The 144,179-nt window shown below is 41.0% G+C and overlaps 1 long non-coding RNA gene across 3 annotated transcripts; it reads left to right on the top strand.

The window, feature by feature from the left end:
• The first annotated feature begins 47,507 nt into the window (after positions 1–47,507).
• LOC145353463 (uncharacterized) lies at positions 47,508–127,539 on the top strand. 3 transcript variants are annotated; one of them, XR_013888704.1, is made up of 6 exons: positions 47,508–47,706; positions 65,351–65,391; positions 110,199–110,277; positions 116,890–116,986; positions 125,719–125,756; positions 126,899–127,539. It is a non-coding gene; the product is annotated as an uncharacterized LOC145353463 (long non-coding RNA). The 3 variants fall into 3 exon arrangements; XR_013888706.1 differs by lacking the exon at positions 47,508–47,706 and adding an exon at positions 61,200–61,445; XR_013888705.1 differs by lacking the exon at positions 65,351–65,391.
• Positions 127,540–144,179: the final 16,640 nt, after the last annotated feature.

Raw genomic sequence — 144,179 nt, 5'->3', positions numbered from 1 at the left:
AGAAAAAGGGCTAAAGGATCCCACAGAAAGTTAATAAGTACAATGTGATAGCCATCACAGAGACATGGCTACAGGATAGCAGAGATCCTGAATATTGAAGAGTGAGAGATATTTCAGAACAACAGGAAAAGGTGGAGGCAATGGCTCTGTGAACTAATTAATGGATTAAGCACGTTAGAGAGAATGATCAAATTCAGGAAGCCAGGGTGTAGAAGCAGTGTGGGTTGAAATGATAAAGGCAAGTAGTCACTTCTGGGAGTGGTGCACAGGCCCACACACACAGTAGGACAGAGTAAAGGAAGATATCATGGGAACTTGTCAAAAAGGTACAGCAATAATCATGGGAGAGCAGGGGAGGGTGGAGGGAGATTTAATCTACATATGGACTGGAAAAATCAGATGGGCAAAGGTAGCATATCAGGGTTCATAGAATGTTTTAGAGCAGCATGACCTGGAGCCAACCAGAGAGCAAGCTATACTTGACCTTGTATTATGCAACGAGATAGAGTTAATTGATAACTTCAGTGAAGTCACTCAACCTAGCAGCAATCAAATTATGATTGAATTTTACATTCAGTTTGAGGGTGAATTTAAGGGCAGCACAGTGTTAGAGTGGTTAGGACCACGGCCTCTCAGTGCCAGGAGCCACCTGGTTTGATTCCAGCTTTGGGTGACTGTGTGTGGAGTTTGCACGTTCTGTGTTTGCATGGGTTTCCTCCGGGTGCTCCAGTTTCCTCCCATAGTCAAAGACGTGCAGGTTAGGTAGACTGGCCATGCTAAATTGCCCCTTAGCCTTAGTTACCCAAGATGCGCAAGTTGGGGAGGGTTTGTGGGCTAAATGCACGAGATTAAGGGAGATCCTAGGTAAGATACTCTGTCGGAGGGTCAGTGCATATGCAATGAGCTGAATGACCTCCTCCTGCACTGTAGATATTTTATGAGAGAAGTGTGCAGAGACTAGTATTTTAAACTTAAATAAAAGACAATTATGAGGGCATGATTGTGGAGCTAGCTGAAGTAAGCTGGCAAATGAGATTTAAGCAAATCAGTAAAGGTGCAGTGGCAGACCATTCAAGGGACATGGATTCGTTGGCTAGGAAGAAAAGATGTAAAAAAGTTAGAAAATGTGAAAACCTTCAGAGAAGGTTTAATAGACGAATAGCTGAAATGGGTGGGTTGGCTTATGAGCAAAGGGTGGACAGATTAGGCTTGTATCCGCTGGAGTTAGAAGAACAAGAGGTGATTTGATCAAAACTGATCCTGCAGGTTTTTTGATACAGCAGATGTGGAGAAGATAATTCCTCTTCTGGGAGAATCTAGATCTAGGGTCACTTTAAAAATAAGGGGTTGCGCATTTAAAGACAGAGGAGAATTCATTTCTGAGGGTTGAGTGTCATTGGAATGCTCTTCCTCAAAAGGCAGGCACATCAGAACTTGATCAACAGTCAGCCTTTAGTTCTAATCGATTTCTCAGTACCCCTTGCCTGGTGATTCTCCTCTTAATCTGAAAGTATTTCTGGTATATGGATTTGAATTGTCAGATGTATTGGTGTACAGTGAAAAAGTACTCTTTTCTGAATGCTATACAGACAAAGCATACCATTCATTGAGTACATAGGGGAGAAGAAAAGGAGAGGGTGCAGAATATAATGTTACAGTCATAACCAAGGTGTAGTTAAGGTAAAGAGAAAATCAACTTAATAAAAAGGTAGGTCTTCAAAAGTCTAATGGCAGCAGGGAACATTGTTCTCAAGTTGGTTGGTACGTCTCTCAAGACTTCTGTATCTTTTTTCCCCAAAGCAAGAAGAGAGAAGAATACATCCAGGGGTGCATGGGGTCCTCGATTACGCTGACTGCTTTTCCGAGGCAGTGGGAAGTGTAGACAGAATAGATGGAAGGCTGGTTTGAGAGATTCTGGGGTCTTGGTCAGAACAGGAGCTATACCAAGCTATGATATCAAGAAAGGATGTGCATCTTTTACAGTGAAGACAAACAAAATATCTGCTAAATACTTCCACCAAGTTTTTTTTTCTACTATTACTTCCTCAGATATTCCACATACTCCAGTTACTCTTTTTTAAATACCTGTCGAAACTCTTCCAGATTTTTTTTATATTTCTAGTCAGCTTTCCCACAAAGTAATCCTTTGCTGGTTTTTAGATTGTCATTCTCTGATCGCCACTTTACTTTGTGGAATTAGGACACTTTCTTTCAATTTGGTACAATCAACTTTCTATATCAGCCACAGACAGTGCATCCTTCTCCTAGAATCTTGTACTGAAACACATTAAATATCTCCTTACACCTCTTCCTACTGCATCTATGCCGACCTACACCTTAATCTGATTTCACAGTTCACCTCAGCCAGCTGTGTCTTCACCTTGTAATCACCTTCATTAAGTTTAAATGATTAGTCTTAGACCCATAGTACCTCCCCCCCTCTAATTTATGATTACTGCTATCTAGAAGATCCTTTACTATGAGTTCAATCAATCCCGTCTCTTTGTACATTACCAACCCTAGAAAACCTAGTCTCTGGTTTGCTCTAGAAAACTGCCCCAAATGCATATTCTGACCTCTTCCAGGCTATATTTGTCAATCTCATCCGCCCACTCTGATCAGTCCACTATGTAGATTAAAATCACCCATAATTATCTCTTACCCTCCTATAAACCCAAACAACACAGCGTAGCTATTATTAGAGGACCTATAAACTACTCCCATGTGACTTACTTTTAACAAAGCCGATTCTACATATTAATTATTGCACCACCTTTTCTCATCATCTCTACCTTCCAAAAATGTCTTATCCCCATCACCCTTTCTTAGCTCTTGATCTTCCAAAATGTCATATCCCCCTGAATATTCAGGGTCCCAGCCTTTGTCATCCTAGTCACGTTGGCCATCAGATCATATTTATTTTTATTTGAGCTGACAGCATTCATAACAAAACTGATTGACATGCTATGCACATTCACGTGCAGAGCCTTTGGTTGTGTCTTATTACTATTTTTCAACCTCTAACCTGGCATATTCAAGTTTATATGCCCTTCTCTTTCTGCCACACTGATTATTATCCTCATTATTATCGTGCTCCCTTGCCCTTTCCTCTTCCTCTAATCTCTCTCATTATTCCTCAAGTAATCTATCACCCAACTATAAAAAGCCCTCTATCAACCTAGTTAAATGACTCAGAACATTGGTCCCAGTATGGCTCAGGTGAAAACTTTCCCAATGATGCAGCTTCCATTTTCTCCAGTACTTATGCCAGCACTCCATGAATCAAAATCCATTGCACCCAAGCTGATCTTTGAACCATACATTTGATGTCAATTTGCTTGTGGCTCAGGAAATAATCCAAAATTACTACATTTCAGGTTCTACTTTTTAACAGCACCTGCTGCTGTTCCCATGTAGCCTGCAGGGAAACATTGATGAACTATGGGCCACCCTTTGTTTGCCCCACGACATGCTCCTTTTCACTGTTGTCCAAGTCCCTTCATTGTTGGTGCTTTACTCTCCGAAGCTTTTAATTATTCGTCTGCAGTAGCAGAGGTGGAATGATATTCAAGGACCACAAAGTCAGGTCCTCAGCAATTTGTGCAACAACAGTGCAGTCTTATAAGAAAGAGAAGGAGATCATTCAGCCCATTGATCCAGCTCTGATAAGATTTAATAAGATTTGACTGATCGTTGTGACCTTTACTCTCCTGCCTATTGCAGCATAGGCTCTCAACTCTCTTGTAGATCAAAAAATCCTGCTCAACTTAGCCTTGAATCTCTTGGATGACCTAACCTGCTGTGGAAGAGTATTGCAAAGACCATTGACCCGCAGAAGATATTCCTCATCTTAAATGGGAGAACCTCAATTTTAAACCGAACGCTTTAGTTCTAGAATCCATAAAAGAAAATATCTTCTCAGCATCTATCCTGTCAAGACCCCTCAGAATCGTTTGCAAAATCTTCTAAACTCCAATATCAACAATTCATTAGACTATCCCTTCATTCCGGAGATAAGCTGAGTAAACCTTCTCCAAACTGTTTACAATGCAGCTCCTGGTAAGAAGGCCAAAGCTGTACACAGTATTCAGGTGTGGTCTCATCAATGCCCTCAATTGTACCAAGACACTTATTTTTATACTCTATTCCCCTAGCAATAAAGGCGTACACTATTTCCTTTCCCAATTACTTGCTGTACCTGCATGTTAACATTACGCACAAGGACAGCCAGATGCATCAGTACTGCAGCATTTTGTAGTCTCTCTATTTAAGCTTTCCTTTAAATAGGAAAGTTTAAATAGAGACAAGCACCCCCCATATTATATGCCATCTGTCATTTTTTTTGCCCACTCACCTAACTCATTTATATCTATTTCTAGATTTCTCATATCCTCAATTTGTTTTCTTTTGTCAACAGCAAACTTGGCTACAATAGTCAGGCCCTTCAAAGTCAGTAATATAGATCATAAATAGCCAAGGCCCCAGACTGATCCCTGCAGTATTAGTTACCAGCCTGAAAATGACTGTGTGCTGTTTGTTAGCTCACTTACTGTCCATGTTAATTTCATGCCCAACATATGTACTTTGTCTTCTACCGTAACCCATTAGTGAGACACATTATCAGAAGCCTTTTAAATATTCCTTTTCTCCACCCTGCTTGTTACATCCCTCAAAGTGCTCTAACAAATGATTCAAACACAATATTTTCCTTTCACAAGACTCTAGTTGACTCTGCCAGATTATGAATGGCAGCAGCACCCAGTCACATTGCAATATACCTGGATCGGTGGCTTCCTGGCCACCCCAGTACTTGATTTACTGAGCCCCACACCTCCCACCATCATGTTAGTTGTCCAATAGCTGTGTAATTGCATAACCACCTGATCCACTGCCAAGACTTGTGTTGCTAACATTAAATTCTGCCCTCCAGGTCAGTTTTCTAGCAACTTAAATAGCCATGATTAGACAATGCCTAGTGTTTGAAATATGGAAGAAATGAAGAGATGATATAGGTCTCTCTCCCAATATAGGAGCATTGTCTCATTCCCTCAGCAGTCTCCTCAAACACTTCCATGTGGCTAAAAATATACAGGACTTGTCTGGAAAAGGTGCAGCATGTAGGATTTGACTATCACAAGTTAAAGATTATACCAATCCTGGGAGTGCTACCTCATGGGTGTATTTTAGTAAAAAACATGCAAGGGAAACCTGGGTCAAGCACACACATTTCATACAATGACAAAAAAAGGAGAAATACAGTGGTAAGAAATACTGAACACATGCAATATGGTTCTTATGCTGCCTACATCAGGTCACAGAAACTGGAGCCCAATGAGTTCCTGAACAAAGAAAATTGTCTAGAGGGAATTTTTAAAGAGGGAGAGAACAATATCAACTGAACTATTAATGTAGCAGTCAAGAGAAGACTTCGAGTTTCAATGGAATTAGTTCATCTTACAAATGATAATGGACTCCTGCAATCTCTTCAGGCCAAGGAGATCGTCTTCCTCTGGGGTCTGATGATGTTGCTTCTTTGCAACAAAATTGTGCAGGACAATCATGATCTAGAGACCCTAAAAGGATCATATTGTGCAACGTTCCCAAATGCTAGACATCTGAAGCATGTCTTGAACATTCTATTGGTGTTATTCTAGTGAATGAAAGAACCTCATTATACCATTGTTCAGCTCAGATCCTGGGATACCACAAATGTATTACATGCCATGATTGAAGGGGACAAACTTTAATCGCACAGGAACTGTCTTACTGGACTATCAAACAAAGCATTGAGACAGTTCCTGGGCAGAACATATTTATTTGCATCTGGCAGTGCTACACTTCAATATTTTACAATGAAGTCTGCCATCAAAATAATACACGTTGTCCTTCAGGGAAGAAAATCTGTCACCCTTACCAGGTCTGGCCACACCTAACTCAGATGTGCTTGGAAATGGCCTAGCAAGTTGCTCAAAAGTTGAAAATTACAACGAGACAGACCAACCGACATCCATATCAACACTGGAAAATGACAAAGACATATCATGCTCAGTCAAAACTGCAAAGATCTCCTTTCTAACTGTCTCAAAATTAGTCAAGCAGCCAGACAGAGACATGTCCCAAACTCCTCTCTCATCAGCCCTGGCTATGTTTTGTCCTACCCTTTCAGGGAGGTAGTGGTATAGTGGTATCGTTGTTGGACTAGTAATCCAGAGATCCAAGGTAATGCTCTGGGTTCAAACCCCACCATGGTAAATGGCAACATGTAAATTCAATAAAAATCTAGAATTAAAAGTCTAATGATAATCATGAAAGCATTGTCTTTATTACAAAACCCATCTGGTTCATCAGTGTCCTTCTACCCTACATGTGACTCCAGATCCACAGCAATCCAATTGACTCAAATACCCTCAGGGTTGGGCAATAAATGCTGGCCCAGTCAGTGATGCTCATATCCCATGAACAAATAAGGGAAAACTGCAGGATTGACCCACCACTGGTATACTGTCAAGGAGTGGTTCTGGGAGCCATTAATATTGACTCCAGACATTAGGTCAAGCATATGCAAAGAAACTCTTGCTGATTACCACCTGTCACACTACCTCAGCTGATGAATCCATGCACTTCATGTTCAATACCACTTGTAGTGCTGCAGGTAGTAAGAATAGTGCTATCCTGATTTGGGGGGGGGGGGGGGGGGCAGGCTTGGTCCATCACCAGTAGTTAGGTAGTACTGCCAGTATGTATTGTATGTATTGTCTGGCTTGCCATATTTTGCAAGCCAGTGCATTGTAGGATTGTAGGATCCAGGTAAGGAACAGTTGCAATATTAATCACCTCCCAATTAATCTTGAAAAGGTACCAGGGACACATGTTAGAATGTGTTTACTGGTAGCAAGAGGAATCAACAAGCAAAAATCTAGTTGCCCTTACATAATTACAACACTAGCACCAAACCAACAATGTAGAAAATTGCTCTGTTCACAAAAAGCAAGACCCAATCCAGTATGTTCTCAAAAGAATGGCTGATATCATCAGTGCTTTCACAGTACTTGTAGCAATAACCTGCTGGTTGATGCTCGGTTTGGGCCCTCCAGACAACTTGGCTCCAGACCTCATTATAACCTTGGTCTAAACATGGACCAAAGGAGGTAGGAATGACCTTCATTGACATCAAGGGAGCTTTGGATTGAGTGTGGCATCAAGGAGCCTCAGCAAAATTTAAGTCAATGGGAATCAAAGAAAATCCACTGGCAGGAATCATACCAAGCACAAAGAAAGATGGTTGTTGAGAGGCCAACATCTCAGCCCCAGCACATCACAACAAGGATTCTGAGGGGGCAGAGTCCTAGGCCTAACCATCTTCTGTTGCTTCAACAATGGCTTCTCCTCCGTAAGGCTACAGGTGGAGATGTTTGCTGATAATTTCAGTGCTCAGTACCATTTACAATTCCACAGATACTGAAGCAACTCTCACCTGCATGAAGACCAGAATATTTAGGCAAATAACGTTAGCACTAGAAAAGTACCAGCAACCATCCCCAACATGAGAGACTATAACTATCTCCCCTTATTGTTCAACAACATCATCGTGGAAATATGGACCAACATCACTGTGGAAATATGGACCAACATCACTCTTGGGGTTAACACTGACCAGAAACTAAAGTGGATCAACCATATAAATACTGTGGCAACAATAGCAGGCCATAGTCTGAGAATTCTGTGCAAGTAACCTATGCCCTGGCTGCCTAAAGTCTGTCCATAAGTCAAGACGCAAGTTAACATAATGAAATATACTCCACTTGTTTAGATGATTGCAACTCAATCACACTGGAGGCTCACAATCCAGCACAAGCAGCTGCTTGATCAGAATCCTATTCACCACTAACATATAGTAGTAACAATACATTCAGTCTACAAATGCACTGCAGCAATTCACCCAGTCTCCTTTTGACAGTGCATGCGAATCCCACAACCACTGCCATCTGGAAGAACAAGGGCAGCAGGCAGGCGGGATCAGCAGCACGCACACCATCCTGACTTAGAAATATATAATCTTCACAACTGTAGAGTTACAAATCTTGGATTTTTTTCCTCCTACCAATATTGTGGGTATGCCTAAAGACATTCAATTTGTCCAAGAGGAAGAAGATAAAACTTTTCTCTGTTAAACACTGCATCCTTGATTTGCCTTATGCATGTGGCATAAATAAAGTTATGATTACCAACATTACCAAGGGGTAAAATTCATAGAGGTGCAGGAACAAAAGGGACATGGATGTAACATTGAAGGTGACAGGACAAGTGGACAGAGCAGTTAATAAAGCATATAGTACTCTGGGCTTTATTAATAGGGGCATAGAGAACAACAGCAAGGTGGGTATGCTGAACTTAGAAAAAAAGGGCAGCACGTTAGCACTGCTGCTTCACAGATCCAGGGACCTGGGTTCAATTCCCAGCTTGGGTCACTGTCTGTATGGAGTTTGCACATTCCCCTCATGGGTTTCCTCCCACCGACCAAAAATGTGCAGGTTAGGTTGATTGGCTATGCTAAAAAAATTGCTCCTGAGGTGTATAGGTTAGAGGGATTAGTGGGTAAACATGTAGGGATATTGGGGTAGGGACTGGGTGGGATTGTAGTCGGTGCTGACTTGATGGGCCAAGTGGCCTTTTTCTGTGCTATAGGGATTCTAAGTCAACATTCCTGGTATCTGCCTGAAAGAACTTGCACCAAAAAGTGTAGCAGTGCATGTTATCTAGCTCTTGCAATAAATCAAAGTGCTACTCTTGATTTTTTTCCTCTCCCACAGTATCATGATGTGATCATTGTTTGAACAGCAGGTGTGCATTACCCATTCCCAAGGAGGTAGTGGTGGGGTATATTCTTGACTTAGTAGGGATTTAAGTATAAAATCTTTGCAATTCAAATATCTAGCTTGTATTGTTCAGTTGTGCCTGGCCTAATGAAAAGGTACAACCAGTATTTATAAATCAAGTAGAATTTATTTATATATAACACATGCTATATAAAAGTGAAGACAGCATGGAAGTTTTTCATTCTTTAAGACCAAAGGATTCCAGAATGCTGCCAGCATGGGTGATGTCTCCTCCTTCTGTCTCTGAAGTGAGATGTTGAAATGTGCTGTAGAAAAGTTGCACGACAGAAGCAATGGTGAAACTATAGCAAAGACTGAGTTTCCAACTGTTATCCCAAATCCTGACTGTTCCTTACCCCCAATAAGTGGAAAAATGGAACTGAGAAAGAGGGATGATAAGAGATAGCCTGAATTAGCTCTTTTCATTAGCTTACAGTAAGTGCATATTATCACCCCTCCTCTTGACTAGATTCATTTCCTTATTCCCTAGGAGTTACATTCCATCAGGAACAAGTTACATTACTGTAGAAAAAGCAGTTGTACAATATTACATCCTCTTATTGATAACACAAACTGTTATAAACAATTCACATAAAACATGTTCGTGTCTGACAAATTTACTGGAGTTCTATGAGGATGTGTCTAGGGCAGTGGATAGAGGAGAGCCGGTGGATGTGGTCTTTCTGGATTTTCAGAAGGCGTTTGACAAGGTACCTCACAAGAGGTTATTGCAGAAGGTCAGGGGACATGGAGTTGGGGGTAGGGTGTTAGCGTGGATAGAGGATTGGTTGTCAAATAGGAGGCAGAGAGTGGGGGTCAATGGGTGCTATTTGGATTGGCGGTTGGTGACTAGTGGGGTGCCCCAGGGGTCGGTGCTGGGGCCTCAGCTATTTACCATTTATATAGATGATCTGGAGGAGGGAACCAAGTGCAGGGTGTCGAAATTTGCTGATGACACCAAGATTGGGGGAAAGGCAAATTGTGCGGAGGGTGTGGAGAGTCTGCAGAAGGATCTAGATAGGCTGGGCGAATGGGCCAGGAAATGGCAAATGGAATTTAATGTTGGCAAGTGTGAGGTGGTCCACTTTGGTAGGAAGAATGGTAGGAAGGACTATTACTTACGTGGCGAAAAACTGCAGCAGGCGACGGTGCAGAGGGACCTCGGGGTCCTTGTGCATGAGTCGCAAAAACCCAGCTTGCAGGTGCAGCAGGTGGTCAGGAAGGCGAATGGGATGCTGGCCTTCATAGCGAGGGGGATTGAATATAAAAGTAGGGAGGTCTTGCTGCAGCTGTATAGGGCATTGGTGAGGCCGCAGCTGGAGTACTGTGTGCAGTTTTGGGCGCCGCACCTGCGCAAGGATATTTTGGCCCTGGAGGGAGTGCAGAGGAGGTTTACTAGGCTGATACCGGAGTTGAGGGGATTGAGCTATGAGGAGAGGCTGAATAAACTAGGCTTGTACTCGTTAGAGTTTAGAAGAATGAGGGGAGATCTCATTGAGACGTATAAGATGATGAATGGGATGGATAGGATAGAGGTGGAGAGACTCTTCCCACTCAAAAAAGACAGTAGGACTAGGGGGCACAGCCTCAAGATAAAGGGGAGGCGGTTTAGAACGGAGTTGAGGAGGAACTTCTTCACTCAAAGGGTGGTGAATCTCTGGAATTCTCTGCCCGTTGAAGTGGTGGAGGCTGCCTCGCTAAATATTTTTAAGAAGCTGGTTGATGGGTTCTTGATAAGAGAGGGGATTAAGGGTTATGGGGAGAGGGCGGGAAAGTGGAACTGAGCCACGACAGATCAGCCATGATCTTATTGAATGGCGGGGCAGGCTCGAAGGGCTAGATGGCCTACTCCTGCTCCTATTTCTTATGTTCTTATGTTCTTATGTTATCATGCACCTACGAATACAAAGGCAATTAAGAACAAATGTTAGCACTAATTCTTAGCAAGATATTTTCATGCCTACAATTAAAGGAGTCAAAACCTAATTAAAATATATAGCTGTTGCTTAAGGCATCATACTAAATTCAAGCTGCTAGGAGTTCAAACCTTTTCAACACAAACGGAAAATGCTGGAAAAGGGGGGGGGGGGGGGGGCGCATTTGGGTAATTGGACAAAGGGAATGTAAAAGGAGGATGGAAAAAAAAGGTACTGAAAAAGAGTCCATAAAGTGATTAAGTGAAGAGCAGAACAGATGGTTAAGGCAGTTGCCCTGTAGCAGGGTGGTGGTTCAGAAGTGGAAAAATGGAACTGAGAAAGAGGGATGATAAAAAGTGAGGTTCACATTAGGAAACAGGCCCTTCAGCTCAACCTATCCATGCCACCCTTTTTTTTTAGAAACCTCTAAGCTAGTGCCAATTGCCCACGTTTGGGCCAAAGATCTCTATAGCCTTCTTACCCATGTAACTGTCTAAGTGATTTTTAAAAGGCAAAACTGTACTACCTCTGGTAGCTTGTTCCAGACACATACCACCTTCCAAAAAAAGTTGCCTTTCTGGTCCCTTTTGTATCTCTCCCCTCACCTTAAACCTATGCCCTCTAGTTTTAGGCTCCCCTACCTTTGGGAAAAGATATTGATATCTAGCTGATCTATGCCCCTCTATTTTATAGACCTCTATAAGATCACCCCTCAGCTTCTATGCTGTAGGAAAAAAAATTCCCCCTGTTCTATCCAGCCTCTCCTTATAGCAAACCATCAAGTCCCACTAGCATCCTACTAAATCTTTTCTGCACTCTCTAGTTTAATAAGATCTTTTTTAGTCATCCTTTAATAGAACTATTCACAGTATTCCAAGTGTGGCCTTACCAATGTCTTGTACAACTTTAGCAAGACATCCCAACTCCTGTATTCAACATTCTAACCAATGAAACTGAGTATGCTGAATGTCTTCTTTGCCACTCTGTCCACCTTTGACTCCACTTTCAAGGAATGTACCCCTAGATCTTTGTTCTATAATTCTTCCCAATGCCCTACAATTAACTGAACCAGGGCAGGATTTAATCTACCAAAATTAAAAAAATCTACGCAACTGGAGTACTGTGTGCATTTTTGGGCGCCGCACCTGCGCAAAGATATTTTGGCCTTGGAGGGAGTGCAGAGGTGGTTTACTAGGCTGATACCGGAGTTGAGGGGGTTGAGCTATGAGGAGAGGCTGAATAAACTGGGCTTGTACTCGTTAGAGTTTAGAAGAATGAGAGGAGATCTCATTGAGACGTATATGATGATGAATGGGATGGATAGGATAGAGGTGGAAAGACTCTTCCCGCTCAAAAAAGACAATAGGACTAGGGGGCACAGCCTCAAGATAAAAGGGGGGCAGTTTAGAACGGAGTTGAGGAGGAACTTCTTCACTCAAAGGGTGGTGAATCTCTGGAATTCTCTGCCCGTTGAAGTGGTGGAGGCTGCCTCGCTAAATATTTTTAAGACACGGGTTGATGGGTTCTTGATAAGAGAGGGGATTAAGGGTTATGGGGAGAGGGCAGGAAAGTGGAATGAGCAGCGACAGATCAGCCATGATCTTATTGAATGGCGGGGCAGGCTCGAAGGGCTGGATGGCCTACTCCTGCTCCTATTTCTTATGTTCTTATGTTCTTAAAATGCATCACCTCACATTTGTATAAAATTAAATTCCATCTGCCATTCATCGGCCCACTGGCCCAATTGATCAAGATCCCATTGCAATCCTAAATAACCTTCTTCACTGGACTATACTGCCAATCTTGGTGTCATCTACAAATTTACTAACCATGCCTACTAAATTCTCATCCAAATCATTAATAAAAATAACAGCAATCCAGCACCAATCTCTGAGGCACACCACTGGTCAGAGCCTCCACTTTGAAAAACAACCCTCCATCTTCTGTCATCCAGACAATTTTGTGTCCATTTGACTATCTCACCCTGGATCCCATGCAACAACCTACATGTGGTACTTTATCAAAGGCCTTGCTAAAATCCATGTAGACAGCATCAACTGCATTGCCCTCATCTACCTTCTTGGTTACCCTTCAAAAAAACAAATTTGAGAGACATGATTTTCCAATCAAAACTTTGCTGATTGTCCCTATTCAATCCCTGATTCTGTAACTGCCTGTAGATCCTGTCCGTCAAAATACCTAACAATTTACCCACAACAGATGTGAGGCTCACTGGCCTACAGTTCGCATGTTTTTCCCCCTGCAGCCCTTCTTAAACAAAGGCACAACATTTGCCACCCTCCAAACTTCAGGTATTTCACTTGTGACTATTGATGATTCAAGTATCTCTGCTAGGAGACCCACAATTGCCTCCTTAGCCTCCCAGTGTCCTGGGATACACTTCATCAGGTCCCAGGGATTTATCTACTTTGATGCACTTTTAAGACTTCTAGCACCACCTACTCTGTTACGTGTGCACTCATCAAGATATCACTATTTATTTCCCCAAGTTCCTTAACATCCATGCTTTTGTCAACAGTGAATACTGATGAGAAATATTCATTTAGGATCTCACCTATTTCTTGTGGAACTGCACATAGATGACCTTGTTGATCCTTAAAAGGTCCTATTCTCTCCCTAATTAGCCTTTTGCCCTTTATGTATTTGTAGAAGCTCTTTGGATTCTCTTTTGCCTTGTCTGCTAAAGCAATCGTGTCCCCTTTTTGCCCTCCTGATTTCTCACTTAACTTTACATCTGCACCCTTCAAGAGATCCACTTGATCCCAGCTGCCTATGCATGTCATGTGTCTCCTTCTTGACCAGGGCCTCAATATCCCGGAGTTCCCTACTTCCAGCAGCCTTGCCCTTCACCAAGGGGAATGTGCTTACCCTGAACTCTGGTTAACACACTTTTGAAAACCTCCCTTTGCTATCAGATGTCCCTTTGCTTTCCCACAGACTCCCCCAATTAACTGTTGAAAGTTCCTGCCTGATGTCATCAAAATTGACCTTGCCCCAGTTTAGAATTTGAACTTTTGAGACAGACCTATCATTCTCCATAGCTATCTTAAAACTAATGGAATTATGGTCACTGGTCCAAAAGTGATCCCTCACTAACTTCTGTCACCTGCCCTTTCTTATTTCCCAAGAGGAGATCAAGTTTTGCCCTCTCTCTAGTCAGGCCATCCACATGCCAAATGTGAAATTCTTTGAATACATTCAACAAATTTCTCTCCATCCAAGCCTCTAATACTATGGCTGTCCCAGTGTTGGGAAAGTTAAAATCCCTTACTATTACCACCTTACTTTTCTTGGAGATATCTGTAATCTCCTTACATATTTGCTCCTCAATTTCCCACCAACTATTAGGGGGCTTATAGTACAACCCGAAAAAGTGATTTCCCCCTTATTTCTCAGTTCAACCCACATAGACTCAGTGGGCAAACCCTCAGATATATCCCCTCTTAGCACAGCCATGATGTTTTCTTTAATCAAAAGTGCAACTCTTACCTCCTGTTTCTTGTAGCATCTGTGCCCTGGACCATTGAGCTGCCAGTCCTGTCCTTCCCTTTCATTTGATTTATTATTGTCACTGTATTACCATACAGTGAAAGTATTGTTTCTTGCACACTATACAGTCAAAGCATACCATTCATAGAGAAGGAAATGAGAGAATGCAGAATGTACTGTTACAGTCATAGCTAGGGTGCAGAGAAAGATCAACTTAATGCAAGGCAAGTCCATTCAAAAGTCTGACAGCAGCAGGGAAGAAGCTGTTCGAGTCGGTTGGTACATGGCTTCAGACTTTTATATCTTTTTCCCAATGGAAGGTGGTGGAAGAGAGAATGTCCTGGGTGCACGGGGTCCTCAATTATGCTGGCTGCTTTGCCAAGGCAACGGGAAGTGTAGACAGAGTCAATGGATGGAGGCTACTTTGTGTGATGGATTGGGCTATATTAACAATCTTTTGTAGTTCCTTGTCATCTTGGGCAGAACAGGAGCCAAAGAATGCTTTCTATGGTGCATCTGTAAAAGTTGGAGAGAGTCGTAGCTGATATGCCAAATTTCCTTAGTCTTCTGAGAAAGTACAGGTGTTAGTGGGCTTTCTTAACAATACTGTCAGCATGCATAAACCAGAGGTTGTTGGTGATCTGGACACCTAAAAACTTGAAGCTGTTGACCCTTTCTACTTAGCCATGTTTCAGGAATTGCTATGATACCCCAATCCCATGTATTATGTACCTCTCCATGCCCTGAGTTCATTTGCCTTACCCGTCAGGCCTCTTGCATTTTAATCCTTCCTTTGGGGATATATCTGAACTTCCTTTGCTCTCAGTCTTGCTTTTGCCTGACCTGACTGGTACTAGGATTACTGCCTTTAATGTGTTCTCTAACTTCTGTGCTGTCCTCAACCTTCCCTTCTGTCTCCCTACTGCTTTGGGTCCCATCCCCTGCCAAACTAGTTTAAACCTTCCCAAGTGGCTCTAGCAAATCTCTCCACCAGAATACTAGTTCCCCTTCCGGTTCAGGTATCACCATCCCTCTTGAACAGGTCACACCTTCCCCAGAAGAGATCCCAGTGATCCAAAAACCTAATTCCCTGAGCCCTGCACTAGCTCTCAAGCCACACATTCATCTGCCAATCTTCCTATTCCTACTCATTAGCACATGGCACCGGGAGTAGTCCAGAATTTACTACCTTTGAGGTCCTGCACTTTAGCCTTCTGCCTAACTCTATATTCACACTTCATGACCTCATCCCTTTTCCTACTTATGTCTATGAAAAGAAACAAAATAAACGGAAATAGGGTGAAGGTGGAGAGACAGTTCATGCTCAGAAGTTGTTGAACTCGATGTTCTGTCTGGAAGACTGTGAAGTGTCCAATCTGAAGAGGAGGTGCTGTTCTTCCAGTCTGCATCGGGTTCACTAGAACATTGCAAGAGGCCAAGGACAGACATGTGGAAAGGAGAGCAGGTGGTGTGTTGAAGTGGTAAGCAATAGGAAGGTCTGGGTCCTGCTTGCAGTCAGACTGTAGATGTTCAAAGCATAGGGAAGGTGATGTCACGATATCACGAGACTGTGAATCCAGAAACTCAGCTAATGTTCTGGGGACCTGGGTTCAAATCCCACCACGGCAGTTGGGGAACATGAATTCAATTTAAAAAAAAAAATCAAATCTAGAAAAGTCTAATGAACCCTATAAAACTAGTCAATTGTCGGAAAAACCCATCTGGTCACTGACGTCTTTTAGAGAAGGAAATCTGTCGTCCTTACCTGGTCTGGCCTATTTGTGACTTGAGAGCTACAGCAATGTGATTGACTTTCAACTGCCCTCGGACGTCTAGGGATGGGGAACAAATGTTGGCCAGCCAGCAACATTCATGTCCTATGAACGAATAAAAAAGTGGTCACCCAGTCTGCGTTTGGTCTCTCCAGTGTAGAGTAGACTGTATTGGAGCAGCAAATGCAATAACCAGGTTGAAGCAGGTGCATTTGAAGCACTGCTTCACCTGAAAGGGGTGTTTAGGATCTGGGATGTTGAGCAGGGAGGTGGTAAAGGGGCAAGTATTGTGCATGGGAAGGTGCTGGGTGTGATGGAAAAGTGGACTAGGGTGTCCTGGAAAGAATGGTCCCTGTGGAATGCTGACAGAGGGGACGATGTGTTGAATAGTGGCATCATGCTGGAGTTGGCAGAAATGGCAGAGAATGATCTTTTGAATATGGCTGGTGGGGTGAAAAGTGAGGACAATGGGACGCCATCAGGTTCTGGGAGGGAGGGGTTAAGAGCAATGGCCCAGGGATGGAAAATCACAATTGAGGAAGAAGACACATCATCAGCGCTATTTTGGAAAGTGGGATCGTGAGAACAGATGCAGCAGAGACAAAGTGTAATATAAACAGGACCTAGTTTTAAGGCTGATAAAATTGGATATCCTAAATTAAAGAATTGGGCATATTGAAAATCAAACAGTCAAACCTCAGGCAGGCCAACTGTACAATAGACAAACCTGCCGGGGCCCGATTCATCAAAGGTCGTTGCACCCTACTGATACTTAGCAGGAGATCATTGCACCCCATTGAAATGCACCAGCCTATTGTTAGAAGTCCAGATCGGGCCAGACTTTGTCACTGCAAGTTCCTGCAGTTGGCTTAATCTGATAACTGGTTACATGTAAGCAACAGCATGGAGATGGACTCCTGGGTGTCCTGTTAGGCAGACATCAAGAAACCTACTGGGTATTGGAACACCTCCTGGGACCTCATTGGCCAGAAGCCAGAGAAGTTTCTGGAAAGGCAAGCAGGCAAGGGGATAAAGGAACACATTTTCAGACACACCAGAAGCGAAGACTAGATGAAGAAGACGACTCTTGACCATTCAGAAGACTGACCAGAGAAGGAAGGAAGAAGCTGCTAACGAGACTCATCTTCATGATGACGGAGCAGAGGGACTCAGAATCGAGCCTGCAGTTTTAACCAAACCATCTTTGTGGGTAGTATACTTGAAGCTGGGGTATCCTCTTGTTTTATATGGGTAATTTAAGGGTTAGTAGTGTTATTATTAATAAACTTGTTGAAACTTTACTTGTGTTTGTTCTTTGCCCATCTTGCAAATAAGGGCATCAGGGTAAAACATCAGAGTAAGCAAACTGGTCAAACAGTATTTGAAAATTAAATCACAACAGAAGGAACAGAGAACAGGATGGACTCCTTACAGAATGTGGGGTGTGAAGAGCTGTAGTCAAAGTAGTTGTGGGAGTCAGCAGGCTTGCAACAGATACTGGTGGATAGTTTATCAGAAATGGAGACAGGTGTCAGAAAGGAAGAGAAGAGTCAGAGATGGACTGTGTAGATGATACAGGGGTGGAAATTGGAAATGAAATTGGAAACATAATTGATAAACTTTTTCCAGGTTCAGATGAGAGCATGAGGTGGCACCAAAATAGTTGTCAACGTACTGATAAAGAAGTTGTGGGAGGGGGCCAAAGTAGGACTGGAACATAAATCAACAAGAGACAGGCATAACTGAAACCCATAGCACACTTTATTCGGAGGAAATGAGGAGTTAAAAGGAAAAATTGTTGAGTGAATGAACTAATTCAGCCAATATGGAAGAGAGTGGTGATGGAGGGGATTGTTCAGACCTGTTTGAGAAAGGACAAAGAACTTTGAGGCCATCCTGGTGGGGAACGAATGTGTAGAGGGACAGGACGTCTGATGAGGAGGGGTGGTGGTTTGGGCCAAGGAACTGGAAGTTGTTCATATGGCATAGGTTATCAGATGACTCGTGGATGTGGGTGAGCAGGCTTAGAAGTTCAAACCATTTGTCAGCTTTAAAGAAATAGTGACCTTGAATTAGACAGTGTAATTAAAACAAATAAAATTGCTTGAACGCAGACCTTTTGGCACTTTTAAAGCCATTGAGTTCATCAAGAACATCCTTGCAAGCAGCTGCCTTAACTGAATTTCTGTTAGTAAGACAGTTAACCAACTAAACTGTTTAAAAAGATTAAGCTACAATCTTAAAGTGTTACTTCATACCATGGAACTCAAAATTAGTTTCAAAGCTTAAACCAGTGTAACTTTGCGTGGTGAAGGGGATTCTACAATGCTGTTGCTAGGCAGAACTTCCAACATATTAATCCAGTGACAATTAAGAAACAATATCAGGATGACATGTAACTTGGATGAGAATTTTTGAGGTGGTTCTCTCAAGCACATGATGCCTATCCAAGGGTAGTGAAGATGGCAGATATAGCAGCAATTTGTTTTGCTTTCCCAAATCACTTCAAAAAGGGAGTGGTGTCAACCTTGCTGGTTTGGGGCTGGAGTCACATAAGCCATATCCTTCCTTAAAATGACATTAATAAAACAGCTTTGTTTTACTCGTAACAGCTTTTTATTGCCAACTGCATTCAGGTTCTCAAACCTTTATGGTGGTATGTATATTATTCGTTCAGGATGACTAGCCCTGTAACATAACCACTACATTGCTGTACCAGCATATTGTGGTGTGCAGATATCAGATGACGCCATGCACTTCTGATACTGCCTGAATTTCCATCTTTATTCCTACTCTATCCAAAAGAGGAGACTCCCAACAGGAAACCCATCATACCTTGCCAAAAAGTACACGGAGATGCCAAAATGGTAAGGAGAAAATGGAAACGTGGAGGGTATTAGAGTAAAATGCTATTATAAAAAAGTTTCTCTACATTCTCATTGTTAAAATTGCCAGCTAATATCAGAATTCAAACTGGGAAGGTATGAAAAGTGGGTGCAGATTCACAGTCAGAATTCTACCCAACTGGTCAGTTGAATTGGCTACTTACAATGCAAGGTGGTATCAGTTAATTCACATTGTCTATTTTTGTACTTAACTCTAACACCTCCTTGAATTCAGTGGGAAAATCATACATCATTGGGTCCACTAGCTGAGGGAATGGTTCCATGTAACAGGCAAGCTGCACTGGATTCCAAAAGCCCAGCACTAGTATCTGCTAGAAAATATATGTGTCTACAGTTATACTGGAGGGCTCACTTACTGAATTTATTTTTTCCTCAGTGGCTGCTGTAATTTTGCAAAGCTACATGACAGTTATCATGCAGATAGTATTAATCAGATGCTCCTGTGCTATCTACACTTCACTGCGGTGGACCATCTCTTCACAATGGCTGTCTGCGTGCATCTACAAGGCCTTCTTCTCAGCTGCTTGCAACTAAAGAGTTTAGAAATCTTTATTGAACTATACGCAGTGAGAGCTTTTTTTAAATAAAAGATGACTTGTATACCTTTTCTGAAAAGAAAGGCAAAACACATACAAGCAACTATAGGACACAGAGACCAACTTCACATACATCAACAGAATCCATTGTCAAGAATCAACATGAATTTCATAACAACTTTGGTGACGTGAATGGAAATGTGAAAATTGCTGCCTAACCAATTCTTTGGAAATCCAAAACGGACTCTAGAAAGTGTTACAAAATATTGTACTCACTCTGAAAGGGTAACTCAGGGATGCTGGGAATCACAGTAAATCCTAGGAACAGACAAGAAACCGACTGCAGTATGAAATAGGTGCTAAAAGCAAAGTCCTGTGTAAATTCAGTTGAATTAGTTTTTACAAATATATAAGAGGAGGAGGCTGGCTAGAGTGAATGTTGGACCCTTAGAGGATGAGGGGGGAGATTTAGTGGTGGGAGCTGAGGAAATGGCTGAGGCCTTAAATAAGTTTTTTTGCCTCGGTCTTCACGAAGGAGGACGCGAATAGTTTGCTGGGTATTAAAGATAGAAGGATGGTAGGAGTTGAGGGCCTGAATGCGATTACTGTCACTAGAGAGGTAGTGCTTGATCGACTAGCAGGAACTGATGGTGGACAAGTCCCCAGGACCAGATGGAATGCATCCCAGGGTTCTGAAGGAAATGGCAGAGGTGATAGTAGATGCCTTAGGTGATTATTTACCAAACTTCGCTGGATTCTGGGGAAGTGCCGGAAGATTGGAAAACGGCTAACATTACGCCACTGTTTAAAAAGAGGTAGCAGGCAAAAGGCAGGGAATTATAGGCCGGTTAGTTTAACGTCTGTTGTTGGAAAAATGCTTGAATCCGTCATCAAAGACAAAATGGCGAGGCACCTAGAGAAGAATTGTTTGATAGAGCAGATGCAGCACGGATTCGTTAAGGGGAAGTCGTGTTTGACGAATTTGTTGGGTTTCTATGAGGATGTGACTAGTGCGGTAGACAGAGGGGAACCGGTGGATGTAGTGTTTCTCGATTTTCAAAAGGCGTTTGAACATAAGAACATAAGAAATAGGAGCAGGAGTAGGCCATCTAGCCCTTCGAGCCTGCCCCGCCATTCAATAAGATCATGGCTGATCTGTTGTGGCTCAGTTCCACTTTCCCGCCCTCTCCCCATAACCCTTAATCCCCTCTCTTATCAAGAACCCATCAACCCGCTTCTTAAAAATATTTAGCGAGGCAGCCTCCACCACTTCAACGGGCAGAGAATTCCAGAGATTCACCACCCTTTGAGTGAAGAAGTTCCTCCTCAACTCCGTTCTAAACCGCCTCCCCTTTATCTTGAGGCTGTGCCCCCTAGTCCTACTGTCTTTTTTGAGCGGGAAGAGTCTCTCCACCTCTATCCTATCCATCCCATTCATCATCTTATACGTCTCAATGAGATCTCCCCTCATTCTTCTAAACTCTAACGAGTACAAGCCTAGTTTATTCAGCCTCTCCTCATAGCTCAATCCCGGTATCAGCCTAGTAAACCTCCTCTGCACTCCCTCCAGGGCCAAAATATCCTTGTGCCGCACAAAAGGTTGCTTCAGAAGGTTCGGGGGCATGGAGTTGGGGGTAAGGTGTTAGCGTGGCTGGAGGATTGGTTGTCTAATAGGAGGCAGAGAGTTAGTATCAATGGATGCTATTCTGATTGGCGGTTGGAACTAGTGGAGTGCCGCAGGGATCGGTGCTGGCCTCAGCTATTTACCATTTATATAGATGATCTGGAGGAGGGGGCTGAGAGTAGGGTGACGAAATTTGCTGATGACACAAAGATAAGTGGAAAAGCAAATTGTGCTGAGGGTGTGGAAAGTCTGCAGTGGGATCTGGATAGGCTGAGCGAGTGGGCAAGGACCTGGCAGATGGAGTACAATGTTAGCAAGTGTGAGGTTATCCACTTTGGCAGGAATGATAGTAGGAGGGATTACTATTTAAAAGGGCAAAAAGCTGCAGCATGCTACAGTGCAGAGGGACCTGGGGGTCCTTGTGCATGAGTCTGCAGGTGCAGCAGGTGATCAAGGCGGCAAATGGGATGCTGGCCTTTATAGCGAGGGGGATAGAATATAAAAGCAGGGAGGTCTTGCTGCAACTGTACAGGGCACTGGTGAGGCCACAGCTGGAGAACTGTGCGCAGTTTTGGTCGCTGCACTTGCGCAAGGATATTTTGGCCTTGGAGGGAGTGCAGAGGAGGTTCACTAGGCTGATACCGGAGATGAGGGGGTTGGACTATGAAGAGAGACTAAATAGACTGGGTCTGTACTCAGAGTTTAGAAGGATGAGGGGGATCTTATAGAGATGTATAAGATAATGAAAGGGATGCATAGGGTAGAAGTAGAGAGATTCTTCCTGCTCAGAAAGGACAACAGGACTAGAGGGCACAGCCTCGGGGGAGCGGGGGGGGGGAGCAATTTAGAACTGAGTTGAGGAGGAACTTCTTCACTCAAAAGGGTGGTGAATCTCTGGAATTCTCTGCCTGAAGTGGTGGAGGCTACCTCGCTAAATATACTTAAGACACAGGTAGATAGGTTTTTGGTAGGCAAGGGAATTAAGGGTTATGGGGAGAAAGCGGGAAAGTGGAACTGAGCCACTTCAGATCAGCCATGATCTTATTGAATGGCGGGGCAGGCTCAAAGGGCTAGATGGCTTACTCCTGCTCCTACTTCTTGTGTTCTTATAAATTCATGACTCCAAACAAGACAACAAAAAAGGGATTCAAAAAGGCTCAACAAAAATATGTAACTCAGATCAGCGGCATGTGGCATTTGATACTGTTAATAAGAAAACTGGTTCACACTATATACATTAAGTGTTGAAATAGCCCAGGATAACGTCTTTAAAAATAGAGACGTTAGTAGATTCAGTGCGCAACATGAGAACCATTGCAGAAAAAAGACAGACCGAATTATATTTATCAAAGCAGTAGAGTACTAGGCAAATGAATTCGTACTGAAATTGAACAGGGTGTTCAGGTCACAAAAGGAAAAAACAACATTTCAGGCATCTTGAAGTTCAGTGATGTGTGAAGTTGACTCCAAAGTGCCGATTTTAACTTTATGGTCAAGAATTAGGTGAATAGGTAATTAAAATAGAGTCTGCACCCTTCCTGCAAGTTCACTGTATTCCCACCTCCTATCATTCTAAGATGAATGTTTTAGCGAGTGAGTGATACCCTCGCCAGAAGTAGGAGGGAACTTTATAAGTATGCAAGAGCTGAAGTCCAATGAAGCAAACTAGACATCGACACAATTTTAACCGTAACACAGGCGATGTCTAGTGCAAAAGTTGCAACAGAAGCCGAGATACACACAGGATCAGGTTCAGACGCTAGCCAGGAAGGTAATTTCTTTTCGTGGTTTTGACTTACCTTGTGCGCAAGTAGGATCCCCACTACCCCGGTCATCCCGATTCACTTACCTTATTGCTAGGGGCCGTTCTCTAGGACACCCAACTGTGGTCTCCTGCTATTCAAGTTCCGCTCCCGTTTGCTGGCCAAATGATAATTCCTGCTGGGGCGAAGTGAGAAACTCAACTGAGAGAAAGTCATGAGGCCCGCGAGTTAAAATGGCTTGAGAAGACACGCTAGTACAGCCACAATCCCTCCCTTTTTGAACTTGCACCTACATTTAAAGGAGAACATCGGGCTAAGAGAAAAGACGAAGGAAACTTGGACTTTGCAGTGAGAAATAAGAACATAATTATAGCTTTCGTTTTGTGATTAGGATAAACAGAACAATGAGTATCTCAACACACAATCACTTAGAGAGAGTCGATTCCCATTATACATACTTATTCACAATAGTCCGAATTGCTGAAAAAAAATCACCGTCTGGAAAACACACGCCTTTGTTAATCAACAGGCAAATTAAGGACTTCTTTTCGTGTAGTCACAAGTGATCCTTATATTTACACTGCCATGAAGTTACTATGAAATTCCCCAAGCCCCCACAATCCGGCGTCTGTTTGGGCCAATACACCTAAGCAGCACGTCTTTCAAAATGTGGGAGGAAACCGGAGCAAACCCACGCAGACATGGGGAGATCGTGCAAACTCCACACAGTAATCCAAGACTTGATCACTGAATTGAACCCGGGTCCCTGGAACGGCACTAACCACTATACCACCATGCCGTCCCAGACAAATTAAGGAGGAAAATGGCAGAATGTGAATCGCCACAAGTCGTTAACCAATTACATGATCCGCTATTAGCTTCGCAAAAATAGCACCTCACACTTAACTTTCTCGTGATTTTCATTAAGTGACTGCATTTCCCCATTAATTGCCCAATAAACTGATCAGAGTCAAGTCATGAACAATAAGTACCCCTCTAACCCCAATAAATTATTAACTGTTAATAACTATCGACCAGCTCTTTTGTCCAGGAAGTGAACAAGTATGGTGGTCTTATTCCTTCAATTCTTTATTTTACACAACAAATTGTACACATTTATTGAGGTTGTCCACAACCACGGCCAAATCCGCCTCTAAACTGGAATTCTGTGGCTGCACCAGCACCAGCTTCAGCCTTCTTGTCTGAACCAAGGGGAGCAGTCCGCCTGTAAGTGTCTCTGTCAGCTTCACCACGAAGGTCTTATTCCTTCAGCTTGTGAATGATTTAAGGATATATAAAAATGTTACTTTACATTTGTTGTACTTTTCCTTTTTCTCTGAACCCAATCTTTTCCTCCTTTCTCTTCTTGATCAACATTTCATACACTAGCATAAACATGAACCCATTTCACCACTGACAAACAGCGGCTACAATGTATACAATCTACAGGATGTATTGGAGTGAATTGCCAAGGCTTCTCACCATTTTCATAAGAACATAAGAACATAAGAACATAAGAAATAGGAGCAGGAGTAGGCCATCTGGCCCTTCGAGCCTGCCCCGCCATTCAATAAGATCATGGCTGATCTGTCGTGGCTCAGTTCCACTTTCCCGCCCTCTCCCCATAACCCTTAATCCCCTCTCTTATCAAAAACCCATCAACCCGCTTCTTAAAAATATTTAGCGAGGCAGCCTCCACCACTTCAACGGGCAGAGAATTCCAGAGATTCACCACCCTTTGAGTGAAGAAGTTCTTCCTCAACTCCGTTCTGAACCGCCCCCCCTTTATCTTGAGGCTGTGCCCCCTAGTCCTACTGTCTTTTTTGAGCGGGAAGAGTCTTTCCACCTCTATCCTATCCATCCCATTCATCATCTTATACGTCTCAATGAGATCTCCCCTCATTCTTCTAAACTCTAACGAGTACAAGCCCAGTTTATTCAGCCTCTCCTCATAGCTCAACCCCCTCAACTCCGGTATCAGCCTAGTAAACCTCCTCTGCACTCCCTCCAGGGCCAAAATATCCTTGCGCAGGTGCGGCGCCCAAAACTGCACACAGTACTCCAGCTGCGGCCTCACCAATGCCCTATACAGCTGCAGCAAGACCTCCCTACTTTTATATTCAATCCCCCTCGCTATGAAGGCCAGCATCCCATTCGCCTTCCTGACCACCTGCTGCACCTGCAAGCTGGGTTTTTGCGACTCATGCACAAGGACCCCGAGGTCCCTCTGCACCGTCGCCTGCTGCAGTTTTTCGCCACGTAAGTAATAGTCATTCCTACCATTCTTCCTTTTAATATTCAATGGCAATAACGTTGCTGAATTCCTCACCATCAACCTGATGGGGTTTACCATTGACCAGAAACTGAACTAGATCAGCGGCACAGTGATTACTGCTGCCTCTCAACACCAGCGACCAGGTTCACTTCTAGCCTCGGGTCACTGCCTGTATGGCTTTTGTATATTCTCCTTGTGTCTGTGTGGGTCTCCTCCAGATGTTCCAGTTTCCTCCCACAGATCAAAGATGTGCTGGTTAGGTTGATTGGCTATGCTAAATTGACCCTAGTATCAGAGGATTAGTAGGGTAAATATGTGGGATTATAGAATAGGGTGGGATTGTGGTTGGTACAGACTTGATGGGCCAAATGGTCTCCTCTGTATTGTGGCAATGAGAGCTTTGTTGCAAATAATTCACCCCCTGACTGTTTAAAGCCATCTACAAGTCAGGATTGTGATGGAATACCCCCCATTTGTCTGGTGGAATGTAGCTCCAACAACAGTCAAAAAGCTCACAGCCACCCAAGATAAAGTAGCTTGCTTAACTGACACACCATCCACAACCTTAAATATTCACTGCCTTCATTATAGTTACAGCAATGTGTACCATCTGTGTGTACCATGTTTTGCAGCAATTCGCCAACGTTTCTTTAATAATCACTTCCAAATCCACAAGTTCTACCACCCAGAAGAACAAAGGCAGTAGACGAAAGGAAACATCACCTCCAAGTTCTCCAAACCACATACCATCCTGACTTGGAAATGTATCACCATTTCTTAATTATTACTGGATCAAAATCCTGGAACTCCCTTGCTAACCATGTGTAACTACCAGATGGACTGAAGCGCTTCAAGAAAGTTGTTCACCATCACCTTCATTTGGCGTTTGCTACCAAATAAACCTGTTGGACTTTAACCTGCTGTTGTGAGACTTCTTACTGTGTACACCATCACCTTTGACAAGGTTGGCTACAATACAGCCAGTTCTTTCACCAGGTCATTAATTAGATCATAAATAGTTGAGGCCCCAGCATAAATCCTGTGGCACCCCAATCATTACAGTTTACCAAGCTGCAAGTGATCCACTTATCCTGACTTGCTGTTTCCTATTAGTTAACCAATCCTCTAATCATGCTAATTTCTCACCCCTAGCTTATGCAATTTGCTTTATGCATGACCTCTAGCTTATGCATTTTACTTTATGTTTGCACAATGTTGAATGCCTTTTGGAAATCCAGTTACAGTCTCATCCTCTAAAGTACCAACCGATTTGTAGAAGCTTTCAGGTTGTCACTCTAACTTCCCCCTTTTTGTTTGTCATGCTTTGCTGGTTACTAAAATGTTCCCAGTCTTTTAGCCTACCACTAACTTTTGCAGCATTGTATCCCTTTTCTTTCAATTTGATCTATCCTTGACTTCCTTAGGCCACAGATGGTGCATTGCTGTCTTTGTCTTTCTTTCTTAATGGAATGTGTTTGTTGACAGATTTCAATTATCTCCTTAAATATTTGCCACTACTTCTCTATGATCTTTTAAACTATTTTCTCAGTTAACTTTAGCAAACTCTTTCTTTATACCATTGCCTTTATTCAGGTTTAAGACACTAATTTTGGACTGAAGTTTTTCTCCTTCAAACAAAATGTGAAAATCATTATATTATGATCACTCCTGTTAAGAAGGTCCTTTAATATGTGGTCATTAAGTAATCCATCACACATTACCAGAAATAAAATAGCCTGTTCCCTTGTTAGTTCCAAAATGTAATTTTCTAAGAAAATTTCCCAAATACAGGCTATGGAATCATTGTCCAGGATACCTGCACCAATTTGATTCATCCAATCTGTGTGAAGAATATCACCTCTGTACGAATATCTGGCTCCAAGACAGTGGCCACACAGCGCTTCAGTTGGGCCAAAGCAAGTGTGGATAGCTATCTGGTCTCATAACCTCGGCGACTTAGGGATTTGTCTACCCTGGCATTTGAAGACTGATTTTGGCCAACTGTACAGATAAAACTAATCTAAGGTACAATTGTGTTGATGGTAGGTCAGCTCAACAAGAAAAAGATGATGTCTGGTCACTCACTTGTTTTGTCACTGGATCAAGATAGATCAGAATGAGAGAGTGAGATTAATGATGTACAACTCTCTCTCACTATAATCCAATTCTCACACACATCATTCTCCCTCATATAATCCAATTCATGCACAAGTCACATTCATTATCATTTTACCATATGTGATCCATCATCTATCTGTCACAAGTTATGGTCTACATGTGCAGTAAATATGTCCAACAGCAGCTACTGGCTAACCGCATTTCAGAGCTGGAGAGGTGGGTGGACTCACACGGGAGCAGCCGCAAAACTGAGATTGTCACAGACGCACGTTCAGTGAGGTGGTCACACAGTAGGTTAAAAATTGAACAGGCAGAAAGAGGATGGCTGACCACCAGGCACAGCAGACCCTTGCAGTCATCCCCCTCTCTAACATGTATAACCGTTTTACATATTGTTGAGGGTGACGACTTCTTAGGGGACACAAAGTCTTTCGCACCAGGGGTGGCTCTACTGCACAAGAGGGAACAACGAAAATTGGGAAGGACAATAGAGATAGGTGCTTCTGCGGCTGCAAAAGAAACTCCAAGACAGACTGCTGTCTCTCTGGCATCAGGGTCAAAGATGTCTCAGAGCCAGCTGCAGGGCATTCTGAAGGGGGAGGGATTGGTTGTGGTACATATTGGTACCAACAACATAGATAAAAAATGGAATGAAGTCTTACAATGCAGAACAGGTAATTGGGACATAAATTAAAAAGTAGGACCTCAAAAATGGTAATCTCAGGATTACTGTCAATGCTATGTACCAGCAAGAGTAAAAATAACAGGATATTCCAAATGAAAATGCGGCTTGAGAAATGGTGTAGGAGAGAGAGATTCAGATTCCTGGGATATTGGGAGTGGTTCTGGGGAAGGTGGGACTGATACAAGTAGGACAGGTTGCATCAGGGTAAGAGCAAGAATAATGTTTGGGGGTGGGTGGGTTTAAAACTAGAAAGGCAGGGGAATGGGAACCTGAGCACGGAGACAGAAGAGGGAGAAACAAGGATAGAAGCAAAAGACAAATGTAAGAAACAAAAGTGGAAGGAAGAAAAAGGGTGAAGAAAATGGGGCCATAATGCAGAATAAAACTAAGATGACTAACAAAGTTTAAGAAGATAAGTTTAAAGGCTTTCTGCCTTGATGTGCAGAACATTCACAATAAGGTAGATGAATTAACAGCACAAATGGAGAGAAACAGTTATGATGTAGTTGTAATTGCACAGACATGGCTGCAGGGTTACCAAGGATGGGAACTGAACCTCTAGGGATATTCATTATTTATGAAGGGCAGATGAAAAGATAAAGGGGATGAGGTAGCAATGCTAGTAAAAAGGGAAAATCAATGCAACAGTAGGGAAGGATGTTTGGCTTGGAAAATCATGATGTGAAATATGTATGGTTGGAGATAAGAAACAGAAAGGTATTAAACAAGCAATCAGAGATGCATGCAAAAGGATACAACTATAATCATGGTGGCTTTAATTTACACGTGGGTTGGACAAATCAAACTAGCAATGGTGTAGTAAAGGAGGAGATCCTGGAGTGTATACGTGATGGTATTTTAGACCAATACATTGAGGAACAAGCCAGAGAACAGGCTGTTCCAGACTGGGTACTGTGCAATGAGAAATGATTAATTAACAATCATGTTGTGCAAGGTCCCTTAGTGAAGAGCGACCATAATAGAATTCTTTAAGGAGGGGAGTGAAGTAGTCAAATCTGAAACTGAGGCCCTGAATATAAATACAGAGAACTTTGAGGGTATGAGGCACGAATTGGCAAGAGCCGATTGGGGAACGTCATTAAAATGGTTGACAGTAGATAGGTAATAGTTCATATTTAAAGAATAGGTGCATGAATTACAACAATTATTCATTCTTGTCTGGCACAAAAATAAAAGAGGAAAGGTGGCTCAACCAAGGCTTACAAAAGAAATTAGGAATAATATTAAATCCAAAAGGAGTCATGTAAAATTGCCAGAGAAAGCACCAAGTCTGAGGATTTTTGAATTTAGCAAAAGAACCCAAAAAATTTGATCAAAAGGGGAAAAATGGAGCGCAGGAAAAAAATTGCAAGGAACATGGAAACTATGTAGAATCTACTTTTATGTGAAGAAAAAAATTAGTAAAGGCAAATGTCAGAAGCTGAGGAATTATAATGGAGAACAAAGAAATGACAGAAGAATTGAACATATACTTTGTTTCTATCTTCAAAAAAGTGCATAAATAACCTCCCAGAAATATTAGGGAACCAAGTGAGAAGAGAGAATTGAAGGAAATCAGTATTAGTAAGAAAATGGTGCTAGAGAAATTAATGGAGTCAAAGGCTGACAAATTACCAGGGTCTGTTACTTGACATGCAAGAGTATTAAAAAAGTAGCTGTGGAAATATTGGATTGGTGGTCATCTTCTAAAATACTATATACTTCAGAACATTTCTACAGATTGGAGGGTGGCAAATGTAACCCACAATTTAAAAAGGGATAGAGAGAAAAATGGGAGGATTACAGTCCAGTTAGCCTGACATCAGTACTGGGGAAGATGCTAGAGTCTTTTTTAAAAGAAATGATGACAGAACATTTGGAAAGCATTAATGGGATTGAAAACCAGCATGGGTTTATGAAAGGCAAGTCATGTTTAACAAATCTACTGAAGCTTTTTCAAGAATGTAATTAATGGAATAGATAAAGGAGAACCAGTGGATGTGGTACATTTAGTCTTTCTGAAGGCTTTTGACAAGGTCCCTCATAAGAGAGATAGTGATCACAACGTGGTACAATGATAAGTTTTGATAAGGTCCCTCATAAGCACATGGGATGGGGGTAACGTAATGGATCAAGAATTGGTTGACAAACAAAAACAAAGAATGGGAATAAATGGGTCTTTTTCCAAGTGCAGGCAGAGATTAGTGGTGTACCGCAGGGAACAGTGCTTTTTTTCTGTCTTTTAGGGAGGGATCAGTGCCTAGGCCCCAGCTGTTGTTGATGTATATAAATGACCTGGATGAGGAAGCCAAATGTAAGTTTTCCAAGTTTGCCGATGACACAACTGCAGGTTTTGAAGCTTCAGGGTGACTTATACAAACTGAATGAGTGGGCAAATACATGACAGATGCAACCCAACATGGCCAAATATGAAATTATATACTTTGGAGTGAAAAACAGAAAAGTATTATTTAAATCGTGATATATTGGGAAGTGTGGATGTACAAAGGCATCAGGGTATCCTTGTACAAGGAATTGGAGAGATAGGTGCAACAAGCAATTAGGGAGGCAAATGTACGTTGGCCTTCATAGCAAGAGAATTTAAGATTTTTATTTTCATTTTACAGGATGTGGGTGTCACTGGCTGGATCAGTATTTATTGCCCAACCTTAGTTGCCCTTGAGAAGGTGAAGTTAAGCTACTTCCTTGAACTGCTGCAGGTGTAGGTGCACCCACAGTGCTGTGAGGGAGAGTTCTAGGATTTTGACCCAGTGAAGGACTGGCTATATATTTCTAAGTCAGGATGGTGAGTGACTTGGAGAGGAACCGCCAGTAGTGGTGTTCTAAGATATCTGCTCCTGTTCTTTTGGTTGTGGTTATGGGTTTGAAAGGTGCTGTCTAAGGAGCCTTGGTGAGTTTCTGCAGTGCATCTTGTAGATGGTACACATGGCTGCCACTGTTCACTGATCATGGAGGAATTGAATAATTATGGAAGGGGCAGCAAACAAGCAGACTGCTTTGTCCTGAATGGTGTCAACCTTCTTGAATGAGGTTGGAGCTGCAATTGAATAGTATTCCATTGCACCCCTGACTTGTACTTTGTAGTGGTTTTGGAGAAACAGGAGGTGAGTTACTCATGCAGGATTCCTAGCCTGTGACCTGCTCCAGTAGCTTTAGTATTTAAATGGCTAGTCAAGTTCAGTTTCTGGTCAATAGTGACCTCCACAACAATATCTCTGGTCCTATTTTAGCAAATCTCTTTTGCACACGCTGAGACCTTGATATAATTATCAGTGTGGTTGCTAGAGCTGGAAGAAAAGATAGCAGGAAAAGAAAGGATTTTAACAAGTACAAGTGGAGCACATCAGTGGAGGCATTCGTGAAGAATGCAGGGTGGAGCTTAAGAAAGCAATTAGGAAAGCAAAGAGGGGATATGAGTAAGCTCTGACTGGTGAAAGTAGGGAACATCCCAAGGTATTCTATAAGTATATCAATGAGATAATCAGAGAAAGAGTTAAGGCCTGTTAGGGACCAAGGGAGCAATGTGTGGGTGAAGCTAAAGGACACTGCTAGAGTAGTGAATGAATACTTCACATCTATCTTCACCTAAGAGAATGAATGAGGATGAAGATGTGGAATTCAGGGAGAAAGACTGTGAAGTTCTTGAGGAAATTGACATCGGGAAGGACAAGGTATTGCAGGTGTTGGCTACCTTAAAAGTGAATAAATTAGCAGGTCCAAATGAATTGTGCCCTAGGCTGCTCTGGGAGGCAAGGGTGGAGATTGCAGGAACTCTGACGCAAAACACCACAGGGGAGGTGCCAGATGTCTAGAGAACAGCTAATGTCATTCTGCTATTTAAAAAGGGTTGCAGAGATAAATCAGGGAACTACCAGTGAGTCTCATGTCAGTTGTATGGAAACTATTGGAGAAGCTTCTGAAGGACAGCATCTGTCTCCACTTGGACAGGCAAGGCTTGGTCAGGGATTGTCAGCATGGCTTCGTCAGAGGGAGGTCATACCTAACAAATTTGATTGATTTTTTTTGAGGAGGTGACCTGGTGTGTGGATGAGGGTAGTGCAGTCAATGTAGTTTATACGGATTTCAGCAAAGCCTTTGACAAGGTCCCACATGGGAAACTTGTAAAAAAAAATGCACATGGGATATAGGGTAATTTGATAAAGTGGATTCAAATTTGGCTCAGTTGTAGGAGACAGAGGGTAATGACAGTAGGCTGCTTTAGTGACTAGAAGCCAATGTCCAGTGGCATACCACAGGGATCTGTTTTGGATCCTCCATTATACATCATTTATATAAATGACATAGATGACTGAAGGCATATAGGACACTTGCCTCTATCAATCAAGATATAGATTACAAAAGCAGGAAAGTCATGTTGGAGTTGTATAGAACTTCGGTGAGGCCACAGCTGGAGTACTGTGTGCAGTTCTGGTTGCCACATTATAGGAAGGATGTGATTGCACTAGAGGGGGTGCAGAGGAGATTCACCAGGATGCTGCCTGGGATAGAACACTTAAGTTATGAAGAGAGGTTGGGTACGCTTGGGTTGTTTTTGTTGAAGCAGAGCAACATGATTGAGGTGTACAAGATTATGAGGGACATGGACAGAATGGATAAGGAGTAGTTGTTCCCTTTAGCTGAAAAGTCAGTCACAAGGGGGCACAGGTTCAAGGTGAGGGGCAGGAGGTTTAAGGGCAATGTGAGGAAAAACATTTTCATCCAGAGGGTGGTGACAGTCTAGAATGCGCTGCCTGGGAGAGTGGTAGAGGTGGGTTGCCTCACATCCTTTAAAAAGTATCTGGATGAGCACTTGGCAGATCATAACATGCAAGACTACAAGCCAAGTGCTGGTAGATGGGATTAGGTGGGAGTTCAGGTGTTTCTCATGTGTCAGGGCAGATTCGATGGGCCAAAGAACCTCTTCTGCACTGTCTGATCCTATGATTCTACAACACATGTTATATGTAGCTGTTGCATTTTGCTATATCCCAGAAGCATAGTTTAACTGGGCAGTATTCTCAGGTCCTGCCAGCAATGGGCATCATGGAGGGGCAGGATGAAAACAGATTGCAATTTTCCCTTTCTCAATTCCTTGGTGGGTCAGGTTGCCTGCTGTGCCAAGTCAGGAACTGCATTTGCAGGCCTTCGCATCTCATGAATGCCTATTAAAAACCCAATTTGCAGGAATCATGCCCCCACCTCCAAATCCAGTGGGCATGCTATTGGGTAATTAGGCCAGCGTGCATCATGACCAGATTTAACTAACATGCATCTGGCAAACTGCATTTACCTCCTAATTTTGAGGCTTGTGTATTCATTGACCTTTCACTGCACTGTTTCACTCCATGCCAAGACAGCTCAGGCTGCTGCTCCTGGATGGTAGTGTTCATAGGTTTAGAAGGTGCTGACTCCTGAGGAGTTCCTGCAGTGCACCTTGTAGATGGTACACACTGCTGCCACTGTTCATCGGTGATGGAGGGATTGAATGTTTGGGGAAGAGGTAGCAATCAGGCAGGCTGCAATCAGGGTTGGCGGGTCTGTCGTATGAGGAGAGAGGTTTGATTACGCCTGCATTCACTACAGTTTAGAAAGCAGAGATATGATTGAAATGTTTCTAACAAGACTGAATAGACTAGGTGCTGGGAAATGTTTTCAGTAGTTGGGGAATCTAGAACCAGGATATAGAGTCCCAAGATATGGGGTAGTGAGATGAGCAAAAATTTCTTCACTCAAAAGGTAGTGAACCTGTGGAACTATCTATCACAAAAGGCTGTGGAGGCCAAGAAAGTTTTTTTTGAATTTTAATGGAATCAAGGGTTATGGGGGGGGGGAAAGTGAGAATATGGCATTAAGAAAGAGGATCAGTTAGGAGCATATAGAATGGAGGTGGTGCAGGCTCAAAGGATCAATTGCCTACCCCTGCCCCTACTTTCTATGGCGATAAGCAAGTGACGTCTGAGCAGGTAATGCCAGTACACTTCCAGTACAATTCAAACAAGTCGAGATAAATTGCACTGAATTCCAACTTTAATTACCATAACTAGCTTTCAAGTGCTGTTTTTCTAAAGCATGCACCATACACACTTGCTGTATGTCACTGCTAAAATTTTGTCCCAGCTTGATGGTGTCAGAAGTACCTGCTAAAGCTATTTCAAGTGCTTTTTCAATCCCTTCCCTGCCTCAAAGCCAATGTTTCAAGGAATCCTTGATATTCAGAATATTTCAAGATTAATTACACCATAATATACTTTTTTAAAATTCATTCATGAGATATGGGTGGCACTGACAAGGCCAGCATTTATTGCCCTTGCCCAATTTGCCTTGAGTAGGTGGTGATGAGGCATCTTCTTGAACTGCTATAACCTGTGCGGTGCAGATACACCCACAGTGTTGTTATGTAGGAAGTTCGAGGATTTTTACCCAGCGACAGTGAAGAAATAATGCTATATTTCCTCATCAAGGTGGTGCATGACCTGGAGGGGAATTTGCAATTGTGTAGTGTTTCCATACACCTGTTGTCTTTGTTCTTCCAAGTGGTAGAGGTCCTGGGTTTGGAAGGTTGTGTTGAAAGAGCCTTGACAGGATGCTGAAGTGTATCCTGCAGATGATGTACACTATTGCCTTGGTAAACCAATAATGGTGAGAATGAATGTTTATTGTTGCGCATAACGTGCCAATGTTGTGAATAGTATTGAGCTTCTTGAGTGTTGTTGGAACTGTATCCAAGAAAGTGGAGAGTATTCCATCCCATTCCTGATTTGTGCCTTGATGGTGAACAGGTTTTGTGGATTCAGGAAATGAGATACTCCTTGCAGGATTTCCAGCCTCTAATGCGACCTTGTAGCCATGGTATTTATATGGCTTGTCCAGTTAGGTTTAGTAAATGACAGAAATTTAGCAGAGGGACAGAATAAACTTTCATCTTGATGTTGCACCAGCATACTTGCTTATAGGCTGCCATACAGTCAATGTACTAATTGCATCCTGAGACTTATACTCTTTGATGAAATAATTTAAGTCAAAACAGTCCTTGACAAACTGTATACTTATGAGTTTCCTGTACATCTACCAGTGGCCGAGATAACATTTACCTTATCCCCATAGGAAAACTTGAATTTATTTTTCATCTGCTGCTCTGCATTCCAGTTTTGACTAGCAACTGCCAATTCAATACGTTTTATACAGCCAATGGGAGTTGTAGAATGCAACATTACATTTCCATGAGCAAAGAGGCACATTCACTGCCCAATCCCACTTTAGAGCTGTTGTGGCTATTCTCCAATTGACCATGTCTACTGTAGAAGTGTTTAAAACTTAACATTCTATATTACCTTGTCTTGGCTGGCCACAAATATTCGGCAATCTAATTGAGACTTAAAAGCCATGGACTGGGAATATTTAATTCAGGTTTGGCCTTTTCTATATTTTTTACCTTTTTAATCCAAATATTTATTCTTTCTAGGATAACGTCAAAATGAACTCACTGAGAACAACTTCACTTTACTTATTTTGTGCATCTTTTGTTTCTGCATTCTCTCGCTCCCTATCGCATTTTCTCTGTCACTCTTTTACTTTATCTTTAACTCCTGGCATTTGGAGATGCTTCTCAATTTCCTCTTTTGGGACCATTCAATTCAGAAATAGGTGTTCTCTACAATATATTTTTTTAAAAAAGGACAAATTGTCTCCAGATTGAATGATTAGCCGTCTAGCATCTAAACCAAATAATCTTTCTGCAGCCTTTTCAACCTAGATCTGTATTCCCGATGTTGAGCAAAGTCATTGACTCCTTTCCAAATTGTATTCCAGCAACAGCGCTCATTCACAGCTGGCAACATTGATCAACTACATGCCACTCCCAACAATAGTCATCCCAGTTGCAGAAGGTTTGTATGAAGCATGTCAGTATTGAAACTCACTCATTTCTCTGTGTTAGCTTCCACAATTTGCAGCATTCACATTGTACATGACCAAGTGCTGCACTGGGGGAAGGATAAATCTTATTATTGTACATATTCAATTAAAGGTAAATGAGCAATTTAATCTTCTTACAACATAGAAATACAACACTAAACATTTTTTCATTATTATGGCCTGAACCTTTAATTATGTTTCTCCCCACAGATGCTGCCTAACATGTTGATAGTTTCCAAGCATTTTCTGTTTTTATTTCAGATTTTCAGCATCTTTTGTATCAATGTTAATTCAGCGTCAGGTGTGTCAATTTTGAAGTTCTGCTCTTTACTACGATGGGATTTCCGTTTGTTTTTACAACCTTGTGCACCTTCATTGTTTCCTCTCTTGCGTTTGATCAGCTATCTACAAAAACACGCTTCCACAGCCACAGCTTAATCTCAGCAATTATCTCCAGCTTCAAGTTACTCCATGTGGGTTCCAAATGAAATAAGAACATAAGAACATAAGAAATAGGAGCAGGAGTAGGCCATCTAGCCCTTCGAGCCTGCCCCGCCATTCAATAAGATCATGGCTGATCTGTTGTGGCTCAGTTCCACTTTCCCGCCCTCTCCCCATAACCCTTAATCCCCTCTCTTATCAAGAACCCATCAACCCGCTTCTTAAAAATATTTAGCGAGGCAGCCTCCACCACTTCAACGGGCAGAGAATTCCAGAGATTCACCACCCTTTGAGTGAAGAAGTTCCTCCTCAACTCCGTTCTAAACCGCTTCCCCTTTATCTTGAGGCTGTGCCCCCTAGTCCTACTGTCTTTTTTGAGCGGGAAGAGCCTCTCCACCTCTATCCTATCCATCCCATTCATCATCTTATACGTCTCAGTGAGATCTCCCCTCATTCTTCTAAACTCTAACGAGTACAAACCTAGTTTATTCAGCCTCTCCTCATAGCTCAACCCCCTCAACTCCGGTATCAGCCTAGTAAACCTCCTCTGCACTCCCTCCAAGGCCAAAATATCCTTGCGCAGGTGCGGCGCCCAAAACTGCACACAGTACTCCAGCTGCGGCCTCACCAATGCCCTATACAGCTGCAGCAAGACCTCCCTACTTTTATATTCAATCCCCCTCGCTATGAAGGCCAGCATCCCATTCGCCTTCCTGACCACCTGCTGCACCTGCAAGCTGGGTTTTTGCGACTCATGCACAAGGACCCCGAGGTCCCTCTGCACCGTCACCTGCTGCAGTTTTTCACCACGTAAGTAATAGTCCTTCCTACCATTCTTCCTACCAAAGTGGACCACCTCACACTTGCCAACATTAAATTCCATTTGCCATTTCCTGGCCCATTCGCCCAGCCTATCTAGATCCTTCTGCAGACTCTCCACACCCTCCGCACAATTTGCCTTTCCCCCAATCTTGGTGTCATCAGCAAATTTCACTCTGTGTTTTGGATCCGTCCATGAGTATATATATCTCCAAGTCATTCTAAATTCCTTGAACCACTGTTTTCACTGGAACCCAAAATTCACATTCAGTGCCATGCACCGTCAATAGCACATTCTTGACCTCTCGCAGCACCGATCCATTATATCTCAACCATGTCTGATTCACTTCTTGCATCTCTGTCCTTATCCCTTCCCTTCTCCTCCCTCCCAGGACCAGGGGTTCCTTTTGTTCTCATTTACCACTCCACCAACCTCCACATTCAAAGGATTATCCTCGGTCACTTCAACCAACTCCAGCATGATGCCATCATGAAACATCACCCCAACCCCCAACACCAACATTCCACAGGGACCATTCCCCCTCTGTGATACTCTGGTCCACTCCTCCATCACCCCAACCCTTCATCCCCTTCCTAAGGCACCTTCCTATGCAATCACAGAAGATGCAGCATCTGCCCCTTTACCTCCTCCCTCCCCACTGTCCAAGGACCGAAATACTCCTTTTAGGTGAAGCAGCATTTCACTTTTAATTCCTCAATTTGGCCTACTGTATTCGCTTCTCCACACTGGGGAGACTAAACGTGGATTGGATGACCGCTTTGCAGAACACCTTCACTCAGTCCACAAGTATGACCCCTACCTTCCTGTTGCTTGACATTTGCAACATCATGTTCTCAAGGACACATATCGTCTTTGGTCTGCTGCCATGCTGTAATGAAGCCTAATGCAGATCGGTGGAACAAAACCTAATCTTCTGATCAGACACGTTACAGCCTTCTGAACTCAACATCGAGTTCAACAACTTCAGATTGTCAACCTTCCCTTTCATCTCAGCCACCTTGATTTTTTTTATTTGCCCAAAGCAAACCACACCCCTGCCCCACACACAGCCATCTGTCACTTATTCTTTAGCTTTCCTTTCACTGAGCACTGATCTTTGTTCACCTATTAACACATTCTATGTTTTACTTTTTTGCCACTATTAGCACCTTCGTTGGTCCTTAATACTACCGTCAATACTCTGTTTTGTATCCATGACATCTTTGTCAACTCTCCTCAGCTCCGACCTATTCCTGACCTTCCATTTCCTTCAGCTGTTCTCCAACTCTTCTACCCCACTTCAGCTCTGAAGAGTCATACAGACTCAAAACGTTGACTCTGTTTCATTTCTCCACAGATGCTGCCAGACCTGCTGAACTTATCCAGCATCTGCAGTATTTTGCTTTCACCTCAAAACTATTCTGATCCATATTTTCAGTTCATCCCTTGCCTTATTTGGCATTTTAACAAAAAACATTTTTCTTCCTTTCAGGTGTGAAGGATCACAAGTTTCACTAACTCAAGGTACAAACACTCCCCTCCTTTCCTCCGCTCTGATTCCTTCTCTTCTTCAACTTTCATTGTGCTGTGTATTCACAATATCATCTGACCTTTCCCTCCAGACAGTCTGTCCTCAGCAAAGACCTCTGATTCATTCTTTCACAACCCCACCTCTCTGAGTTTAGAATTTAGCATGAGGCTGAGCTCATCTTCCATCATTTTAGCCGAGTGTCTTACCCCAGCTCAGAGCCTTTTTACCCATTTTCAATATTCCTCCTGTCCCTGGAACTCTTCTTTTGGCTTCTTACCATCTCTGCAAACTTGCAGAATGCCAACTCTCCAACACTTCCTCCAACCTCTCCTTAGACTATGATCCGCCACCATTGAACATTGTGTTTAGGACTGTCACTGGCCTCACCTTCTTTGCAGATCTTCCCTCCACAGTCTCCAACTAGAGTCCCTCGATGTCATAGCCCACTTCTAACTCCATCACAAAATCCATAAACAGAACAGCTCTAGTCACTATGTGGAGTGCAGAATTGGGACTTTCAGCGCTCATTCAGAAGTAAGTCTTGTCTTAGAGAACTGACAGCCAATCTAGCATCACCAGAGGTTAGTGGGGGGGGAGGGGGTGGTGTGTGAGTGGTGGTGGTGGAGGAGGTGGTGGAATAGTGCATGAGCAGTGGCCACTGCTGCGTCCACACTTACCTCCACCCTGGTTCCTGGCATTTGGAATTTGGGAGCTAAGTATAGAGATCTCATGATGGGGACAGTAAAGAAAGCTCAGCAGTCAGGGGGAAGTGGGGCTCATGATGGAAAGGTCGGGAGAGAGGAAACAATTAGAGGTTGTCAGGGTATACCTGTTGGAAAAAGGGGCCAATAAAGGAGGCATTCCTCTCCATTCCCACCTGATATTCATGAAAACTAAATTGTTGGGCTTTCCCCTCTTGCCACCCTCAAAATTGCAACCATTAATTGACCACTTAAAGGCCTCAACTGCAGTAAGGGCAAGCAAGCCACCATAGGCTTTACCAGTTCTCTAAAATTGCAGTCATGCCAGGAGTGGATGGGTGGGAGTTAGAAGGCCACCCAAGGAATTTTACAGATTTCCTTCCACCAGCAAATATATCTACGGTGCTTTATTGTTTGTGTACTTGAATTTGACATCATTCCCTCATCCAGAATATTAAATACAGAAATTACTTGGTCCCATGCATTCTACATTGGAGAAGTTATAGTTCTGAAACACGCATCACTAAACTTAGAACTGATAATGGTACAAGTACCAGGATTAGCAAATATTAGTTTTCTGAATACAATTATCATAATCTGCTGGTTTCAATGTTCCTAGTTTACAACTATATTTTTTATGACTATACACCTACCATCACTGAGACAATCTGAATTTATACAGTATATTTAACACAAATTTGTGAAGTTTTATTGTGTATCATACATTTCTATATAGATAAACAACATTTCTTAACTAAGGTGCAATTGAACACTATTAGACTACACTTCTGAACTAAAGTGCAATTGAACACCTTTAGTTCTGTTAAAGACATGGTCTTGTAGCACAGTGGCTCATGATCTCATCTCTGAGCCAGGAGCTCCAGGTTTATGTCCCACACCAGGACCTTGATGGTCAAGGAAGATGCTTTCATAACATGGCAAAACTGGTTCTATATCAACCTTCAAATCCCTTCAATACATGCCAATGGCAAACAGTGAGAGCAGGAGAGATTCCTGGTCAGCCACATGATGGAAAGAAAATTGGAGTCTCTATTATCACTATCCATAGCTCCAGACTAAACATGCATAGAAAAGTGCGTGTTGCCGTAACTGGGACTCAGAATTCCTTCGTTCCAATTGGCTTAATTAGCTGAAGGACTGATGTGGATCAGATTGGAGCCAACAGTATTGGGTTTTGATCTTCCCCATTCCCACAGGGTTGATTTGGGACCTGCCTACTTACTCTACCCATGGTGGAGATAGTGGCGCTGTGGGTCAGACCTCCCTCGGGACAGAGAACTGAATGAATACAAGAACAGATGCAATGCTAATAACAGCTCATGAAGCTCAGTCAACTGTATGAAGTCACAGTTATAAAATCCAATCGACATAATAGCCATTTTAAAATAGTTTTTCTTAATTCAATCCTTCAATGTGTAGCAGTTTACAGAGTGGGAAGATTGACCAGCACTTTCAGCAGACAACTCTGTAGTCCCCCAGACCATCACCTATTTCCCTCTTTTTCCATGTATAGAAATGCTGCACCACCTCTCCCCACCGGCCTGGTTACGTTCAGGATTCATCATGTGAGCAATATATGAAGAATGTACAACCACATAATTGCACAGAATTAATACCATCTTTTAACAATTTAAGATAGCTCTGTTCTGAAATTCTCACTTTCCAACATACATAAGAAAGAAAACTTTACCAGTGTTCCAACTTGCAGTTATATTTACAAACTGACTAACTGTACCAAAATAAAACTTCAGCCAACAGTGAATATTAATGTACTAGTTTGGTAGCAATTTTAAGCAATTATTCTTCTCCATCAATGTGCAGAGAAAAGTTAAGCTTTAAATAAATGTAAACAATAATGAGCAACCAAACTAAAAGACCTAGGTTTTGTAAAATAACGTACACAAATATTGGAAGGATTCAAAAGTGTAGTTGTCATGAGTTAATTCATAGCAATCAATCTCTCAGGAAAAACATAGCCAAAGAACAGAGAATTCATTAATCCGAGCAGTAGTAGGTACTTTTACCCCCTGCCATTGGCACCTTAAAAAGATGTACAGGTTGATATTCAACCTGGTCTCATTATGGACTCATCTACTTTGACCATCAAGTAATGGAGAGAGATTTGAATCCAGAGCTTCTGGCTTAGGAGCAGGGACATCAGCCACTGCGCCACAGACCTCCTCTTTAACAGTACAAGTAGTATTCAATTGCACCTTAAGTTAAGAATGGTACTCTATATAGAAATGAGTGAAGTACGCAACAATTATAAATATTTGTCTCTTTGCACATTGTATTTACGAGTAATGAAGAACTAAAATATTAAACATTTATCTATAGCCGTGTGCGTCTTAAAAAGTTTGTTACTTCATGTCCAATGTGTGTTGCATTCTTACAATGATCTTAGGTGGGATTTTCCGGCCGCACACTCCAAGACCAGAAATTCCCACCTGAGGTCAATCGACCTTTTAAATGGTCTGCCAACTTTTCTGTCCTGCCTACTACAATTCCCACGGTGGGCAGGAGCAGAAAATTTACCCCCTCGTCTTTTCTGTTCTTTTGCATATTTATGTATCACATCACCAACAATCATTTAGAAATCAAACTAGCTGAAATATTACCTCTTGGGGGCAATTTTCAGCCCACATTTCCCATCAGAGAGAACAGCGACATGGGCTGAAAGTCTGGCGAGAATCAGGAAACGCAATTCTCTCTGGAGAGATCATGTTCTCGATTTTCCCCACTCCTCGCTGGTGACATTGTGAGGTTCAGGTCCACAACAGGTGAGAATTTTATTTTAATAAATTGCATTCATCCAGTGGTGCAAAGGTGTGTATAGCCCTGAGAAGAGGAACATGCCTGGGCACTGACCCTGGCCCAACCTGTGCTAGGGACAATATCAGGGGCAGACCCTGGTGGGAACCTCATGAGGTGGGGTGGTCATGTATGTGTAATTGGGGGGGAGAGAGAGCATGCAATGAAGTGGGGGAAAGAAACTAGTGGGGATGAGAGGCAGGGGAGGGAGGTGCTAGTGATGATCACAGGTTGTGGAGGGTGAATCACTGTTTGGGGGATGAGGGGAGAGCTGACATAGATGGTTACTTTTTTATTCTGCACGGGGTCTCTATGGAGCCAGGCTTTCTGGCATCTTTAGACACGACTCCAAAGATGCCGTGAAACATGCTCCCCTGCTTTTTTTTTTGATGAAGTGCCATAAGATCCCAAGAGAAAACCTGCCTGTTTCACTGGAGAGAAACAGGCCGGTTTTCACTCAGATCCTAATACTTTGTCATTTTTTGATATTAGGAGAAATAATGGGAAGATTCTTAATGTTCTGTCATCTAAAACTTAATTGGTTGACAAAGTAAAGGGCATTATACTTGATTTAAAACCTTCTTAAATAAAGTTGTACTGAAATAAAATGAAACTATAATCCTAATATATGTTGATGGTGAAAACTCTTTTTGTAATTTTTTTTGCAGCAATATATATCCACTTTTAATATGTTTAAGTTTCTGACTTAGTTGCAGAGAAGCTCTGCATTTGTGTTACCTTTCTCATGTTCAGTGATTTCTGTAATAAATATAAAAACTGATTTTCAAATTTATCAGACTTTTGCTTACATTATGATTTGCTGCTGGCTGTTATTTCTCTTGTCTGCACTACACCACCAGAAGATATCATCTTTAATATTATCCTGGCTGCAAAACAATTATATAGTTTACAGAAAAGATTATTATACATTCTTATTGTTGTCCCAAATCCTGTTGGCAGAAATAAAAATGTGTAAATACTATTCACAGCTACTATAATCACAAATACAAATAACGAATAACAAAATGAGCCTGAAAGCTTTCACACTATGGTTACCACTCAAGTCCCTACATGGGTCTTGAACCTGAAGCTTATGACAAGAATACTATCAATTGAGCTACAGCTGATATCACATATATATTTAGAAATTGTGGGGGATTTTAAGGAGCCTGCAGGGTAGGAGACATTGCATGTGGTGGTGTATCAGGCCTTATGCCATCCGGTGGCAGGTTCATCCTTGCAACAGATTTGCATTCAATGAATACTCATTAAGGTAAAACGTTTAAAAATAAAATCTCATCTTCAAGCTAAATCAGCAGTGCATTAGAATCTTATTGCACCCGATTTGTATTGGTTTAAATGGGGCGTGCACTAATTAGTTGCGAGGTCAGTGGTTTTCCTTGTTGAACTCTACAAAAGAGGGAGGGGAGCAGGAGAATGGGGGCTTACATGGAGGCTCAGTACCAACAAGAATGGTGAGGGGTGGTATGGAGTGGGGAATGGAAGAGGGATTCAAAGGACAACAGAGCATAGGTCGGGGGCATGAAGGAATGAAGTGGAAAGGGCTTAGCATTCTGGCTGTGTTAGGAGGGTGATGGTGACAGTCAACCAAGATAAGAAAATGAAGGCCTTAAAAATGGTGTCAGTACTGTCCAAATAAAGGTCCATCTCAGGGTGTTGGCTGACTAAGAGTCCTAACAGGCTTTTGATTTCAATTATCTCTGCTGAAGGTGATTTGGGACAATGTCTTTTACATTGCATAGAAGGGACAGCCAACTGAGCATGTAAGTTCAGCAACGTCCCACAGAGTGACGAGTACAACAATGAAATCTTTAACATGAGCCATTCAATAAACTGAACAAAAAATGCAATATTGTTTCTTCCACAATAAAGGAAAAGTCCCTAACCCCCCTGTAACCATCAATGTGTACCAACTGGGGGGATGATACTACATTTAGGTCTCTGGCTAAGCTGGTTTCAACAAATAACAACGGTGCACACATTAATAAAATGAAACCAATGTAATGTGAGATATTTACAAGCAAAATTTAAATTTGAAAAAAACATCCATACCACCATTGTGGGCTGGGCAGGAAGGTTTTGGCTGTGGTGCAGAGCCTGCTGCCTATTTGACCAAAAGACTCTTTTACAGCCCACCAATAGCTACACTATTGTCCATGGAGGGCAAGTTTCACCACTGAAAAGCCCCTCCCCCCCGCCGCCAGAAACGCACATGTTTTGCCTGCATGCCACTGGCACTTTAAATGTTAATGGTAACTGTATGGGAAACAGGAAAATGTAACAGAGCAACGTGGCACACATTTCCAGTTTTGCTATCAGGAACAACATGCCACAGATAAAATTCCACCATCTATATATTACCTTTCAATCTTGCTTTATTATTTTATCCTTGCTTTATTTCTTTCATACACTCCTTCTCCAATCTGTCTTCATTCCCCTCAAAAGGTTATTTTATGTTGTTATCCATCATTACTTCTTTTTGTTTTGTCTAATTTTTCTATGATCCCTTCCCCCCCAGCTCTTCCACAAGATCTTTTGTCTCTGATCTTCTCTAAATTTTCTACTGTGGTATTTTACACATTGCTTCAAACAAAGCTTGTACTCACGGACAGTAATGCCAGTTGTGGGCAAAAGAAATACTGTCGTGCAGAAGAATATGCAGTTACAAACAATAAACATTCAAATGCAACTCTAAAGTGCATAGTATAAAATGATAGGACTCAGTGGTTGGGCTTACATAGGTCACAAGCCTGGATTTTGGCAAACTACTGAGTTTTGCTGTGCATCCTGTATATGCTAAACAAGTAATAGAGCCTTGCTGGATTTATTTCACATGAAATAAATCTCAAAATGCAGCATTATTTAAGACACTGGTGAATTAAAAGTAAGACCATTGATGACTTAGTTTTACCTTTGATCCCTGCTCCAAACTCCGTTTCCTAACTACGAACTCCATCCCTTTGTCTGATAACAGTCTGAGATTTGCAACCTTGGTGTCACATTCAATCGCCAGATAAACTTCCAATCTCATATTTGTGCCTTCACTATGAACTTCTATTTCCCTATTCCACATCTGTAACATCGCCCAACTTCATCCCTGTCTCAGCCTATCTGCTGCTGAAACCCTCATCCGTTATTATTTCTGGACAGAGCTATTGCAATGCACTCCTGACAAGTCTTCCCCATTCTGCCTTCCGTAAACTTGAGGTCATTCAAAACTATACTATCCATTTCTTAACTTACAGCAAGTCCTATTCCTCTATCGTTCCTGAGGGTCAGTTAGCTCAGTTCGCTGGATGACTGAGGTTATTCACGAAGGCCCACTATCTCAACCTTGCCCCTCACCTCAGGTTAAATCAAAGAGGAAAGCAGCCTACAGTCATCTGGGGCCTTTACCATCAGTCAAGCACAGACTTGCTTTTAAAATGCTTATCAGTTTTTTTCAAATCCTTTCATAGACTTGTCTCTGTAATCTGCTCCAACTCCTCAACCCTCCAAGTTATTGATGCTCCTCTAATTATTGTGCATTCCCTGGTGACTAGGGGATATTCACATTAATTTCATTGCAGTGTTAATGTAAGCCTACTTGTGACACTAATAAATAAACTAAACAATAATTCTCCACCATTGATGGCCGCTGTTTCAGTTGCGTAATCACCAAGCTCTGGAATCCCCTCCCTCTCTGCTTGACCTCATTTTACTCCTTTAACGCACTTCTTAAAACCTACCCTTTACCAAGAATTTGGTCATCTGATCTAACATCACTTCATATGGCTCATTTATTTTAAAATGCTCCTGTGAAATGCCTCAGGATATTTATGACATTAAAGGTGCTATATAAATACAAGTTGTTATTGTTGCAATAAATTCAATGATTTTCAACAATCCTTGTGATAAATGATTCCCTTCACAAAGCATATCTGGCTCGAAGAATCAGAAGACAGCTCCCAGGGCAAGTTTCTGTGCATTTAAAATGCATTTTCCTATGAAGGCATTATCCAACACAAATCACTACTGTTTCTCCCAGTCTCAGCAACTGGGCACATGATGCTGCAGTGCTATGGTGTGTGACGATGATGTTGTGCATGTCAGTGCTTTCATTATGCAGTGCTCATCAGCAACCCTTTAAATTTGCACCTTATGGGCTCCAGAAATATGTCAAAGAATGCAGTATTTATGTAAAACTGTGTGTCAAATATTTTTCCATTTGTTTGTCAAAAAATCAATGCTCTTGCTGCTGTCAAATCTCTGCTTCCTGAACAGTAATTACGACTTTGTACCATACTATGCAATCTCCATACTGAACAGTAGAGAGTCGCAAGTAGCTCGAATATTCAAGCAACTCATTCCTACTGGTGCTTATATCTCATATTTCGTGCAGGTAAAAAAAATACAAATTATTGTTTTTTGTTAAGCATTGTTACCTCAATGATGGTTAAATTGTAGGTTAGAAATGCAATTTTAAATACTGTACATGCAGATTACTGAAAGAATGTATAAACTTCATAGGACTCCCAAGGTTCATAGTATACTCGTCAAAGTGGCCACAAGGACAAGGGCTTAGAAATCTCTGGCTATATGTGCATTATCATCCATGAAATGTACAAGTATCTAAGGCATTCACGAGTTATGAGAACCATACAATTTATCAACTTTTTCTTGTATTCATCAACAAATGCAGGCTCCCATAATTAAATTGTTCGACGGGACAAGAGGGTCGCATTGCCAACAATACATACGAGTAATGTAAGTATTTATTGTACCAAACTACTGCAAGAAATTTAAACTTTTATATTTTAATTCACATTTATATCCAACAGCAACACTCCAACAACGTAATTAAGCGCTGTTTGCTTTCTCTTTTATGGCCTTGCAAACCAATGAAAACTGCCATCAATGAATATTAGTAATACCTGAATTAACGTTGGCATACGTTGCGTACTACAAGATGGGTGAAAGTGGACATTTAAAGCGTCCTTACTATGTGTCCTTTTCACAACATATGCACATTCGGTATTCACGTATGTGTAAATACAGACATGTATCTTCGGGTAAAATATATGATCATGATACAGTAACAGTTAATTAAAACAACGTTGCCTGTTACTAGCCTCTTCCGTTGCGAGATATGGATTCCTGTTACATGGGTTATCACAAACACGTGGGATAATTTGACCTGCTGGTTTACTACAACTGGATCGTAGGTCGCGTGTGTTGTGCGCTTTCCTGCAGGGACTGCCCCGCCTACCCTTTTCGCAATGTTGACGCAATCTATAAATAGTAGAACAAAAGGACAACTTCCTTGAAGCTTGCTGAAACTGCATAAAAGGGTGAGCTTTGTCGTTGGGTAAAGCATAAGCGGCGATTTTTGCGAAGATTCTTTATTCTAAAGAGTACACATTGTTAAGAGTTGGATTACTTGAGATATCGATGTTCACGAGTCAGTAAGTGTCCCATATTGTTTTCTTCTATTAAAACTGGATAAAGTATTTAATCATGTACCTGTATGAATTTTATCAACTATTGTTTCTTTTGTTCACTGCATTAAAAATCATTCAGGGACAAAACACCCTAGTTTTGGAGCTTCTAAACTTAGGTGGCGAAAATATAGCGTATAACTGAAATAGCGCATGATCGTAACGCATATTTCGGAATAGATTAAATTGCACTTTATCGGACATTAACTTGACTGATCCTAATTGAGTTTAACGACGGAATGACGCAATTAGAATTTTAATTTTAAAATCACTGGTGCGAAATTATTGCAAATAGTCGCACATGATATCCCGGTTTGTTTACTTTCGTGTAGATATTTTGTCCACTCTTGATCCGCATATCCTATACCATCGAGAATGCTGGGCAACTGATGTAAGAACTTCCGTAATTACTGAAGAAGGGAATGTGATACGTTGTTTATTTATGATGACATTTGTTTGAAGTCGGGTAAAACTGTTTTTGTTTAAAATTATGGAAAAGAGAGAATAAAAATGCAACCTCTCTTGGTTTACCTTGTTATTAATTTGACATCGCCGGATTATGCTGCTTGTGTAAGCAGAACAGCACACCTTGGCTAAGGTAACATAAAGCAACTTCGACAACATTGCATAGAAGCAATAATACTACAGTATTTACATTGATACACAGTGGTACTCCGGCGTAAGGAGATTGACAGCCTGGACTTCCACACAATAGACGAGCTAGAATTGGAAAAACTCCACATTAGAACAGTGACAGCGTCGCGGAACCAATCGGTGTTTGGAGTCGCTAGGAGGGCGGGACTTCCGCTTCAGCGGAGTACTTTGTTACAAACAATAAGCCATTTACAATACTGCAGATTGGAGTGGGTGGCAGTTTGTGTTTTGTACTGACAGATTCAAAGTGGGCAAATAGGCTTATGCATTGACGAAATGAACGGAAAGTGACGCTACAAATCAAGTTTGTTTTATAACTCCAGTCAGTGCTTTCACCGGGTTCTGATAATAGGGTGGATTTTTATTAAAAGTTAGGAAAATGATCTTCACAATATAGATCCGCAAAAAAAATGTGGCGCTCGAAGTTTAAATATTTTGAACAGTACCGTGGTTAAACGAACTCAAAGCGTAATTTAGAAGCAAATCTTTAATTCCCTACAAATGTGTATTCCGATTGAAGTTTAGTGCAACAAATGCAAGGTCCAATAGTAAGAAAACATTATAAAACAGCTAATGTCCACTATTACAGGAATCTTCTTCCTCTATCGACTACATTTGAAATAGTAGATCAGCAAAAAATTGTTTACTGCGGGATGTATTTTGGAGATGCGTGCGGATCGTTTGCAGCTTGCTCGCCTGCATTGTAAGGGCGTTTTTCTGTGTCGCTTATCTAGCAGGAATAATACAACAATTTGCTTCTGGATGGTCAATGTTCCTAAGACTCTGCTTTAGCACAAGCACTTTTAATGTGGTCCAGATAAAAATTTACGTTAACAATGAACTGCGATATTTCTTCCCATTTAAAAAGCCACTTGCTGATCGTAGTGGAATTGGAATCCCACCTCCTATTGGTCTGTTCAAAACAGAACACCTCACAGAACAGTCACAATTCGTCCCAAAAGCTAAAGAATTAATTGAGACGGATGTCTAAGCATTAGTAGTTTTCTCAAAAAAAACTAGGAAAACAAAGTCGAAGTACAGTCATAATGCTTGATTGGGGTTGCATTCAGCAACAATTTTGTATTCATTTGGCATCTTTAACATCGTAAAATGTTCCCAAATGCTTCACAGGAGTGTTAGACAAATAACGTGGCAGAGACTAAAAGCTTCATCAAAAGGTAGGAATTACAGTGTCTTAGAATTGGGAAACGAGAAGAGGAGTGGTTTGGTTTAGGGAGGGAATTCCAAAGGTTAGCCTGTTCTGACAGCTTAAAATGCAGCCAACTGTGATGGAGCAATTAAAATTGGGGATGCTATGAGACCAGAATTGGAGAAGTGTAGATGTCACAGAGTTGTAGAGCTGCAGGAGATTTAGAGATAGGGAGGGCAAGGTCAGGGAAGGATTCCAAAACAGATAAGAATTTTTAAAGGAGCCAATAGGTTAGTGAGCACAGAGTGACGGGTGAACAGGGCAAGTTAGGATCCTGGCAGCCAACTTCATGATTAGGAGATGTTAGAGTGTATTAGAATAGTTGAGTTGAGAGGTAACACAGTAGCAGATGAGCTGAGGCATGGGAAGAGTTGGGCAATGTTAGTGATGACATTGAAATGTGGTTAAAAAGTTAATCTCTGATTCAGACACTGGTTGCAAACAATCTGGTCTGGCTTTGGATCTTCCCAATATTTATTAAGAAGAAATTTTCTACTGGTGTCAGATAAGCAATCTTGACAATTTAGAAACAGAGGAGCAGTCAGAAGAGGTAGTGGTGAGATAGACCTGTCCATTGTCAGCTTGCATGTGGAAATTGACTTTGTTGCGAAGGAACAGAATATTAATGAGTTCCAAATATTAGGCTGCTCTGGAAAGTTAGATCACATGGAATCCAGGGAGAGCTGGCAAATTAGACATACAATTGGCTTGATGGTAGGAAGCAGAGTAATGGTGAAAGGATGCTTGTCAGACTGGAAGCCTGTGGCTAGTGGTGTGCCTCAGGAATCAGTGCTGGACACATTGCTGTTTGTTATCTATATCAATGATTTGGATGAGAATATACAAGGCATTATCAGTAAGTTTGTAATTTATCAAAATTCGCTGGACTCTGGGGAGGTGCCAGCTGATTGGCATTACATTAGCTGTTTTCCAATGTTTAAAAAAGGAGGTAGACAAAAGGCGGGTAACTACAGGCCGATTAGCTTAACATCTGTAGTTGGGAAAATGCTGGAATCTATCATTAAGGAAGAAATAGCACGACATCTGGAAAATGGTTCAATCAAGCAGACGCAGCATGGATTCATGAAGGGAAAGTCACGTTTGATGAACTTACTAGATTTTTATGAAGATGTAACGAGTGCGATTGAGAGGGGAACCGGTGGATGTGGTGTTTTTAGATTTCCAGAAGGCATTCGATAAGATGCCTCACAAAAGGTTGCTGCATAAGATTTAGGTACACGGAGTTGGGGGTAAAGTGTTAGCATGGATTGAGGATTGGCTATCTAACAGAAAGCAGAGAGTTGGAAAAAATGGGTGCTTTTCTGGTTGGCACTTGGTGACTAGTGGCATGCCGCAGGGATCAGTGCTGTGGCCTCAACTGTTTACCATGTACATAGACTATCTGGAGGAGGGGACCGAGTGTAGGGTAACAAAATTTGCAGACGACACAAAGATGAGTGGGAAAGCAAATTGCATGGAGGATGCAGAAAGTCTGCAGAGAGATTTGGATAGGCTACGTGAGTGGACAAGGATCTGGCAGATGGAGTATAATGTTGGCAAGTGTGAAGTTATCCACTTTGGAAAGAATAGTAGTAAAATGGACTATTATTTAAATGGTGAAAAATTACAACATGCTACTGTGCAGAGGGACCGGGGGGTCCTTGTGCATGAATCACAAACTCAGTTTGCAGGTGCAGCAGGTGATCAAGAAGGCAAATGGAATGTTGGCCTTTATCACGAGAGGGATGGAATATAAAAGCAGGGAGGTCTTGCTGCAATTGTACAAGGTACTGGTGAGGCCGCAACTGGAGTACTGTGTGCAATTTTGGTTCCTTTATTTCAGAAAGGATATATTTATTAGCTTTGGAGGGAGTGCAGAGAAGGTTCACCAGGTTGATTCTGGAGATGAGTGGGTTAGCTTATGGAGGAGAGATTGAGTAGACTGGGCCTGTACTTACTGGAGTTTAGAAGGCTGAGGGGAGACCTTACAGAGACATATGATAATGAAGGGGCTAGACAGGGTGGAAAGAGATTATTTCCACTTAGAATGGAAACAAGAACTAGAGGGCACAGCCTCAATAAGGGGGAGTCAATTTAGAACAGAGTTGAGGAGGAACTTCTCCCAGAGGGTAGTGAATCTTTGGAATTCTCTGCCCATTGAAGCAGTGGAGGCTACCTCATCAAATGTGTTTAAGTCACAGATAGATTTTTGACCAATAAGGGAATTAAGGGTTATGGGGAGCAGGTGAGTAAGTGAAACCCGTGATCTTACTGAATGATGCGGCAGGCTTGAGGGGCTAGATGGCCTACTCCTGCTCCTATTTCTTATGACACTAAAATAGGTGGTATTGTAGACAGTGAGGAAGATTATCAAAAATTGGAGCAGGATCATCATCAGCTGGTGAAGTGGGCCAAGAAATGGCAAATGAAGTTTCATACAGAAGCGTGAGATGTTGCATTTTGGAAAGTCGAATCAAGATGGGACTTTACAGTGAATAGTAGGACATTAGGAAGTATCGTGGAACAGAGGGAGTTCGGGTGCACGGTTCTCTAAAAATGGAATCACAGGGCAGTGTAGAAGGTTTTTGGCCTGCTGGCCTTCGTCAGTTCAGAGCACTGAGTATAGAAGTTGAGAAGTTGTGTTGCAGTTGTACAGGATGTTGATGAGGCTGCATCTGGAGTATTGTGTTCAGTTTTGGTCACCTTGCTAGAGGAAAGATGTTATTAAACTGGAGGGAGTGCAGAAAAGATTTACAAGGATGTTGCCAGGACTTAAGGGACTGAGTTAGAGGGAGAGATTGGACAGGCTAGGACCTTTTCTTTTGGATTGTAGGAGACTTGATCTTATAGAGGTGTACAAGATCATGAGGCAGTGGATAAGATGAATGCACTCAGTCTTTTTCCCAGGATTGGGAAATCAAGAGCTAGAGGAGATAGATTTAAGTTAAGAGGGGAAAGAATTAATGGGCACCTGAAGAGCAACTTTTTTTTTGAGGATGGTATGTATGTGAAATGAGCTGCCAGAGGAAGTGGTCAAGGCAGGGACATTGACAACTTTTAAGACATTTGGACAGATACATGGCTAGGTTTAGAGGGATATGGGCCAAATGCAGGCAAATGGGAGTTAGCTTAGATGGATGGGCATTTGTTAGCATGGACCAGTTCGGACCAAAGGCCTGTCTCTGTGCCACTGATTCTATAAGGAGTTAAAGTTGTCCAAACCTTGATGAGATTAATCCATGGTATAGGTTTGGCTTTCAAAAATGTTTCATTATAATGAACATATTCAATCACAACAAAGTCTTTAACTTTAATATGTGGTAGTTTAAATATATATCAACTTGCATAGGTTGCAGTGAGTCAAGGTGTGGAGATGCCAGCATTGAACTGGGGTACGCGCAGTTAGAAGTCTCTCAACACCAAGTTAAAGTCCAACATGTTTATTTGGTAGCACAAGCTTTCAGAGCACTGCCCCTTATCAGGTGCCCCTTCACCTGATGAAGGGCAGTGCTCTGAAAACTCGTGCTATCAAATAAACCTGTTGGACTTTTAACCTGATGTTGTGAGACTTCTAATTGTGCAGTGAGTCAAAGCTGTTCCATTCTCACTTAACATTTAAATTCACTCCTTCTGTCTGTCCCTTCTTTGAAAATAAAGTACAACATCACAAAAACATATAGAGATAAGGGAGGTCTAATAGCCCATCCAGGTCTACAGAAATCTACTATGGTCTCATCAGATTCTAGGACAATTACATTTTTGCCTCCACTATCCCACTGTGAACATCCGGGTATTAATTATGCTTGTCATGAGAAAATATATCTTTATTTTGTCATTAATTTGCTTTTCTTTCCTTAACTTGAAGTTATGGTTTACCTTTAACAGTGTGCCTGATTTGCCTTTTTTTTAGTTTTTATATGGTTCCATATGAGCTCTTTTCATTTGCTTCCTTTCAAGGCAAATAATGTTTTTCTTGTGAATCCTTAAAACTCAATCCCTTAACTCAATGCATAAAATATTAAAAACTATTGTAAAAGACTGAAAGTTGAAGACTTTATTTAATACTGTTTGAAACATTTTTACAACATACTTTGGAACTTCAATTATTTTCCATAGTGAGTGTGTTCACACTTCCACTCATCCCCCATTAATTGCTGAACATTCACTTAGCCCAGTGCACAATAGTACTATGTGGCTAGCACAAGAAATTAAGTTTAATACTTTTAGAAGTTAATACAAGCTGGATAGATGGTATTTTATTCTTGCTGACTTGTTTCGTTTAACACACATTCTCTGCTCATCTGATTTCTTTCATTGTAAAACCTGAAATTTCGAAGCATTCCAAAAGGAGTTTTTTTTTGTACCACCTCTAAACTGCTAAATGAACAAGTTGCATCCTCCCATTTCCAACTCATCTGCTACAAAACTCTCATACATACCTTTTTTGCTACTTCTAGATAGAGTTTGGCAGCCTGGCAAAGAATACTATCTCTGTAATCTTGTCATTCGAAATTCTGTTGCACACATTCTAATTCCCATCAATCTCCTGTGGGGATGCTGGAGTCAGTGGACTGGTCAGTATTTAAGAACTCTGCGACCAGCCTGAATAATACACCACCACAGTAACTGACTTCATTAAGTGTGTAAAAGACTGTGTGCCAAAGAAGCAAATCCTCACGTTCTCCAACCAGAAACCATGGAGGAACAGAAATATCCACTGCTTGCTGAAGTCTAGGTCTGAGGTGTATAAGTCAGGCGACCCTGACCTATACAAGAAAATCAGATACGATCTAAGATGATCCATCAAAGATGCCAAAAGATCATACCAGACCAAGCTAGCCACAAAGACCTCCAGCAACTATGGCAAGGTCTGCAAGACATAACAGCCTACAAGATGAAGACATGTAAAATCACTGGCTCCAATGCACCCCTCCCTGACAAGCTCAATGCATTCTATGCCCATTTTGAGCAAGAGGTCAGCGAGAATATGCCTTCCACCCTTGATGAACCAGTATCTGGGGTCACCATTGCAGATGTCAGAGCAGCTTTTGTGAAGGTGAGCCCATGGAAAGCGACTACCCAGACAGGGTGCCCGGATGAGCACTCAAATCCTGCGCAGATCAGCTGGCAGAGATATTCGCAGACATCTTCAACCTCTCTTTACTACAATCTGAGGTCCTTATCTGTTTTAAGGAGACATCATCATCCAAGATGGCACCAGAGCAAGGCAACTTCTTGCAAGCTGTGCCCAGCATACCTTCTAATTCTATCTTTTACACTCGTTCTATGCTTCTAGAACTTCATTCTAACTCTTAATGCATTAAAGCATTGTTAGAGAGCTTAAGTTGATCTTTCTCTATTCCCTAGCTATGACTGTAACTACATTCTGCACTCTTGTTTCCTTTATGAATGGTATGTTTTGTTTGTATAGCATGCCAGAAACAATACTTTTCACTGTATGCTAATACATGTGACAATAATAAATCAAATCAAAATCAAGTCCTGTTAACTCATTGTCACCCGCTCCTCCTCCATACCCATTGATGTACATCGGCTCCCACTTAAGTAATGCCTCTATTAAAATTCTAATATTTGACTCCATCCCCTTTTCTCACTCTCCATGTCAGATTGCCATGGTGGCACAGTGAACACTGCTGTCTCATAGCACCAGGGACCCAGATTCAATTCTGGCCTTGGGTGACTGTGTGGAGTTTGCATATTCTTCCAGGTGCTTGGGTTTTCTCCCACAGTGCAGGTTAGATGGATTGGCCGTGCTAAATTGCTCGTTGGTGTCCCAAGATATGTAAGTTAAGGAAATTTGGTAGGGTAAATGAGCGAGGTAGGCCTGGGTAAGATGCTCTGTTGGAGAGTTGGTGCAGGTTTAATCTGTTGTGAATGGCCTCCTTCTGCATTGTGAGGATTCTATTATCTCTGTGTAATAACCTTGAACCCTACAAAACTCTAGGATATATGTGATCCCTAATCGTCAGAAATGTTTTCAGCTGGCAAGGCCGTGGAATCCCGCAAACTGACTTTATAAGATGCTCCTTAAACCTACCTTTAACCAAGGTTTTGATCACTGGCCCTAATATTTCTTTATGTGGCTCTGTCAAATTTTTATCAGTGATGCTTCACAGCAATTTCAGATGTTTTACTAATGTTAATGGCACTAAGTACAGGTTGCTATTGACTAGTTTTAATAACCTAGAATCATAGAATGGTTCTGGCACAAAGTGGCTACTCAGCTGATCATATCCATGCCTGCTATCTGATTGAGCAACTCTGCTACTCCCACTCCCCTGTCCTTTCCATGTAACCCTCCGCTTTCTCTTCAGGTGCTTATTCCCCTTTCAAAGCAACAATTGAATCTGCTTCCACCACACTTAAAATGAATTCCAGATTCTAACCACTCACTGCATAATAAAGGAAGGTTTCTCTTTGTTATTCATTCTTTTGCTAACTGTCTTAAATCAACATTGGCAGAAGGATAAAAAAATTAGCTAATCAGAACAGTTTCTCTGTATCTAGTCTGTCTAGACCTTTCATGATGTCCCACCTCTCTTCTTACTATCCTTTCACTATTTATGTGCCTATAAAAGACTTTTCAATTCCCTTTTCATGTCAGCTGCCAGTATCTTTTCTTATTCTCTCTTTGCCTCCTGCCACTCTTAGCTTCATTTGCCCCCTCAAATTTCAAGTGCCTAGTTCGCACTTGTATTGTCAAACTGACTCCCTTACTCTCCACCATCTCACTATCTCTCTTTTGTTATCCAGGGAACTCTGGTTTCAGCTGCCATACTTTTCCTCTTGTGAGAATGTGTCTTGATCCTATCTGAACCAAGTTCATTTTAAAGGCAGCCCATTGGCTGGCAGAACTGTAAGAAAACAATCTTGGATTCCAGTTTATCTGGACCTCATCCTGCTGAAATTGGCCTTCTTGCAATAAGTATTTTGCCCATTGTCCTTTTGCAATGGCTAATCTACACCTTGTGATACTGTGATCACTGTTCCCTAAATATTTCCCCAATGCCTTGACTGACCTCATTTCCCAAAACCAACTTCAGCAATGCCTCCTTTCTCATTGGTCTGAAAATTTAATAAAATATTCCTGAGTGCACTCCATAAATTCTTCCTCCTTTGTGCCCTTTACTTTATTACCAACACAGTCTATATCTAGAGGTTCTGCTGCTGTAACTTCCCCTGCAAATTTGCACCTCTATTTCTTTCCAACTTGGTGGCTTATTAAGTTTTGTTTGCACTTCAGCTTCACACTCCTTCCTGATCTAAGGGCACCAGGTGTGGAGAGGAGCAGAGAAGGTGGAGGACCTGCTCGTGAACCTACTCCTAGACCTGGCCAAACTTGCCATCAATAAGTCCAGGCAGCAGGCAATCAAGGAGGTTGTTCAACCTGACTGCCTGCCCCTCCACTGCAGATGGGCTGCATGGCTCTGGAGAGGGGGCATGTGGTGTCCACAGGAACCATCAAGACTTTCCATGCCTGTTGGGCACCACTCTCAATGTTTTAAGTTTCATTTATGATTTGTTTCAGGGAAATATAATAAAATATTCCTGAATGCACTCCATAAATTCTTCCTCCTTTGTGCCCTTTACTCTATTATCAACATATTTGTGATTTGTTATGTGAAAAAATAATATTATAAATATCCCCCTTAAGGGGCTACCCCTTTTTAGTTTGTCCCTCAGTTTATTCAATTTTGTTTAATTGTTTAACTCAAAATAATTGGTGACCTATGGAATACAGGCAGTTGTATAATGGTACCTCTGTTGTTGCTTATCTCGACCCAAATAGATTGTCCTTGATCTCCAATTCCCAGCACCATTGTGTCACTAGTGAATACTCTCCTCCTTTAGTTCCTCTCCCATCTTTTCCTGAAAAGTAGAATCTCTTGATATTTTCACTGAGATGAAGAGTCGAATAAGTCAATTTTAATAATCAATTAATCATATTTTTATATGGAATTTACCACTTAACAGCAGGCTTCTGATTTGATGATAACATTTACATTGGTTCAGCATTTGAACCTGCTGCAGACTGTCCTGACAAGTGGCATTCTGTGTTTAACATCCACCAGGATAATTATTTCTAATGGGTATCAACTTAGATGCCCCTGTCAGAATTGTAAAGATTGCACAACCTATAAAACCGTCTGTGGTATAGGATTAACCATTGACTGTTGGTATAAAAATGATTATAGTCAATCAAGGTGCTTCATATGGCAATCTGACATGCTGTTAATTAGCATGTGAATGCTTCCACTATTTAACACTATTCTCTAAGGAATTCATAGAATTGGTTACAGCACAGAAGGTGGCCACTGGGTCATCATGTCCATGTAATTCAATGCAACAGCAACTTAGTCCCACTCCCACATCCGATTCCTATAGCAATACCAATCTTTTCCCTTTTTGGGTCTTGGGTGTTTATCCAATTCCATTTTGAAACCCACAATTGAAACTGCCTCCACCACACAAGCAGTGCATTCCAGATCTAAGCATTTGCTATGTGTTTAAAATATATATATTTTACCTCAAATTGCCATTTGTCCTTTTGCTGATCACTTTAAATCAGTGTCCTCTAGTTTTTGACCCTACTTTCCATGGGAACGTTCTCTCTCTATTTATTCAGTCTAGACCCCTCATAATTTTGAACACCTATTAAAACTCCCACTTACCATATTGTAATTTTAATGCATTTTGTCAGTTAGAAAAGATAAAACTCTTATCTTACTATACTGATTATACTTCACTGACCAGGCTCATTTGTTTCAAGATTTTTTAAAAATGATTTGATAAGTGCAAACAGCAATCAGTTGTGAGGGCATTTTTGTCATGATTGTTAAACCACAATCACCAACCAGATACAAATCAAACTTTGAAAAGGAGGCCCTTCCAATAACACCCACCTCCAAAGTAAAACTGTTTGCACATAAATTTAATCCAGTATTCATCCTCAGACCCAATTGAGACAATTGATCCAATTATGTGTGTCTTGAGATGACAACAAATGTAGTAGAGTGGCAAAATGCAGCCATTTGAGCTCCTAGGATCGTTGTCTGTCTTGCTGCTTTTCTAGCCAGTTTTCCTTGCTTTATCAAGATCTGGAATATTATCAGTTTTCTAAACTTCTACATGAAAGTTTGCTTGGCTTCTCAAAGTTTGAAAATAATATAAAACCTTCTTAGATTCCTTTTGCAACAAGCAATTACCTGATTGGAAGAGAAAAGGGCTTGCTCTTAGGCCATGTGCCAATACACAGATCATAACATGATCACCAATAACTGGGCAGGAACGGGCCAACTTGAAGCACTTTATTTCCTGTTCCCACTGAAATAATATCTTAACTTTCAATCTAAATTGGGAGAGGTATCAATAGTGAACACTTAGTTTTGTGCCCTCTAACAAAAGATCTCTCTCAGATGATGACTAAATATTTTGGGTGTGGACAATTTATAAAAAAAAAGCAAAGTATCAAATGAGGAAAAAAAATAGATTTGTAATCATTGCATCAACATTTGAGCTCCATAACTGAGATTAAGATGCCATTCAAATTGCTGGGAAGGTGGGGTGGAAGTGGTTTAAATCAACACTAAATTCTTCATTTAGTTGATGGTTAATCACAAACTCTCTAGATAGAGCTGTAGCAGCCTGCTTAAGGGATAGTTGTCCAAACTGCAGCATATGGACCACACAAAACTTGAGTACTGTATTGGCATAGGCTCTAATCTCAGGCAATCTAATCTTATTTGTTTGTTTCTTAAACTCCAGTTTCTTTTTTTGAATTTGATAAATGTAGAGGTTGCAAAGAGGATAATCTTTAGACCTGTTGTCTGCTTGTTGGATAAATCCTAATTGGAACACCAAGATTCAATAGTACCCGCAATCTGAGATAGACATAAATCGATGGAAACACTTATCTAGCCTGGAGTGTGCAAGGAAAGAGTTTACAAAAATTAGCGCGAACAATAATGAGAAGTTCTGGCCTCTGCTCAAAAGATTTCAACAATCTGGCCTGTTGATACTATTGACAGGCGGCATGGTGGCACAGTGGTTAGTACTGCTACTTCTCAGCACCAGGGATCCAGGTTCGATTCCTAGTTCAGGTCACTGTGTGAAGTCTGCATGTTTTCCCGTGTCTGTGTGGGTTTCCTTTGGGTGCTCCGGTTTCCTCCCACAGTCCAAAGATGTGCTAGTTAGGTACATTGGTTATGCTAAATTCTCCCTCAGTGCAACTTAACAGGTGCCTGAGTGTGGTGACTGGGGGAATTTTCACTGTAACTTCATTACAGTATTAATGTAAGTCTACTTGTGACACAAATAAATAAATTGAGGTAACTTCTTCTGGTTTGTGGCAGACTGGCAATAAAATAACCCACATCTTGGCAGCCATTTTGAAATTATCAACATTTTAAGATTTGCAGTCTTATTTTTGTTTTCAGAAGGTGACCACATATATCTGAAAGTGTAATGGGTTCTCACAGATTTTACGTTTGATCACTTGGGACTGCGTCACATTGATACTGAGAGCTGGATATTCATAAGTTCAATGGCTGGTTTTAAGGTTAAGGGTATCAGAGATGATGATCCTAGTTGATAGATCTTGCAAGCCTCTTTAATCATTTTAGGAAGCCCCGATAATTTTACGTAACTATGATCATAGAATCCCACAGTGAGGAGGCCATTCAGTCCATCGAGCCTGCAGCAACAACAATCCCACCCTAACCCCACAAATTTACCCTGCTAATCCCCTGACACTAAGGGGCAATTTAACATGGCCAATCAACCTAACCCGCACACCTTTGGACTGTAGGAGGAAACCGGAGCACCCGGAGGAAATCTATGCAGACACGGGGAAAATGTACAAACGTTCCCCTACCAAAACAAACTCGGATTTTTAGGTAAGGTTGTTGAGCGGTACCCACAAATTATGCTCACGAAGCCACCACTGAAGCCGTATGCAAGCTTCGAGATCCTTCCAGAATGAGACACTGCACACTGAAAAGTTTGACAAGACCCTCTTCAACTGAAGGGCGGTCATGTGAGAGTAAACAGTCAATCGATATTCTGTTTTAAATCGCCTAATCCCTAAATGCCAGTCTAAGAGTAGTGAACTGTTAGAGCCGCGTCCTTGTAAATATTCTGTATAAACGAAGCGTTAACATTAAAATCAACCTCGCCCCCCCCGCCCCCAAAATAAAAACCAACCGACCTGCAAAGTCGTGGGCCAGTTAAGTTAATTCAGCATGAAAAATGGACACATTTGCTGCCGAATCATTATTCCGTGTGATGGTGTGAGTGCAGTGAGAGGGGAGGGGGGGGCTGGGCTGGATGTTTGATGTGAGCAGCCGTTGGCCGGGTGGCGGCGGCTCGCGCCGCTGCCGTTGGAGCCCAATTTCAAACTGTCAGCGCGAGGAGCTGCTGTTACCCAGCATGCCGTGCGGCCCACCACTAACGAATTTGAGTCGAGTCTCGGCTTTCGGCGCCATTTTCGACTGGAGCAAAAAAAACACAGCAGCGGCGGCAGCAGCACAACAGACAGGATGGAGAGGGAGGGAGAGAGAGAGAGAGAGAGAGAAGACAGCAGTGGTCAGGGTTGAAGAGAGAGAATGTGAGGCGGGACAGACAGAGGAAAGGGAAGGAGACGTTAGGGTTGAAGTCAACCCAACGACAGAAGTTGGTTCACACACAAGTAATGCAGCTCGGATACAGGGTGACCTCCCTCTCTCTCAACCAACAACTTACCCCCCCCCTCCAAAAAAAAATCCAAGAGGAGCAGAAGGATGAAAGACAGCCGCAGATCCGTCGCTCAGTACGGAGCAAGCAGGTTTGTCCCATTTTATTTTTCTTTTCCTGTCACTTATTTTTAATAAAAGTTTTTGAATAATTTTGAGCGGGATGAGATTGCAACCTCCCCCCCCCCCCCCGTTAAATTGTGTTTTTAATTTAGTCCTTGTGGGAGGGGAGGAGGCGGTGGTTCAAACAAGTGAACCTTTTTGAATGTTGCATGGGTGTCTTGTCGTAAGGAAAGATCGGGGAGTTGTAATTAAAGCAAGATTTAAAAATTGACAAAGCGATGATGGGGCAAGGAGGGAGATAGATGCGCGCACACACACAAAAATCGCTAATGGTGGGGAAAGGGTTTTTTTAATTGAGTGACAAGTGCGAAGAGATCGCGAACTTGTCCTGACTGGCACTTGATGTAATGTGGTCTAGCTTCCCTCCCTAACCAAACTATCGTTTCACTTGGAAACGCTCTACTCCTTCTGTTAAGACTTGTTTTTAAAAATTAACTCAAGTTCGAGACTGTCGACCCTATTTTTTTTTGTAAATAAGTAGTGATTGGGGTGATGTGTTATGCTAATTTATTTGAATGGTGTTTGAGACGGCGGGTCTGGAGCTGACTTTCCCACCCACCCGGTTACAGTAAGTACAGTACGATGATCATTGGCGTTGCTGCAAGGCTCCATTCACTCTAGCCCACAACTTTCGGCTTTTTTTTCTTTCCCTCACCTCCCTCCCTTCTGTATGGATCGAATTCTCCAGAGCCACTTGTTTCAAAAAAGAAATGAAACTACGTTTTGCGCTATCCTGTGGCTTTCATCGGTCTCCGCAGTGCGAGTTTCTGAGTGTGGGGGCAGTTCACGATCCGAGATACCTGTCCAAATCAACTCATTTATTTTCGGTATTACTGTAAATGTCAGTACCATGGCCTCATCTAAAATATTCACCCCCGTCCCCACGTTACACAATCGTCTCCATGAACAAATTGTAGATATTTGTCCTTTTCTCCCTTCCCCTCCCCCCATTTTAATTTATCGTAATTATATTGGTAGATATTTTTAATGGCCAGAATTGGAGTTTTTATGTCTTCGGAAATAATTTCATACTATTGACTTTTTAGATTGCGGGAATAACGGTATTTGATTAAACTTTTCTCCCTCGCTGGCGTGGGCGCAAATGAGTATGTGTACGTATGAAATCTTTGAATCTCAAAAAAAAAACCGTTATTGGCTGATGTCTGAGATGGATTAGGGTAGGTTTAAGGGGAAAATGCAAGTCGTGAAAATATAGAAGACAGATACTGAAAACTGATGCCTCAGTCTTATCTAAAACTGCGCAAATTTAGCTTTAATGTTGTATGCTAATCGCACGGAAATGCGATGCACTATTTTGTATTATTTCCCACAGTTGAGTAATGTCTGGGACTCGAAGGAAAACCCTGATTTTTACATCTAACAATGGGTACGATGTTCTGCTAAAAGACGTGGGTGTGCACCATAAATTATATGTCAGTTACACTCGGGTTTTTAAAATGTTGCCCCGAGTGAATGAAATAGGTGTCATTCCAACATTGTGCATGGGTAAAATGTTTTCCGGACAATTATTTGTTGAATATATTTACAGTATTCATATATTTGGTGAGCGAATGTCAATATAATTCATCTATTTGGGATGGTTTAGACCTAGTAAAATACACTGCGTTTTAACGCTTGAGCAATCCCAAATTGGAATTGCACTTGTTACAGGATAGTTGGTGAGACCACACATTCTAAATGTATTCTTTTATCTAGTAGGTCGAGACCACGAATTGAAATGTTTTTTGTTAAACCTCTCGAAATGATGAGACTATGAAGTTGTAAAACACTGTTCAGTTTGCTGACTCCCTAGCCCCTGTTTCTGCATGTTTGACGTTTATTAGCGCACGGGCTTTTCTAAAGATTGCAGAACTTGTTTTCATCTATTGATGGCAAAAATAAAAGAGCCTTTCAAAAAAGTAACTTTAAAACAAAGAAAAACTGATACACTAGTGCAATCAATATTTGAACGTAACCAGTTATATTCTTATGTTGCGTTTCGTTTTTTCGTATTTTTTGAGCACTACTAAAATAAGAATCGCAAGAAATAATGGCAATTGCTTGCAGGGCAAACGTTTGAGATACATATTTTAGTAATTGTACAGTTTAGAAACAAACTTTTGTTTTAACATTGAAAACGTATAGCCAGCAAGGATGTTCAAGCTTTTGTAAAACGTTTGTACTCTCATTTCATGTCTGTTTCAAACTTTAGCCTGTTATGTAATAGTGGATATAACTTTTCCTACGCAATATATTTATATTGAGAAGCCGTTACTTCATTTTCCTTGTGCTCTAGTCTGAATCAAATTGAGACTTGTCAAGATGACTAAATGATGCGATTGTAGGCCGTTTATCAAAGTGATCCTGCAATACGTATGTGAAATGGTGATGTGAAATTTTTCTGGGGTATGCAATGCTAAACGTTCTATTAACAAAAGCACAAATGCATACAGTGTGTACTGTAAGTAATAATTGTGTTTAAACAAAAGTGGTTGTAAAATGTTTTTGTACTATTGAGGATATAAGCCTTTTTTTTATATTATACAAATATTTAGCATGTTAATAATTAGCCCAGGATCATCTAGTCATGACATTCTTCTGAAATGGAAGATGTAGGTTTCCTTCAAAATTTCCCACATGAAGATCTTTTAATCTCAGTGGCCTAAAACTGGAGATAATGAGGTGGCCCTCCTTGTATCTTCAACTCCTTTCCAGAAAAATAATGAGAAGATCTGAGTTTTTGAGGTTTGGAGAAATAATCTTAGGAAAAATTTGACTTACTGGCACAACCAGTTTATTACTGTAAAATTACTAGGGAGAGATGTGGATTATGTCAATGATAGAATTAAAACAATGAAGTGAATGTGCTGCTTGCTAGAATTTAGGGAAAAAAATAAGATCCTGTTTTGTTCCTTAAGTATTGAGGAAACTACTTGTAGTATGACTTTATCATCATTGCACGGTAGTACAGCAAATGTGCCGTTATATGCCTATTCAGTTATTTTAATTTTTGGTAATTTCTTAACCAGAGTACATTCCATTGAGCTTTTTACTTTTAGTTCATTTGCAGTTCAAAAATTAGTTCAGAGCATTTATGCTTGGGTTCTGAAATTATTGTATACTTACATCTAGCATCCTCGAGATATTGAGTGGTGGTACAGATTTTGCATGAGACAAATGATAGTTTTGAATGGAGCTTTACTTTGTCAAGATGAATACAGATGTGGTACATTTTTAGGTATTGCTATACTTCTGATAATATGGTATTGGAAAATCGATTTTCATATTTTTAGAAAATCCGTAAAACAAAAGGTGCAAAAAACATCAACTTTCTAAAGCAATACATATTTTTGCTGCTGTTAATTTGATAATGAAAGGGTTAATTTAATTTGTGTAGTTTCAAAGCAGTTGTTTTCTCCCGGCGTCAAAAGGGCAATGTAATAGTATTTGCACTAAAGATCAGTTACTTTGTAAGGTTGCCTCTGTATTGATAGCCATAGCTAATCCAATTCTGATTTTTATCTTACAGAATGTAAGGCGTTATTATCTGCAACTGCTCTGACATGTGGTCATGCTTTTTTTTGGTATTCCTCCCACACTAATCCAATTGTGTGTCACAACCTGTTTTGCTGTTTTTAATTTAGTACCTAACACAGCAACTTCAAAACTAGATTTTATTGGGGGAGGGAGAGTGTTAAATGAATATCTTGCATGCAAAAATTGGACAATTTCATCCAAATTCAGATTTTAATGTGCATTTCAATTGTACAGAACAGCAAATAATAAAGTTTTAATTATTTTCTGATTGTGTCTTGAATTATGCTCTAATAAATTATAACTAAGATAAAACACTTTCTACCCATTTGCTTTTTAGGGTTCATTGATGAAACCCTGATTCACATTGGTTTGAAAAAGGTAAGAGCATAAATTCGAAACTGAGATGGCCAATCGTTTAGCGAGTTTTGCATTCCAGCCCTGATAACATTGCAAAAATATAAGAAAATTGTAGTTGAATGCCTACTTAGTTTTTTAAATTGTTATGGGAGACTGGTGTATTTATAAATTTACATGAGCTGTAGAAAATATCACATTATGCAAGGCATTCTTAGATGATTAACATTTGGATACAATTTTGTTTCAGAAATGCATGCAGAACACATTTCTGCTTGCTAGATTTGCTATATGTATTGTGGCAAATGATTCATTTTAGCTGGCCTTGTTATTGCTTTTACAACATTGAATTCACATTGAAAGCACTAGGACCTTGGAGAAATCTTTTCCTGTATTACCATGATTTCAAGTTGGGCCTAATTCAAGCTTAGATTTTACTGTTCGATGCTACTGTACATTCCTTTAAATTCGTGATCCTCTCAGAAACCTGGGAATACTTTGGGTACCTTTTGGTGAATGAAGAAATAGTGACATCCCTATGGGGAAAGAAGAAAATAAGTGGTGTACATTTTTTTTGAAACATGAAAAGTAGATTCTTAACCCCTTCAGCACTGAAAGACCTCATTTTTAAATCACATTTTGCAGTATCTACATTTTTTTATAAATTTCTAATTAAGAGATTTAAAAGCCAACAGTATGCTTTTCTGTTTTGATGAAATGCTGCAGGCCCTGTAGTCGGTTTCATAGCTATTGTTAATACCAGGTATTCCCTAAATCAAATATAATAGTTACAAATTAAAGTCACACTCATAAATCACCAGTGTCCTTCAGTTGTGAAGGAATATCCACATTGCAATTCTGGGACATTTCCACTTATCATTACCCATTTGTTTATTTTAAGGTGTTTTTCTTTTGTGACTCACATTTGAATTCCACTTTAGTGCTGAAACTTCACACCACTTGGAATGTGATTCAGTGCAGAAGCATATTTGGGTTATGTATTGTCTTCAAAGAGTAAAAGATAACCATCCACCTAAATTTTGAACATTGATCCAAAAATGAAGCTGAAGATCACTGCAACCTGTTTGTCATAAGGGGAAGCAGTGGTGCCTCTGGTTCACTAGCGTCCTTCAGGGAAGGGAATCTGCTGTCCCTACTTGGTCTGACCTACATGTGACTTCAGACCCACAATGTGATGTACTCTGAAATGGCCTAGCAAGCTACTTAGTTCAAGGGCAATTAGGGATGAGCAATGCATGCTGGTCCCAGCCAGCAGTGCCCACGTCCCAGGTAGTAATTCTCTGCATTGTAAAGCAGCATGACAGATGAGTTAAAGGGCCCAATTCCACTCCTTCATGGTAGCAATAAGTCAAAAAATGAATTAAGTTAATGCATTCATGGTAAATGATTATTTTTCAGACTGAAGGATGATCAGGAATGGCGTTCCCCAGTGGTCATGCTAGGAGCACTGCTTTTCCTTTATAACAATAATCACTTGGTAAATGGAGTATAGAGTGAAATTTCAAAATATGCCAGTGATACCAAACTTGGAATAAGATACAGGAGAATGATAGAAATTAACAGCAACAGGGAATACTTAAATTAGCAGAATAGTCAGACAATGACAGGTGGAATTTAATACTGGGTCTTAAGCTTCGTAAATGAAGAATTGAGTACAAAAACGGGGAAATTAGGCTTGGAAAAAAAAACGCAGAATATGCTGGATAAACTCTGCAGGCCTGGCAGCATCTATGGACAGAAACAGAATTAGCATTCTGGGTCTAAAAGATCCTTCTACAGTTATATCGAACATTAATAAAGCTCTGGTTAGGCCACAATTTTGTCCAGTTCTGGTTGCCACACTTAAATAAAGAGTCTTTGAGATGGTGCAGAGGAGACTTATCAGAATAGTTCCAGGGATAGAGACTTTTGCTAAGGTTGACAAGCTGGTGGTGTTCTCCTTGAAGCAGAGAGAATTGAGGAGAGATTTAATAGAGGTATGCAAGATTAATGGGCTTAGGTAAGTTAGAACAAAGAAGAATTCTTCCCATTGGCTAATGATGCAAGGGCTAGAGGGACAGATGTTTGGTTTTGATACAAGCAGAATGTGAGGAAAAACGTTTTACGCAGTGCGTGGTAATGACCTGGAACTCTAATTACAAGAATGGTGGAAACAGAGATTTATCAACGATTTCACTTGAAGGAAATAAACTTTCAGGTCTATGGGGATAGTTCCTATCTCCCCAGTGTAACTGATTTGTTCCACAGAGAGCTGGCATGATCTCGATGGGCTGAGTGACCACCTTCTGTGCTGTAAATGACTCTATAACTCTTAATTGTAAACAGATATTCCTTAGTTTACATGGGCACATTAATTGAGTCATTCCTGACCTAGGCATGCTGTTTTAAAACTTTAATACCTGAGCACGTGGCAGATGGGTTGTCCTGTACTTAGAGTATGACTTCATTTCTCATGCAGCACATTTAACAGGACTGAGATGATAGATTCACTGATGAATTACAGCTGACCTTGAAATGATTGAGAAGAAGACAAAACCTACTGGCTTGGAGGTTATGCTGCCGTATATTTTTTAAAATGCACTTGGGAGGAATAGAAATTGAGATTGCTAGGCAGTCAAATCAGAAGTCAACAAATTAGTGTCTCTCATTAATTCAAATTGACTGTGAATTTTATTTAAGTGTGTTTAATGGGCAAAACATTTCCACTATGGCTTTCAATCTTTCAACTTTACTAATGTTCGTTAAGAGGAGAATTTGTCTTGCTGGTTCAAAGCTTTTGTCTTGAAGTTTATGGTACTATCCAGTTTTCCTATTTTACATGGTTCTCAATTGCAAAAAGATAGACTGATGAGGACTGTCAGGATAGTGTGGAAAATATAAATTAGATTGTATGAATATTTGAGGGGTATTGACCTTTTTACCGTACAGGTGTATTGTGTTTTTTTTCTCCTATGTTGCCAATTTTCTTCTTTTTCCCGAAGGCTCTGACTTTTGGGTTCAGCAAGCTGTTTTCCAATCTTAATTATTTTGTCCAAATGACCACTTTTCATGTGTGAGATGGTCACCGAGTATCTAAGTCGTTTTATTCAAGACATCATGGCTTTTTTTCCTTCTTAACCTCAGTGCACTGATGCCAGTTGTAGTGCCACTACTGCAGTGAAAAAAAGAGGGATGCTGTATTAGAAAACCAAAACTTGGCTGAACATTCACATGCTTTTAATGTATCTTGCACATTTGAAATATCAAATATAAATATTTTGTGTGCTACTGCATATTAAATAGCTTGCCTGCTGATTATCATTTGTTTCTGCTTTTAACTCATTGTTCAGTATCTTAAGGATTTTGCTAATACTGTTGGTACAAATGCAAGTATCATAGTTCTTTTGGTGATTTTTTTTTGAGTCAGCCAGCGAATGTCTTTATTCTACACTGCTTACAATTTTTGATTTTGTTTCAAATTAGAGAGGAAAACAATAATTGGCCTTTCTTAGCAAGTGGGAAATCATTTGACAAATCTTTTATTTTTAAAAGTGAAAATTAAGATGCTTGTATTTGTAAATGACAGGATTGAAATATTTGGTCAGTTATAGTAGCTACTTGCATAATGACCCACAGAATTTCAGAAACAGTACATGCAGGTACACAAATGAATGCCATGACAGGGTCTTTATTCTTACAAGAATAGTGCAAGATCTGAATCTTGGGTTGTTTGCTGTGGTTTTATGAATGGAAAAAAAGCAAATTCGTGTGAGAGTAGGATTATTTTGTAGGAGTTTTTTTTAAACTAACTTTGTGGTACTTAGATTTGTTTCTGTGTGGAAGCCATTCAGAAATTGTATGCCCTGGAAAGAACAATTGAGCATAATGCTAATGATTCATGGAGCTACTGTGTATGTTTTAAAAGTCTTTCTGCAGTAATCGTTGTCAGTTCAAAAGGTTTCAGTTTAGCAGACTATCATTAGCCTAAGCTTCAGGAAGGAAGAAGGCAAATTGCTTAAATTTATGGTCTGCTCCTGCTATGAGCCTAATTTTGTTTTTGTGTCCTGATATATTTTGAAACTACACAGTTCACAGTTAGCATCAATGACCATACATGCTCTGCACTGACTTTATTAAGAATAGTGAAAACTTTGAGGAATTTGTTTAGATCTAATACCATAGCATCATTTGAAAAATGAGATTTTACCACACATGAAACATTGTTGGCAGTGGAGAAATAGCATTGCTGTTAGAAACAGTCTGTTTCCTTTTTTTTTGGTGGGGGGTGGGCACACAAAACAAATGTACTGTTGCATCATCAGCGTTTTTAGATTGAATGACCTACAAGTTAATGTAGCAGTGTTGATAATGGCAAAATTTCCATAGAATAGCAAACTTTAGCCATGTTGTAATAGTTCTTAAGTTATTCAGTTGCACTGCTGAGTCATTTTTTTTTAAATTGATCAATACCAGACCTTTCACTTAATAGCTGAAATAATGAGATGCAAAATGTACTGTTTATTCATCTAGCTGCTCATTACAAGAAACTAGGGATAAATTTAGAGTTGATCAGTGAAAAATAACACTGAAGTCTTCTATTGAGGGATTGGCGAGTGTCACAATTTGCAAAGCGAATATTGTAAATTACTGTTATTCTTGGGAATTTCTGTCCATGCTATTTTCCTCTTGAGTGTTTTAAGAGTTCAGCATGTGTCACATTTATGATGGGTTAGTTGAACAGTTGAGTTTTTTAAAATTGTCAGTGGTTCTACAGTTATCCAAAGACAGCACATATTTAGTACAGTACTCTATTATTTAGGGGGCTCCCATATCTCTCCTGGATCTTCATTCTTGATTTGTGATGAGTATTTCTGTTGCAGTATAAATTTATAACTAAGTTTGCTCAAATTGTATACAATAACAAGCAAACATTTACTATTCAAGTGCTCAAGTACATTTATGAATTACATTTTTAAAATGTCTTCAAGTGGGATTGTTATTGTATGCAGGTATCATATTTGGAAAGTTATTAACATGCTGCTTTGAAATATTTGAGGCCTTTTTATAATAGGGTGCCAGATCAAAAAAAAGACGTTCTTCTGTCTACCAGGTTCAGGCAGCAACTGCTCTTCATTAAAAAAAATGAAACTGTTTTTTCCTCCAAGCTTAACTCCTCTCATTAAACACCTGACTCTTCCTGTCAAACAACCTAATCAAAACTCACATGACTGCATACCTAGTCTAAAATCTGAAGAGAAGAAAGTAAACAAAAGGTCCATCAACTCTTCAAAGTAACACATTCCAAGCTAAAGTCAGTTACTATCCTGTATTCTCAGCTACATGTTTTCCAAAATTGAATGTTTTACTTCTTCAAAATTGTGATAAAGCATTTACGATTACTTCTCTCTCCCTGCTTTTCTCGACACACGGCATCCTCTTTTGGAGGCCTCCTTCTGTTTTTGATCCTGCTGTGCTTCTAAGACTAAGCCCAGCTCTGTTGTCTTGATTGTAAATTAATTCTGGTAATGTCCTCAGAGCTAGATGAGATCTGGAGGGTAAAACTTTAGATTGAATGAAAATTGACACAATCCACTCATTGCTTTTTAATTTCCTTTGAGTCCAACCAGTTCTTTTACTTTTCAAAATCCTGAAGTAGTCTTTTCCCGGAAGGTTGAGCGACTTACAGTTTCTGTCACAGAGAATCTGTCACAGAGAACCTGTCCCTTGCATCTTTCTCAACTTCATATGTGTGCTCAAGACCGTCCAGAAGGGTCACCTTATCCCTGTCCCCGTCTTGCTAACTAGTCTTACTTCCTCAGGTAGTCCAACTCTCCTTTTGATGCAAAATGGCATGCTCAATTCTTTCCAGGGACTTCAGTTTTTAGCTTCATGTTAGGATTTTCTTCTTTCCCTTCATCCTAGGCCTGCACTTTCAGATTTTCAATAACAACACAATCCCCAATTCTGAAAATCTCTGTGAAAGTTAAACTATATTTTTCTGGTTCAATGTTGTTCAGCTCTGACAAAGGGTCATCTAGATTCAAAATATTGGCTCTATACCTCCATTTAAGTTGTGTATCACATTGACTTCTTTGGTGTCAGAATTTGTTGTAATTTTAGTTTGTGATCATTGTGGCAGTCATGCTGTTGCAAAAACCACTGTAATTTACTCAAACATCAGCTATGGACAATAGTTTTTTAGCTATTGATGTCTTTCTGTGCAAGCTGTGTAGATTCATTGTCCCAACAGTTCATTGGAAATGATGTTAGAGTTTCATCAAACAGTCTTACTTCACATCATTGTCCTATTCTGTTGTCTGCAGTTATACAATGCCTCTGCTTGGCAAGTGTGAGGTTATCCACTTTGGCAGGAATAATAATAGGATGGACTACTATTTAAAGGGCAAAAAGCTGCAGCATGCTACGGTGCAGAGGGACCTGGGCGTCCTTGTGCATGAGTTGCAAAAACCCAGCCTACAGGTGCAGCAGGTGATCAGGAAGGCAAATGGGATGCTGGCCTTCATAGCGAGGGGGATTGAATATAAAAGCAGGGAGGTCTTGCTGCAACTGTACAGGGCACTGGTGAGGCTGCAGCTGGAGAACTGTGTGCAGTTTTGGTCGCCGCACTTGCGCAAGGATATTTTGGCCTTGGAGGGAGTGCAGAGGAGGTTCACTAGGCTGATACTGGAGTTGAGGGGGGTTGAACTATGAAGAGAGGCTGAATAGACTGGGCTTGTACTTGTTGGAGTTTAGGAGGATGGGGGGGATCTTATTGAGACATATAAGATGATGAAGGGGATGGATAGGGTAGAGGTGGAGAGGTTCTTCCCGCTCAAAGGACAGCGGGACTAGAGGGCACAGCCTCAAGATGGGGGGGGTGGGGTGGGGGGCAGTTTAGAATGGAGTTGAGGAGGAACTTCTTCACTCAAAGGGTGGTGAATCTCTGGAATTCTCTGCCCGTTGAAGTAGTGAAGGCTACCTTGCTAAATATATTTAAGACATGGGTAGATAGGTTTTTGGTAGGCAAGGGGATTAAGGGTTATGGGGAGAAAGCGGGAAAGTGGAACTGAGCCACTTCAGATCAGCCATGAACTTACTGAATGGCGGAGCAGGCTCGAGAGGCTAGATGGCCTACTCCTGCTCCTATTTCTTATGTTCTTATGCTCATCAATCTCAATTTTGAGATCACGTGACTGCCAACTGACATACATTTTTCTTTGCATAGATGAGCTGTTGTTGGCAGTCCTGCAGTTTATGCTCAGGTAACTTCAACAATACAGGAACAGGCTCCAAATCAGTCAACTTTTCTTGCACCTGCCTCCACACACCTACTCACTTATTCACAGCATATCTTTAACTGCTTTCACCAGTTTCACACTGCACTCATCTGCCTCCATTCTTGTCTTCATTAACTGAGATTTGTAAGTATCCACCAGCCCTTCATAGTGTTTGATCAAGATTTTCAGTTGCTGCTTCTCAGACTGAGCAAACATCAACTTCTCCTCCTTCTAAACCTGTGCTAACTTGAATTAAGTCCATACTGGTGTTGCTTAACTGGAACAGCATTATCTACATCATGCACAATTACGTAAATATTTCCAAGTTTGTTCCCACATATAGCTCCAAATGATTGAAGTAACTCTTTCATGTCCTTTTGATTTTTCCCTGGAAGGTAATTGTGTGAATTATCCCAATTTTGGATTATTTCCTCATTATTCAATCTAATTTGTGGAATGTCAAATTCAATAATCTGGATTTGTTTGAGTTGTAACAGCTAACACATCCCCCTTCTGATTTTCTTCCCTATCAAAATACTGTTTGAGCAGATTAACATGGCACAGTCTTTCTTCTATCTGCTGTTCTTATCAAATAAATCACCTCACTTAGTTTTCTTTTGATTTGATAAGGCCTTGCTTTTATTGGCTCCCCTAACAATGGTAATAGTCCTAAGACTTTTTGTCCACTAATAAAATTACCAATTTTTGATCTCTTATCTGCTTCTGTTTTCACCACATGCTGTGCCACTTTTAAATATTATCTAGCCAACTCACCAGCCCTAATTAACGTCTTCCTAAAAGTCCAACAGTGTAATCTCAGAATGCTGAGTCACCAATTTCTTTTAGTGATCCTCTTACCTCATGATGAAAAATCAATTCAAAGAGACTGAATTTTGTTGCATCATTAGATGCATCCCTAATTGTAAAAGGTACTAATGGCATTCCTTTTCCTAATCGTCTGGATAATTCCGATTATAGGGCCTCAACATGGTCTTAATTTTGATGCCCCTGTTCTAACGCTCCCTGCAATTCTGGATGATATGCAGTGGATTTAAATTGCTTTACTTCTAAGCTGTCCATAACTTCAACATAACATGGGATTTCTGTGGGTAGTCTGCATGTGGTTCTTAAAAAGGTAATTCCTCTACAATACTTTTAGCCCTAATTGTTACATAATTGAATGACATCTGAAAATCTAGTAAACATGTCCATAATGGTAAACAAATATTGATTTCCCATTCTTTGTTTCAGGCACAGGCCCCCACAAAATCTACTTGGACCCCCGTAAAAGGTTTCTCAAATGCCAGACTGGGTATTAAAGGGTGCTGGCTTGATTACTGCTTGAGGTTTTCCTATTACCTGACATGTATGACAAAATTCTACTACATATTTATGCATTCCCAGCCAATAAGTGATTTTGTATTTTCGCTCAAGTTTTCCTTGCTCGTAGATTACCTACTACTGAAACCTCGTGCACTACCCTCAACACCTCCTCCTTTCTATAACCCATTGGTAATACAACTTGTTGAACTTCTGGCCATTTTGCATCTGCCTGAATATGTAAAGGTCTCCACTTCCTCATTAAGATAATTGTTAATGTAATAACACTGCCATATACATTCAAATTTTTCTTCTGTGTATGCTTTCTGATATAACAGTTTTATCTCCACATCTTTTTGTTGTCATTTTTGCCAGTTTTCCTCAACTAAAATATCCACTTCATCCTCCACCTGTTCTTGTTTTTTACCAACCATCTCGTCAAAGATTGTTTCTGATAACTGAACCTCAACCTTCTTTTACTTTTTGATTCCTCCTCCTCCTGCTTCAACCTGTGTTTTGTGATCTTGTTATCACATAGTGGGGAAACATATTAGGATATTCTTCCTTCAACACATAAGTTGTTTGTTTTTTTTCCACTTGCTTTTCAACCACAGTAGGCATCACTGCCACCTGTGATCCAGCTACATCATTATTCAGGGTAAACTATATCCCTAGAAAAGAGAGTTTCTCTATTGCCCCAACCACCATTTTTCACCAGAATCTCCAACTTTACCTTACATAATGGAACACAAGCATTACTTCCACATATTTCTAACTTTCCTGGCAATATTCCTTTCAAACTACATAGATCCTCCTTTTTCACCATTAAAGATTGACTTGTTCCTATATCTCAAGATCTTAACTTTACCTACTCCTCCTGGTACACATAAGTAACCTTACCCACACAATAAAAGCATTAAAATCTGGCATTTGCTTATCAAATAACTTGTGGACAGCTGGTACATTCTTCTGCACCTCTTAAGCTTCAACCATGTTTTCCTTTTGAATTTAACAGGCTTTTCATCTGTCTTTTCTCGGTACTTTTCTTAAGCCACCAACACTGCAATTTGATGTGTCCAACTTAAATATAATGAAAATATCTAAAGTTTCTTATTTCTCTACCACCGTGTTTCTTTTTTAACCTGACGTAAACTATCCTTACTATCTCCACTGAGATCTCCTTTGCCTTGATCACCTGAGGATTTCTTCCTTCTCCAATCTCTCAGCTTGAAATTGATGTTGAAAACCAAACCTTGATTTATGAAGCAATTCAATATAATCTGCCTTTTTTTTTGCTGGTACTGTTCAGTTTTACTCTTTTGCACTCCTACCATTTCAAGAAGTTTGCTTTTCTGCTCCTAAAGTCCAGATGCGCTCTCTTTTTCCCTTTTTGCTGCAATTACCTTTCGCTGTCTTTGGTTTTAATTGCAATTTAAACTGTCTCAATTCTCTTCCTTGATCAAGCTGTCTCAATTCCTTTTCTTGTTGTAATTGTTTCATTTGTAATTGAAGTTTAGCCAATTCCAAGTCCAATTATTTGTAGCAATTTTAAATACTGAGCTATCACTGAATTTATCTCTGTCCTCCTTGCCCCTTTAGATACAGTCAACTTCAGTTTGTTAAATAAATCCAAAAGCTCTGTTTCAATCATCTTTTGTAAACTACTCCGAGTGACCTCTTCCACGCCAAAGAACACCTTAGCCACTGAAAGAGCCATTTTTCCACAAGACATTCCCTACTTAAACTAACCAAATGCAACACCTAAAAAAAACCCAACATCTTTGTTCAGTAACCCCAAGCCAAACAAGTAATTATAGTTTTTAATCTTGGAGAAGAGCCCCCAGTTTTTTTGTTGGGTGCCAGATCAGAACCCCCAAGGTATGTTATAAAGCCAGACTATCCCCCAACAATTTTTATATGTTGGCATTGATGTGAGGATGGGATGTTTTATTCGCGATATTCTACTAACAAACTAGGCAGCTTTTATCAAAGTTTACAGCAGTTTTAATCTTACAAATGGAGTAGCTTAACCTTTAACAGTTGAACAATACTTAAACATGACAATGTACAATTCTTAACTGCTAACCAATTGCTATTAGTTCCAATCAAGCAATATGTCTCTTATAGACTTAAACCCCCTCTTTGTAATTAGTTAGCAAAACACAGGCATGCTTGCTTTAGCTTGAGTTACAGCCCTGGAGCTTACAGAAAACTTCTAGGGAGAGGGAGAGTTTTCTCTGTGCATCAGCTCCAGGCAGCAATTAAAAATGAGAATGAAACTGTTTCTTTCCTGCAAGCTTAGCTTCTCCCATTAACTACATGACTCTGTTCCTGTCAGTCCACCTAATCCAAACTCACACGACTCTTTTCCTGGGATTTTAGATTTGGTATGCACAATGAAACATTCCGTGCTAAAATCAGTTATTATCTTGCTTTCTGAGCATTTGAGCTGCATGTTTTCCCAGACAAACCGACTCTTGTGACAAAACACTGCCTCTTAAAGCAGCCCCACCTTAAACATAAAACATCAAAATATCACAGCATCACACCTTAAGTCCTTATTTCAGACTCCCATAGAACTATATAATGAAACTTTGAACCCTCTTTCTAAAAATGGTTGATGCATACACAGGATACAAAATATGAACCAGTTGTGTTGGAAGTCACTATTTTGAATTGAGGGATGGTGTGGACACAACAATAAATTAACTGCATGATTTAGTTAATTAAATAATTGCACAGAGATACCTTTTTAACCACAAGCAAAGTGTTTTTAAAATGTCAACTCCATTGTCTTCATCTGGCGCAAAGTTCACCCAATTAATTAAGTTACTTTACCTTGCATCATAAGGAAGGAACTCTATGCCCGATTTGACGCTTTTTAAAATCATTCCTCCACAACTGTCATCTTCTTTTCCACCCATTAAATTGAATGTTTAACATTATTTTGAACAATTTGGCACTTGTTGCACTAATAGCATCCCACAGTTTACTAATTAAGCTGCACAAAATATCAGATAGGTCAGTATGCATATCTTCACTCTTGTGAAGGTTTTTCTTCTCTGTTAATCATCCACCCATTCCCTTTGGAGCAGATGTGATACTTGAATGTCTTGTGATGCATGTATCCTAAGATGGAACTACAGATATTAGACCCCCTGGGGCAACTGTATTGTGGGTGTTATTCCCAGGTGCCTCTTGATCTCAAGTTATATGGTATCTGGACATACTTTGCACTAAAAGTTGCATAACTTACATAGGCCACCAAGATGGCTATTCCACATTTCCTCAATCCATTCATAACTTCATTCCATCCTCATCCATCCACATGTTGTCACAGACATGCACAGTATCCCTGCAGGGAACTTGACGTTTGGCATGGATTTACATTTAAATTACCATATGCTTTAATTTTTTTCTATCAGCCTTGCAGACTAGTATCACCATGGGTCTTGTCTTCTCATGTCTTTTGTTTTTCTCAAACTAATTTCGACCCTTTCCACTGCACAGTTTAGCTGCTTGGCAACATGGATAAATGCCCATGTGACTAAATGGGTATTCAAGGTTTTGCCACTGTTTGATAATGAATTTGCTGGAAACTGGGAATTTTGGCATTAATTCCTTAGTCACTGAGTAATTGTTGCAGTCTGCCACAGCACGAGCTAACTGTTCCATTCATTCCATAAAGTGGCTACACCAACTAGGTATGGGTCTGAAATTTTTGCTAGACTCTGGATTTGATATTGTGTACTGAAGTGCATGTATACACTTGTATTTCTGGTGACGATGTAGCTATTTCAGCAATTTTTGAGGGCTCATCCTGAAACATGATTCTCAAGACCCCAACTAGTGACTGGTCCCTGTTTTGATTGTAGATTTGGCCTTGGACATCTTCAGGATGGATTCCTCCTCCATTTTCACACCAATTTCTCACTAACACCAAATTTCCATACTGCAGCAGTTTTTTGACAGATTAGCAAAGGTTGCTCCTCCTGGCTTGAAAGCAGCTTTGTACTTCTGTTTGTCAATTGTCATGCATGGTCTGCTTTGTGTGGATGTGTTCTAAACTCCCGCACATCTTCACAATACAGCTCGTATCACATGCTTGATCCCATATGTCAACTTGCAATATAAGGTGAGGAAAACGTGTCTCGGGGTGAAAAAATTGAGGCTAACTAATGCAAGTACAGCATTTCATAGCTGAAATATGAGAAGTCACTTGTACACAAGTATATGCAAAAGCATGACTCTTGATGCTGAAGAAATAGGGTCGTCCTTTGAGTCGATTGAAGAAAAGCTGGGTTGATTTATAAATGATCTACAAATTGGTTTTCAAATTCTTCAGCTTTAGGACCACAAAAGTTTGCTACCCTGGAAATAGAATATTTTTCTAGAATTTTCTTTAAGTTGAATACCAATAATCGATTTATTTTGGAAAAGTAGTACTTGAGCATACAAAGCCTGTGCCTGAGAGATTTATATTGCAAATTGTTATAGCTGAAAGTTTGTGCATATTACATTATTACATGAACTGATTTTAAGCAGCTAAAAATACAGATTTTACAGGTCACAAATTTTAACAAAATTTGCAATTCACAGTTTAAGTGTGCAAATCAAAAGTAAGTGCCACCATGAAAGCCATCATTCAAAAAACATTGCATTATCCCTTTTTTCATTGCACACCTTTTGTTGATCTGTAATGGGTACACTAATCATGTTAAAGTTACTACATGCTATTGGTGAAGTAGTACAGGAAGAATATTACCAAGTTGCTTGCTAGTAAGAATTGATTAATTCAGTTATTGTCCCATTAAACAAAGGAACCTAATCCAGAAATTGTGAAACCAGATTATAGGCTTGCTGAATTTCCCCATGTGACTCACTGAAATTTATAAGATTATAATTAACTAATACACTGCTGTACCTGCTAATGGACATTCTTTCCATTGCAGTTAATGGTTTGTATAAAGGTGCCAAATTTTTCTTTTTATACAGAGTTCTCTGGGAGACTCCAAAGATGAGGAGTATATGTTGGTGCTCGAACTTTGAGGATCTGTTTTAAAGGGAAGGCAAAGTGAGGATCTAAAAGCAAGATTAATTGTCAATATAACACAAGCACATAATTGGAGGATTTTTTTTACATGGGAGTGAATAACAGCTACATATAGTTCAGGGTTGATTTTAAATCTCAAATTTCCCTTAGGACTAAATTAAAATTCCTACCTTTGTGTTACTTGCATTGCAAAATGACTTATTTGATAAGCTTTAGCTTAGTAAATGAAGGTTGTGTATTCTCAGTTGTAACAATTAACGGTTTCTGTTGATAGAAAATAGTTTAAATTTAGGTTTCTAACTTGTCACAACATCATGATTATTGTATCGTTTGTTGTTTTAATTCTAGCTTTTGATATACCTAAATAAAGTTGCATAATTTTAGATTTAGAGCCAAATCTGTATAATTTGGTGACATTCTTGAAGGCAGCTGTGCAGTGTGGTTTTTAAGGACATGAAATAGCCATTTCATTTTGCATCAAGGGAGTTTCCACAAATGATAGACAGTTTATTACAGATTTGCTTGTTCTTTCTGTTTTTTTAATCTATCCTGCTTTTTTGCATTTAATTAGATTTTTCAGTGTCTTAAATATGTTGTGAACACTACATTTTAAATGTTTGAACTAACATTCAGATTGTCAATGTTGCACCTAGAGTACACCTAGGTGGAACTTTCCCTTATAGGCATCAAAGGGAAATTAATTCTCCATAATGCAAGGCTTGTGATTTTTTTGTTTGAATGAGATTTCATTAAAATGAATAAAATGTTTAACTTACTGTTAGATTAAATTGTTTAAAAAATATTCAATTTTGTTTGTAATTTTCTGCTGTGCAAATGTGGTGGCTATCGGAAAACTTTTTCAAACACTGAATTGGTGCTTGTTTGTCCAGATTTCAGTTTTGCTAGTTTTTTTATTGGTGGGATGGGGGGGTCATTAAAAAATAAATCATTGCATGTTGGGCCTGATGTTGCTCTATATGATTTTTGTTTAATCTTGACATCTGCAATTATTAGGGAATAGAGTGTACCAAAGTATTTTTAAATGGGTTGTCTCTTTTAGGAGAATTTTCTCAATGGTGCCTTAATATTGGACAGAAAGAAAATTGAAATGTAGAAAAGCAGTCAGTGCAAATTGTTACACTGTCAAACTTTATTTCTTGTTTATCAAGTTAAAAATGGGGATGTCAATTTTAGTACATATACAAAAGGATAAAGTAAATATTTTCCTATGTCTCTGGACATCAGTTGGTTATGAGTAACCTACATGCTTAAGTAGTTATGGTTTAACTTAAATTGCTTTAAATGGCTGGGGTCACACTTCAGCTGCAGTCAAGTTCCCTGAAATTAATGTGAAAATATTCATCAGTGATAGGTTCAGTGAAAGAAACGTAAACAATTCAAAATTTTCTCCATTATGTTTAGCTGCACTAAGAATTGATTTTTTTTGGTTTTACTTCATATGATAGAGTTGCACTTTTAATGCTCGCATTTGTTTTATTCTCCTAGCATACAGGTTTAGGTTTATCTTCACCAACCATCATAATAGTTTGATCTAAAATAAAAAGAAAAAGAAAACTACCTGGATTCCCTTTTCGTGGCTGGAAGACCCGTTCTTTTAAAAAAAAGATTGCTGTTTGTTACCATTGTATTTTGCTTCATCAGGCTGGAAATTAAATGAGAGCTTTTTATTTGTGATAAATGTGATATTTGACATGGATATTCATAAGGAAAGTTAATGGGTATCTAACTGAAACAATAATTGCCATTTTTTTGAGAATCTTGACAATCTGGTATAAATTTAATTATTTTTCTATTCTTGATCACTTGAGTTACTTCAGATCAGTACATCCAATTTGAACACACATCAATAAAGTAAATTTAAATTCTAATGAAATCCAAATTGATATTTTAAGTTTACCTAATTTTAAACAACTGGTATTACTCAAGTGTTGTTATCGATTTTGTAAATTTCTGCCCAGATTACATTTTACTAGTGTTAAATAAAGTTGAAAAATGTAAAACCGTGCATGTGTCTAAATCAAATTTCAATCAGATCTTATTTTGCAGTGAATCGGGTATGTAGATGGATTAAATATAATCTATTTCTGCTTCTATTGGGATTAGGAGATTTCATGATGGGGAACTTTTTACTTCATATCCTGTACTTACTGCACAGCAGCATTTTAAGTCACAAGTTGCAAAAGAAGAAAATGGTTATGGTTTTAACTGATCCAAAATGTTTAAGTTTGATGCTAGTGCTGTGTGCAACAACACTCTTCCTGGAGTGTAAAACCTGGAATTCCTGGTGTATGAAACCTGTATCACATCAAAGCATCCATTCTATTATCAGTAATAAAGATATATTACTGCCCAGTTCCTTTAGAGAAAAAATTTCACTTATCGACAAATGCATTTGTTGCAAAATTATTTGGGCTATAAGTGCTATTTCATTTTTTAATTACATTTCATGGTAGTTAGAATATGCTATTAAGAATTTATATTTTAAAATTTTGATTTAAGGTCAATCTGTAACAGAATTAAATATCATTAGGGTATTTGAAATTCTACTTGCCCATTCAACAGCTTATGTTATTTACTCAGGTGCAATATGAATGGTTTCAAACTTGTATACGTTTTCTGACTCATCCCCCTAAAAAAAAATTGTACTTCGGTACTCTTCTTCAACATGTGCATAAAGCATGAAAATTGAACATAGTATTCTTTTCTCTTTTCCCCCACCCCGCCCCACCAAACCGTTCTGTGTAAATTTGTAATAAGAAACATACGCCTTCTTGGCATGCTGCCATAATAGAATCTCCTTTAAACTTTTGTTTTGCACCAACTTTTGATACAAGGTAATGTTTATTTCTACAGTCTTGACATAATTTGTAGGAAGGCAGTATGTGATGTAGACAGAATCAGGTGTGGGTGAAAATAATATGAAGTACAAGCAATCTGTCAGCAGGCAGCTGGCATGGCCTGGTCAGATAGGCTTGGCAGTCAATCTGTTTGTGCTTTATTAAAGCAAGATGTTCCAGAAAGAAAGGTGAAAACAGCTACAGTATTTTTCTAATTGTTAGTTTTGTGAGTATTCATTGAGACTGTTTTTATGCCTGAATTCTCCAGCATTTTATTTCACGCAGATTTTGGTTCATGCAATATTACAACTGATTAAATAATCTTTATTCATATGAGAAACTTTCGTTTCCTTTTCCCTGTTGCCAAAGTTTATTTTTCCATGCTCATTTTTCATTTACCTTCTGACAGTATGTTTGTGTAAATTCAAAAGAGCTACTTGAAATATAGTAATTCAATGTATAAAAGGCAAAAGAACATTAATACATCAAGTGTCCGTATTAGAGGCTTTTCAGCTCAATTTTGTTTATATTTAAATGAGCAAAACTCATTTGTGCTTTTAAAATTTTGGGGCCCCCCCCCTTTTCCAAATTAAGAAATTTACTGATAGCTTTTGAGAACTGCATTATCTAGGTATAAAATCCTTTGCAATCAGATTTGAAAGTGAGTGACATTTAAGTGCTAGAGTCATTTAACTTCTGATTTTTTTTTTGTGAATAATCAGAATGTATATAAATGTCCTAACGTCAAAGGTATATTCATCACAAAGCTTTGCTGGACAGAGGCTTCACATTTCAACCATATAATTTGAGGATCTGATCCAGTGTGCAAAACACTAATATAATTCAATCCTGGGTCAAAGAACTTTAGCTATTGTTGAAAGATATTTCTGCCTTGGTTGCATTTCATTGACATCAGTGTCATTTCCTTTGTTCTGAAGCTTTTCTTGATATTTTAACAATACATGTTTGTGCTATAAGTAAAACTCATGTTCAGAGATAAATCCATAGGCTACATAGTATTTAAACTCCAATGACAAATGAGGTGGCAATCAGGATTATGCAGAGCAGATGCAAATTGCAGTCAATGACTTCAGTGGTGACAAACAATTGTACTAAATGCACAAATGAATACAAATGGCAAAGTATTTGTAATGAAAAAAGTCATTAAGAGTGACATTATTATGTATTGAAATCTTTCATAAAGGAATCAATTCTGAGTTGATATAAAATTATGATAACAGTATCAGATCAGGGTGAAACTGAAACATGTGGGTTCTGAATTGAGCTTCCCACTTATCAGTGACTAAGCAGAACATTAAGTGCATATGTAAGTTCTGCTATATTGTGTGTAGGTGCAGATATACAGGTATAAACTATATTTAAAAATATAATTTTCCATACATATCAATCTTGCTAAAATTGTTATCCACACTCTTAAAACCAATGCATAACATGAATTTTTAGGAGCATAACAGGAGTGACTAGTAGGAAGTTTTCTGGAGGAATAAAAACATTATTTTTATTCCTCCGGAAAACATTATTTTATATTAAAACAAAGAGGACTTAAACTAAAATTGAACAGATATGAATGCTGCTGAATTGTCTCAGTTCCAGGAGTTAGAAATTGAGATGCTTGGAGATTTATCCCAGTTGCTAACATTTCATCAGACAGATGCAAAGAAGTTAATTAGGAATGATTCTCCATCAGCGCTGCCATCTTCCATTTCCGTTGCAGGATTTAAAATGTTGTTTCATTTATTTATTGAATGCTCATGATGATAATACAAACTCAAGGTTCTGAAACTTTTAAGATTTTAATTTTGTGGGCTTTGCTTCCTCAATTTTATTCTTACTGTTGATTTTAATTATTTTTCAAACCCTGTGTATTTCTCCACTTGGGGGGGTGCAAATAAACAAGCAATTTGTAGTGTTGGCTGAACTTGAGCAATGTAATATTTATATTCAGGTGCCAGTGTCTCAGCAAAACGCTTGCTTATCTTCCCTATCACCTCTTCAAAAACAACTGTTCATTCCTTAAAACAAAATTCCTGACAATGTACATTTATTGCAGTCAAAATTTGTTTCCCCACAGTCGCTGCTTATCCAGTGCTAATTGGGGGAAGAGATGCTTCAAAATAATTTTAAACCTTGCTTGATGCCAGCTATCAGATTCTGTGGCAAAGGCTCTTAAATTAAAATCCAAAACATTTTGGTTGAGATGGGTTTCAAAATGCCCTGTCTGGTATTGAGGATTTTTGTAATGTAATTTTCTTGGCATGATTTAGTATTTTTTTGACACATTTTAGTGCTCTTGTGCGTTTTCTCTCTTTTCACTGAGTGCTTTGTCACCTCATATGTCCATTTTCCCCTTCCTCTGAACACAGTGTTGCAAAACATGAGTAAACATTAGGAAAATAAAAAAAATTTGCATTTGATTAAAAATATCTAGCTATAGTAAAAGGTGTTGTATTCAGGAGAAGTGAAGGAAAGGGGTGTATTTTCCCATTTGGTATCCCATGCATCTAACATTTTTTTAAACAACCTCCTGACTTTCAAATGACTGTCATGTGATTTGTATGCTACACAGGTTGGTCTTGCTGTGTTTTTGAGGCTGATCAAGATTACATTTAGAGAATTCAAAAAGTGTTACTCAGTATTGTTAAAGAATATTTTTAAAGCCAATAAAATGCAGTAATAAGGGACAGTGATTAAGTGTGTGGATATACACCCTTTTACTTCATTACTATGTTTAGTGGTAGAATATGCTTTTCTTCAAATTAAAATGTTACTTAAATGTGTCTTAAAATTCTGTTACAATAAGTTCTGGTTAGGTACTGACTTTCAGCTGAAAAGCAAATTGAATTAATCGTATTAACATGCCATGTTCAGTAACATTGAAATGTTCAATCAGGTGAGTTTGTCTCAAGATTATTGTCAAGTTTATCTGCTTTACAGTGTAGATTGGCAATTATCAGCTGAGTTGCTAGATGGAACCCTGTGTTAAGACCAAGATATCAGCTTTAACTTGAATCTTGCCTGCCAAGTATATGAAGAGAAATAACTGTGGCTGTAAGAAAATCTGTGAAGAATTCAAGTTCTGATTCCCTGGATTGCTGAGAAGTTCAGTAAGAAAGAAAAAGCTGAAGAGAAAACATTTGGAAGTCTGAATTTTCTTGCCTCTGAATTTTTATAATTTTATTGACTTTTTAAAACCATCTTTACCTGGAATTTCTGTGGGGAACCACTATTCAAGATTTCTTAAACTCCACAATCCACGAAAAATCCAAAGACTTTGATTTTGTTTTTAATTGAATATTTCTGACCGACCTGACTTCATTTCTTGAAGCAAAAGTATAGATGGCCCATAAAAATTGCATTCACCTTTTGTAAAGAAAGCTTTATTTTAATATAAGGAGTGTGTGACTTGTTGTTAAAGACCTGTCAGCAAACACTTTTTTATGCTATTAACACAAGCTGAATGTGAACTTGTCAGCAAACTAACAAAAGAGATCACAAAAATTGTCTCATCCTTTTCAAGAGATTTTCATTCAGCTTTATGTAAAGTCATGTTTCCCGTTATCCTCCCACCATCACGTTAAGTTAAAGTAACGCTCATCTGCCTGCGAGCAATTCCTGTTTGTTTCTCCATGGTCTTTCCTCTTCAGCTATTCATAAGGACATCTATTTTCAACTTCAGTTAGCAATATGATTAGGGGGAAAAAATGTGAGGTGGTTTCCCATTGGCTTCTCATGTAATTAAAGGAAAGATAACTCCTTTTACTGTAGGATCCTCCAACTGTAAGCAGCCATTGACCCTCAACTTTCTAGCAATTACATCGCCACCAAAAATGTTCTACTCTGCCATTTACCATGGCTTGTAACCCTAAAGTATAGGACCTTGATCTAGGCCTAGAGCAACTAGCAAAAGGGCAGGGACAACCAACCCCTGATGTCTCAAATGATCCTGCTACCCAAAGTTAATGCCAGTTGTACATTTTAGCCAACAGTAAGCAGGAAGTATTGCCATCCTGTAATTGTGATTCTGACTTAATAGTATAACTGAACTATTTAAATGTTTGTGATCTTGTTCTAAATGCAAAGCTTTCATCCATTGCAGAAATGCACTTATTCCTTTCCACATTATAATTTCAGTTTGTGTAAATCTGTTAGGAGTTATTAGCTCCAAAAGAAAAGTTCAGGACTGATCAGATTCAATATAACTAAAGATAAGCATCACCTTTTATGGTCAAGCCAAAATGGATATGATCTGTCTGTCTGTTGCCCTGTATATATAGTCAGCTTTTCACATCCTTACACTTTACCATCATACAAACCATGGGAGCTATGATTTTTATCAGGCCTTATGAAAAATGTCCATGTTTTAAATGTTAACTGGGATAAATGGAGAAGACCTCTTGCATTTTAAATTTTACCTGATACAAATGTCATTTCTTGTTAATCAATTATATTTATGTAGCACCTCCAGCTTAAAGTCCTGAGGAGCTTCATAGGGCATTATTTAAGAAGGTGAGATGGAACCTAGCAAGGAGCTGTTAGGGCAGATGACTGAACTTTTGGCTTTAAGGATTGTCTTAAAGGAGGGAAGAGAAGATTAACAAAGCGAATGACAGAGCCTGTGGTCCAGGCTGCTGAAGCCACCAATAGTGGAACAATTAAAATCTAGAATGCTTAAGATGCCAGAATTAGAGGAGCAGAGATAACTGACAGTTGTAGGCTGGAAGAGATTACAGAGACAAGGAAGGGAGAGGACATTTGAGGATGAGAATTTTAAATCTAAATTTAAATCACTTAACTGTCAACATAGGTCAGTAAGCATTGGGTGATGGGTAAATGGGCCTTGATGTGAGATAGGATACAAGAAGCAGAGTTTTGGATGACCTCAAGTTTATTAGGACTAGAACATGGGATGCCAGCTGGAATCTGAAACCAAAAGAGAAAATGCTAGAAAATCTCAGCAGGTCTGGCAGCATCTGTAAGGCGAGAAAAGAGCTGATGTTTCAATTCCAGATGACCCTTTGTCAAAGGTTTGAGAGCAAAGAGAGACTTTGAGAAAGGGTCAGCTGGACTCAACATCAACTCTCTTCTCTACAGATGCTGCCAGACCTGCTGAGATTTTCCAGCATTTTTTTTTTGATTTGGAAGTGAATTAAAATAGTCAAGCCTGGAGATAACAAAGGCACGAATGGGGGTTTCAGCAGCAGATGAGTGGGGGTGGTTCCTGGTGATGAAGCAGATGTGTGCTTGGAAGCACATAACAGGATCAAATCTGACACGGACGTGTTAGACGGTCCGGTGCAGCCTCCAGCTGTTGGCAGGGAGAAAAATTGAGTCAGTGGCTAGGAAACAAAGTTTGTTGTAGGGACTGAAGACACTGGTTTTGGTCTTTCATAATATGGGCGGAGAAAATTTTTGCTCATCCAGTACTGCGTGTCACACGAGCAGTCTGATGACTTAGCGGCGGGGAGTGTTTGAGAGCTGATGGTGAGGTAGAGCTGGATATCTTTGCTGTACATGCACAGACTGGCATATTTTCAGCCCTGTGGGACAGCTTTTGTAGATGAGAAATAGGGGTGAACCAAGGATTGATTTGAGGGATCCCCAGAAGTAATTATGCAGGAGTGGGAAGAGAAACAGTGATTCTGTGGCTGCAATTAGATAAAAATTGATGTTTCAGTCATGTAGAATTTTATGGAAACTCATTGTAAATGAAAAATTAGGAACAACATCATTTGATATCTACCATGTATACTTGGGAAGAAATCAAAATTTCAAGACCAATTTTTTTAAAGCTGAAGCTCTGAGGGTTAACTTTTGCACTTAATAATTTTGCAGAATAGACGTTGTTGTGACCAGTTCTCGGGTGAGGACTCCCAATTTATAATTCCGGATGAGATATTCCCAAATTGTTATACTCCTATGTAAAGAGGGATGATCCATCTCCCCTTCTTTATTAAACCCCTTCGGTTGGTTGCAACAAGTTTAAATCGCATGGATACCTTTTCTCAGTCCAAATATATTTATATTTTAAAAGGAACCAATTTAACTAGACTTGAGTTTTTAAAAAAAGTGAGTTCATTAGTAACTAAACACCTGAAAAATTATTAAATGCAATGCACAAATGCAAATGAGAAATTAAACCAAAAATTAATATTTGGCTCGTCCTTGAGGAGTAGATGGTGAAACATTGCAGTATTAAGCTGGGTAATTCTGATCACGCTGACTTTGGCAATTGGTTTGGAGTTTCTTAGTTCTGCAGGTTAGCTGAAAGGAATAGTCCTATCTCACTTTTGACTGTGGCTTTGCTAACTTGTTTCCAGCAATCTGAGAAACTTTTTTTTACCTGCAAGCACAGGGGTGCCTAGTGGATGTTCTTGAAGTATGAGCTTCACAGCAACTAGCACAATAGAACTATACAAGTGCACACACACACCAGGGTTGCAATAGGTTTTTAACCCTACTTTCTTGTGCATTCCTGGAAGGGAAAAGAAACGTTTTGCCCAGAACTGCTTTCCTTCCATTCATGATGTCCACAGTCTGGGATATAACTGAAATGAGATGGTTTCTGCTGAGTTGGTAACCTAGTCTCCATTATCTCTGCACCAGAGGAAATTACAGTTTAGTTTTTGTGTTCATTGCTTCCTTTTGAAATGTCTCTGTTTGAAGTTCCAGGTGCAATGTTTCATGGTCTCGAAGGACTAAGTATAATCCACGCAGGAACTTTCCAGACAGCCACTGAATTACCTTTGGCTTGTATGTCCTTTTTTTAAGAAATATGTCCATAAGTAATTCAGGGTGATGATCAATTGTAATGATGCCATGTACTTTTTTATTCCTTTGTGGGATGTTGGGGTTGATGTAATGCCAGCATTTGTTGTCTTTCCCAGACTTTGAGTCAGGGAATCCCTAGTGACCTCCCCAGTTACATCAGGGAACCCCAAGTGTTCTCATAATATCGATGCCTCTCCCCCCTTTTTGAAGCAAAATAGCTGCAAATTCAAATCAAATGTAAACAAGTCTTTCTAGCTATATCAGTGCATATATTAAGAAGAGGCACGTAGTCACAAATACATTACACAGCTAGATGGCCCCCTCATGTTAACCCAAGCAGCCCACCCATGGCCACTTAACATTAACCCCCAGAAGTAGTAATGGGTTATTTAAACAGTTCTGTATGTTTTTAAAAAAAGTGTTCCCAATTTGTCATTTTTAATGACCAGACATGATGCCAGAAAGCTGATACTCATATTGGAGACACTCAGCTCACTCTCTCTTACACATCCGCCCCTCTCTACACTCGCGTGCCTCCCTCATTCACACACTTTTCATGCATAGACATATCTGGCCACCCGCTCACTCAAGTTCTGTTCCAAAGTCCATTCTTCCCATCACTCTGCTGTCCAGACTCATCTGACTTCTCACTAACGCCTCTGCATTATTTTTCAAATTTTACAAATATGCCTGTTCTGCTGCAGGCCCTCTGGCAGGCTTCCATTGACCCTCTGGGTTCTGCAGACACCAGTTTTGGAACCCCTATACCAGATCATTTCATGGAGCAGTTACATATCAACCACATTCTATGGGTCTGGATTCACCCGTTGGTCAGAGCGGGTAACGCCAGCAGATTTCCTTCCCTGAAGGACATTAGTGAACCAGAGACACTTATGACAGCTGATGGTTTCAATTATTTCCAGCTTTTTTTTTCCTTTGGTTATTAATTGAATTTCAATTCCACCAACTGTCTTGGATGTGATTCCATATTCCCTTTGGTGTTCCAGACTCTGCAGTGCCCAATGGGCAATGAAGTCCTCTGTGCCAGTGGACACTGCAACCTTCTCCACCCCAGATCCCCGATGTTAAGGGCAAGAACTCCTCCATAGGGACCTCTGCTGCTAATTGGCAAAAAAGTTTCAACTCACCCATGCCTACTACAAGATGGTGTTTTTTTTTTAACCATCCACTGTGGTGGAATTTGAGCCAAGAACCCCAGAACATTGTTCTAGGTTTGTAGAGGTTCAGTGACCTGTACAGGACTGTATATTCAGTAACCAACATCCAACTGTACCACATCTTTTGGATGCTCTCCAAAAGTTTATTTTATGCGCGTCCAAGGGTTGAGACTGCCAGGAATAACCTCCACATTGGTATTGGTTGATTTTGTATCTTGGACTGCATCATCACTAAGGTGGGATTTTAACATCTCCGAGGAGAGCAAATGTTCTTCTTTGTTCAATCCTGCTAGTCTCAAATTCTGCCCTTTCTTAAATTTCTTGTAAATGCCTTCATCCATTCAATCTCTCAAACTGGATGACAAAAGATTTCTGAAACATTTCTGGCAAGAGATTTGAATGCTCCATCGTTTTAATTTTGGACCATTCCCATGCTGGTTTGAAGTACTGTGAACCACATCCTCTCATGACCAGTCGTCTTTACAAGGATTTTTTTTCACCAGTTTTGGTAACACACTGGCATTTGAAATTTCATTGGTGTTTCATTCATGCTTCCATTGCAGACCCATCAATTATAAATTCTTCTCAAAGTTGGATGACAAAATAGTAGAATTTGACTTTTAACATCAAATTCAGGTAGCAAACAAATATTTATTTTCTAACAGTACTAAATTGTACTTTTGCATTAATCCTGTGCACCACCCAGGACTGACTTAATTCTGCAGCCCCATTTTACTTCGCTTTTCTGAGGGTTTGGAGTCAGGTAGCTCTGTGGATGATGGAACCTTTTTGTAGTGATTGTTAACCCAGTCTGCCACTTTTCCCTTCAGATGAGGCCACTTGCTCAGTTTTGCTCTGCTAACACACTTACTCTGCAGTATCTTTTCTAGTTTATTGTATATCTTCCTCCAGTCTCCATTTTCTTGGAAATATTAAACTCTCATTAAACTAGTGAATGCTGCAACTTTCATTTTAAATTGAGCTGTGTACTTGTTCTTCCTTCTTGAAGGCATTGTGATCAATCATGTGGTGCACATTATATCCTTGTTGATTTGATTTAGATTGCTATTAGGACTGGTGGGGGAAAATCTGAAGCTTCCAGCATGTAACTTGTATAGTAATTACCACTAAGTAATTAATGGGTCAGTTTACAAAAGGTAAACAAATACTTCTGGGGGTTAAAAGTCATGGGGTTGACTTGTGCAAGTATATACGGCAGTTGTTCTCAAGTATTTCTAACATAACCCCACAATTGTAACACTTAAATTAATGTGATCCCAGCAATAAAGCAGCATTATCACATTCGGTATGTAATTATTAAACATTTGCATATTAAAAACTAATATACTATACATCTTTAAAAACCTTGTGTTTTTAAAATACTTCATAAAACATTTTATGTACTCCCAGACATTACAGACAAACTTCAATTTTCTACTGAAGATTTCAAATTATACAAAATAAAATTCATAGTCCTAGAGACTACAGTTTGTGTGCATTCCCCACAATGCAGCTTTAAATTGAATTTCATTTACAAGGTTAGTAATTCACCAGAATGTGAAGCTGTACATTGTCCAAAAATGTATCAAATCAAATGCCTCTCAAGAATGGAATATAATGTGTGACAGTTACTACCACTGAGTTGAGCCTCCCTCCTTTTCCTCATCCACCCAACACACATGCGCATTATAATTAATTCCTCTTCCACTCTTTGGTCTAGTTGCTGTTAACCTGTGAAGCAGTTGCTAGCTCTTGGTAAGGAACCTGTATAGCAGGCAGCCAGGAGCAGAAACAGCAAAATTTGAAACCTTTCAGCTCTGCTGTATGACCTCCCAGGTTTTCCTGCACTCTCGGCATGTCAGTCAGTCAGAGTTACACTTGCCAGTTTCTGTCTGCATCAAGTCGGTGTGCAAACATCCCAGGCCTGCTCCGCATTTGTGCCAAATGTATTTTCTAAGATTAAAGATCACTTGGGCTCACTATCTGCCCCTTTCAAGCATTGATCCAGTGGGCCCATGGTCCTACTAGAGCATCAAGGCTGGGTAGTCTTCTATCCACATTTGCCATTGCTGCCTCATAGGATTGGGAGCTTGTGACCCCAAACCCTAATTTTCCATTTGGGAACCCATGATAGTATTTCCATAGAGGAACAGGGTTGTCAGTAAGAGCGGTTGAGGCAAGACCTGGAATTATGGAATCTCTACAGTGCAGAAAGACACTCTCCGAAAGAGCATCCCAACCTATCCCAGTAAATCTGTATTTACCAGGGCTATTCCATCTAACCTGCACAATGGGATAGAATTCTATAAGGATCATAGAATCATTGAACCCTACAGTGCAGAAAGAGGCCCTTCGGCCCATCGAGTCTGCACCGAACACAATCCCAAACCAGGCCCTATCCCCATATCCCTACATATTATACCCACTAATCCCTCTGACCGACACATCCCTGGACACTAAGGGGCAATTTCTTAGCATGGCCAATCAACCTAACCTACACATCTTTGGGTCAGATCATGTGTTGCAGCTAGATTCTGAAGAAAATATTTTCAGGATTTTGCCCCACACAAAATGAATGTATTCAACCAATTACATTGTGTGGAATTTTTCTTTGGGGGTTGCTTGGCGGGGACAAGATGATAAACGTGTCACCAATACATTTGATCCAATTCTGTTAGCTTGTTACTCCATGGCATTATTAGAGGTATTTGATTAAATGCACAAACTTGCCAATCTACCAAAACTTGAGCAAAGAGATCCAGTTTTACTTTAATGTTGACGATGGGACAATTTTTAATTTTTCCAAGATTTAAATGGTTGCATATTCCGCACAGCTTTTGTACTGCACCAACTTGTTGATTTGGAACAAAGCTTTTAATACTTTAGATGTAGAAATCGGTGCTTGAATTAATACACATGAACATGCATAACTAGCTTTGTTTTAACACTTAAACATGTAATTTGATAAACTTCACTGGATAATGGTGATGAATTTGTGCACAATAATGAAGTAGCAAGGGAAGGCATTGTTAGGTTTTGTTAATTGATAGATACAAGGTGGACCATTTTGGACCGAGATGAGAAGTTTCTGCACTGGGTGAACCTGTGAAATTCTCTACCACAAAACTGTGGGGACCAAATTACTGAATATATTTAAGAAGGAAATAGTTGTGTAGACTCCAAAGGTGTCAAGGGATAGGGGAGAACGCTGGAGTATGGAATTGAGACATAGGCTCAGCCATGAGCATGTTGAATGGCCGAGCAGGCTTAAAGGGCCAAATGACCTACTCCTGCTCCTTTTTTTTTGTTTCATTGGTAACAATGTCATCTTTAGGATGAAGATTCTAAACCATGGCACCATCTTTGAATATAGATAAAAGATTCTGTGATACTACTATTCCTGATGTCCAGGCCAATATTAATCCTCTACAAAACAAATTCTGGTCATTATTACATCACAATGTAATAATAAACTTCATAGGTCCTTCATTGACTGTAAAACTCCTTGGGATGCGCTGTGGTTGTGAAAGGTGCTGTGTGAAATGGTATTTTGTTCTTGAAGTTGGCTTCTATACCCTTGAATTTAGATGGTTGAAGATGAAGTCTAAGACTTGGTGACTAAATTTTGATGATGGTGCCAAGGGATGTAAATAAACCAATTGAAAATGGAGCTGATGTACAGATCAACAATAATTTTATCAAGCAGCAGATCAAGCTCCGAATGACTTATTCCTGTTTCTAAGTATATCTGACCTTGTTCTTCTGCATGTCTGCCTTTCTAAGAAACACCTATGCAAGTAATTTCAAATCTCCCTGGCATACTGTTATAACACCTTTTTGATTACATTTATGTATAGTTTAAATAGTTGGCACTACTACCACACTTCTAAATAAAATTTTCAGGCTGCTTGTGGAAATGTGTACACCGCTTAGATGCAAGAGAATATTTAAGGCAGTGATGGACATCCTAGGGTAGTGGATGGGCTGCATGGGTGGCCCTCAGTGAGCCACAAAATTATTTCACTTGTTCACTCACCATGGCCCAAGTATTTCAGAATGAGTTATAGAAAATGCGTAATCATTTGTTAATAGAATTATCATCAACTTCAATGGGTAAATCAAAATAAATATTCACATTTTGGATGCAGAAGGAGCACCTGGCTTTGTGTGTGTCGCTTCACTTCTCCGCGCTTTACATGCATATCACTTCAGTCAGATATATAGGGGAAAAAATTATGTGATGGAAATCAGCAAAATATGGCAACCATCAACAAAACCTCATGGGCTGCACTCAGAGCCTAGATGGGCTACAGGTTGCCCACCACTGAACCAAGGGAAGATCATGGTTTTCATATGTTTGAAGATTCATAATTTTGCTACATGTCTTTAAGAAAAACTACAGTTTTATTGTATCATGTTAATCCCTAATCAACTCCAATTGGGGAACACAACTGAATCACAAATTGCATTGTTCTGTAAAGTTATCAAAGTTGTGCTAGCTGTTTAATTAAAATGTTCAGTTCCAGGTGAGAGCAGAAATAGCACTGATACAGCCATCAGCGTACTGGAAAGATGTTTGGGAGAGGGGTCCAAGTAATAAAGGAAATAAAATGTGTTGTTGTGGATGCCCTCATAGTTCCTAACTGTTATGATGAAAGAGCATTATTGACTTGATGAGTTAAATTTGTTTCAGTCTACAGATGCTGTCCAACCTGAATATTTCCAGCATTTTTGATTTATTAGGGTCCTAGTCATTACCTGCCTTTTTGTGAGATATAAAACCAAAATATTGCTGATGCTAGAAATGATGATGGCTCTGAAGAAGTCAGACTCAAACATTGACTCTCACTCTCTCTCTCTCTCTCTCTGCAGATACTGAGTCTTTCCAGCATTTTCTGTTTTTATTTTTGAGAGATATGTTTGATACACAAACATTAGATTAAATTTAAAATAAAATCTTATGGGGGCGATTCTCCAAAAAAAATTCAAGTGCTGAATTGGCGGAAAAAATTGTGGTTTTTTTCAGTGGGAGTTCAGAATGTGGGAGATTTGAGTCTTTCATGAATATTGTTAAAAGCTAGGGGGCGGGGCCCTTTCACACAAGAGTCTAACAGTTACAGAACTCTGTGCATGCACAGTGGCCCAAACTGTCAGTCTGCAGTTTGCTGACCAACTCAATCGCTGGTCAGTCTTGGACCCTTGCAGTGCTGTCCCTCTTGACATCCCCATGGCCCGTACAAGCATTCCCAGGCCAGGCCTGACACGCACACGCGCGCACACACAACCACTGCTAGGGTTGCCCATGCTCAGGGAACACCACCCCACTGCCACCTGACCCCTGGGGGAGGGGCCAGATTCACTGCACTGGGGTGGAACAAGGAAGTTTGGGGATGGCTTAGAGTGTGTGGGAAAGATATCATGGAACAAAAGGCAAAAAGGAGTAGTAATGGTTATAGTAAAGAAACAAAGTATTTTGTTTTGTGCCTTTTTAACACTTTTAAAGCAAAACTGGAACACTCATATTGACTCACCATTAATTTGCTTCATCCTTTATAGAATCTTTACAGTGCAAATGGAGGCCATTCGGCCCACTGAGCCTGCACAAGCAACAATCCCTCCAGACCCTATCCTTGTGACTCCACGTATTTACCCTGCTCGTCTTCCTGACACTAAGGGACAATTTTGTATGGCCAGTCAGCCTAACCCCCCATGTCATTGGACTGTGGGAAGAAACTGAAGTATCTAAAGGAACCCTATGCAGACACTGGGAGAATGTACAAACTCCGCACAGGCAGTGACCTGAGGTCCCTGGAGCTATGAGGCAGCAGTGCTAACCATTGTGCCACCGTGCTGCCAACAGGGATTTAGAAGTTTTCAGTTATATAACAATATTCATGTTCTTGGGGCATCATAAATTTACCATTAATGTGCTTCTGAAGCATAGTCATTTTGTACAGAATCAAGGTGACCAATTTAACCATAGCAAGCACAACACAGATAACCTGGTTTTTTTTGTATGTGATGCTTTAACCTAGAAATCTGAAAAGCACTTTCCCAGCTCCTCTCTTTAAAAAAAAATACTGCCATGAGATCTTTAACATCCACCTGAGAAAGGAAACAAAGTCTTGGCTAAAGCCTTATCTGCACTTTTTTTAATCCATTTGTGGAACATGGGTGTTGCTGGCTGGCCAGCATTTATTGTCCATATCAAGTTGCCTGAAGGCAGTTGAGAATCATTCACATTGTTATGGCTACAGAGTTGCATGTGAGCCAGACCAGATAAGAATGGCAGAGTCCCTTCCCTAAAGGGCATTAGTGAACCAGATGGGTTTTTCCTGACAATATTGAATTCAAATTACTTCATCTGCCTTGGCAGAATTCAAACCTGGGCACCCAGAACATTACTTATTACTAGTTTAGATAGTGTGCTGGAAAACGGCTAATGTTACGCCGTTGTTTAAGAAGGGTGCCAGGCAAAAGGCGGGGAATTACAGGCCGGTTAGTTTAACGTCTGTGGTAGGTAAAATGTTAGAATCCGTCATTAAGGAGGAAATTGCGAGGCATCTTGAAGGGAATTGCTTGATAGGGCAGACGCAACACGGTTTCATTAAAGGGAAATCGTGTCTGACAAATTTACTGGAGTTCTATGAGGATGTGTCTAGGGCGGTGGATAGAGGAGAGCCGGTGGATGTGGTCTTTCTGGATTTTCAGAAGGCGTTTGATAAGGTACCTCACAAGAGGTTACTGCAGAAGGTCAGAGGACATGGAGTTGGGGGTAGGGTGTTAGCGTGGATAGAGGATTGGTTGTCAAATAGGAGGCAGAGAGTGGGGGTCAATGGGTGCTATTCGGATTGGCGGTTGGTGACTAGTGGGGTGCCCCAGGGGTCGGTGCTGGGGCCTCAGCTATTTACCATTTATATAGATGATCTGGAGGAGGGAACCGAGTGTAGGGTGTCGAAATTTGCTGATGACACCAAGATTGGGGGAAAGGCAAATTGTGCGGAGGGTGTGGAGAGTCTGCAGAAGGATCTAGATAGGCTGGGCGAATGGGCCAGGAAATGGCAAATGGAATTTAATGTTGGCAAGTGTGAGGTGGTCCACTTTGGTAGGAAGAATGGTAGGAAGGACTATTACTTACGTGGCGAAAAACTGCAGCAGGCGACGGTGCAGAGGGACCTCGGGGTCCTTGTGCATGAGTCGCAAAAACCCAGCGTGCAGGTGCAGCAGGTGGTCAGGAAGGCGAATGGGATGCTGGCCTTCATAGCGAGGGGGATTGAATATAAAAGTAGGGAGGTCTTGCTGCAGCTGTATAGGGCATTGGTGAGGCCGCAGCTGGAGTACTGTGTGCAGTTTTGGGCGCCGCACCTGCGCAAGGATATTTTGGCCTTGGAGGGAGTGCAGAGGAGGTTTACTAGGCTGATACCGGAGTTGAGGGGGTTGAGCTATGAGGAGAGGCTGAATAAACTAGGCTTGTACTCGTTAGAGTTTAGAAGAATGAGGGGAGATCTCATTGAGACGTATAAGATGATGAATGGGATGGATAGGATAGAGGTGGAAAGACTCTTCCCGCTCAAAAAAGACAGTAGGACTAGGGGGCACAGCCTCAAGATAAAGGGGGGGCGGTTCAGAACGGAGTTGAGGAGGAACTTCTTCACTCAAAGGGTGGTGAATCTCTGGAATTCTCTGCCCGTTGAAGTGGTGGAGGCTGCCTCGCTAAATATTTTTAAGAAGCGGGTTGATGGGTTTTTGATAAGAGAAGGGATTAAGGGTTATGGGGAGAGGGCGGGAAAGTGGAACTGAGCCACGACAGATCAGCCATGATCTTATTGAATGGCGGGGCAGGCTCGAAGGGCCAGATGGCCTACTTCTGCTCCTATTTCTTATGTTCTTATGTTCTAAGATCCCAAGTGGGACTTGAACCCATCTCCTATTTGGCTATGAGGCAAGAGTGAACAGTTTTCAATGTCTCCTGTAACTGTCATTAGTTTGGTCCTACAGCCTAATTTTCAATCTGTGTTGTATAATACTAAAATGGTTTGCCAAATGTATTGTTAGTCTCAAGATTTCATAATAAAAATAGTCAACTATAAGCTATATACTATATTCACATGCTTGCTTCTTCATTCCTTGCACTTTCGCTCACGACAGATCATTCTAGTGGGAGGGGATATCATGGAAGATGACAATTTCCAACACTCCAACTTCCTACCCAAAATTTCTTAGCATAAGTGAAGTTGGAAATTCATTGTCATGACCCTATGTGCTTACATATGATAGGGGGTGAGTAGCAAATCTTGTTGAGCTAGGTGCCAAATGATCCTGTCATAAACCGATTATTCATAATAATAAGCTTGAATGCGCTGAAAATTTAAACCACTGTCTTTGCAAAAACTGGCAAGATTCGAGTCCATAGATTTAAAACAAAAACATTGTTCACGCAAAGGGCCATCAACTGTGCACAAAAATTAAGACTGCTCCATAAATGACTAAACAGAAAACTCTGAACAAACATCTAAAGCTGTTTAGAGAGAGAGTCTGAACTTCAACGCCGAATATGGAGATTTCTTGTTCATATCAAATAGTGAAAGAAGATTCACTTCTGTCCAAAACTGCTTTAGAAGATTTATATTCTTGAGATGGGCAATAGTAGACAGGAAATAGTAGTGACCCAAACATTCCTGTAACAAATGACGTTTAGTTTGACTTAACCCTTATCTGTTTAATGTCCCATTTATATTTTGTACTGGAAATGCAAGGTTGAAATGGTACTGTGTTCTGTCCATGTCATCTAGGATCTGCACGAACAGGGCTAGCAACTATATTTCTCTAATCAACCCATTTGAAGGATTGCAAAGTGTAACCAAAACAATGAAAACAACCTGAAGGAAACACATTAGTATTTCTGAAAAAAGGTGTGCATTTTGTCATATGTGGGCATCATTGGCTAGGTCACCAGTTATTGTCCACCCCTAATGGCCTTTGAAAAGATGTTGGCGAGCTGTCTCTTCTTGAACTGCTGCAGTCTGTGGTGCAGCTACATCCACAGTGTATTAGGGAGGGAGTTCAGGATTTTGGCCCAGTAACAGTGGTATTTCCAAGTCAGGATGGTCAGAGACTTGGAGGGAAATTTCCAGGTGATGGTGTTGCCATATATCTGCTTGTTCTTCTAGATGGTGGTAGTCATGGGTTTGTAAGATACTGTCTCTGGAACCTTTGAGTCCCTGCAGTGCATCTTGTAGACAGTTCACACTGCTGTTGATGGGTTGCCAGTCAAGTAGGCCGCTTTGTTCTGCGGTGTTGAGCTTCTTTGAGTGTTTTTGGAGCTGTCCTGATCCAAGCAAGTGGAGAGTATTCCACCACGCTCCTGATTTGTGCCTTGTAGATGGTGGACAGGCTCTGGGGCAGTCAGGGTGGGAGTTACTCGCTGTAGGATTCCTAGCTTCTGATCTGCTGTTGTAGCCAGTGTTCTGTTTATGGTTATTACTCCCAGGGTGGTGTGTGTTTGGTGTTGAGGTCTGGGGGTTAGAAAGCTATAAATGATTGCACCCTTAATTTGGCACTGTTAGCACAGTGAGTGTAAGACAAAAGGCTTTGACCATGTGTCTCTTCTTTCAGCAATACTTGCATATTATGTTTCATTATCTGTACCGGAGATTGCCTGTTGAGAATTAACACATCATTAAAGGGATATTTACTTAAAATGGAGTGAATAGTAGACTCTGTTCGGGGAGTTGGTCATAAGGAGTCGTCACTTTAAAATTACGACGAAAAGTGGGGAGAGCGCTTGAGAGATTTCTTTGTGTTTAGGAATATGGAATACTTTGCACAAAGTTGTTTATCAAAAGAAAGGATGGGCCAGGTGGTCACTTCCTGTAATACATCTATTTTTGGAGATACAGTTCTTTGGATGAGACACGAGACCCCTTTGCCCATTCCAGTGATTCAACTATATATTAGTTGTTTACAACTCCATTTGAAGAAAATAGCCATGTTCCTCTGGACTGCCTTGACCCTTGCAGTTTATATGATTGTGTGCAAAATTGCATTAGATTACTCAAGTCACTGATATTCAAAGTAATTCAATGTACACTGATTTGAGATGTCATGAGATATTTAGATATGCAAGTCCTTCCTTCATTCTGACTGCGTGGATAATGTAAGTAAGAGCAGCTTTGTGTAGCTGAACTCTTTTGGATCTAAATATTGGCATCACTGTTGGGGTATAGAAGCACTATAATTTTCTGTCATTCAGCAGGACAAATCTGGGCAATTTAAATAGAACATTGACAACTAGGGTTTCTTTTACACCAATATCCATTGCCAAGTCCAGTATTCTCAACTGTTGAAGTGAAGAGTGAATTGATTTTGCTACAGACTCAAATGTGGGAAAGGATGGACCTGAGATAGAAATCTTAAAAGAATCATCCACTTTGCACTTCTGGCTGAAGTTGATTACTAAAACTTCAGACTTCCTTTTTGCATTGTCGTCCAGGCTCTGCCATCATTGACTCAATAGAGGACGTTCACAAAAATATTTCTTCCCGTTAATTATTCAGCGGTATGACTGGATGTGGCAGGTCTGCAGAGGTTTAACTTGATTTGTGGTTGTAGGATCTTAGCTTTGTCTGTTTCCTGCATGTAGTATTATTTTGTAGCCTTTCAAATTAAGGCATCCAGGTGTGTCTGGTTCACTTCCAAGTATGTTGTTCTACACTCTTCATTTGAACCAGATTTGATTATCGGCATTGTTAGGAGTGACCACTGCATATGATTACCCTCATGTTATGTGGCATGTCCACATGGCTAAATGGGAGAAGTTGAGAACAGATTTAGCAGCTCAAAATTGGACAACATGACATGCTGTGGGCCATTAACAGCAGCAAGGAAGCAAAAAGACTAGCATTAATGTGGCATCTTTCACATCATCATTGGACATCCCAAGTCTAGTTAAGTTTTCTTTGTAAGTGTAGTCCCTGTTATAATAGCAGAATTTGTTTTTCATCACAATCTAATGATCTGGGTGGCATGGTAGCTCAATGGTTAGCACTGCTGCTTCTCAGCTCCAGGGACCTGGGTTCAAATCCTGGCTCAGGTCATTGTTTGTGTGGAGTTTGCACATTCTCCCTGTGCCTGCATGGGTTTCTTCTGGGTTCTCTGGTTTCCTCTCACAGTGCTAAGATATGCAGGCTACGTTGATTGGCCATTCTAAATTGCCCCTTTGTGTCCCAGGATGCATAAATTAGAGGGATTAGTAGGTAAAAATGTAGAGATGTGGGGATATGGTCTGGGTGGGATTGTGGTTGGTGCAAACTTGATGGGCCAAAAAGCCTCTTTCTGCGCCGTAGGATTCTATGGACTTCAAGAGTCTGGCATTTCTCTCATCAGATAACTAATGCAGCTCAATGAGGAATGCAGGAGCATCACCAGACCTACCTAAAAATAAGGTACCAACCTAATTAAACTATTGACAGAACTGTATTTGGCAACCAACAGAAAAAAGCTTAAACCTACACATCAAGTTATGAATGGTGATGAACAAGGTAGCTTGTATATATTCCCATTCTAATAATAGTGCTCATCGTGTCAATGCAAAACACCAGGTTTAAATGTCTTCAAGCTGAAGTAGAGAATGAGTGAGACATTTCCACTCCCTTCTGAAGTTCCCACAATCTTAAGTCAGTCATCACCTAATTAGATTTAGTGATATCAAGAACAACTGAATACACTAAACAAAGGCCACGGGCTCTGATAAGTATCCTGGTCGTGGTGCTGGAACTTTGCTCCAGAACTAGCCATGTCTCTAGCCAGTATATTCCAGTACAGCTGCAAGGGACTGGCATCAACCTGTCAGTGGAAAATAAAACAACACAAAGCTGAACAAATCCATTCCAGCCAGTTAGCACCCCATCAGTATCAATCATCAGCAAAGCTGTCAGTCAATACTTACACACAAACTCCTTGCTTATCAGTACTCAGTTTGATATCCACTAACTTTACTAGGCACTGACAAAGTCCAAATGTGCTGAATTCAAGAGGTGAACTACAAGTGACTGCCTTTGACATCAGTATGGCAATTGCCCAAGTGTTGCAATTAAAAGTACTAGTAAAATTAAAAGTAAATGGGAATCAGATGGTGGAGGGAATCTTTCCCCTGGCTGGAATTATGGCTATGACCAAGAAAGATGGTCATGGTTGTTGACAGTCAAGACATTTACTGCAGGTATTCCACAGGAAATCATCGCTTTGTTCTTCAGCTTCATGCTGTTTTCTCTCTTCTGTTTGTTTCCTGGCTTCCACTTCACAGATCTTCCTTTCTTTTAACCCCCACCATCCAATCCTTTCCTCTGTACTTGATTAAAACTTATCGATAGAATTATTAAGTCATAACTCCACACTGTCACCCAAGACCAGAATTGAACTGGGGTCCTAGGGCTGCGAGGCACCAGTGCTAACCACTGTGATACCCCCATGGCATTGTTTTTTATCCTCCCAGTTGTGTCTCCCTCACCACAGATGTTGCATTAATCCTGCATATTTCCTGAAATGGCTGAAGCAACTTATTGAATGGTCTCCATTTTTGTGACAAAGAAGTCTGTGAACTCTTCATACTTGAGGTGAGGGTGGGGAGGACAAGCATTTAAGGTTGCAGTTGAGAAAAGCCAGTGATGTTTTTGCATTTCAGACTGATCCTTGAATAATGAGCAGGTACCAATAGCACTTTATGACACAGCCACATTTGCCAGTGAATGACTAGACCAGTTGTCCACTAAATCCATTCAGATTTGTGTCCCTTGGACTTAAGGTAATAGAGATGAGGGCTGTTTAAGGGGTCTGGCCAGAATGAAAGGGAGTAATGATTTCAGTGGGGAATTTGGGTATCAGAGATGGAGATGAGGGGTTGGATGAGCAGATCACCCAGGGTCTGGATGGGATGATTTTTCAGAGAGTTGGTGCAAACTCAGTGGGCTGAATGGCCTCCCTCACTGTAGAGATTTTATGCAGTCAAAGCAAAGGTTTCCTCTTGATTCCCACTGATTTAAATTTTACTAGGGCTCTTTGATCCTCTACTCAATCAGCCTTGATGTTCAGGGGAGTCACTTTCATCTTCCTCCTTGAATTTTGGTCATGTTTGGACCAAAGTTATCATGAAGTTGTGGGCTGATAGCCCCTTGCAGAACCCAAACTGAGCATCAGCGAGCCAGTTTTTTTTTTGATTAAGTGCCACTTGATAATATTGTCAACAAAACTTTCATCCTGCTGATTGATAAACTGATGGAGTAGAATAGAATTTGTCCTGCTTTGTGGACAGGGCATATCCTGGGCAATTTTCCATGTTGTTGAGTGGAAGCTTGTAGCTGTACTGAAAAAACCTTGGCTGGGGTGCAGCTAATCTGGAGCACAATTCTTAAGCGCTGCAATCAGGATATTGTCAGGGCCCAAAGTTTACTCAGTTTATGTGATTTTTTTTTTCTTGCTATCATGTTGATTGAATCGAAAATAATGGGAACCAATATGTTCTTTAGAGCCATGCACACAACTGCGAACCTGGCCATTAAGTCCAGACGACAATTCAGAGGGTCATTTGCCCTGACACAGTCTGCCCTTCTCCTACGGCTATGTTCAATGCCGGGTATCACTGGAAAGGGAACACATGGTGTCTGCCGGCACCATCGAGGCCTTCTGTGCTGGTGGGCACTGTAAGGTCTGGAGTTCATTATCAATTCCTCTAAATCACTTTTTTTATGATTTAAGTGTCCTTTGAGATTCTGTTTACTTTGCAGTATCCCTTTAAGGAACTGCATTTTTAATTTATCCCACAGTTTGTTTTGGTTTATTTGATTAATGGGAAGAAATGCAGCACAACAACTTGGGCTGTACTGTACATGAAACAAACAAACTGCAATCTTAAAGGGATTGCAAAGCAAAGAGAAATTGGAGGCCACATCGTTGGGGATCGCAATAGGAGAACAAGATGGATCAGTTGCAAATGCTTCAGTCTAGGTTTTTATACTTGTACTAGGCTCCCCCATCATAGACTATGGGAATGTTTGTTAACTACCACTTCCTGTCAGTTGTCTACTTGTCACTGTCATTCATGACTGGATATGGCAAGACTGCAGAGCTTTGATCTGATCCATTGGCTATGGAATTACATGTATGTAGTTCTGCATTGTAGCTTCACCAGGTCCATCAACCAAATTGATGGCCCAATCCAATGGTTAAATTGTAAATAGGATGCTCTTGGACAAGACGTTAGAGATTGTGATGGAATATGTGCTGCAGATGACTGCAGCACCTAATACCCAGTTTTAAGCTGCTAGATCTGTCCTGAATCTATTGCATTTAACACTGGTAGTACTCATGGAGGGTTCCCATGTAAAGACAGGACTGTCTCCTACCAATACCTCATGAACAGATGAGTAGGTTTTACCCCATGCTACTTGAAGGCCCTGTTTAATCCTGTGTCTTTAGGACTCAGTCAGTGATAGTGCTAAAAAAAAGTATTAATTTATTAGTCGCAAGTAGGCTTACATTCTTAACTGCAATCAAGTTACTGTGAAAATCCCCTAGTTGCCACACTCTGGTGCCTGCTCAGGTATACTGAGGGAGAATTTAGCATGGCTAATTCACCTAACCTGCGCGTCTTTGGACTTTGGGAGGAAACCGGACCATCCAGAGGAACCCCTAAGCCACCTTAGGTGATGAATATTAATGTTCCCCATCTGAAATACATTCTGTACTCTTGTGCTTCTTGTGTTCAATATGGTGGAGTTCTGATTCGTCAGCTGATGGGGGTCAGTGGACAGTCACCAACAAGAGATTTCTTTGGCTATGTTTAACTGGGTGTCAGGCAACGTTGAGGATTTGCAGGGCTACTACTCCCGACTATATGCCATCATGTGTTTCTGGGGATAGTTATAGGCTGGGACATTGGGTGAAGGATATGGTTTTGTGATTGTATAAAGGGTTAATTGATGGGATGTGCTAATTTGACATTATTGTCACGTGTATTTGTGTACAGTGGAACGGTGGTATCTAAACAAACATAGCTCCATAAATATTCACCTTTCTACACTCCAATCCCAGTATCCTTTACTAGCTTAACATCTCGTAACCTACAGGATAAGTACCTTCTGGAATGTCTGCTCCAGAAAATAATTTTTCTCCATGAATATTGTGGAATGTGCTGAATTGACTTAACCTGCACAACTTTCTGCTTTGGATGCGCAAACCTTACACAGTGCCCTACATATTTGTTCAGTCTACATGGCTGACAGTACAGACAGGTCGCGTTACATATGCTATGAACATCACTTCACTTCAGACTTTAACCTTATCGTTCCTATTTATATGTTTAACCCAACAGATATTTAACTTTAAAATTGATTGTTTAATTATTTATTTCCGTTTACACATCTTTGCTCTACCCCATTAAGCTATTATATTGTTTTGGAAAAAATTGTAAATTATAGTTGGTGAGTATTTTCTTGAAAAATACTTGGTTCATAGTTGATATTGCTACTTGTTTTTTGGTGGATGAGAAAGCTATGCAGCAAAGAATTGCTGGGACGTGTAGCATGAAAGAGGCTGAAACTCCTAAGCAGTGATGACACGGTACAAAATCCCAATCTGAAATTCACTGTATCCTATTCAGTAAATTCAAGCGTTAGGGGAGACACTCAGTATTTATCAATCCTGAATTGAAATTTGAACTGATATGCTCTGGATTGTTAGTCGCAGAAATAACGGGCCCAATTCTCCTATTGTGACTCGCAACTTTTTCTGTCAGGTTGGGAGATGCATGTGTTGGCCATTCCGTGGGTTTCTGTGAGCTTTTATGATCTGCGCCCATCTCCCAATCGGAAGAAAATGCGCCGCTGGGAAATCAGAAGTCCAACGGGGAGTAGCTAAGTCATTTGAATATGTCTTAAATGGATCTTACATGTAATTTAAATGTGATTATCAGGCCCAGCACTGAACTTGCCGGGCCCGAAAGCATCTCCCATCCCGCCAGGAGTACTTCGTTCTGAGGTTTAGCGTAGTTCCTCGTGTTTGGGGAACTAGCAAGAGACCCTGCTGGAATGAAGGGGTGGAGCAACCCCCTGGCCCTGCCCCCCAAAATCCAGGTCAGGTGGGTGGAGGGATGCCCCTGGGCATGGGCACACTGTCAGTGCCAGCTTGTGCCTCTGACACTGCCCAAGGGGTGAGTGCCCAGGTCCAGGGGGCACCTTGGGGGGGGGGGGGGGGGGGGTCGTCCTGCCGCCACTCTGCATTGGGATCGGCCTGGCCTGGAGGGAGGGCGGCTTTTTTTTGGGGGGGACAGAATTGCAGGGATCCCAGGCTGGCCAGCAAACAGTGAGACTGACAGACCGGGATCACTGCACATGCACAGAGTTCTGGGCTGTCAACATTTTCAACTACCTGCTGAACTTGCATGCTGGCTTTGTGATTTATGCACAAGGGCCCCCAAATCTCTACAGTCTTTCTCCATTTAAGTAATATTCAACTCCTTTATTCTTCCTACTGAAGTGCATAACTTCACATTTTCCATCTGCCTGTCACCTAATCTGTCTACATCCCTCTGGACTCTTTCATCTTCACCGCATGCTTTCCCAACTATTTTTGTTATCCACAAACTTAGCTATTGCGTATTCACTCCCCATATCCAAGTCATTAATATATTGTAAATAATTGTGACTCTAGCACTGATGCTTGTGGCACTCTACTAGTTATGCATTGCCCTTCTTATTCCAATTCTGTCTTTGTCAGTTAGCCAATCCTCTATCCATCTTAACATACTTCCCCAACATCATGGACTCTTGGCTTATTTTACTTCTTTTTGTGCAGTATCTTTATTGAACACTTTTTCGCAATCCAAATATATTACATCTATGGTTCCCCTTTATCTATCTTCATTACCACCTCAAAGAATTCTCATTTGTCAGGCATAATTTCCCTTCATGAAGCCATGCTGACTCTGCTTGATTTATTTAGGAATTTTGAAATGCTGTGCTATTACACCCTTTATAATGGCTCTAACATTTTTCTGGCCTATAGTTTTTGCCTCCTTTTTTTAAATAAGGATGTTACGTTGGCAGTTTTCCAATCCTCTAGGACTTTGCCAGGATTCTTGGAAGATAATTAACGACCAGTGCATCCACTACCTCTGTAGCTACTTGTTTCAATATTCCAGGGATGGAACCCATCAGGTCCAGGACACTTCCATCTGCTTAGGAAAACAAACAGAGCTCTAACACTTTTTTTCTAGTGAAAGCTATTGTATTTATTTCTTCCTCATCCCTCCTCCAACTTTTGCCCATGATTATATAGTATTTTAGAATGTTAATATCTTATACCATGAATACCAAGTATTTGTTTTATTCCTCTGCCATTTCCTAGTTCCCATTATTATTTCTCCAGTCTCATTCTTGAGGGGCGCCTGTGTTCACTTTGGTCTTTTTTTTCCTTTATACTGTAAGAAGCTTGTGCTGTCCATTTCTGTATTACTTGCTAGTTATCCTCATAGCTTACTATTAATCTTTGCCACATATGTTTTTCTTTCAGTTTAATACTATCCTTAACTTCCTTTGTTAACCATGATTGATTTATCCCTTTCTTAGAATCCTTCTTCCTCATTGAGATACATCTTTGTTGTGAGTCATGAACTATTTTCATAAATATCTGCCATTGCTGATCAAGCACCTTTACTGTTAAATGCCTTTCCCAGTCCACCCCAACCACTCCACCCTCTTCCCTTTATAATTACCCTTATTTAAGTGCGGCACAGTTGTTTCTGACCAAAGTTTCTCACTCTCAGACTGAATGCTAAATTCTACCATGTTATGTTCATTGTTTCTTTCCTAAGGGATCTTTCACTCAGATTGTTCATTAAACCTGCCTCATTCCTCATTACACATTACCAGATCCAAAATAGCCTGATCCCTGGTTGAATTCACAATATATTGTTCCCGGAAACTGTCCTAAATACCCTATGAATTCTTCCTCACGGCTATTGCCAATTTGATTTTTCCCAAACCATGCGAAGATTAAAGTCACCCATGATTAAAATACTGCCTTTTTTACATGCTGTTATTATCTCCAGATTTATTCTCCATCCTATGCAGTATAGCTACTATTAGGGGTGGGGTAGGCTAGGCTACTTCTACCAATGTCTTTATGCCTTAATTCCTGCTTCCACTCATATGAATTCTACGATCATTTCTTGCTATTGTACTTGTTCCATCTTGCACTAACAAAGCTACCCCACCACCCTTTCCTTCCAGTCCTTAGAAAAAGTCACGTAACTGGGAACTATATATTTGATATTCTTGTAACGATATCTCTGCAATGGCTTTAAGATTATAACCTTTAACCTCGATTTGTGTTAATTGATTTTGTGCCGAATATTGAATGCATAGAACCACTAATTTTGCCTTTTTACCTTTTTGTTTCCCTTTTTGACCCTTTATTGCTTTTCAATGTTTGTACACTGTCTCTTCCTGTTGCACTCTTGGTACCTTGGGGATGGCAGAGTGTCTAGGGACCCTGGTTCAATTACTGGCTTTGGTCACTGTCTGTGTGGAGTTTGCACATTCTCCCCATGTCTGCACGTGTTTCATCTGGGTGCTCCGGCTTCTTCCCACAATCTGAAAGACGTGCTGGTTAGGTGGATTGGCCAGGTTAGATTGACTCTAGTATCAGGGGGATTAGTGGGGTAAATGTGTGGGTTACAGGAATAGGATCTGGGTGAGATTTTGTTCAGTGTGGACTCAATGAGCCAAATAGCCTCTTTAGGTACTGTAGGGATTCTATCATTACATAAATAGCTGCCTTGCAATGCTGCCATGTTCTTTTGCTTTGTAAACCTACTGTTTTTTTTTTCTGGTCCTGTCGGCCTGGTGGATGGGCTGTTTCACCTGGGCTGCTGACTGCTTTACTTAAAGAGTGGGGGGAGGGAAATATGAGAGCTATGCTGGTGAAAAATGGGATGATAGCTGTGTGTTGGGGAAGGGGAGAAGGGCTGTATATGAAGTGGGGGAGATAGACTGTTGTGTGTAATGGGGAAAGACAGTGAATAGCAGGGCAAGATGGGCTTCAGAGTCTCACCAGAGAAAATGGAGAGTTTGAATGAAATCCGAAGGTACATAAAATGTACACAGTGTATTAAAACACTTTCATGTTTATATAATGGTATTATTGTATATTGATCTATAATGTGTGAAATGTAATAAATGTATACCTAGTGTTACTGTGCTGCTTTATTTTTTTTTGCTGTCAGGGGTCACATTAATTTTCAAATGTTAAAATGGGGTCACATTAGAAAATAGTTTGCGAAACACTGGTCCAGAACCTGACTTACATTATTCTGCTGCACTCAATATCCTGAGTGAATGAGTTATCCATTGAGATCAAGAACACTGGTGAGCTAATACTCAATGCATTAATAAATTGAATAAATGCATTTTTTTTGAAATATAGTGCTAACATTATTTGTATTCAAGAAAAGCATTTTGTAAGTATGTGCTATAAGGATTGCATAAGTCTACTTACTGAACTGCTAAAGCAGGAGTTTTCAAAATTCAGTTAATTATGAATTTAGGGGCAGTTTTCAAACATGAAGCTTGGATGACATTTCCATGTTAGCCTCAGCAATATTAAAGATGATGAACCTTATTCAATTTACCTGATCAGTAGCAAGGACTTTATTTCTCAAATACTTTTTTAATCAAATTATTGAGATTAATCAACCAATATGAATCCTGATCAGTTATTTTGTTTAACATTTATTGAATTTTTTGTTTCATATTTCTGACTCAAGCCATTAATGTTTTTGTTGCTTGGTCTGTGTATGGGGCAAATTTATTTTCAACAGCTGCCATGTAGATCATTGATATGTTCAATCCAGTAAACAGATTGCTCCACTGTTGATCTTGAGGATGTACCTTAAAAAGTTATTCTGACTGAAGATTATTAATCTGAGACCACTCTCACTCAGTAAGGAACTTGGAAACCTTAACGCTTACCAGAATATGGCAGCTAGTGTCATAAAAAGAGGACTTCACTCTTGTGCAGATTCTTGTTGGCTGCTATCGGCAAGGATTCCTGCAGAGTGTTCTGTAAGATCCTCCATCGGAACTCAAAATCTTGTCAACATATTTAAGTAAGTGGGTAGCTTACAGTCCGATCCAAGTCGGAAACGGATCTCAACTCGGGTCAGAAGCTTTGGGCCTATTGCCCTTTAAAACTTTTACTGCCTCATAACCCTTTTCTTAATCTTCTCCTCACTCCAGCCTTGACTCTTGTACTATTTTTAAGTTCCTCCATCTAAGCACTGTTTCATATTTCTGTCCTGCAGAGTACTCTGAAGCAAATCCGAGTGTAGAATTCAAGGTTGACACTTCAGTGCTGCACTGTCAGAGGGTGCTGCCTTTCAGGTGAGACATTAAAATGAGATCCCATCTTCCTCCTCAGGTAAGGAACCCATGACACTATTTCAAAGAAGACCAGAAGAGTTATCCCCAGTGTCCTAGCCAACATTTATTTCTCAATCAATATGAAAAACATTAGTTATCATATTGCTGTTACTGGGAGCTTGTGTGCAACTTGGCTGCTGCATTTCCTATGTTACAATCATGACTACATTTAAAATAGGCGGCTGCAAAGGGCTTTAAGAAACCTGATGGTTGTGAAAAGTGCTAGATAAATGCCATGGTAGAACTTTACGATCCCCTGCCAGCAGGTTTGAAGAGGGGAAGGCCATGAAACTCCCAATAGCTTTTCTGCCACCCTGCCCCTAATACGTGTGCAATTTTTTGCTTGAGGCAGGCAAGACTTGGGGCAGCCTGCCTGCTCTCACTCCAAATGAGGCCCTTCACTTAAAGAATGCTTCCTGTGTGGCCTCAATTTTGAGGCTGATGGGTAAAATCTAGGGATAGTGGTCGTTGGTGAATGCCAGGCAGGTCATCTTGCTCTGGCCTCGGCTGTGAAGTAGTAGGGGGGAGCACCCCCCACTTGAGACCCTTTTTCCATTTCAAGTGCACCCCATGCCAAGATATGTCATTCATGGGTGCCCTCTCCCCTCATAGCCTTTCCAAGACTCTTAACTTCACTGTTCAGTACTTGCTGTATTTTCATGGTCCATTTGGACTATTTGCCGCTTGTGCTCTTCTATTTGCATCTCAGGTAATTATACTAACCTGTGTGGGAGATTTCATACTTTACTATTCCTTGCTGTCTGCAACACTACACCTTAGTAATGTCTCACCTGAATTCTGTTGTGTTTTTTTTAAACCTTGCTCACGATGACCTTGATCAGCAAGAATTATCAAGCCTTCTAAACTTCAATAAATGCACTATTCAGAGCTGCTATATTAAGTTTTATTGAAATTTTAACTGATGGCTTGCTGTCTCTTTTAGTCCTTTGTTAAAGCTATATCTCTATTCCTATCCTTCTTTCCACTCTCATTTACTGATGATACTTAGGAATGCTCTTCTCAATGAAACTGTTCTTTACCCTCACCCTTTTCTAACCTTGATATTTATGAAGCAATGCATGGAGGTTCTTTGCTATATTGAGCCATTAACAAAATCCGGTTTTAACCCCACATTGTGCTGTTGGTGTTTCTTTTTTTTTCCTAACGGCATTCTTCTCATGTAAGTTACCTCAAGACTTGCCCCCATTCCTTATCAATTCTTCTCTGAAAATGTGTCCAAGTTCTCCTTTGCCAAAAAAGATCATTTTTGGCCAATTTGCCTTTCTAACTGCATTTTCCAAATGTTACCTTGAGAGTACTGCCTTAATCCGTGATTATTGGCATAGATTTCATTTATAGCGATATCATTAGTAATCTAGCTATTGTTGCAAGTTTCAGGTTTGACTTGGACATTCTCTTCAGAGTATTCCTTCTGAATACCTAGTATCAGGAGTGTTCATCCAGCGGGAAATGTCTAATCATAAGGTTGCATCTAATTTTTGGTGTGCCCTGAATAGCATAACTTCACCTGTACCTCTCTGGTATTTTTGAAGGTGTCGTGAAGCACTTGGTGAGATGAAACTAGAACTATTAGACTGCTATTATAGAACATGGGGAAGAGGAGCAGGTGTAGACCATACAGCCCCTCGTGCCTGCTCTCCAATTAAATAAGACCATGGCTGATCTTCAATCTCCGCTCAAATTTCCTGCCCGATTCCCATTTTCCTTAATTCCTTTGGCCAAAACATCTACTGATTTCAGCCTTAAATATACTCAATGTTCTCTGGATGCAGACATCAAAAGATTAATCACCACCTTAAGAAATTTATCCTCATCTCAGTCCTAAATGGCTGCTCCCTTTTTCTTGGGACTATGCCCCTACCTCTGAATTCACAAACCAGTGAAAAAGTCTCAACATTTACTCCATCTCCATATCTTACATATTTTACCAAGGCCACCTCTTACTTTTCTGAACTTCAGAGCATACAGGCCCATTCTACCTCATCGCTACTCTGACCAATTCTGTTATCCCAGGGGAAGGAACTTCTGTCAACTGCGTAATTGAGCAACAACATTGTGTATGAATTTTGGTCCCAGTGCAATGCCAAGTATGTAGGCTTATACATCCCACCACAGGCTGACCAAATCAAACCACATATTTTCAGTTGTTCATATTAGGCAGCATACAGAACGTACTCAACCAGCCTGTGCTTGCAAAGTGTCTGCTGTTGGATGTGATTCCATGATTTGGTCAGCATTTGCTGAAAATCCTGAGTTCGTGAACCAAAAGTAACCAATTTAAGATGATCAATCAAGCTTGTAATGTGGCTCATTTTACACTTGCTAGAAGCAACATACATCCATAAACGGGGCGTTGTTCTCTGCTAACATACGAATGGAATATGTTCAGACCTTGTGCCTTTTTTGAATTGCCCAGCAGCTTGGGGAGCCAATGGTTCCCCAATGCTTTCTCCGTGGCAACGTCTCAGCCAATCTGAGTTGATTTCCTAACCATTTGGCACACTTTTCTCCTAAAGTATAAATTGCTGCGATTGTTTGAAATTTGGCATGCTTGCATTTGCTCTGTTGAATGCAAGACAAATCGCTTCAGTGCTGAGTCTTTATTTTTACGGCAATATTCAAGTTCTGTACTATTAAGCAGCTACTCTGTTAGAAACACATCAATGAAATGGGACAGCACAGAAGAAAGTCATTTGAACATTGAGTCTGTATCAGCTCTTTCAAGGAGCAATCCAGCTAATCACACTCCCGTCTTCTTTCACCATAACCTAGCAATTTATTTTCTCCCAAGTATTTATACAATTCCATATTGACAGCCAGTATTCAACCTTATGCACCACCCTATTAAGCAATGCATTCCAAACCCTGAACAATTCATTGCACAAAAAAGCTTTTCATTGTGTCAGTTTTTTGGTTCTTTTGCTAATCTTAAAGCTGTGCTCTCCAATTTCATGCTTTTTGAGTCATTAATAAATGTAGTGAATTATTGAGGCCGAACCATCAATCCTATAGGATATGAGTAGTCACTACCTTCTAATTCAAATACTAAACTATTATCCCTACTATCTTCTACTACGTAATCTGATCAATAAGATGTCTTCAGTTGAGCTCCATGACCTTTTAATTCAGTTAACAATTTGTGTGGGAACTTTAGCAAATAACTTAAGGAGACCAGTACAACCTATATCCACACACATTCCCCTCTCTACTATTATAATTACTACTCTCAAAAATTTAATCAGGTTTGATAGACATTATCTGCTCTGAACAAGCGCTCAGTCAATTTGTCTTTATAGATTTCAATAACTTCCTCGAAGCAAATGAGACTAAGATCTCAAATAAAGTTTGACTTTGTTTTCTCAATTAAAATAAATAAGTTTTACTGGAGGGAAAAGGAAAACTTCTAATTGTGACATGTACAGCTGTTTATCAAGGATTCAACGAGCATCAACTAAATTCAGATTTTACTCAAGTGCCACCATGTGTTTTCTTTAATAGGTGATTATTAGTAGATGAGAGGCAAGGTAAAATCCTACCAAAAAATGGCAGTGTGTTGGTTCTGGCATGAAAGTGTTTCCTGCCAATGGCGCTGGCATGTTTTTGGACAAATTGTATGCCTCATTAATGGTAATTTTTATACCCACAATTTTCATGCCACTCCAGCAGTATGTTCCTCTGATTTACCCATTCCACAACGATTTATTTGCAAGCAATGGGGAGCTCCATATAAACAGCTCCTCACATTTGTTCTCTCACTTGACCTTTGCCAGCACCAGATTCCCCTTTCCCTTCCACAATCACTATATTCCCCAGTAGCTGCTTTAGTCTTCAGTCTAGTTTTCACCCAAGCCTCATACCTCATCACCTCTTAAATGTGGATGCTGCCATCTACACTCTCCTGCTCTATTATTGCAGAACAAACTCAATCACAAAAGGCATCAGCGGGCATAGCTAGCTGGAGTGACGCTTAAGTTCTGAACCCTCCCACATAGAGGAGTGAGCCCTTGAGCTGGCTGTGGGGGAGGAGGAAGAGCGTGTCTGTGCTGCCAGTGAAATGGGAGGTAGCAGAGAAACATGAGAACCTGCAAGACGTGCTGTGATTCCTCAAGTTTTGTGAGTAATCACTGTTCCCTCCACATCCCCTGTAATGCACTGATGCCACATTCCTTCTCTTGCAGGCTGGTCAGCAGAACAAGCCAGACCACACTGCCCCTGGACCTATCGGACTCCAGTACTTCAGACAGGGACTCCTCCAACCCCATTGCTAAAGAGGCATCACAGCTGTCACCCAGCACCAGCATAAATATTCACACCTCAATCAGTCCAATAAGTAGACATCTTTTGGGTCACTCACTGACAAGCATCTCAGCTTAAGATTCATAACAGGCGGAGACAGGAGATGTCACAGGGAACCAGCACTTGGCGGGATGTCAGAGCACAGGACTCTGCTATGCCCCTGGGCCCAGTCGTTCACATCTGACGGAGCTGCAAAGGCAAAGTGGCAAGTATCAGGAAGTGATGACAGCAGCATTCCTTGGAGTGCAAGGCTGATTGGATAGAAGGCAACAGGACTCCTTCAATGAGATGGTGCCATCATTGCAGCAAGGCCAGCACAGTGTGGTTCATGGAATCCCTACAGTGCAGAAAGAGGCCATATGGCCCATCAAGTCTGCACAGACGGTCTGACAGAGTATCTTACCCAGGCCCTCTCCCCTTTCCTATCCTGGTAACTCCATAAATTTGCCATGGCTAATCCATCCCATCTACACATCTTTGGACACTTAAGGGACAATTTAGTATGACCAATGCATGCACACCTTTAGACTTTGGGAGGAAACCAGCACACCCAGAGCAAACCCAAGCAGGCATGGGGAGAATGTGCAAACTCCAAACAGGCAGTGACCCGAGGCTACAGTCAAACCTGGGTCCTTGGTGCTATGAGGTAGCAGTGCTAACCACCATGCTGCTCTATATTGCTGTCCATGTGGAGACTTGGTGCAGGATGTGCACTCCATGGGAGAGGATGTCTGCAGCTTTGCATGGTGCAGGCACTAGTGGGAATCCACAAGTGTCAATGCCAGTGGACAGCAGGCCTTCTGGATCTCGCTCCAGCTACCCTTCCATCTCATGGAGGAGCATAGTTGCTCCAGGGAACCTCCGGGAAGAGGATCGATGGCAGTCCAGCTCGGGGCACTCCAATGAGAGGACCCTGGACATCTCCAGTCCCTGACACCAAAGAAGGAAGTAGTCCAAAAATAGCCCAAAAGCAGGTCTGGATCTTCAGGATGCCGGCCATGGTCATCTCTCGCAAAAGGGTGTGAAGTCAGCAGGCCACCTCAGCCTCAGCTGTGGATCCTGGGAATATACCTAGTTGTAGTGGGAGGATCAGGAAGATTGAGAAACCGTAGGTACTAAATAGGCACGTGTAGATAGGTCACCATTTTATTTTGAATGAATGTTTGGTAGTAAATTTCACTTCATTCATCTACAAGCTTTCACCTTGTCTGTTTATGCCATCAAGCTTGGGGGAAACTGCTGTGCTCACCCTGTGCCTCATCTCTGCAAAATATAGAATGGCAGTGCAATGTCCTTCCTGTCCTCTTGCCAGCCCCTGCTAAGGAAGGGCATTCCCTCAGTTGCGACATGGACAGGAACACAAGGAGGAGGACACAGAAAGCACACCAGCCTTCACTACCCTTTTAAAGCACCTCGATTTGAACTTATTTGCAAACCCTGAGTACTGTCCGGTGCTCACTGAGCAGTGCACACTACAAAGGGCGCTGACTGCCTCAGCGCTCGCCTCCAAAATCTCCCTCTGAGGTTAGGGTGCCAGGCTCATACTTATTATCCAGTGAGGGGGAAGCTATGAAGGGAGTGTTTGCAAATGATATGCTAATAATACGTTAAAATGAGCTTGCTGCAGTCCCACAGCGTGTTTAATGGCACTCCAACAAGTGGCTCAGTAAAATTAAAATTTGGAAACCCGCTGGCATGAATTGTTGCCTGTGGAGTTTGAACGTGCTCCCCATTCCCACAGACGACCAAGAGTATGGGCTCAGAATCTCAACTTCTGTGAGTTTCTTCAGATCGAGTCTATTTTGAATATGATCTATTTTGTTATTTTAATGCTACTGAAAGCACCTAACATCTTGTATACAAAAGCAAATTACTGCGGAAACTGGAAATCTGAAATTTAAACAGAAAATGATAGAAATATTCAGCAGGTCACATTAAGCATTTTACATAGTTACTTAGAACCTCTAGTGGCAGAAACAAGTATTGTAGCAGTGCAGTTTTCAGTGTTCTGATCAGCTCCTTCAGTTACCGTTTGTAAAGTAAAATGGTCTTAAAAAATGATTTGAGCAAATAAAGCGTGGCTGTAACTTCAAATCTGTTTGATAATATCCAATTTGACCATTATTTGTTAGTCCAGTATCTGATGTTTTAGTACATGACTTTTGTTTTACAAAGTTATATTCAAATTAAATATTTTGTATTAAACAGTACCTTTTTTGTTCCTTGCTCTTTTCCCTACCCCAACTGAAATCTTAGATCAGTCATGAGTATATCCTACTCCTTCAACTGGAGATAGAAATTTGTTCTGGACTATGGATTTATTGTGACTGTCAAGAATCATAACTTTGAGTTGGTAAGTAAGATGAGTGGGTCCCATTTTAATCTTAATTTTTGAACAACTGTTTTAGTTGATAGACACAGAATATTAATACTGCAAATTGTGTCCTGCATCAAAATGTTTTCAGCCATTAACATTAGCAATGGAACACTACAATACAGTGGACCATGAATATATATTCAAATATTACATCCTGAAATAGATTTCTATGAACTGGGGATAAAGCAGCTGTTTTGATGTATAATCAGAGAAGATCATTTTAGAATTTATACAGCTATGTTCAGTTTCCGAGATATTTAAAATCGAATGTTTTATTCTTCAACCCATTATTTTGGATTAACAACCAGTTGCTATACCTATTATAGGTAATAATAGAAACAAACAAGGTTTGATTTGAAATGCTATGCTTGGATAAAGTTTGTTTACTTAGCATCAACTGTATTTTGTGCCTGAACCTTGCTTATCCCAAATATATCCCTCAGTAAAAATAGGGATCTGGAATATGTTGCAAAATAGGTTGTTAATTTACGCCTAGTGTAACCATTTCAGTTTAATGTTGTTTTTGTAACTTAAACAATTTTCTTTTGAAGAATTGAGGGTGTTCAAACCTGAACAACCTTCCATCGCCTTCATAGAACGCTGAATATATTGCATGTTAGATATGCTTCCTTCCCCAAAAACAGAGCTTAAACCAAGTGTCAAGAACCACACCCCCATACTGCACTCTTGTGCAGTAACCATTTTTCAAACTAGCCTTTTAGGTCTGTTTCTGTGGAATTGCCGATCTGGGTATTTGATTTGAGGGCTGTTTTGTTTGTTTTCCTGCATGCACTAAAATCTGGATTGATGCTTACTAATCTCATACTAAATGCTCTTAGAGCCAGCAAAAGAGAAACATTTGTTCATCAGTCTGGATCGAATTTGAGTCCATGGTCTCTTCAGGTGAAAGAACAATATACCACTTTTTCTTCCACAAATTTGACTTTTAGAAAAAAACTTTTACAATGTAATTTGGATTCATCTGGTAAAGAGCCTTTTTCCTTAAATTCTATTTTGTCCATGGAAGATGAAAAGAAATCTGAAATAAAACAAAATTATTGAAATAGAGTGAATTGCTGCAGATCAGAAAAAGACACCAGATTTATTTGTCTGCTAGAGCAGTTAATTCATCTTTCCATTTTTAGATGCTAATTAGAGCATTTTGTTTTACTAATCATGAAGCTTTTGTTGCAATACAAAACTGGTTTTTCATGTTCTTTGTGGGGTATTGTTCTTTTGTGGTAAGTTGAACAATATTCAAGAAGCTGACACGGTGCAAGTGGAATTTTGCAAGTTAATGGAAGATGTAACTGATGACTTCACTAGCAAATGTACTGTTACGTTGGAAATTAAAATCATTTTATAATGCTTCCTGTCTAGTTTCATTGTAATTCTTAGTTGGTTGTCTATTCCCGTAAGTTTATAATTAAATATTTCAGCTACAGAAATATGATTTGTGATACAATCTCTCCATTCATTTGTATTGAGATGGTTGATATTTTTAATTGGTCATATTGCACAAAATATTTCAGTAGATACTTAAATTATATTTGGTTTTATTTCTTAGTAAAGCGTTACATGAGCTTTGGACAAGAAAACAATCTACGTGGAGATCCTGTGTTGAACTAGCAGCACATAATGGTTTGTGAGTTGTACGGAGATGCAGGCCATATTGTGCTGCCACATGAACACAGGAGTATAATCTGATTTCATTACAATGTCTTCTCATCTTATTACCAAATTGCCATCTGGTGCTTAGTAATGGTGCTAAACATTGAAAGCAAACACAACATTCTGATGTCAGCAGTGCCTTAGCAGCACGTAAATATTGGAGTTAAGCTCTTGTGAATGTCCCCAATATTAATTGTGCTGCTGGAGCAAGGCTGACTGCTGCTGCTGCTGCCGCCAGAAGTCATACAGAAATCCTCTGTATTAGTATATGATGAGTAAGGTAATGGTTATTTTGCTGACTGTGACTAATCTCAATATTGCTTTGTAATCTGCAACCAGACTGAGATTTTTTGTACTTTTCTATAAATGATTTGATACACTTTATAAATTTGTAATCTTAAAATGCTCATGTCAATACACATGGATATTCTATTTCTGCATTTTCAAAAGCATGGTGAAAACTTCAGATTTGTGCTTCTGTCATCGGCATTTAGAGGGCAACTGGAATAATAATTGAAAACATTTGTCTTATAAATTGAAAAGCAATGTTTTTTAACATGAGTTTAAACGGATCCAATATATGCATTATTGCTTATGCTAACAATATTTTTCTTAATAAAATAAAATATATTTTTAATATGAATATGTTTATAATTTATTTAACACCAATTCATATTCATCAATTGTCATTTTGTACACTTGAATATTCAATCTCAACTTCTTGATATAACTATTGGTAACCTGTGTATTTTTAGTCATATTTTAGTTATGTAACAACCTTCAAAATTTTTTAATATGATTATCTTACACAACTTAATATTTATCATAGTCTTGCACTTAGTGTGTCCATCATACACACAAGAACCTTGCTAGTAATGTTTTATTAATCTGGAACTTGGAGCTAACAAGCAGCTACAATTAATCTTAATAATTTGTAACCAGTTGCCTGGGTGTGCCTGTTTATAGCAATGCTTTTGAAGGTACTGCCAGAGTTAGCTGATAGCACAATTTATGTTGATCTACATATATGTTGAACTCCACTAGCTGTTATAGTAAGTTAGCTGTCCTTCTGGGAAATTGGATATGTTGAAAGGACTCCACCTTATCAAACTCTCATCTGTCTGATTATATTTGGAAAAAGGGATTTGAAAGCAAAAGGCAGAATCGGGGTAGGTGATGAAAATAATTTTGTATTTTACATTTAAAAGTGAAAGTCTAAATTTTCTTTGCTACTTTTAATTGTGCCCTATTTAAAAGGGAACATTTTTCTGGTTAATCCACCTCTTGCTGCAAACTCTTTCATGCTTTTTAACAACCCCATATGTGAACAGCTTTTTCCAAACCCACCTCCTTAGATCTCTCATGAATCTTAAATTCATTGTCCTTTACTACTTGCTGCCCAACTTATTCGCAATCAAAATTTTATAATTTTAAAAATCTTTATTAAATTTCTTCTTGGTTTACAGTGTTGCGGTTGAAATAATTCCAGTATCTCCAGTTTCCCTTTGTAACTGTAGTTTCCCTTTCCTAGCCTCATGCTAGTGAATCTATACTGACTTCCGTGCCTTTTAATACTCCTGATTCAGTGGAATACCCAAAACTTCATTTAGTACTCCAGATCTGCCTTAAATAATGTTTTGTATAAATATATTTTTCTTCAAAGAAGTAAAGATCTGCTTATGACAGATGTCAAATGAATAATACAATGGAAAACCAGGTTCAGAGGGATGAAGAAGTAAATAAGAAAAGCAAAGAGGAAGTATAAAAACAAACTGCCAGCTAACATAAAATGGAGTCCCAGAGTCTTCTATAGACATATAAATGGTAAAAAGAGTAGAACTGATTCAGGACAGAAAAGGGGATTTATGCTTGGGAGGCAGGGACAATTGGTGAGGAATTAAATGAATATTTTCTCAAGGAAGAAGATGCTACACAGGCCACTGTGAAAGAGGAAAGTAAACTAAAAGTAAAGTTTATTAGTCACAAGTAAGGCTTACATTAACCCTGCAATGAAGTTACTGTGAAATTACCCTTGTCGCCACACTCTGGCGCCTGTTCAGGCCAGTACACCTTCCCAGCACATCTTTCAGACTGGGAAGGAAACTGGAGCACCTGGAGGAAACCCACGCAGACATTGGGAGAATATGCAAACTCCACAGACAGTGATTCAAGCCGGGAATCAAATCTGGGTCCCTGGTGCTGAGAGGCAGCAGTGCTAACACTGTGCTGCCCTTGAGGGTAGCTCCTGTGGTAATCCTTCATTAGGATCACAAGCAAGGTCAGAACATCTGATATAAATAGGAAATCATAAACTGAAAGCAAAATATTGAAAATGCCATAAATCTGAAAGAGCAGAAAATACTGGAAAGGCTCAGCAGGTCAGTTAGCATTTGTCAGAAAAATGTAAGGATTAAGAAAATTGCACTGAAATACCAAAGATCACAGTGCATAAGTCAACTTGCTGCATAGGACAGCCATTTACTTTCTGTGCCAAAAATCATGTTCTTGCAATTACTTAGTGCATAAATTAACTCCTCCTGCCTCCAGGAGATACTTAATACACGAGAAGAATTTAAAATTGATAAGTAGCTGGTATCTCTGTGCTGTAAATCCATACCATTCAGTGTCTTCACACTAAGTATGTGCTCCTATCCCTTGTGTTTCTTTCCCCTCCCAAAAATATTGACTGGGATTCTGTGACCTTTCCTGTGGCTGGGATTCTCCAGTATTGCTGCAATGATTGGAGTTTTGGCTGAGCACTAAATTCTCCATTCTCACTGGCAGCAGTGGCAGTGAGATCAGAGAATCCCAGCCATTACCTGCTATTTAATCAACTTGAAATTGCACCAGCCACTTGGCTGTCTTCTCATTAGCCCTTTAATCGTCCTCATTGTTTGCCAAATGGCCACCTTAATTACCACCACGCTGCACCAGTTCCATAACATTACGCTTCTGCAGCCAATTCTGCATGCCCTTCCCCCACTGCCTTGACACTGCCCCTGGCACACTTGTGGTGCCCAACTGAGCACTGCCAGGGTGACAGGTGAGCATTGCCAGGTGGACAGTCCCATCCATATCCCCTACCAGCTGGGAATTTCAATGGTCTCCGATTTCTTCTCCCCAGCTTGGCCATGTGACTGGACTCTGCAGTAGTGATTCTCTCTCATGTGATATCACATTGCTAAGGGCATAAGCATCTGGGAGGATGGAAACAACTATATCAAACCAGGTAGGTACTTTTAAACTTCGACATCTTTATGTCAATAGGCTTTGTCCCTTTTCTGGGTATGAAGCAGTTCTCGCCGGTAAAAAGGCTGGCATGGTGAGCCTGTAAATTTGCACCCAAAATTTTTTTCAATGTTCTAAATGAATATAAATTTCCACTTTCAACACGAATAAAGGCTCTGACCTTCTAATCATTTATCCCAGAAGCTGCTCTACGGTATTCCTTGGAAGTCCCAATGCACTGACTCCATGGGAACTGCCTGGGAATTTTGAACATCCAATGAGTAATTCCCCTGCAAAAGTTTCTAACTCCTGAATCAGAGACTTCAGAGATGGCCTGAAAATGGGAGAATTCCACCCAATAAATCAGAAAAAGTGCCCACACCAGCAGGAAAATAAGAATATTTTCCACTTGCGTTGGCAGCATCTGTTAGGTGAAGATCGTCCATCTAAAAGATGTTTGTGTTCACTCTCAGCAACCTGCCAACGAGCCCTGCTGAATGACCGCAGACATCAGGGTACTACAGACATGCCACTCCTCCCCTAAAAACGAAATGGTGTGCCCCCCCCCCCCCCCCCCCCCAAAAAAAGCAATAATGTGTCACATCACATTGGCATGAGTGACCCAAGGGGGAGGGGCGGGGTAGTAGTGATGCCTCTGTTTTTGAGTCATTGTTGGTCCTCCCTTGGGGTCCAACACACCATGTCCCCACTTGTGATTAGTAACACCAAAACCTGTCTAGTGCCATGCCTGCTGGGTGCATGGTGGGAGACAGGCAGGCAGCACGGTGGAGCTCCAGGAACCTGGGTTCAATTAGAACATAAGAAATAAGAGCAGGAGTAGGCCATCTAGCCCCTCGAGCCTGCCCCACCATTCAATAAGATCATGGCTGATCTGTCGCGGCTCAGTTCCACTTTCCCGCCCTCTCCCCATAACCCTTAATCCCCTTGCCTATCAAAAACCTATCAACCCGCGTCTTAAATATATTTAGCGAGGCAGCCTCCACCACTTCAACAGGTAGAGAATTCCAGAGATTCACCACCCTTTGAGTGAAGAAGTTCCTCCTCAGCTCTGTTCTAAACTGCCCCCCCTTTATCTTGAGGCTGTGCCCCCTAGCCCTACTGTCCTTTCTGAGCGGGAAGAGCCTCTCCACCTCTATCCTATCCATCCCATTCATCATCTTATATGTCTCAATGAGATCTCCCCTCATTCTTCTAAACTCTAACGAGTACAAGCCTAATTTATTCAGCCTCTCCTCATAGTTCAACCCCCTCAACTCCAGTATCAGCCTAGTAAACCTCCTCCTGCACTCCCTCCAAGGCCAAAATATCCTTGCGTAAGTGCGGCGACCAAAACTGCACACAGTACTCCAGCTGTGGCCTCACCAGTGCCCTGTACAGTTGCAGCAAGACCTCCCTACTTTTATATTCAATCCCCCTCGCTATGAAGGCCAGCATCCCATTTGCCTTCCTGACCACCTGCAGGCTGGGTTTTTGCGACTCATGCACAAGGACCCCGAGGTCCCTCTGCACCGTTGCATGCTGCAGTTTTTCGCCATGTAAGTAATAGTCCTTCCTACCATTATTCCTACCAAAGTGGACAACTTCACACTTGCTAACATTAAATTCCATTTGCCAGTTCCTGGCCCATTCGCCCAGCCTATCTAGATCCTTCTGCAGACTTTCCACACCCTCCGCATAATTTGCCGTTCCACTAATCTTGGTGTCATCAGCAAATTTCAACACCATACACTCGGTTCCCTCTTCCAGATCATCTATATAAATGGTAAATAGCTGAGGCCCCAGCACCGATCCCTGGGGCACTCCACTAGTCACCAACCGCCAATCCAAATAGCACCCAGTGACCCCCAATTCCGGGTTTGGGTCACTGTCTGTGTGGAGTTTGCACATTCTCTTTGTGTCTGCATGGGTTTCCTCCCACAGTCCAAAGAATATGTGGGTTAGGTTGATTGGCCATGCTGAAATTGCCCCTTAGTGTCCTGAGATGCGTAGATTAGAGAGATTAGTGGGTAAATGTGTAGAGATATGGGGGTAGGGCCTGGGTGGGATTCTGGTTGGTGCAGACTCAATGGGCCAGATGGCCTATTTCTGCACTGTAGGGTTTCTATGATGAATGGGGTGTGCAACCCACTAATTGTGCGAACCTGCCTAGGGAATATTGGACAGAGAAATCCAGTCTTGCATGGAATTATACAACTGACCCCACCTCCCCATCCCTTACATTGAACCCTTCAACCTGACCTGACTAGCTTGTAATCTGCTTGCCCATCCTGCCAATTTACATACTTAATTTCTCTCCATAGCTTTAAACCCTTTACTTACCAGGATGCAGCAGCTGGTACTGATCCATTATGATGAAGCAACTCCATTTCAGGTGCTCTGCATTTCTGGAGAATCCAGGATCTAGAAATTCAGAGCTCCAGCATAACACAAGTGCATTCTCTCCTGAAGATTTGGGTCGATATATTTGCAAAGAATTCCATTTGTTGTTTCTTTAAGTGTTCCAAAGCTTTGTTAAAAATCTAAGCACTGCAAAGCTTGTTTTCTTCCCTTGACTAGAAATATGTGGAAGTTGGAGGGATGGGGATATTTGAATTTGGATTAAATTAATTTATTTAAATTAATGATTAACTGTAACTTCACTTCCAGATCTGCACACTAATGATCTCTTCCATGTTTCTGTAAGGAGCAGATGAAATTGGAAGAAAATAAATACAATGGAATGCAAAGTAGTGGACAAAAGATGAATAACAATAGAAAAATTGTATAATAAACAAGTAAATGTTAATGAAAATATGCTTGAATGTAATTTAGAAAATAAGGAGCAAAAAGATCCCTTTAATTTGTTGATATTCTGCTTAAGTTTTCCATTTTCATTTGACTGTCAAAACCATGTTTATAACTTAATATCTAGCATTGAGTTTTCTGGAGAAAATCACTTAGGTTTTCAAAATATATTTGATAAAAGTTAAGTTTACAAAGGTGCATGGAGATTAGTTGGATTGAAATTGTGTTAGCCATAGACCTCCTTTTAACCCCACTAGCGGTCCTCTGGGGATATAAGAAGATGCCATTAAAAGATTGGCTGATGGTGAGAAAGGCTCGGCCTATCTTGGCTGGTGGTGAGAAAGGCAGTCCCTGTCGGATCCTTTCTACATACCCGCAATCTCACCCTATCTACATGTCAAGCTGATTTTGGTGGGGAAGAGACTGTTGTCCACCACCTTGTAGAACATGCCTTTGCAAAAAAGGACTGGAGAGAGATGAGGTAGTTTTTATCGAGGCTCACCCCAAGCAGCCTTGGTCTTCCAGTACGATGAGTTGTCCATGACCAAGTATTACAGACTCACATTCCAAAGCCAGGACTACATGCTGAGGAATGCACTAAAGCTTGGCAACTGCCACTGAAGCGCAATGAGGAAGATCGCTGCCTAAGACCTTTTCAACGGCAGTGAACAGAGGGGAATAGAACCCCTCACACAGAATGACTCTCAATGTATACAGTGAATGTTACATATATCCCAATTGTACTGAAGTACCTCAGTGCAACTTCTATAGGCAACCTTTACATCATTTGTTAAATGTATGTAGCATTTCCTTGGCATCTCAAGAATGTTACTTGATCTATATAAAGGACCTGAATGTTATCGTACTTTGTGTGATGGCCATTTTGGAATGTTTGTAATGTTCTTGCAGACATTTTATGAATAAAGTTTATTTTGGGGCGGGGGGGATGCAACTAAAAAATGTTACCAGAAGATATTTGTTACAATTCTACATTTACTTTCCAGATCTTCTAATTTGACTGTGAAGAATATTTTTACATAAGGTAATTATTGTTCTTGGAGCTGGAGAATAATAACTAATTCTGGTGGAATTTTCTGTATTACAATTACCACATAACTGACCAGACAAAATAGTATCTTAAATGTTTAAATCATCTCTTTCCCAACAACTCCCTGAATATCCAGATTTCTAGATCCTTCCTTTTTCTTGCACACAATTTATAAATTAATATTGGTAAAGACCTCTGTCAAATATACTTCGCTATCTCCTCACCCCTGGAACTTGAAAGATCATCTATTCATTTAATTTTTTTGTTTGAACTTGGAAGATAACTGATGATGCCTGACTCCCTAATTCAAAGTTACATCGTTCAAATTATTGGATAATTTTTTTGCCATAGGAAGAGTGAGTAATACAGCCTCTTGAGTCTATTTGCAGTTCTTTTTAATCCTCATTTATTCATCTTTAATCCCTTTTTTTTGTTTCCATATCTAATAAATTCTTGAGGCTGAAGTTCACTGAGTTAACGGGGGGATGCATATTGCTGCCCAACCCCAGGTGCAAAATTATTTGCCAGGAAAGGATTAAGAGAGCAGTGAGAGGGTGGGACTTCTGCCCTCCAGCTATGTGACAATGCGGTTAGCAATGTCATCAGCACCAGAATGGAGCAATAGGTGCTGCTGGGACTACAAGTCATCCCCAAGATGAAGACTGACACAACTCAGCCTGGACCCAATAAGTCCCAGGTTTTGGATGTAGACAGAGTAGTTTTGGTAGGCCAGCCATAAGGGACAAGGGATGGGGTGTTTCAGTTGGTGTAGTGTATCCCTCAAATATTTCCACTACCACACTCTTCTCCCTGCCCCCCAACACCCTCCTTTTCTGCAAAGTTATACAAATTGCCACTTCCCACAATTCTGCCTATCCCAACCATGTTATGGCATGGATAGCACAATATTCAGGTGAATTGACTTTGTAACAAGCTCAGTTGTCTGTTTATTTATCATCTACTGTACTATGGGGACCGAATTGGGGTGTGCAGTCACTGCAGGAAATTAAATTGACAGCATGCACGCAGCTTTTTCAAGAAACAATACTGATTTTTTTTCTACTGCTTAGTGTGATTAAACATTCTGATTTAAATTCTAGGCAACCTAGCATTACTTTAAAATTGTTTCTTCTTAGATTGACTGGTGATGGAATACAACCAGACCAACTATTGTTGAGGTCATGTGGCAAAATCACAAAAAGGACTTTAAGAAATCGTGCAGCAAGTTTCTAGACCACCTCTTGTCCAATAAAGTGTAATACATGAAAGAAATCACGGTATTAATTGGCCAACACTGAGGTACCTCTTTAAACACAGTCTGTAATATAAATAAAAAGACAATTTAAATTACTAAATAAAGAAAAATGGTAATAAAGTAAACAAAGTGGAAAATAAAAGTTGAGTAAAGAATTATGACATACTGTGCTTGGATTTTTGCTATTGCAATGGTAATCTTCAGGCCTGGGTGCAAGCATCTTAACATTAGGGCCTGATCATGTTTCAATTCATGTGTTTTCCTGCAACCCATCATAATGTGTCTGTATTTTTGCAAATGTTGAGCAGTGTGGAGTACATCATTCTGTCAACTCATGGATATATAGATGAAATAAGCTAAACATTTCTGGTGCTTGAAAAATATTTGCAGCATCTACTGTGAACTTTGTGTCTCCTGACGATGCTTTGTTTTATGCTGTTTGCTGAGACTTTTGTGCAGTTGCATAATGGCACAAGTCAAATTTGGGGCCAAGAGATGCCAACCTGTCCTCACCTGGAGGAAATGAGGGATTCATGATTCCCTTAGAATCATCATGAATGCCTCCTGGAAACTGAAATGATATGCGTTATCTTTTGTTTGTGGTCACTTAATTTTCCTAAAGCTGTATACATCCCACTTAATGATAAGAGTTTTCACACACGCAATTGAATTGGTACAATTGATCATTCTAGAAATATTCAAATTGCTAGAGCTATATTGTTTCTTCTGATGTTGTGCTGAACTTGTAGTAGACAGGAGTACACCAAAATAAGACATGTGACTTCTATAATACTGAAGCGAATCCAAAATTAACTGATATCCTTGGCAAGTCTGGTCCTTGAGATCACTCTAGCATTTAAAAATAATTGTTCTTATCTCTTTTTGGCCACGTAATCCAAGTTGTTGCAGGTCAGGTACCAGGAGATGACAGTGCATGACTGGCCTTTCTTTGTGAGAAGAAGCCTGCCACAAATTTCTTGCTGATTTTAGGAAAGCTGTGATGGACACACTGGTTATCACTGTTGCCTCACAGCACCAGGGATCCGGGTTCAATTCTGACCTTGGGTGAATGTCTGTGTGGAATTTGCACATTCTCCCCATGTCTGCGTGGGTATATTCCAGGTGCTCTGGTTTTCTTCTACAGTTCAAAGTTGTGTAGGTTAGGTGGATTAGCAAGGAGAAATGGGGGTGTGGGTCTAGTTAAGATGCTACTTCAGAGAGTCAGTGTAGACTTGATGGGCTAAATGGCCGCCTTCTGCATTGCAGGGATTCTGTGGTAGCAACTCCTTTCTGTTCTCCTTTGATCTCCCTGCTTACCCTCCCTAGCTCCTTCCTGTTCTTACCAATGTGAGATTTGCTGCCACATCTTTTTGAGAGCCCCACATGGTATCTCCTGCTCTGCACCAGCTGGACATTGCTTGGCAATGTCCAATTTTCACAACACATCAATAACACATTGGGCCAGATTTTACCAATTGGAGGCTAAGGGCCGCCGCCAGATGTAAAACAGATCCGAGTCCGGAATGCTCATTCCAGCGCGCCCGTATGCTTTTTGCCGGCTCTGGTCCAGTCCACGTGGTGGGCAGGGCTTAGCGCTGCCGGAATGATCGGAGCTTTGAACTGCGCATGCACAGTTTTAAAAAAATCTGAAACAGCGTGCCCAGGTGTGAAAGACAAAATGGTGGGGGTTGGGGGGGCGGGGGTGGGCTGCGATCGGATCCCCCAGGAGGCAGGCCCCCCCATTGGCAGAGTACACCCCCAACCTACCTGGATTGCTGCTCTCCCTCCACCATCCTTCTGACCTGCACTCGTTGATGTGAAGATGCCGGCGTTGGACTGGGGTAAACACAGTAGGAAGTCTCACAGCATGAGGTTGAAGTCCTGTTGGACTGGAGTTGTGAGACTACTTACTGCACTCATTGGACAGCCTGCAGCACCTTCCTGGCCTTCCACTGGTGTCTGCCGGAGGAGTGGGGAGGAGGGGTGGTGGGCTCAGGTGGATCTTTGGTTTTGGGGGGGCGGTGTTGGTGATGGAGATTCTCCCAAGTCCATCCACCACCAGCACTAACCAGAGATCCAGCTGAGCACCTCTCCACCCCCCCGCCCCTTCCAGCAGACGCCAGCAGAAGGCCAGCTGCAGGCTGTCCAACAAGTGTAGTAAAAGTCTCATAACACCAGGTTTATCTCCAACAGGACTTCAACCTGGTACTGTGAGACTTCTTACTGTGTTTACCCCAGTCCAACGCCAGCATCTCCACATCAACAAGTGCGGGTCAGAAGGATGGTGGAGGGACAACAGCAATCAAGGTAGATTGGAGGTGTGCTGTGCCAACGGGGGGCCTGTCTCCCAGTGGGGGTTGGATCGCGGGGGAGTGTGCTGTGCCGATGGGCCTGTCTCCCAGTGGGGGTTGGATCGCGGGGAAGTGTGCCTCCCGGGGGGGTGGTTTGCCAGGGTGGTTAGCAGGGGGTCTGCAAAGGGTGGTCAAGGAGGATGGGATGGGCTTCGGAGGTTCCCCTGCAGCATAGGAATCCGCTCCGGAGGTTCCCCTGCAGCATAGGAATCCGCTCCGGAGGTTCCCCTGCAGCATAGGAATCCGCTTCAAATTTTTATTCCGCAGGTTAGTAACAGCGCGGATCCCAAATGGATCCAAAGGCGGCAAAATGGGATTTGGCTGTCGAGTTGGACATACGGTTCATTAAGTCGATTTAAGTGCATGCTAATGCATTTAAATCGTCAGGCCACCCAATTGGATCCAAGCCCAAATTGGGTGTAAGTAAAGGTACAGATCGCTTTACAGGCCCAATGCCCGAATTTATCACAATTTCACGCCGAAAACGGGCGCAAGTGTTTGGTAAAATCGGGCCCATTGTGTCCTTGAAGTGAAGCCTGATTCTTATTAATTGTTGCATATCAGCTCTAATGAGCAAAACACAAGTGGGGCAGAGTTTCTAGTTGTTCATGCCAGTATTATCAGAATCAATGCAAAAGATAGGGATATTTCAAACATGAGTTATAGTCAAAACCTAGATTCATATTTTCCACGATTACATTTGCTCAAGGTTTAATTTGTCTGAATTAGATCTGATTGACTGAATTGGTCGCAACCCCAGGTGGAAATTGCAGGTTTCTGCTGATTGAGTTAATTTGAGAAGCTGCTTTAAATTGTATTTATTCTCATTGATTCTTAGACAAGCATTAGAAGATATAGTTTGAATTTTTTATCATATTGAAAAATTTAATTTACTCAAACTGCTGTATGAACCTATTAACCTATCTGTCACACAGGAAACACCCTTATTAAAAATGCTTACTTCAGTGGGTTAACAATTTTAATAATTATTGCGAATACGCCAGGCTACCAATCATAAGTACAGCAGGAAATGATTTTTTAATGGACCGGGGAAAAATTATTGCATCCTATTATGCTGCCCAATTGAACTGGTTCATGGTAGATCTTGTGATTATCCACTTTTATGCATACTTTCAAGGGAGCTGCCAAAGCCTCTTCATACTCTGCATGTCAAACCTGCTTCAGCTCTTCCACATCACTCCCCAAGCACACAAATAGATTCTGGGTGATAAGAGCCTGCTCTCTGAGGAGGTGGCTTCACAGTGAGACATCCTCAAACTGAGCCCCAGCATTGGTACAACAAGAACCACTGCACACCATCTTTATAGTTCATCTCAAAATAAGATTTTTGATCCCTTGACTGCTCGTATGGAGCCCTACAATACTTGCCAGTGACTCCTGAAAGGTCATTGTGTGCTGCATACCATGAGACAGCAGAGGAGTGTGGGACTTGTGGAGGCAAAATGCAAGGAAGCCCCTATGTCATCAGAGGGGAAGGAAGAGAATGGGGAAGAAGTGACAAGAGACTCAGAGCACAGGGTGGACCATAGGGACATAGTGCAGGACAACCCAGAGACTTGGGGAGGAATCCATACAGGATGCCATTTCTACAAAGGACTTGATCCAGCAACGATTCACCCGTGGGTACCCTGCGTAACTGATGACAGAATACATGTCAGCACTTTACATGGACAGCAACCAAGTCAACCTCCTCCCTAATGCAATCATTACATGTCTGCTGGTTGAAGTTTGTACTTGCACTAGTGAGAATCTGATGATTTTGGTACATATTGCAAATGTTGATGTAAACAGCGTACACAACATTGCATCGACCAATGGCTTTATTATATCATTGAGATAAATATAGTGTGGTTAAGAAAATTTATATATATATAAATATAAAATGCACCATATTGACCCACTTACTGATCTACAACAGTGTCCTGCAAACACAGACACTCTACACTCCCCTTATTGCCTCACAGGTGGTGGAGGCAGCTTGTTTACATCTTCAGTCACACAGCTGTGAGGAATGTGGTAATTAGCTTCATGCAGGAACCCATTGAGGCCCTTCTTGCAATTGAGCTGTCAGTATCTACAGAGCTAACATTGTCAATGGGTCCTGGAAATCAAATGTTTGCCAGAGCAGCCAAGGATTGTGAGGTTCCCTCAATCTACATGGAACCCTCATCCTTCACTGGAACGTCTTCAATCTTTGATATGTCTCCCACTAGCTTGAAGACCTCTGCTGCTGGGGTGCAGTCAGCATTCCCACTGGCCATTGTTGTCCTGTTCAGGGTCCTTAGCTCCTCATGTACTCTACAGCCATCCTCATTCAGGCTCTGTGCTGACTGGTCCAGGCTATGGGGAGAGCCATACACTCGAGGCAGCACATCATACTGCTCCTACGTGTATTCCAGATGCTGCTGTATCTGGCTGTCTGAGATTGGCCACTCTCTCAAGGATGAACTCATGAATTCAAAACCCCAAGATACGGTCAAGCGCATCTCTATTGACTGCATTCACAATACATAAGTTCGCAACATCTCAGGAACTCTTAACAGATGGCTACACATCTGTGGCTGCTACTGACCTCCAAACTCGTTCCTGTGTCCCTTCTTCGTAGTTCTGTGAATCATTGCTGGAACTGATATCTCCACTATGAGGGAGACTGCCTACAGACACCTCTGCCTTTGACACCTGCAGACTTGTGATGTGTTGCTCACCCAATGTCATTCTGTCTAATACCATACATGGACCCACTGAGGCGCACTTAGTCTGTGCTGGTGCCTAGTGAGTTAGTCTGGTGTGATGTTTGCTGCATGTTGATTGTCACTGGCTAAGGAACGACTGCAGAGACATAGATATGTTGAACAATAATTGGTTTATTGTATGAGCACAACTGTATACAGATATGAAAGATGATACTGAGTCTAAGTCATGGACCTTTCTCCCTGACTTTTGGCTATGTTACATCATTGTGAGCAGTACTGTTTCTCCTCTCCCATATGTTAACCCTTTTCCATCCTTAACAGCCTAATAATACAATGCTGCATTCCCTAATCCTGAGGTATGAGGTCTTCCTGGCTCCTGGGGTGAGGCCATACTGCTGTGTGAGATACAACGGTCAGGATTTTCCGACCTTGCCAGTGACTGAGATTCTTCAGTTCTGGCTAAGTGCCAAATTTTCCATTCTTGCTGGCAGCAGTGGCAGGGCATACAGCATTGGAGAATTCCAGCTGAGACATTTGAGATGTAGGCATGGTCCCTTATTCCTCACTTTCAGGCGTCCCATCATACCCAGTGCTCAGCATGCTGCCAAATGGGGTTTTCCTCACAGACTACAGTGACACGCTTCCACTTTCTAACTATACCCCTCCCAAAAACAACAACATTCCTCTGCACGTGGAATGGGTGCCTCGCTGTCCCAACACACCTTTGCAATAGGGACCCTGGTGATCTCCATGGGTTTCTCCTTCACAGGCGATGTGCGTCCATTTCCTCTGCAAGGACAAGAGGGAGATATGTCTCAGTACTGCATGGAGATGGGAAGCTCCTCTATATGTTCTGAAACAACGTTTCTTCTTCAGCAGTTTTACTCATGAACACACAAAGCTGCGTCAGTGACCTGAAACACACGTGTTCACTGTTGAGGAACAGCATGCTCCGTGTGCTCCCCAGATGCTTTCCCTATTGCATGTGTTGTGCCTGCCGCACAGTCTGTTTTAACCCTTATACAATGGACAAAGAAGTATGAGGAGACATCTTGTTAGTACAACCAATATTTATTTAAAACACACAATCAATAATTTATCTGTGTGCTGATCTCGGTCGTCCTTTGCATAGTCTTGTCCTTTGGTTTGATCTGGCATTCTGGCTCTGGTCTTCCTTCCTTCTCAGGTGTGGTGGCTCTCCTCGCGCTGGTCATCGCTGGCGACGGTTTTGTTGTAGCTCATTTGTGGGGTCAGAGAGAGAGAGATTGTTGGTTGCGCAGCACCCTTTATACCCCATTGGGTTTACAACCCTTTTGGCCATTGCCAATCAATCGATCAGGACTTGATCACCCTGATCGATAAAGTCCAATCAGGTTCTGCCACACCAATCTCTGGGTGTGTATCCAACAGCCATGCCTGTAGGTGCTGGAGGCACGTAGGTCACATACCTCCCTCCTAAATAAGGGACTAAGGCTCCTTTTTGTCTGGTAAACAAGTACGTTTGACCAGAAAGTGTGCATTGTCTTTGGGATGGCCTATTTCCTGTAAATTTAGTCGTCTGAGTTGCAGCTTGTTTATCTCTGTCTTTTCGGCTGCAGCCTATCGTTTTAGTTCTTGCCCAATTGTCATTTTAGATAGCCCATTTGACCACAATCCCCCTCTTTCATTCTGAATGCAAAGCATGATGGCTCACAAACTCAGGACCAGTATCTGTCAGGAATTCCCTAGTTACTGAACAGTCAAGGAAGGCTCAGGTATTGGCATGCACAATAATACATCCCTACAACATATTGACATTTCAGAAGCTACAGACAACAACACTCCTCAAATACAAACAGCCACATATTCTAAACACCGTTATTACAATAAGCTAATTACCCACAAATACAGACAATCACATATTCTAAACACCATTATTACCATAAGCTAATTATAAACCAACATTCAAATAAAGATTATAATACAGTATTCGTAGATTAGAGCTACATTTTGGTAGTAGGATTTCCAACAGCTCATCAGTACAAATCGCGAAATGGTTCAAGGGTGGACCATATGTTCTGCCTCCAGGTGATCCTCTTTTTCCATTGGCTGAATTGGACTATGAGGATGATGAGATGCACCAGGGTGAACAAAATCAGTATACCACCAGGTGTGACATTATGCGAACAAATGGATGAATTTGGATATTTGAGCCCCAGTTCCAAAGGTCATCCCACGAAGAGGTGACTTTAATTTCTTTAATTCTCCTTTTCACCTCTTGGGTCTGCTATATTATTTTGGTGAAGGTTCTTTGGGCTGTAACCAATTTTACCCAAATCAGGTTCAACTCCTCTGGCAAGGGTTCTCCAAGGGTCTGTCGGAGCTCATCAGTAGCGTTCACATCTACCCTCTCTCTCTTGTGGATGTCTGTTTGTTGAATGAGGCTAAACCTGTCTGGTTTGTTGCAGAATGTAGTGTTAGTAAAGTTACAATGTGTCGCGCCACACTGATATTGTTTCAGGGAGATGATGAGGTAGTATCTCCCTGCTGCCTTGTAAGTTACCCGAGTTATGTCTGTGTCCAGGCTACAAGCTTCTACTGAGCAATTTAGGCTAGTGTTTGTTCTGAAGCCGCACAATGCATGCTCATTTAAGTAAACTGGGTGTGGGCATGCGATTATTTTGTCAGTTTGCTGACATCTGTCCAGAGTAGTGCCTATGAGCCTCCCTTCTTTCTCCACTGCATATGGTAAAGTGCCATCGTACCCTATGCAGATATCTTCATGGACAGTCCCTATATTTTCCACTTCAAAGACCCTCAGTCCAACCCGGTCGTCAGTGATTATGGGGAGCTTTAATATCATTCCCAGGGCTTTCTCTAGAGTCCCTTTGAACCAGATTTTGGTCAACTGTCGCATCTGGCAGCCAGATAACTTAGGATGTTTCTTACCCATAAATAGGTGTTCCATCTGTTCATCACTAATCCAAGACGGAACCTGTCCACTGCGTACCTGCTGTAGATTTTCCCTTAGCTGTTCTATCATCCACTGTCTCTATGCACTACATAAAATCCAGTTCTGTTGTCGGTCATCATCCTCTAATTTTTCCCTGATAATTTGATTGACTGTCTTGGCGTGAGCTTCTAATACAGCTACCATGTGTTGCTGGCTGCATTCTCAGTCAGTTCCCCTTCAGATCTTGCTGATTGTCCTCATTGATAGAATTTAGTGTCTGATTAACCTGTTGGGTCAGAACCCTAAGTTTATTGTCCAGGTTAGCTAAATCAAGGGCATTGATGGTTGCTACCCCTGCCCCATATGCTGTGGCCATGTCATTGACTAACTCTCTCTTGGATCTTTCCTGTCTTTCATCCATTCCTATCTTTCATCCTAACAGTCTGCGAGTTAAGTGGAGGTATAGTCTCTTAAGTTGGGGAGAGCGCCACTGGCAGTTGGGTCCCAGCTATATCCACACCACAGGTACCAATTCATGGTGGATGTTGTCGGACAAGGTTTTCCCTGTGTGTTGTATCAATCCATTCTGTGGTCCAGGGGTAGCTTCAGGACAAATTGAGTGGGATGGGTCTAGGGTTTTTTTGGCCCAGTTATAATTTCATACACTGCAAAGTTCCCCTCTATGAGTGTCCTGGGACACTGCTGCCCGAACTCTAATCCTTTTTCTGGGCTGTTGGCCAGACATCCAATTTCAGGGCGCCCATTATTTGAAAATCCCCACCAATCCCCTGCTGTGGTGACACTTAGATAACATTCAGTTGAACTGCCATTTAGTTTTTTTTTTGTGCTGGTTGTTACATCCAAACATTATACTCCTATCGGGGTGCACCTATAACACACTCTCCTCACATTCCCCCACGTCAGGTGGGGCAAACCATAAATAACCAGGATACCACAAGTTCATCTTGCTTGGAGTGCCCTGTGTGCTTATTCTGATGATGAGTCTGATGAGGTAGATCATCGGTTGCAATTCTGTCATGATCCGTCGCTGCCCTGAGGAGATCAATGTAATTTCTGCTGTTGTTGCATCCAATATTTGATGTACATACATATATTTAAACTGTCCATTTCTCCCCCTTTTGTTTTGAACACTTATTGACATGGTGTGGTCAGGAGGACCCCGTTATATCAATTGTCGTTTGCATGTCATAGTTTTTTATATTCTAATTGTGGAGTACTTCAGAGCAAAAACTTTTTGTTCAGACCAATAAGTAGACGAGTCATCGGGTGGTCAGAAAAGAGCTTATTTAAAATCAAAGCAGCCAGTTTTAATCTAACGGCAGCCACCATTAACTATAGGGATTCAAATAACACTGGAGTCAGTCTGTAACGACCTGAAGAGGTGCCTGTCCTATAAGTGTTTTGGAGTTTGAAGGCAGGCTGGATGTAAAATTTAGCACAAGTCCCTCTAAGAGTTGAAAATGTAGTAATTGGTCACAGCGTTTACTCGCTCTCCTATAGGTGGCTGCCAAAACTGTCCCTTACAAGCATCGGCCTTGGCTAGTGCATCAGCTTTACAGTTAGGTGGGTAGGTCCTGTGGTGGCTTCTAACTTTAATAATTCCATATGTGCACCCTTCAGTGGCCTGCAGAACATACTTTAATAAGGGGCTGACAGTAGGGGCTTTCCGTCCACAGATGCAAAGCCTCTGGCTCCCCATTACGGTAGGAACTCAATCAGACTGTTGCACACATACATACTATCAGAGTGTATGTTGGCGGGGAATTGGAAATAGGTCTGGGTGACTCGATACATATGCGACTACTGCTAGTTCAGCAGCTTGAACACTGAAATGGCTGGGTAGTTTGAGGGCGAGCTCTATTAGTGGCTGTCCTTGTTGATTTTCCACATAAATGGCACATCCTGTGATTCTGGTTCCATCGTCTAAGGTGGATGAACCATCTACATAAATTCTCAGGGCTGAGTCTGTTCGTTGGGTGGCTGTCTGTTTAGCCCAGATCGTGTCTCCTATTGTTTCGGGATAAGCGGACCTGTGGGGTCCTTTGTGGCTAAAACCTGACATTCGTGTGGAACTCCACCATAATTTAAAATATCTGCCAGAAACATGGGCACTTTGGTTCGCTTTACAGTGATGTCTCTACTCTGCAGTAGTAATGTTCAATGGGCAGCGCGGACCTGGCTTACGGAGCCGTTCTTAAGGTGGCCATCCAGCAGAAGCTGGGTTGGGGTGTGTTCAGCAAGGACGGTTATTGGGTTCAGTCCAGTGATATAGGCAAAATGCTGCGAGCAGATGTTGTTCACACCTGGAGAAGCCCTGTTTGACTAGGTCCAGTACTCATGAGGCATAGGCTACTGGGCCTGGTCTACCATATCTTTCTTGTAATAATACTGCTGAGAGTGTGTGGTCAGTGGCTGCAACTTCTAAGGCGTATGGTAGATCTGGGTCAGGGACTAGTAAGGCTGGCGCTGTGGCGAGGGTGCGCTTTAAATTGGTTACTATAGCTGTGTGCTGTGCAGCTCATTTCCAGGTCTTATTTTCCTTTAGCAATTCGGAAAGTGGGGCTGCCATCAGGGAGGTGCTTCAAAGAAACAATGGGGTGTTTGCGCAGCATAAACATTAATATGGCCAGATACCTGGGGAGGTGTTAATTGAAGGGCTGGATCCAAAACCACAGAAATAATACAATTTCCCCAGACAGGCAGAGGAGGTGGTGGCCAAAGTAATTGATAGTCTATTACAGCAGGGGGTGTTGAGATGAGTGGTATCCACAAATAATGTGCTGATATGGCCCATGACGAAGGTAGATGGATCATGGAGGTTAACGGTCGACTACCGGGAATTAAATAAGGTTACCACACTCACGGCCCCCACAGTAGCCACAAGCCCCATCATGATGATGAGACAGGGAGCCCAGGCAAAGTTTTTCACGGTACTAGATATCAGTAATGGCTTCTGGTCCATCCCTTTAAATCGGTCTTGCCAGTACACGTTTGCCTTTACCTTCCAAGGACAGCAATACAATTGGACTTGCCTACAACAGGGTTTCCATAATTACCTGTCCATCGTCCACAGGCAACTAGCTACCAGGCTAGGAAAGTTTTCCTGACCCAAGTGATTGGTCCAATATGTAGATGATTTATTGTTACAGAGTAACACCAAAGAGGAGCATATAAACATTGGTGGATGAATTACTTGTACTGCTCCACTCATTAGGCTGCAAAGTCAACCTGAAAAAGACCCAAAATTTGCAACCAAGTTATATACCTAGGTACATTGACTAACCATGGGAACAGGGAAATTGAACGGAAAAGGATAGACTCCATAGTGCACCTCTCACTGCCCTGAGATGTGAGTGCCCTCTGATCTTTCCTAGGTTGTAGTAGAGTACTGTCGGAATGGGACCCAAGGATGTGTTCAGCATTTGGAGGAAGGTCAGCTAACACCACCCAGACGGTCACAAACCATGTTACCTGGGCGGACCTGTACAGGGGCTGTAATGTATCCTCCTGCATGTGTCCTATGAATACTGAGTGTAATTGTGCCCGTAGTTGGCCAAGAGATGTCTGTTTTTAATTCTGATACATTCAGGGTATTTTGGGAGTATCTGATATCCCAAAGGAATTCTACAAGGAGGCCCGTTACCTCGCTGTTAACTAGGGGTCTCCCTATGCTATCCCAATTGTTACTACAGACCAGGTTGGGGAGACTGGGCACTGTCAATCTAGGGTTACATAGGTGGGGACAGTTGGATACAGTGACGAGCTCAAGCTTGCGGTATGCATGCGGTGGCCGGGACCTTCTATCGGTGATGGGCAGCGCTCTCTCTCATACCTAGGAGCTGGCCTAACTGGTGGAGCCGGTGATCCTGATAGTCTTAGGGACCACGATTATGGTGGCGCGGTCTCTGTAATGTCAGGCGAAGTGTCTTGGCTGCCAGCAATTAAAACATGTCCCTCTATCTCTCCCCGGGACTGTTGTGTAAGGTGGACTGTACCTCTCTGGTGTTGGTAATCCCCTCTACCCTCATTTCTCCATACTGGACCCTGGCTAGCCCTCATCGGAAGCATTCTGGCCCCCCCTTCTGACCATGACATTGGGGCTCCCTGAAACTTTCTGTTCCCAGACTCGAGCTAAGCATTGGAGAACCCATGTTTCATTGTGTGTGATCTCTACGGGGTCAAAATTAGCACAAGCTTTCTTGCCTTTGTGGCACGCGAGACTAATGTCCTAGCCCATTTGGATGAATCAGTTTCATTTAATCTATCCCAGTCTAATTCCCCATATACTCCCGTGAAGTGGATCCATGAACAACCAGCAAAGGCAGATACATGTTCTCCTTTCCTCTGTCTACATTTATTTAACCCATCTGCAGGATCTCCTTTATTAAACCCTACCGTGATCAATATTGTTTCCTTAATTTCGTTTAAGGTTCCTTTCCTGATATTTTGAGGGACTGGCAGGGCAGACTGTACAGACTTGCTTAAGCACATGACTATCAGCTTCACTTCTTCCCTTTTATCTAGCCAATGCATTACTTTCTGCTGCCTAACATCCTCAAAGAAATTGTGTGGACCAGCCAGTGGCTCAAAGGTTGTGATTTTATTTGCGATTTTAGCCAATTGTGCCACTGTAGACAGGGTTGTGTATGTAACAGCTAGGCCCTGAGACTCTCCTACCCAACGTTCAGTCACATGGTGACTGGCATAGAAGCACAGTGGTTAGCACTGCTGCTTCATAGCTCCAGGGACCTGGGTTCGATTTCCGGCTTGGTTCACTGTCTGTGTGGAGTTTGCACATTCTCCTCGTGTTTGCGTGGGTTTCCTCCGGGTGCTCTGGTTTCCTCCCACAGTCCAAAAATGTGTGGGTTAGGTTGATTGACTGTGCTAAGAATTGCCCTTAGTGTCCTGAAATGCATAGGTTAGAGGGAGTAGTGGGTAAATGTATGGGGATAGAGCCTGGGTGGGATTGTGGTCGCTGCAGACTCGATGGGCCGAATGACCTCTTTCTGTACTGTAGGGTATCTACATTTCTAATACCGGAGGTGAATCTGGGGGCGCGGTGGGTATGACTTCCCCTGGGAAAGATGGTGGTGGATCCCAATCCTCGGTTTGCGTAACGTAAAGCCGAGCATTCTCCTTTAACTCTCCCCAGTCCACATTCTCTATCTCCTCTTCCTCTACTGTCCCAAAGGTACACATAAATCCATTTTGAACCGAAAATAGGGATTCCAGCCATGAAATTTCTCGTTGGCATTTGGAGTGGTCTGTGGTTGCCTGTCTCTTTACTGGCTTGATGTAGTGCTTTTATTGCCGCCTGCAAATCAGCACACTTAGCTTCCAATTGTGCTACTGCCCTGCTCAGCTTCACCTTTGGCCAAGACAGTGCAGTGAACGTCTTGGTAGGCTCTCATACTGAATTTAAAAATTGCCCAGATGTAATAAATTTGCCTGGTTGTTCTCTTTAATTCATCTACTTCTCTGTCCTTTTCAACTCCTATTTGCTCTATCCTCTCCTGCTGTTGTTTCTTTAGTTTCTTAATCTGCTCCTCCTTTTCCTCATGTGCCTGCTTCGATTCCTCCAGTTCCCTATAAACTGTGTTTAATTCCTTTTCTGTTCCTAGCAGCTGTCCTAAGCAGCTCACAATGGCAGTTTCTTTCTCACATTTGTGTGCCTGTTTTCCCTGAACTTTCCTTGATCGTCCCAATACTTCTGCCCTAGGGATCCTGGTCCCATCTCAGTACTGGCACAAAATTCTGCCCATAGGGGCCACCTTTTCTTCTTAATATATTCCTTGATTTTTGTTTCCCATATAGGACACTTCTCTATCTCTGTGCTGTTTCCTGCCATTCTGTATTCAACAACAAGGGGTAGGGAATTGATGGGTTGCAGGTGCGGCTTTGGGCTATGTTCTGGTCCTAATCCCTCTGGATTCTAACATAAACCTACAGAGTTTCCCCTATCCTCCTTGTTAGTAACAATAAACAATTTCCCAAAAGCAGTTATTTGTCCAATAAGGAGTTTACACCTGTTGGCTCTGAGTTTTAAATAATCATTCAGTATAAATTCTGCAGGATTCAATATCGGAGCAACAAAGTTACTTCTTGTTGATGTCCCAGTGGCGTTGCCAATTGTTGTGCCTGCCGCATAGTCTGTTTTAAACCTTATACGACGGACAAAGAACTGCGAGTAGACTTCTTGTTAGTACAACCAATATTTATTTAAAACACACAATCAATATTCACCCATCCAACCAACAATAAGTTATGTTACAGAAAATACTAAAGTTCAAGTCCAATACGAGACCTTGACTTTGCATGACTGGCAAGTACCCAAGCAGATATTGGCCTTTATCTGTGCACTGGTCTTGGTTGTTGTCTGCGTAGTCTGGTCCTTTGGTCTGGTCTGGCACTTTGTCTCTGGTCTTCCTTCCTTCTCGGGTGTGGTGGCTCACCTCGTGCTGGTTGTCGCTGGCAGCTGTCACTGTTATTGTAGCTCGATCATGGGGTCAGAGATAGAGAGAGAGATTCTTGGTTGCGCAGCACCCTTTATACCCCATTGGATTTCATGCCCCTTTTGGCTATTGCCAATCAATCAAACAGACCTTGATCACCCTGATCAATAAAGTCCAATCGGGTGCTGCCACACCAATCTTTGTGTGTATACCCAATAGCCATGCTGGAAGCATGTAGGTCATATACTTCCCCCCACCTACCCCCCCCCAAACCCACCAAATAAGGGGTTAAGACTCGCTTTTGTCTGGTAAACAAATATGTTTGACCAGAAAGTGTCCATTGTCTTTGGGATGGCCTATTTCCTGTGTATTCAGTCGTCTGAGTTGCAACCTGTTTATCTCTGTCTTTTAAACTGCAGCCTATCGTCCCAGAGTGCTTTACAAATCACCATTTTAGGTGGCCTGTTTGGCCACACATGTCGCAATCCAAGTGGGGACAACTGGAAATCTCACATTTCCAACAATCAAGGAACCTTTCCCAACACTGCACCCATGTTCAGCTGAGCTCCCCTGAGGTGCTCACCAATTCCACAATCTGGAACCATGCCCTCTTGTTTAGGATCAGGGATAGCTTGCAGTGAGGGCATGTCCTTCCTCTCACTATATGTCCCTTGGCTAATATTCTGACATTGGAAGTAATTGGTCAGTGAATCTGTTCACCATTTGCGTGGTGCACTATTAGTTGGCATGACTACATGAAAGCAAGGAGATGATGTTTTGTGGTCTGAATACTAGAGATGGGTACAGTGTTGCTGTGTGAATGCCACCATGGCATGCATTGACACTGTGCGGCAACATTGTAAAGGGCCAGAGCTTCTTAGAGGGCTCTTGTGCCTTCAGACAAAGTAAGGCTAGGAGTAGCCTGGAAATTGTTAAGTGTTTGCCCTCCTCTGTTGTGGTTGTAGAGAGAGGGATAATGTGGTGCTGTAGAGTTAAAGACTAAGTGTGGGGAGCTACCCCCTGAGCTGGACTATTGTGCATACATATCAAGCTGTGCTGTGAGCTGCTGCATGTTCACTTGGCAGAATGTAGTCACTTGAAGGGGAGTGCAGAGAAAGACTGAACTAGCAGACTCCTTAGTGCTGGATCCTCACAGGCAGTAGATCAAAACAGCTAAGGATCCTGCAGTGGTTAAGGAGTTTATTGAGGGTTCCTTCTTTCTTGGCCAACTTTTAAAGAGGGGAGCAAGCTATTAGCTAACATTGATTTCAGCAGACCAATATTCATAGGTCAAAATTTAGCTTGTATTTCAAGGCACAGTTTGAAGTTTCACTGGAGATTTTCTTGTTCATCATGCAGCCATTTTACAGGTCCCTATACATCGTTGGTCCACCTCTGCATTCACCTTCATTCACACCACCAATTGTGCCTCTATGCTGATGCAGAAGGCCTATCTCTAGCCCCATCCTCGTCTTTCCTGAATGTAAATCCTGTTGGCAGGGATTGCCAGATAGGAGACAAGCATGAAAATCTGGCCACTGGTTCTTACACTGCACAAAATAAAGGAGCCAAGATTCATGGAGCAAAATGTTGAACTTATTGTGAAGTAAATTTTACAGAACTGGTCTTCATTATAGAATCATAGGATGCCAACAGTGCAAATGGAAGCCATTTGGCCAATCAAGCCTGCACTAACAACAATGTAAGACCACATATTTACCCTTCTGATCCCCCTGACAGTAAGGGGCAATTTAGCATGGCCAATCAACATAACCTGCACATCTTTGGACCATGGGAGGAAACCCAAGCAGACGGGAAGAACATGCAAACTGCACACAGTGACCCAAGGCCAGAATTGAACCTGGTTTCCTGTGCTGTGAGACAGCAGTGCTAATCATCATGCCACCCCATTCATAAAACCCCACAGCTAACTGAATAACCTAGGAAGTGGGGAACAAAATCTAACAAAGCAGTTTGCATAGACCCCCATGATTATGGTCTATTTAACTGATGGGTGAAACTCCTTCACCAATTGTATATTAGTCATTATATTTGACCATTTCAATAACCTTCTCCAGCACAATTAGGAATGGGCAACAAATACGGATCTTGCCAGCCCACATCCAATGAACTATTTTTTTAAAAATTCAATGCATAAATCAGTATAAACCTGCAAAATTCCAATCAAAAATCTTTTTTTATTCCTTAATGTGTGAAACACTTTTGTTTCCCAAACCTGTGACATTCTTTAATGAGATCATTATTTAAATCACAAATTAGGTGTAGTTTTGTTCTGTGGGCTGATGTCCTTGGGATTTCCAGGCACTCATTTCAACTAATTGCCCTTAAAGCCAGGCCTTGTAGAGGTGACTTCCATCTGAGCACTTTAAACCCAGTTTCCAAAGATGAAAGACTATTTTTGCCCCAGCTAAGATAGGCTTCATGTAAGGCCATGCCTTTCCTGGTCAAATTTTTGTGTGGCAATGTCCTGCTCCAAATTGCAGAAGGTGCACTCATTATTCTCCTAATTTTGGAGTTTTAGAAAACAATTTTATATTATTGTTGACTGATGTTAGTGCTTCCTACACTCCAGAAGCTGTACTGTTTTTTTTTAATTAATTGATGCAATGAAAAATTAATTTTCAGTTATTTTACTAGATTAAATATAGTCTTGCCCTTTCAAAGAACTCAC

Source organism: Carcharhinus amblyrhynchos, chromosome 15, assembly GCF_965287045.1.
Source record: "Carcharhinus amblyrhynchos chromosome 15, sCarAmb.v2.hapA, whole genome shotgun sequence".
Lineage (NCBI taxonomy): Eukaryota > Metazoa > Chordata > Chondrichthyes > Carcharhiniformes > Carcharhinidae > Carcharhinus > Carcharhinus amblyrhynchos.
The sequence above is the reverse complement of the archived record's forward strand: the minus strand, read 5'-3'. Positions and strand labels throughout refer to the sequence as shown.